This window comes from Macaca nemestrina, chromosome 3, assembly GCF_043159975.1.
Source record: "Macaca nemestrina isolate mMacNem1 chromosome 3, mMacNem.hap1, whole genome shotgun sequence".
In the NCBI taxonomy this organism is placed as follows: Eukaryota; Metazoa; Chordata; class Mammalia; order Primates; family Cercopithecidae; genus Macaca; species Macaca nemestrina.
Genome location: NC_092127.1, coordinates 16,193,948 through 16,297,797, shown reverse-complemented (window position 1 = coordinate 16,297,797; position 103,850 = coordinate 16,193,948). Strand labels below are relative to the sequence as shown.

Here is a 103,850-nt window from a genome sequence, read left to right as displayed (position 1 = left end):
TCCTCAGTAGGCACACCAAGAACGGCCTTTCTGCGCTCAGGCCTTTGCGGAGGTCTCTTTCAGGGTCGTTTGGAGTGAGTCTGGATTCAGAAGGGTGGGCCGGGGTCTCCCTGACCCTAGAGGGTCGGGAAAGGATTACTGTCGGGCGGAGGTCACAGTGATGCTCTGCCCTTGTTAAACTGGTCAGCTGGAGCGGGCTCCCTCGATGCAGAGGCATGGGTTATCTAGGAGAATTCAGGTTGTGTTTGGGCACTGGTTTGAAGGTAGGAGCGGATCCTCCTGAGGTAATCTCATATGTGAGGTGGAAATGAACTGGATACACACAGGAACCACACGCGCCTTTGCATCCAATTGCTCTTAAACAATTGCCCCTTATCCTTCGGAGCATCCTTTCTACCAACCAGGATTTACTGTCTCAGCACCTACTTTGTGCTCAGATCTTTGCCAAGTTCTTCGGGGGATACAGACCACAGAAAGCCAGGTACCTGCACGTGAACCTAGTGAGACTGGTGCGTTAGTGGAAGGAAGAGAGGGCGCCCATTAAAATTACTTCTCGTGCTGCACTTTTTTCTGGAATGAACCAAAGACATCCGGAGAAGAATATAGTATTGCATGCCTGGACTTCGGACTCAGCTTCCTTTTTCTGACCCCTCAGCAACCTGGCTTTCCCTCTTCAGGAAGAGATTTGGAATTCCCTTTATGGTGGGGAGGGGAGAGGTGGGGAAACAGCCAGTCCAGGTAAGTATGTGAGCCACATGGTCCGCGAGTGGAAGAAAGGAAAATCATCTCCAAATGCAACCAGGCAGGTGGGGGTAGATCAACTCTGAAAGGGAATGGGAAATCTGAATAACCCTGAAGGCAGCAAACTCCATACTCAGGGTTGAGGTGTGAGAAACAGTCAACATTTGGAGCCCTGGAGTCAGAAGATTTTTGGCAGCTGTTAGATAACTTCCTGATCTGCAATAAAGTTCATGTGAGGGAGAGGATGTTTCCGCTGCTCCGTTGCCTGGCTCCTTTCCTTTCTGAGTCTGCAAGTTTAAGAGATTTTACCAGGTCCCACTTGTATGGTGGCCCAATGTGGGCCCTGGGAGGAGTCCTGGCGGCCTGAGGCTGCAAAGGTTGGGTCAAACAGGGGCAGTCACAAGCTCACTGGCCTGTTGCTTCCCCAGCTTTCACCTGCCAGGTGACACTGAGGCCTCTTTTCTCAAAATGGGGAACCCAGGCTGCTCCATTTTTCAGACACTAACCTATCTGTCCCTGACCCTCCCCACAAGGTCCAAACAAAACAGTTTTTAAAGAAATCTATGTAAAGTTCCATGCGTTTTCCACAGCCCAGGCGCGCCCTGGTTGCAACAGCCTCATTTCTGGACCGTGATCAGGCATAATTAAGGTCTGATCACTATAGAAATATGTGCAAAATGTTTACTTCCCTTAGTGGAAAAATAGAAGGGGGGCCTGGTGCACAGTGGGACTCACTAAGAAGGAGTGTGCTCTGAGAGGGCCTAGCACCCATGGACCTCAAACCCTTTTCAGCTCAGGGAGTGGCAGTGGAGTCCAAGTTCAGGTGGTTCCCTACCACCCAGCTCCCTGGGTACATCCCAGGGCTCTGGCACAACTAGAGCAAGTGTCATCTCTCTCGGTTTAGTCCAGCTTGACCCTGTGTTGTTCCCACTCCCAAGCCCCCAGTCATATACATGAGGACTGGCAGCAGGTGGGCAGGAGAAGGTGGTGTTCCAGCTACATCTTGGGGTTTTTGCTTGGGATCCAGCCAGCTTCAGGGACCATCACTTGTGGGGAGGGTTGAACGTGGACCTCCCAGCTGGAGGATAATGAACTGGCTGAAGAGCAGTAGCCAGAACTCAAGGACCAGACCTTGTCCACCAAAGTCAGAGATTACAAATCAAAGCAGTTTGAAAACTCACTTGTGAGACCAGAGAGAAGGACATGAAGTTCCTAGAGTCCAAGGTCTTGGGGCAGGGAGGGGAGTGTTGCAAGGGTAAACAGCTGGCCTAGGAAGCCACACCTCGCCATGCATGGTGAGTGGTGAGGGGAGATGGCTTTTCAAGTTTTTAGGAAGAAAATAGAATTTCCGAAGACACAAATCCACAGCAGTGAGGATATGTGACAAATATCCTTGTTTTGCAAAGGTATTAGGGGAGAAGTCAACATGCTGGAGATCACAAAGCCAGTCCAGAAGCTAGGACCTAACGCAGATGTGCCTGACTCTGAATTGCTTTAAGCACTTGCCACTCAGCCTCTGATAAGCAGCTTAAGTGAGATCATCGTGATGTCCCTAATTCTATGAGTGGTGGATCTGTCCAAACTCCCAACAGCTTTGAGGAGGGTGTCATTTTTAGCAAAGTAGAGACTTACAATAAACCTACTGCAGGGGAAGAAGTGGGGTGTGTGGGGGTAGTAAGTTTTCTTAAATGTGCCAGAAGTATCTTCTATTTTCTGCCCACCGTAAGCACGGTATAGTCTAATTGTTTCCAGTAATTGCATTCCAGTCCCGGACAACTGCAAACTCCGGAGCACCAAACCCACTCACAATCACCACTTCCTCCAGCACTCAGTGGATGCCTAAGAAGCGACTGTGACCATGTTCGCCGGTGCAGTCACCCGCTCTCAGCCTTCGCACAGAATCTGAACTACATTGGTTTTATTCATTTGAATCCATTTCTTTTTGATCTTGGCTTAAGAAATCACTCTGGTCATTAATAACTGTAATAAGATCACTCTGGCCCAAGTCACCAGGGATGGCAAGGAGCCCAGAGGCTTCCCCGCATGCTGCGCGCAAATGGCGTGCTCCTCCAGTAGCCATGTGGGGGAGGACCTACAAGGTACCTGCCAGCACAGCCTGGGGCCTTTCCTACCCCAACTCCTCACCTTGGCCTCCAGCTTTCCCTATCCCAGCCCCAATGGGTAGAACCAGACAGGAGACTAGACCTCCTTGTCTGCAAATGTGGGACTCCCAGACAAAAGAAGCTCAGAAATACTGAATAAAGGTATTGGACTCTAGAACACGTGGAGAAATCCAGTGTAATGGAGACAAGCAATTTTAGCTGTGGTTGCTGCAAAATATCAAATGCCCTTCACATTTTGTGCACTATTATTTTTATTCTCTTTTCTTACAGTTTCTTTTGTGTCTTGGATTTATTGATTTTTAAAGTAGTTGCCAGACCCCTGGAGTCCCTGCCAGGAGAGGAGATGTCACTGCCAGGTCAACACTATCCTTCTCAGAGGAGGAAAAACTGAGTTCAATTCACATTGGCAGCCTAATTCCAGCCCCATGACCCAGTGGGATCAGCCTCTTCCTCTAGGGGTTCCTAAAGTGGAATGTGGCACCCCAGCCACAGCTAGCAGCAGAAACCATGGCAGAGGGTGGTAGAGGAGAGAGAAATGCATGAATGCAGTGCCATTTTCTGAATTTTGTTTTCACTTGTCTGTCAGCCTTGTCACCACTGAATTAATCAATAACTGTAACTGAAGAAATCACCATAGTCTCGCCTTCTATCACTGTAATGACTGTAAAATGAATCAATATAACCTTGTGGGGGTTAAAAAGTCTCATTAAATGACCACTCATTTAGCCACCTCCAATTTTAGAATTGCCCCCTTCACCAGAGACAATTAGGGCCCAGAGGCCCAAAGCCCAGGAAATGCACCTGACACCCCCCAGAACATCACTTCCATGTCCAAAGGGAAAGAGATGGCTCAACAGGGATGACTGTGGCTTTCAGGACTCTTTAACAACAGTTTATCCTTAATGCCCAGCTGGAGTCAGTGCCCTGTAGAGTTGATTGCCCAAAAGGCAGGGATGTGGGGTTCCTCTCCCGGATTCTTCTTGCTCATCCATCAGTACATTGGGAAAATGAAGAAAAAGGGAAAGGGGAGAGTAGCTAGACAGCGGAAAAGCTCTGTGCTGGGACTGTGTCTTTGCAGGAGAAAAAACAGGGGGAGAAGTCTGCCCAAGCAACTCCCAAACCACAGTTGCCTCCTGCCACAGGCCCCAAACAGTCCTTCCTTGCTTCCTAGCTTTGCCTGTTCTATCTCACTCCTCCTACCTTCTGCAAATTTTTCAAATCCATACTCTAAAGCATTCTCTATAGAATGTAAGCAACCAGTCATCAAACAACCTCTCTAGATGAGAAAGAAGGCCATGGCACATGAAGCAACGTTTGGGCGGTGGAAGCACAAATAACGATGTTTGGAAGGTGGAGCTCCTGGAGCTTTGCTTTCAAAGGTTAACACGTGGGTTTCCAGAGCCCCACACTTCGTTCTTTTCCAGTTTAAGGGTGGGTGGTCCCTGCTGCTCACGAAATAAACCTCTGACAAGTGGGGAAACGGCTGAGGTGGCACTTGGAAGTTAGGAACCAAGTTAACCCTCTTCTAGGTCTCCCCGTGCTTCTAAGCCTGTGTTGTCCCTGCCCGGGCTGAAGGGGGAGCTCTGGGCTCAATTTAGATGGTGTGAGCAGGAACTTAAGTCCAACGAATTTGTTTAAATCTCAAACCCTGGTGTGGTAAGGCAAGAAAGGTGACACTTGAGGTACACGTGTGGTAGACTCTGGACTCCTGGGGTTGAGTAAGAGAGTCCTGGTAACTTTGACTTTCCTGTGGGTATTTTAGAGGAATAGGGATGTACGCACTACAGCTTAAAATAGTGCCCAAAGTTTCATCTCCTTAGAAAGGGATTTCTCGTCACTTAAATCACCCTCTAGGAGTGTACGCTAGAAGCTCATGGAGGGCAGTGCAGCCCCCTCTCCCAGGTTACCAGGAGAGGACCCAGGCTGCAGGGCTCCTCAGTGTGCCATTAACTCCTCTCATGCCTGGAACTTGTTTGGGTGCACAGATCTACGGCCAGGTCTGCCCTCTTTGCACCTCAGTTTTCTTGTAGGCACAGAGATAGGAAATGCCCTTCTTACAGTTTGTGAAGATTAAACAATAGGCAGCCTGTAAAATGCCTTGGCACTTAATAGGCAATCATTAAAATCAGTTCCTTCCCTCCTGTCCTGGGGGTAGGGGCGGGCAGATTTTATTACTTCTTTTTTCCTGATAGCAGAACTGAGGCGGGGTTGTGGAAGAGCAACGGAGGACCACCTAACTTCCCTTTACTTCTTGGATTTGAAGCCTCAGGGCCACCGGCCTCAGTCCTGTTACGGTGGCAGACTCGGGAGCTTTCAGGCAGTCTTTCGGGACGGCAGTGTCTAGTCCAGTCCAAGGTAACTGGGCTCTCTGAGAATCCGACCTCTGTTGGTCTGGGAGCGACTGGCTCGAGTTCAGATGCTGGAAACCGTCGCTTCTACCTGGCCAGGCTGGCCCCCGTCTCCTCCGCGCTGAAACCATCGTCAAGCCCGGTTCTGAGCAGGGCTCTAAATCCCCCCTCCCTCATCCCCAGGTTTACCGAGCAGCCCGGAGCTCTCAGACCTGCGGCGCGGCGGCGGCCAGAGGAGGGGTGGGGGCATTGCTCTCTGCAGCCTCGTGCCCAAATTGCCACTCATCCGGTCTGATGCCATGAAGGAAAGGCCGCGAGACGGTGCTAATTAAGACGGCCAGACCCTACTCCTTGCACAAGACCTGGCGCATGGCCCTGTTTTGTTTGTTTGTTTGTTTTGTTTTGTTTAAGACAGAGTCTTGCTCTGTTGCTCAGGCTGGAATGAAGTGGCCCGATCTCGGGTCACTGCAACCTCCGCCTCCCGGGTTCAAGAGATTCTCCTGCTTCAGCCTTCCGAGTAGCTGGGATTACAGGCACCCACCACCACACCCGGCTAATTTTTGTATTTTTAGTAGAGATGGGTTTCGCCATGTTGGCCAGGCTGGTCTTGAACTCCTGACCTCAGGTGATCCACCGGCCTCGCCTCCCAAAGTGCTGGGATTATAGGCGTGAGCCGCCCGGCCTGGCCCTGTTTTTTTAAAATTAGCCAATCTAACTTCACACTACTACCAAAAGCCACATCTGTCCCCAAGCTCTTTCTCCCCACATCTCCCCTACCTGCTTGAAAGGGGGCGCTAAGACCTCCTCCACACCTGAGCACCCCCACCCAGTGGCCGCCACCACCAGAACCACCATTGGCTCTGGAGGCCGATCAGAGAAGAGAAGAGAAGCCAACAACGCCGCAGGATGAGAGAGCAATCCCTTTTGTATCACAGACCATCCGGAGCAGTCGCGGGAGGGCTGGCTGGGTGCATGGAAGTATTTAGCAGGTTCAGTGCCATTACTGCCTAACAGGGTGTGAAAAGTAATATGAATGTGAAATACTGTGGGAAAATGGAGAGTTTCCAAAGCAGGCAGCGAGGCCCCTCCGCTGGCGGGCCTGGAAGGCCAGAATCCCTGCTGCCCCGAGTGCGGCTCCGGGTGGCGCTGCTACTGGCCGAGGACTGCAGAGGGAATGTGGGGGAAGGGGAGATGGGCGGAGGGTGCGGTCCGCCCTGAGAAGAGGGGGAGGGGCAAGCTGGCAGTGCCTGGGAAAAGCCCGAGAAAAGCCCTGTCGGCTCCCTCTTCCTGACTGTTAAAGTTGACACAGGACGGCTTCCTAGAACTCACCCTCCTCCAGCCTAAATGCACAGAGCAAGACTAGAAGTCAAAAAATAGCGATCTTGCCGAAAGTCAGGTAGAAAACAAGACTTTGCTAATTTTATGAAGAAACCTATCAACCCACTGGGAAGAGATGACATGAGGTACGTGGGCGCTTCTGCAGGAGCTGGAGGTGGAGGTGAAATGCCGAGGTGCTAGATTGATGGAAATTTCTCCAACTGACTCCAGATCGAGAGCCTACAAATCCGACAAATATGCCCACACTTTGACAATAACCGCCCCCCACCACGCCCCCCCACCGCCAACACACATGGAGGGGTTTGAACTTTTCCACCTTCCGGACCTTTGCAGTCTCTAGTCGCAGGACGCCCAAACCGCAGGCCAGACACAGATGAAGCCAGACCACAGCCCTCGCCCCAGCCACCGCGGTAGGTGGGTGCCCAAGAGAGTTCTCCTCAGGTGAGGGCAGGGCCCCCCGAAAGGCAGGAGAGAAGGCCTGCCGCCCGAATCTCCCCCAGTGCAGGGGAGAACTACATTTCCTCACCTCCTACCCACCCTGCCCCTGGCCGAGTTAAGGACATCGCCGCCTCATTCCAGACTTGAAGGCACTCTGCGGCCACCAAGTTACCACTCCGCATCCTGGGCCGAGCCTGTGGGAGAAGCACTCGGGGCCCGGGAGGCCGAGGTGGGAATGCCTGCTCTTGGGATAAATGCCGCTGCATTTGTTGGGCGGCTTTGTCAGTTTGGAAAGCTTGTCCCTGCACTCCCACAGTTTGTGCTTGCAGGGCTGGGTGCCGAGGCGAGATAGCCAGCTTCCCTCTTCTTTAGAATATTTCCGTAAACCAGACTGCATCGGAGCAGCCGGGTGGTGGTACGGCTGGTGGCAGACGGTGCAGATGTGCCAGGTTTGGAAACAGACCCCACTGCATATTATTCCACTTCACAAGTACTAAGGAGGAGTCCAGAATTGGTGGCAGTCCTCCCTCTTCTTTTCTTATGCAAATAACTCAATGCTCTAATCGAAAACCAAAGCTCGAGGGCCTGCTTTTGCGAGGGGCACTGAAGAAAGAAGAGAGGGTTGCGCCCGCGCGTGCGGGAGCGTCAGAAGCGAAATCTCACTCGCGGGGAGGATGGGACGCGTGGGGACTGAAGGCGGCGTCTGCCTGAATAAAGCCCTCGCGTGCTCTGAGCCTCCCACTCTGTCCTGCAGGCCTGAACCTCGCGAGTGGAGCCTGGCGCTTTTCCTCCCCGGGAGCACCAAGGATAGTATGCGCGGGGTCTAGACGGAGTCGGTGGCGGCGGCCGCAGCGCTTCTCAAAGCCGGCCTCTGCCTCCGGCCTCCTTGGAGGGCGGTGGCGGGACCTGGGCTCGCAGCGTCTCCCTGGGGCTGTGCGCCTCGGCCTGGCGGCTGCTGGGCAGAAACCTCATTTCTTTCCTTCCTTCCCGAGTGAGCTCACTTCCTCCCCGCGCCGCTGCCTTCCGTCGGCCGTAACCCGCTCCCGGGCCGCGCGGCTGCAGCCGGGCACGCGGGACTCCGGGTGCCTGGCCAGCTCTGCGCCCCTCCCTGCCCCAGGGCCCTTCTCGGGGGAGATGTCCAGGACCTGAAAGAGATTCCTCAGGAGAAAGCGGAAACCTCTGAAAGGAGAGAAAACCGCCTGTTTTGCAAGAAAACTGTGAGCGCAGTCTGGAAGGCAAGGAAGCCGAGGCGCTCGGGGAGATTCATCCACATGCCTCTTGACTTGGGCCCAATACCTGCGTCTCCTTCCTTCTCTTTCTCGCTCTCATTTCCCCTGCTTCTCACTTTAGTTCACTTGTGTTTTAAAAATTCATATGCGGGCTCGTTTAAAAAGCAATTTCACATTTTGAAGTCGGCAGCAGCAGAGGGAGAATTACAAATAGGATTGATTTAATTAGCTGGTAATGCTTCTCTCATGCCCTATAATTAAACAGAGATTCTAATGGCGCTTCAGGGCCCAAAAGTGATTATTACTAGCATATTTTACATTTACATTAAAACGCTGTCCCCGGGGTGTAGTCCAGGATCTGGCTCCATTTATTCAAATTTCTAACCTGAGTACTGAAGCCAGAACACTGCTCCCCAGCAATGGAAGGATGGCGTGTGGGGGCTGTGGTTTGGTTTGTTTGGCTGATTTTAACTTTTGTCCTGTTCTGTTCCTAAGGCCTAAGGAAAGACAGCCGATGGCTCCCAAAACAACTCTGTCCGGTAACACCGGGGCAACTTCAACCCCACTAAGACCCAGGCCAAAACCATATATATATGAATTAATGCAAAACAGAGTCACTTTGGTGCCTACCCCGCCACAAATAGGTAGGCACATCCAGGTAGCTCTGTCTGCAGATCGGACCTGGTGCCTTGCAGAGGTAGCCCTATGGAGATCCAGAAGCCCCGTTTCGAGCTACTTAGTCTCTCTTCTCCTGCAGTCTTCTCTCCAGCGTGGTGATCTAGCAACTTCCCTCTCCCTGGGATTCCCTGTGAATCCTCTCTAGTCGGGATATAGCCTCTCTCCAGCCCAGTGACGTAGCGCTCCAAAACCGGGTACCCACCCCGGCAACCGGAAGCCCTAGCTGTCCTCCATCCTGCCTCCGCAGTCAATAATCTCCAGGATCCGAGCAAAGTGCCTGTCCACGTTGTCACCAGATCCACTAGCGCTTTTGATGAGAGCTGCTACCCTTTTGGAAACATGATTCCCTCTCTCCAGTAGAGAAGAATCTATTCTTCTGGGCTGGGGTAGACAAAGAATAACCAAAACAAAGTATGTGGTGTGTTGCTGCTTTTTTTGTTTTGTTTTTGAAACGGAGTCTCGTTCTGTCACCTAGGGTGGAGTGCAGGAGTGCAGTGGCACCATCTCGGCTCACTGCAACCTCCACCTCCCGGGTTCAAGCGATTCTCCTGCCTCAGCCTCCTGAGTAGCTGTGACTACAGGCGCCCTCCACCAAGCTCACCAGGTTGTCCAGGCTGGTCACGAACTCCTGACCTCAAATGATCGGCCCACTTCGGTCTCCCAAAATGCTGGGATTACAGGCGTGAGCCACCGCGCCCGGTGGAAAACATTAGCCTCTAATAGCAGTCTTGGAGTGGAGTGAAGACGTTCAGGAAGTGGTGGAGATAGGCCTGCTCAATTAACCGGCCTCAGATGTCATTTCTCCGGCTACCTCTTTTCTCACCTGGCCTGGCCCTCTACACCATTGTTTTGTATTTTGCTTTTTCTTTTTCTGCAAAACGTTTTCTGCTGCAACTTTCTCTTTATGCCTTTATCTTTCTTAAACAAGAGATCCCTGGAAATAACTACCTAAAGAGGGGAGAGGAGCCCTCCCCACCCCCAATTTCATGAATGAGTGCTACATGCTGGCCAGGTACCAAGAGCATCTTTAGATCTTTAGATCTGAGTCTTCTTATCTGTGAAAAAGAGGTTAAAGCAGATGAACTCTAAAGGCCTGTTTCCAGTCTTAAATTCAACACTTTCAAGACAATTTTTTTTCTGTATTGCTGTGTATATATGTTATGTAATATATATTATAATGTATGTATATAAACTTAGTAATGTTCTGTGCTGAGATGCAGATGAGGAGGACATTTTAAACTTCTAAGGTGCCCTCCCTCTTTGGTTTGTTCCTCCCAGACGAACTTTCCTTGTGGGACAGAAAGAGACCCTCAGGGTGGAAAGCACCAGAGGCAGATCTCCTGAACACGGTGCTATCCAAGTCTATTCATGGTCACATGATTCATTGGGACTGTAAATCCTCATCAGAACACAAGCATCAGACTCTCTGACCCTGCCAATTGGAGTACTAATGGTAAAATCATCCAAGAGGCTGGCCAATATTAGAGTTACGTGGGCCTTTGGCTTCCAGTCTGATGAACAACTCCAGGGATGCAGGGGGCAGAGGGTTTGGGGTCCTCTTCACCCAGCAGATGCCCTTTGGTCCTGCGAGGGCATTAGTCCAATATACTGGGTGATCTGAAAGCTAACCCCTTTCAGAGGATGGCTTAACCTCAGCAACTAAGGCTAAAACCTAGCAGTGGGTCCCTAAGCGGGACAGGGGAAAATAAATCTGTTCAGAGGAAACGAGAATCAGCAGGAAGCTTTTGTTGTTATTACTTCATCTTGTATTACTATGAGACAGGAGTGGGGAGAAGCCCAAAGTGGAAGAAGAGAAATTTTTGGTATGCATGGAAGATGTGGATACTTAGCAACCCTCTCCCCTGGCACTCAAGTGCACATGCAGAGAAAGTAATGGCTATAGTCCATCTAGAAGCTGAAAATGCTTTCAACACCATTTACAAGGATAAGGGAAGGAGCAGCTGGGGGGGCATAGGTTTGATCCAACTTAACTGCAACTCTGGCCAGGTACTACAAGTCACAGAGCATCCCAGAGAGCAGGACTGCCCCCATCCTTGGCACTTTATAGGGACCCTATACATGGCACTTTTCCTACAAGATGTGTCCTTTTCTCCATCCATATCTAACTCCTAGGTGGAGGATAGTCAAGGTCACTCACAGTCTGTATTAGACTTGGGGAGCAAGACCCCTCAGCCTCTCCAAGGGTCACATTGATGTAAATGAAGGTGTCACCTGCTCTGTGTAGGGAAGAGTCACCTCTGTCTTTACCTTCATGCCTTTTTGAATTTGTAAAGGGCAAAATGCCTGGGGTCTATCAAGTCTACACATAGTTATTATACTGCAAAATTTGTCTCAATTGTTTTGTGATAAATGTGTATTTCCTAATCCCCCACCTCCTTCCGTTATAAGCCATGTAAACCATCTATGGACTAGAACATAGCAAAAAACCTCTCTATGGTAGGAGAAAATGTATTTATTACTTATATGATGCAGACAATGTGGACCTTTTCAGTTTGAGTTGGAGAGAGAGGACACACAAAAATTGAGGAACCATATTCCCACAATTCTAGACAGATTTTGATCTCACTCCTTTTACTTCTTGTATTTCTCTTTCTTTTTTTCTTATTTTTTGTCCTCATCCACAGAGAAAAGACAATCCAATTTGGAGACCTAAGGATTGATTATTCCACATGTGCCCCATCTTCTCTTTCCCAGATATTTGAAATTACAGTCAGGTAGAATCTCACACCTTGCCCAAATTCTATTTGGTGTGAGGCTCTTCAAAGCTTCCAAGACGCCCTCCTTCTCCTCTCCCCCTACCAGCAGAACAGATACAACTGGAGCAACCTGCATTATTCTAGAACCATAGGGATGATATATCTATTTGCTTTTCCACTCATTAGGAAGCTCTGAGAGGATGCATAAGAAATGAATCACAGTAGGTGAGGAAACTGGAGAGACTTTTCACATGTACATTTTGGGTATTTTTAAACCATGAGAATTACTGCCTGTTCATGAAAAATTAATCTGATTAGAATATATATATGAGAGAGTTGATGCTAAATATATTCACACAAAATACCACATACTGAGGAGGAGGATGTTACCTACTGATGATATGGGATTGAAAAACATGCAATAACTTTCTGTTTTGCTCAATGGGTCATAAGTTGAAAACCGAACTAGAAAATATTATTTGTTCACAGAAGTACAAAATCTTAGGTGAGGCAAAATGCACATTATTCCTCTCCTCCCTCACCTTCCCAAATGGAGAGACTTGTCAGTTTAAAGCCATTTGCTCCTCCAGTTAAGTTCTAGGATCAGAGACTTGGAGGACTGGCTGAGCCCTCAGTCCCAAGTGGAAAGGCTAAGCTAGAACACAATTGAAACGAAAAATTGACATTGTCTAATAGATGTTTGAAAATAGACTTTTTTGTTGTTACTAAGAGGACAAGATTTTTCCCTAGAAATGACTGTCTCTCAGAGCACTCCCCTTCATGTACATCCTCTTACACCTTAGCAGACTGAGCACTTTGCTCCCTTCCCAAGGCTTTACCTAGGTGTAAAAGTTCTTGCTACTCATGAAACTTTAAGTTTAAACAAAAAAGGGGGGAGTAATGATGTAAACTCCTTTCATGATGTAAACGCAGAAACAAAGGGATCAACTAAGCAGGGTATTGAACAATCGACCCCTTCTACCCGTAGGTCATTAAATGGCTGCTGGATGACAAAAAGATTTTAAGCTAGAACTGTTTTCCTTTTCAAGAAATATGCAAATAAACAAATCAACTCTACCAAAGTATAGAGCTCTTCAGCTCATTCTTTTGTTTATTTCTCCTGCAGCTTTTCCTGTTTTATAGTCCCAGCTAATAAACAACTTAAGCCACTCTTACAGCGAAGGTCAAATTGCAAAATAAGAGACTGAACTGTCTTGTTTAAAGATATGCTATATATAAAATCACAAGGCAATAATATCTATTCTATCCATTTGTGGCAATAAACAGACCCTCCCCAAAACACAAAATCAGATGGCCTTTTCCCACAAAGGCAGGTGGTTAACAGTAGGATTTTCAAAGGGCACTCATTTATGTTGGAAACTGATAGGCATTTCACATAGTGACCAGGAGAAAGAATGGGTCAATGTTTGTAATACCCAAAAAGGTGGCAACTGGGGGAAATGGTGGGGCAGGAAGGAAATGGAAGGGAGTTGAAAGCATCCTTGGTTTCCCCAGTTGTTTGCAGAAGTTGGAACGTACAGTGTCAGGATTTTTCCAAGATGACAAGGGATAGAAAGTAAAATTATTCCCCTCCTCTCCCGCCAAAAATACCTTCCAGCAAATAAAGATATATTCTCAGGTTGGAGACTTTTCTCCTTCCACAGGAAATGAGCAGAGGTCATTTAGAACCAATTCTCATCGTTTAGTAAAAATAACAGGGTGATTATAGAAGCAACAGAAGGAGACAAGGTGTTTGTGCTAAAAAAAACTTCAAGTTCAGGCCTGGCCTGGAGTGGGAATATCCAAATGGGTTCTTCATATTTCAAGTTTTATAGACAGTCTTTTCCCTAAAGGATATACTTTCATTAGGTCATAAATGCACCAACAGATGAGAGAGGGAAAGAGATGTGTGTGTGTGTGTATGTGTATGTGTGTGTGTGTGTGTTTGCATGTGGCCAGAATGAAAGAGCAGGTATGGAGGTCAGGCTGTGGGGGGAGGTGGTGGGGCTGTGTGTCACCCACCTGTGCGGGCAGCAGCCAGGGACCACGACTTCAGGCACCCCTCTGTGAGGCTTCCTAGGCTTCTCCTTGGTTATCTTAGTTCTTAGGTTTCCCGTGAGTTCCACTGAGGCTCCTAATTGCTCCAAATCCAGGCATTTACTTGCCTAAAGGCCACAAGAAGTGGGGTGGGGACATATTTTTTTCAGAGAGTTTGTTAAACATTTAACTCAGAGAAGTATATTAGCTGGGTCCTCAGTGCCTGAACTTGGGTGGGAGAAAAATGGGTTATTTGGCGACTTTCATTTCTCGCTGGACACCAGTTCCCCAAATTGGAGACGTTTACCTCCTCGAAGACCCAAGGGGCCCATCTGCGTGCCCCGCAGGAGCCAAAATGCTCTTCATCTTCCCACACCCTGCTCCATGCAAGAGAGGACTTTGCAGACAGAATCGTCCTGACCCGCTAGCCACGCAGGCTTCCTTCCGAGCACTTCTTAAAGTGAGTCCAGGTTTTGCTACCAGTATCAATTAGCCGCTTCTGGCGAGTCCCAGAGAATGTTTAATTAGCTCCACAGCACTGATTCACACTTACAGCTTGGTAGCAGTTTAAAACTTATTGTAAAACACTACCCGGATAATATATTTACTTTTTGTCCAGGCCAGATTAGCAAGACACGCGCACATACTCTACATTTAAGTTACACCGTGAAATGCAGATAAAATATTTCAATAGGCATCTGCAGGCGGCAGAGAAGAACTGGAGCGATGATTATTTTCCTCCTTTTTTTGATTTTCTGTTTCTAAAGAAACCATTGGTATCAAGGACGAGTTAGGTAATGTGTATTAAAAGGCAAGCAGGTCGCTCTCGTTTACGGCCAATCATAGTTCAGAGTTCAAGGAAAACTGCCTTTAATTGACACCGTGTATATTCCTCTGCTTCTCTCGGGCTGCCATGGCAGGGACGCCCCAAGAGTATTTATTTCTAGGGTTGGAAACAAAACAACCAACCTCGTCTACTGCGTAAGAGAGCGTTCCAAGATGGACTGCCGGAGAAAGGCTTTTTGACCCCTGTGGAAATTAGTCATATTGACAGACGCCCAGGGAAGGTAAATTACCCCGCGCGCTGACGTTACGCAGAGGCGCGCCGGGTTCCGACTCCACCGCGGCGCCGAGGGGGCCAGAGGTTCCCAGTTCTTCCCCCCATATTTCGACAAAGTCCCACTTTGCTTCTCTGGGCCTGGGATCTGAACGTGAAGGCGACCGAGAGAGCGGTAATAAGGTGCTAGAAAGGAAAAGGCAAGAGAAAACGAAAAAAGTGGAGAGAAATTCTGTACGCCGTAACGCTTAGCAAGCTGGGGAAATGAGGAGAAAACGAGCAAAGTCTGCAGGGGAGGGAGAGAGGGAGGAGGCAGGGAAGGAGAAGACCAAGCGGCTCCCGGCGCCCAGGCCGCCACTTGGGAGGTCCCGGCCCCAACGCAGGCCGGGCCAACCATCCCCCCGGGAGGCTCGGGGCTCGGGCGGGGTCACAATTACACCTCGGCTCCAGGCGAGGACTTAAAAACCAAGTGGCGGGGACTGCAGTCTGGAAGCAAGGCCCTGCGGTCATCAGAGGGGGGCCAGACCCGTGCACAGGAACCTTTTACAAGGCATGTGGGTACAAGAAAAAAAAATCAAAATAAACCACTTTCATCCAGCATGGGCAGAGAAAAGAAAAGCTGCCTTCCAGAGGGGGCGAGCGGGAGTTTTGAAATTCATTGTGTGTTTTGCCTTTATGTAAGGAGTTTTGCGTTTTTTACCGATAACCAAGGTGGGACACGAGGGGGAAGTAACTGCTTTTTTTTTTTTTTTTTCTGGAGAGGGCTGAAATAAGGGGTTCACCGGTTCTTTCACAATCAGATGGTGTCCCAGGACTGCAAGTAACTGCGTATGTCCACACAGCGCGTTACCCAAAGAAGAATCTTTGCGTGACCGTATTGTTTTTGGTATAAAATAGGGCCTAACTGTCCCACCTCTTTTCTTTTTAAAAACTGAATCTGTGGAGGGGGCTTATTGGAGAGCATCAAAAGTGTGACATCTGATTTTCTGATTTTACCGGAGATTGGACTGGAGGTCTTCTTTATTAAGAGTAACAGGCGTAGCCTCAAAAGAGCCGGGTCTAGTCGCAAAGTGAAGGCAAAACTAGCGTGGGCCCCTAGCCTCGCCGGCCCCGGCCCTCGGAATGCAAAAGGCGAAAGCGCCCTCCTGGGCAGGGCCAGAGCGAGAGCGAGTGATGAGCTCCTCCCGGACCTCGGGCCTAGCGTCTGAGGTATTTTTAGCTCCTTTCTCTGCTCCCCAGAGGTCCTTTTGTAAGCCTAACAGAGGCTCTGCAAGCTGCCCTCACCCCGAAGGGCTGTGGGAGGAGGCTGCCCGAAGAAAAAAGAAATTGCCTATCTTTAAGTTAAAACAGTATTCGCTCTCTCTAGGTTCCCCCTCTGTTCTCTCATTTTTTTCGCCCGCGGGAACACTCCAAGTTCTACAGTTAAAGAGGACCGCGAGGGCAGGAATGGGTGGGGCCTGGAAATCCGCTCCGAACTGGGTGCGGCACACCTTCCTCTGCCTTTCTGCCTCTCTCCCAGCCACTGCTGCTCCGGGAGCCAGTCTTGGATACCTAGGGTGGGGGACAAGGGGATGGGGGGGATTCTCGGTTGTATACAGGTAGGCAGGGAACCCGGGGCATTTATGTAAAGTTACTTATTTTTTAAAATAAAGGTTTAAAATAAGTTCAAATGTTTCTGCAACAGAGTTTCCAACACACTGTTGGAATGTGAAACTCGGAACCCAGACTAGCAATCCCTAAGTGGGTGAATTCTTATGCAGAAACCTACTTTTCAAGCTCCCCCTCTCACCTTGGAGAGGCCTGTCCAGCCTTCGGCCTTGGGCCGCAGTATGGACTTCCGCAGTCCCCCTTCTCCCCATTCCAGACCCTGCCGAGCCCCTACTGCATCTGGGACCCGTCTTCACCGTTTCCCAATCCTAGTAGTTAGCCCCTGAGCCCTCTTTTTGGTCTCCACTTTGCCGTTCGAAAATGCCCAGGCTGGTGAATCGACGCTCCGCCGAGCAAAGACGGATGGCTGGCAGGAGCAGGTTCAGGAGCCTGGCCAAGGTATTCTCTGCTTCCGCCTTTGTGTCCGCGCCGCCCCCTGCCCCGGCCCCCTGCTCCCCGCTTCCCGCCAGCATCTCCCCTTCTCTGCACTGGAATGTTTGGCCCGTGCAGCCCACCGCGGCTTCCCGAGATACGCTACAGTTGCCCCCCCCACTTCCCGTCCGCCGCGCCCCTACCCACCGGGTTGCCTTCGGGGCCCTTCGGTGCTGTGTCGTCTGCGTGGCGCTGTGAGCTAGGCGAACAGGAACCCCCAGGCCCGCCACGTCTACTCTACTAGCAGCCAGGTAGCCCTGCGGGTCGAAGATGCTCAGAGGAGGAAGAAGTGCAGAGAAAAAATAGAGGAAGGAAGAAGAAGAAAAAAAAAAGTAACATACACACACGCACTCAAAACCAACTTTGGGGTTGGACTTTTTCAGTTTCACACGAAGAGACCTGGAGTATCTGGAGAAGGTTTTTGAAGACGTTTAGGAGGGAGGGTGAGTTTTCTGCGGAGAAACTCAATCTGCCATACAGTAGCGGCCCCATCTGGGATCTGTCACTGCTGACAGCACCACAGGGCACAGCCGTGATCTTCTGCACAGCCTGCACTCCCCGAAATACCCTCCTTAATCAAAGGATGTCTGCGCGCCTGAGCTCAGCTGACCGCGCCGGGAGCACCAGGGCCGGCGGATTCCATCCCGGCCCGCCCCCTCCCCACGCACACAGCCAGGGCCCCTCGCCTCTTCGCGGCACATTAATTAAAAGCGGAAAACAGAGGCTGATGTCATTGTTCTCAGAAGATCATAAACGTAAAAGAGTCATCCTGTGAGAATCCCTGAAAATGACTTTAATGAATAATTTCAGAGACAGTTATGGCTTTGGGTGATTACTGAGCAAGAATATGAAAACCAGATTTGCAAAGTGAAGGCGATGGTCAAGAGGCCTGGCCGTTACTTTCTTGCATTAAAACCGCACCGGCTTTCCTTCTTAGCCAAGTACTAGTTACCAATTGAGGTTGCGTTTTCAGGTTTTCTTCAAAAGTAACAGTCTTCTTTTCCTGCTTTTCTGCCTTATCCTAAAGACAAAAATGTCAGCTCCAGGCAACGACATTAACAACCCACTTTAAACTGAAGACAACCCTGCACTGGCGTCAGTGGCCATTGGCTTCCATCTTTTTATAAAGGATGGATTTACTGCCATCTTAGGATCATATCTTTTTTGGCCTCTTCTCTAGGCAATGAAGGTTGAACATTCTCACTGACCCTGAGTCAGTACACTGTTTGTTGTAAAGGATCTCGGCGGGTGGGGCAAAAAACAAGTTCCAAACAACCTGCCTTTACAGAAGAGTCTCCCTTACTCTTTAGTTCCGGGTCACCAATGAACTGAAAAATGATTTGGTGATACATTAAGGAATGATATTTTCAAACACTCCATCTAGCCATGAAGAAGCATCAGGTTGGTTAGATCTGGTTGCTCATGATTGGTCATGCATTGAAAATACTATTTGAGAAAACAACTAGGGTGTTAGTCGCAGAAGTGGCCTGGTGAGTACCCTCTGATCTTTTGCACCAACAGTTTAGCTACCTGCAAGTCTGTCTTCTTCGCTTGAAAATCCAAACTGGGACTCTCTGGGCCTGTGTCCCATGTGGATTTATGCCACTTAATTCAAGGAAAAGTTTGTTTATACTCTGAGCAAGAAAGTAGTATAGGCACAAGTGATGTGGAGTTTTTTTGTTTGCTTATTTTTTGCTGTTGTTTGTTTGCTTTTGAGCGACCTGAGTGATTTAGAAAACTAATGTGTCTCAGTCAGCTCCACCATTCAGACAGATCATAGAGAACCCACTTTCCAGCACTCTAGAGAACTGTATTTTGTGCAGATATTGCCCATTTCTCCTCCTCCTAGAAGCACAAATAGGCCAAAATCCTTCAGTCACTCAGGACATAATTGTCTAAAAGTCTCATTCCCTATCCTTAGCCCCCAAACTATAGAGCTGTTTCCTTCCCTCTTGGCTCCAGACAGGGGTGGGTAGGAGAGGGGACCAGGCTCTCAACGGGACATTTCCCTGACTTGAGAGGAAATGTTTCTGATTCTAGATTACATGAAGACACTTTGGAGTTGGTGTATAGGGTTTCCTCAAAGAACTGAGGTGACATGGACTTTTGGGAATTTTCCTCAGTTGGATTCCCTGATTATTTGTGATACTATTTGTGTACCCCAAATAGATCTTCTTGTCGATCCACTCACATCACCAGCTGTTTTCCTTTTCCTCTAGTTACATTCACCCTAGCTTCTGACTGAACACTCCGCTTGCCCTTTGTATCCCGGGCAGGAATAAACAGCATCTTCTGGGTTTGCTTTGAATCCTTGTGCTGCCCAATGAGTCAGAGGTGTAGGGTTGATCCAATAATATGGCTAATTCTCTCCCTGTAAAGACTTTAAATAACGCAGGCCTGTCTTCACCCATCCGCCATTCTTACCATCCTGGACTTCACACGGGTCAGGGAGAAGGTGTCCAGGGTGGGAGACAGGCTGGGTGGGTGTGCCTTCCTTTGGCACAGTGGTTAGGCATCCTCTGGGGGAGATTTTGAAAATTGCAGGCTTCGGGTCGAGCCCCTGACCCGCTGAATCAGAATTTCTGGTGAAGGTAGGGTGAAAACCGGGCTGAATTTGTCATTGTATCAAGTTGTCCGGGGAGTGGAGAGTTGAGGTGTTGGATTAATCCCAGCACCCCTTACTTCAGGAGAGACCAGCCCAGCACGCAGAACGCTAGGGTCAGGGGCGTCAGTCAGCCCGTCCAGGAATTATGCAAATATATGCAGCCTCTACTCTGAACACTGGGACGTAGTAGGGGCCAAAGCTGCCACCAGCCGTCCTCGCCCTTGCGAGGTGTGTTTGCGCCAAGGACAACTGCCTGGGGGGTTGGGGGAAGGGCGGGGCGAAAGAGGGTCCAGCGCCTCGGCTCGCTAGGTATTTTAGCCTTTAATAACAGGTGCAAAGGCAGCTGCTAAAAGACATCGCATTCTGTAATCAGCTTCTGCCAGGCCATCCCTCTAGACAGAAACTCCCACAATTCTGGCCCGAGGGCTGTAGGGCGGAGCAGTTGCCAGTGAGAGGAGGGCAGCCCTAAGAGGTGGCATAAGAGCCTTACCCCTAAGAGCCACCCCAGTCCCATCCAGGACTTGCACTGGCACCGCTCGGGCCGCAGTCGTTGCCGCAGGGAAGCTTCGCCTGCGTAGGGACATAGCAAAGAAGCGACCGCCTGTGGAAGGCTTTCCAGGCGGGAGTGCTCCAGCCTTAGCGAGTTGGAAAATTTAGAGTGGGGAGGGGGCAGCAGAGACGTTAACTGGCCCCTCCTTACCCCAAACAAGGAAAACACAAAGTCTTCTGGGCTAAAAATACATATTTATAAAGTCCCTATACGCAGGCGGGCGGCGCGTTCCAGCTGCCGGCCTGGCCCGGGGAGGACTTGGCCGCGCGGCCGCCGATTACACCCAGCTCGGCTGGGATGGCTCCGAGCCGTCTGCCCTGACGTCAGCGAGGCTCCGGCCCCGCCGCGGCCAGATAGGCGAGCGCGGCCGGGCGCGGGCGCGGCACTAATCACTCCCAGATGTCCCTAATAGCGGAGATAAAGACCGACAGAGCGGCCGGGAATAAATTTGTAATCAGGGCTCTACCATCTGATCATCAAAGCGGCCCAAATACCGGGAGAATTTGAAGGGAATGTGTGTGCAGGGGGGTCGCTTGGGGGAAGAGGTGAGGGTGCACTTCACGATGGGAACTGGCTTCGACAGGGTAGAGCAGGGAGAACGGGGCGAGAGATCTGTAAGTTCGGTGCACGTAAGTCAGATACCTGGTGCTCTTTAACCTCCATTAGCCCTCCGACTGAAGCCGCTTAGCGGTTCCAGGGTGACTGGAGCTGAGCAGACAGTTGCTGTGCGGGAAGCACGCGTTGCGCAGCGGCTGGGTGGTAAGGCGGCGCCCTCAGAACTGTCCTGCCCCCGGAAACGTGGTATTGGTTTCCTCTCCCGGAGTTCTCCCCTCCCCCCTCTTTCTAAACATTTAAAAAACACGTAGTCGGTCTCCCCCAACCCCCATTCCCGGTAGACTTAATCCCAATAGCAATTCATTGCACCGCGGAGCTTCCTCAGGGAGGGGGCTGTTGGAGCCTCCAACCGGGGTCCTGGGCCCCAGTCTGAGGGTGACTCCTGGGTTTTTCTCTCCAAGAGATCCGCAGGCTCTGAGAGGCCAGGAGTCCTGTGCGTCCGGGAGACTCCTTAGCGCCCCCTCCTTACGTGGAGATCTGGACTCTTGTGAGCTGGGTCCAATGGAGGGAATGGGTACCCTCAGGTCACAAGGGTCCACATTCGGCCCTCTACGGGGCCCATGCCACAAGCCTCCCTCAAGACCATCTCTGCTTGGCACACACTAGCCAGCTCCTTTTCCAAATCTAGGAGCCTGGGTGTGATTCACAGGCAGGGAGAACTGAAGGCGGCTGTGGAAAACAATCCGCGCAACATTTGATTAAAGCTTCAGGGCTAACTGAGCGGTTTCTTGCGCTTTGTAGGCCCGCAGTGTATATTCAGTCCCAGTTTTCCTGGCACGCTTTGCCCTGCTTAGGTCCCTCGCACACACCTCAGGCCCTTGCAACTGGCCCGGGTTCTCTCTGCAAATCTATAGTCTGGGTAGGAACTTCCAAGTCTCATACTCCCTGCCGCTTTGCATTTGAGCTCATCCTCACCTTCTTCACCCCTTCCTGCGAATTCCAGGTGCGCCCACCTCTCTTGTTCTCCTGCTACTTCACCAATCCGAGTGGGAGACTAGCTCTGCAATTCACGCCAAGCTGGGGCAGCGGCTAGCAGAGTCTGGTCGAAGGAATTGAGGCACCCTCCACTCCTGACACACACACGTAAGTGCTCTCTAAGAGGCCCTCAGGCTGCGCTCTCTAGCACGGCTGCTATATTCATCTCATCACAACCAAACAACTTGGTGCTCCTATACCTAACGAGGCAGCCCAGACCCAGAGGTCCACCTTTCCTAAATGCCTGGGCCTACTGGCTAACCCATCCCGAAAGCTGGAGCTTGCTGTCTCGGCCTGGAAAAGCGCTTTAAGTTGCTGTCGGTGCCCAGGCAATTGGGAGCAGGGCCCCCACTCTGCAGTTTTTCAAACTGCTTCCCAAGCTGAGAATGGGTCTACACACACACACACACACACACAGAGTCTACAACTGGCCAAGCCTTTGCCCCTCCGGTGCTTCAGGGTTATCAGGCGCTTGGCCTGCACAGCGGTCTGGGGCAGAGTCCTGACAGCCAGATCTACCATCAATTTACCTTCCGCCGCCGCAGCTTCCCATTTAGCTTTTAACGTCAAATCCTACATTTTTGTCGGCTCCGGCCTGTCTAGAACGCTTGTGATTTCCCTGCAGGAGTGATTGCTCTTAACAAAATGGCAGCAACCACATTATCCGAGCAATTAAAACAGAGGCCTTTTAGCCGGTCCCGCAAGTAGAGGCTTGGAAATTGTTTTAAACAAAGAAGAAGTTAAAAGAGAAATAAGTGTTGGAAGAGAAAAGCATGAAAGCTCAGAAGAAACGCCTGCCCAGTACTCCTTTCACTTCCTGGGACTTGACAACGTGGGGCGGGGATGTTAGGTGGCTGAGACAGTCTGGGGTGACAGATAATCTGGGGCGTCCTGCCGGTTGAAGCATCTGGTCAGTTGGGGTGTGCGTCTGGTTAGGGGGTTCAGCCGCCTGCAGGTTCAGGCAGCTGGGCATTCTGCCGTCTGTGGTGTCAGGTCTGCTGGGTATCTGGCTGGTTAGGGTTTCTGGCGAGTTGAAATGGCAGGGCGGGTGGGGTGACCAGGCCTGGTGCTGCTGGCCCTGAGGAAGAGGAGGCAGGCTGCGCTTGGCCGGGGCCAAAGAGGAGCGCAGGTTTAAAAAGCATGTGTATTATCAAGTTTCTCCGTAGCAATGGTGAGCCAGGCTCTTTTGGTTTCCCTCTGCTGTTGTTTAATAAGCCAGAGAAAGTGTTAAACCTGCAGAAGTGTCTTAAGGCCCAGATGGCGGAGACCAGCTACGCAAGGCGCACAGAAGGGTACGTGCCTGGTGAAGACAACTCCTCTCCGGTTCCTGTTTTTAAAACCTCACCTCCTCCACCACTGTTTACTCCAACACTTTGGTAGGCTCCTTTCTTCCAAGTCTAGGACGTGATGGCTTTCTCCTGAGCGGATTAAAATAAAGACGCAGAAGACAACTGAAACCAGGAGAGGGAGGGAACCACTCGATCAAACGCAGGAGGATTGGGAGAGCAACAGAAAATCAGGGCGCGCCTCCCCCACACCTCCTCTCTGTGTTATAAACAAAGGCAAGTGTCTGTAAACACAGCCCCGCGCCCACCAGGTCGACCCAGCGCCGGCTGACCCAAGAGGAGAAAGTTCAGATCGCTTTGGCCGAGTTGTTCTAACCCCTCGCCCTCGCGTTGTCAGCCGCCCGCAGAAGCCCGCAGAGCCTCTAGCTTGTTTCTCTCCCTGGGCACTTCTGAAATCGCCCACGCCGGGTCTGATTCGGCCTGCTGCAGGCAGAGGGGTCATAGTGGACACCAGCTAGGCGCGGGAACCCTTGGGATATCGCGGGAGGGTCTGTGCCCGAGGCCAAGGTGCGAACATCACCCTGAGGATGGGTTCCAGGATGGAAACCCTCTGGCAAGCCTCTCCAACACCAGATTTATATACGCGGTGTTTCATGAAACAAACCACTTTTTAATACGGTTCACCTTTCTCTCTCCTCCGCCCACCCCCTTCCAAAATCCCTCCCAGCCTCCTCCCCCCTCCCCTCAGCCGGCACAGGCACTTTAGTTTCTCCGGTTTCTAGAGCTGAGATTCAAGCTTCCGCCAAGGCTGCAGGCAAAGGAGGCCGCTGGGACTTTCTTCCGGGACGAGCTGGGACTCAGGGAGCCCAAAGACCCAACAGGGAGAGATCCCGGGTCCCCGGCTGCCAGTAGTCCCGGGAGGGTGTCGCTTGTTCCGCTGGGCTGCGGCCGGGAAGACTTCAGACACCGCACAGTTAATATTGAGTTCCCTGTAACTCCTTGTAAATCTAACCCACCCCTCGCCCTCCTTTAAATCCGTGGTCTTGTTCGCGATTTCTTACTTCACGTAAAATTCCTTGTTACTTAATCATGGACTTTTTCGAAACTCCTTCCACTCCCCTTTCCCGCCTGCTCAGATGAGAATCCCCCGTATAGAATACAAGCAAAATCCTCTCTTCTCTTTTTTCCTTTTTTTTTTTTCTTGGATGAAAGCCCCATAGTTTGAATTAAACACCCAGACTAGTTCCCGTTGCAGCAATAATGCCGGGGTTCTCACAACTCCTCCACCAGAAACACACTCTCCAAACAAAAACTGACGGCCTCAAGAAACGGCTTCTGATTGATTTCAGGAACGCAAGAGCACCTTTACAGCTTCTGAGCGAACTGCCGGGCTGGGTTCTCCAGCCCAGATCTTCCTTCTAGAGAATACTCAGCGTTCTCCAGCTGGTGGAAGAGGGAAAGAGACACCACACCGACAGAGCCCAGACCCTTTGTAGGGTTTGTAACAAGGACACTTCTCTTTAAGAGCACCTCCTCCTCCTGCGTAGACCGCAGGTCAGGTTGCCTGGTTGGAACCACTGAGTCTTTAAAATAAAGTTAGAGGCAATCATGATAATTTAGTTTACTTCTGAATATTTTAAATATTATGAAAACAAGTATAACAGCTTTGTTTTCAAAACTCTTTTGAGGTATCAACCATTAAAAGATTAGGGTTTCTGTAAAAAAAAAAAAAACAACACAGTGGTTTATTGAATACTTACAACGTTTACACCTTCAATATTAATTAAATTCCATTTAGTTTTAGAGGACGGAAGTGCACAAAACAAGTGGCTGTTGGAAACATCTTCAAAGAGGGAACGACCACAGATGAACGGACAGCACTAGATACCGACCCCAACGGAAATGTTAGCGGCCCTGTTTTCTGCTTTGAAATAAAACTTTATAATCCCCAGGAATATTTATATCCAAAGGCCAAGTATTAAAGATACACTTCACAAACGCACTAGTGCCCACTGTCTTTATCTGGAAGGGGTTGGATAGGTTGGCGGGGGGCAACGCTGGTGTCTACACAGCCAAGAGGGAACATTCACGCACACAGAATCTACGAGACGACGGGATCCCTTACCACACGGGAGTGTCCTCTTCATATTAAAATATGGAATGCTTTTCTTCAAATATCCATTTTTTTTTTGGAGGGGGAGACGGGGAGCGGATGCCTCAAAGGGGGTCAAAGAGAGGGGAAGGAAATTGCACATAAATAAACCGGATGATTCCAAATGCAAGGAGTCCTCAGAGCCGAGCGCGGACGGCTTTTCCGGAGTCCTGGGTCTGCATCTGGCGCCTTGGCCCCGGCTCACTCGCGCTCTCTTCCTCCTCCTCCTTCGCCTCCTCCTCCTCACTGCTTGAGCTCCAGGGCCCAGACGTGCTGCGGCCAGCCCGTCCGGCCTTTGGTTTTCTTGTCGTTGCTGCTCACTGTGCTTTTCAAGATTTCGTTCTGGACAGAGGGAAGGCGAGGACAAGAAAAGTGGAAAGAGAAATTCAGAGAGGATACCTGGTTCCACACCGACCCGGCACTTCCTGGGCCGGAGGAGACAGTGAACCAGAGAGGAAAGGATACGATGGGGGAGTCCCAGCCCCTGCAGAGAAGCTACAAAGGTTAGCGCTACCCTAGCCGGCGCGGAGGCCTCCGAGCTGCAGAGCTCAACTACCGGATCCACAAGTTTATAAACAACCGCCGGTTTTCGAGTCGTTTATGGAGGAGCTGGGGGCCTTTTCTCTTACTCCAGATGTAGGGGCGGGCGCTGGAGTCGGCGCTAAGTCTGGTTTCTCTGTTTTCATTAGCAATCCCAGATCCACCTCTAGGAAAAACAGGGCGAAGGAGCCTGTTTCGGCCTGGGCCTCTCGGCCAGAGGCTCTCGGCCTCCGGCTCAGCAGTGCCTCTCCTTCAAGGCCTCTGAAATCTCTGGTTATTCGGGAGGTCACTCGATTATGCAGCCACCAAAGGGCTGCAGGGACCAAAGAAGAAAAATTTGACAAATTTTATTTTCCGGGCCCTTCGTGGACATAGCTCTATCCTGCACCACCGCCCTGTGGGCACTTGGTAGGAATCTTAGAAAACTTTAAGCGGCTCAATTTACTTTCGTGTTATTTTTGAAACAATGACCACAGTAATACCTTTTCCCCCTTAAAATGTACCGGCTCATTCAAATAAAATTAGAAATGCCAATGGAATATATTTATCTGGGAAATTACATTTTAACGTCATAGCCATGGAAAAATTGGAACTGTATTTTGAAGTCAAAAGTACTTATTTTATGTTTACCATTACGTCTTCAGGGCATAGTATGAGAACAACCACAAAACTCAGGACTCAGTCTCACTGGCAGCCTCCTTCTGGGAGTGGGGTAGGGAGTGCTATCAATAGTGAAATAATGGGAATCAAGGGCTTCTTGGAGACTTATTCTGGAAACATCTGAAAGCAAGATCCGATTGGAGGCCGAAAGAAGGGTCTAACAGATACGGGATGAGGCGTCCGTCCAGACCAGTGCGATCGCGATAGATCAAGACCCAGAGTTTTCGAGGTCCGTCCTAAGTGCTAGGGGAGCAGTGATAACCCGGAGGTAAGATCACCAGCGCAAAGCATCCCTAACCTTTTCCTCTTCCTGCTGACACCCTCCCCTCAACTCTCTGCTTATGCCGGAAGCCATCCTCACACTACCTGGTGCAAACAACCTTGGCGCGGGACGCAGCCAAAGAACACGAGTTGCCATTTCTCAGCCCAATTGGAAAGAGGCCGGGAGCACCCGTTCCCTGATCCCCTCAGCCCCACCGCCTGCCGCCCCCTGGTACTGACCAGCTCCTTCTTCCTCTTCTCCTCTTTCACGTCGGTCTTCTTGATCTCTGCCTTGAAGGCCTCCGCCTCGCCATTCTGGTCGTCCTTGGCCAGCAGGTCCATGAGGTAGGCGATGTAGCTGGTGGCCAGGCGCAGGGTCTTGATTTTGGAGAGTTTGGTATCGGCGGGTACGTTGGGGATGCACTCGCGCAGTTCGGCGAAAGCGCTGTTGATGCTCTGAGTCCTGCGCCGCTCCTTGCGGTTGGCGGTGCCGCGGCGCTTCACCGGTCGCGGCCCCCCCAGGCCCGGGGGCCCGGCGCCCGGCGGCACCCCCCCGTAATGGGAGTGGTCCAGGCCGGCGGCGCCGCTGGCATACTCGGGGCTGTAGGACAGGGCCATGCTGTAGTCGGGGGGCGACATCTCGGGGTGGCCGATGAGCCAGCCATGGAAGTAGGGGTTCTCCTCATGGCTGCAGCGGCTGGCGGCGGCGGCGGCAGCTGCGGCGGCGGCGGCGGCAAACGGGTAGCCCTCATGGTGCACCACCGGGTGGTGGGGGAAACCGCCTACCAGACTCATTTCGCCCTCCGCGCCCCTCCACGCGCCCCAGCGTGCGCGCAGCCCCGCCGCGCCCTCGGCCCGGGCCCCTGCCTCGGCGCTCGGCGTCCTCCCCCACCCCCCACCCCCCAGCCCCCGGGAGCCCGGGCCCGCCCGGCAGCCGCAGAGGGGGCTGCTGCAGCCCGGGCCCCGTCCCCCCGCCTGGCCAGCCGGGCCCGCTTCAGCAGCGCTGCGGCCGCCGGCTCCCCATGGGGCGCGGCGAGCTGGTCCTGGCACCGTGCGCCCCTGGCCGCCGCCGCCGCCGCCGGTTCCCGCCTTGCTCCACGGCCCGTGCTTCGGCTCCTGCTTCCCGGGCTGCTGCGCGGAGGCAGAATCCTCTCGTGCTCATACAAAGGCGAGGCTGCTGCGCGGAGTCTCGGGAATCCAAGCCCGGGCCGCGGTCCTGGCACCGAAGCTAACCCGGAATCCAGGGGCGAGTCTGAGCCGCGGCTGGAGGAGCCGGTCCAGCTGTGCCGGGAGGCGGCGGGGTCGACTGCTTACTGCAAAACTACCTCCGTGCGACCCTCCCCTTCCCGCTTTTCCCCTCCCCCTACCAGCCCGATCTGGGTTCTTGGGCGCTTATTGTTTTAATGAAATTTTTGGTTGTTGTTGTTTTGGTCCTTAAATGTGATTTTAGCTGCGAGTAACGTGTCCTCGCTCCTCTCGGGCTCTCTCGGAGGGTTTTCAGAGAGGTCTCAGTGCATCCATTTTCTCAGATCCTCTCCTTTCGGGTTAAGGATCTGGGGCCCTGAATGAGCCTTGGAGCTCGAAGGCCGCGGCTCGGGCTCTCGGAGGGCTCTGCGCAGTGGCTCAGGAAGCTCCGGGGTGACGGCGGTGGTTCTCCTGGGCTGGACGACGTGAGGGGAGCAAGCAGATTTTCCCAGCAAGATCTCCATGTACAGCTACATCTTTAGGGCTGCTCGGGTTAATATATGTCGTCAGAGGCTCCTCACGCCAATCCCGGGGCTGCGGGGGCGGCGCCTGGAGCTCTCGGCAATAAAACTTTTTGATGTTCACGTTGCTAATTGCCGAGGTCCTCTTCCAGGATTGGCTACCTCCTCATAACCATAAGATAATTAAAACTTAGGGCGGGGGGGCAGGGTTAAAAAAACTTTTTTTTTTTTTTTAATCAGCCAGAGGATAATGCAAGTGTTTAACAGATGCTTCACTATTAAAATATTTTTCCCCCCAAGTCTCAAATATTGAAGAATCTCTAACCAGGTACAGTATCACTCTGCTCTCTTTTCTGGTCGAAAAGAAAGAAAGAAAGAAAGAAAACGCAGGTACTGCTTTTCGAAGTGCTTTGTAGGTAGTCGAGGTAAGAAAATAGACGCAGGCAGCCTCTTACAATTTTATGCAGGGGCGCCGGGAGCCTCGTGGCGGGCGGTGGGGTCCGCCACAAAGGCGCGGCTGGGAGCCGGCGCTCTTTGCCCCAGCAAGGATAAGGAGCGGCTGGAGAAGGGTGTTTCTTTGACCAGTTTACAGGCTCGAAACGCCAGTCTCAGTGGCCATTGAGTTACCTACCCACCAAGTTACCCCGGTTAGAGCTGTTTGGGGTGGCTCACGTTATTGCGGCAAACTTTGGAGATGACCGCTGAGTCCTCCGGGCGAACGGTCAAGCCGATTGTAAATGCTGTTATTTCCACATCCTTCAGGGACACCAGCCCCAACGAAGACCTTGGGCGATTTCAAAGTGCGGGCACCTCGATTCCCCGAATCTGTAGTGTGGCTGATATCGGTGTTTCCCTGGTTTAACTAGCCTGCTTGGTAAGTAACTGAATATTTTTTACAGCGTGTTCAGAGCTTATTTTCCAGTTTTTATGAACAAACATATAAATATATCTCTGCATTCCTGCGTCCCTCATAAAAGCGGGCATCTGTGGAAAGCAGGTTTAGTTATCGGAGGGGAACCATTAAACGCCAGTTTAAGAGGCAGGCCAGGAGGACGGCTCGTGGATGTTTAGACTGCCGGCCTTGGTGATCTTGAACACATTATGACGGAAAATGGATCTCCACTTGTAAGTCACCCGGCCGCGGGGCACCCGGGCCGCAGTGCCCCCGTGGCGTGAGCTTCTTGAGAAGGTTCGCGTGCCGCCAGGGCGGGTGGTCAATGGATCTGAAATCACCCCAGGCTTGGCCCCAAGCCGAGAGGGGAGGCGGATGTGTATATGCAGATTCCACCCGAAGGAGTTCGGTGTGGAAAACGGTGTCAACAGGAGCCTGTGGGCTGTAAATTAGAGCAAGGCGAGGGCAGAGTGTGCAGGCGCCAGCGAGACGGGGCGGCCTGGGGCTGGCCACTGGGCAGGCCAGGGTAGCCCAAGGGAGACCAAATACTCTACCTTGGGCATCGCCCTTTGGAGGCGGGCAGAGTCCAGCCGCAGGCCACAAAAGGATGCCCACCCGAAGGACTCCACAAAGACAGTCCTTTCCTTGCTCACCGCCGACAAAGTGGTTGGGGCTGAAAGGCGAGGTCAGTGCGAATGGAGGGCGCCCAACTTCGGTGTTGCCGTTGACTCTGTGCTGGGGCCCTGCCCTCCATTAGCCCTAGAGTCTTGGGCAGCAGGGTTGAGAAATGTATATATTCAGGTTTGCCGCGGCTGGGCGGTAGGAGACAGGGACTTAAAAGCCCAGGATAAGAGTCGGTGCAGGGTCTATTCCTTTTCTAGGTAATGGGTTAACATCCTCGAAAGTCCCCGGCCCAGCGTCTTAAGGCACTGAACCCAGAATAGGGATTAACTGAAACTAGGCTCGTTGGTAAGCGCCAGGGGCTTGCAGTTGAGCTCGGAACAAAATAGTGACCTGCCGCTCTAAATCCCCAACTTGCGTGGGTCTGCAGTTTTGAGCACAAGGAGTGCCTTTTTAAGACCTGGTTCTTCAAGGAAAGAATACAGGTAGTGTGGTTGGGGGTTCTGTTTACATTTTCACCCGGAGGCAAACCCTGAATGTGTAAATACTGGTAGTTCAATTCTCTGACATTTGATACGTTTTTAAAAAGTCTGTTTATAAAAACACATTTAGGTCTTGGGAGCAGGTAGACAAAGTAAGATTGCACTAGGGCTGGGAACATATAAAAATTCAGGGAAATTAGTTGGTTGGCTGCTTTCAGACTCAAAGGGAGTTTTGGGAATTGAAGGGAGGAAGAAGAGTCCAGAGGAGGGCTGAGTTGGGGACTGAGGTGCTCTGTCCATCAGAGACCAGCGGTGAGTGGCCTCAATTTTGAAAGCTTCAGAACTTGCCACATTTAGCTTTTCTTATACTTTTAATTGAAACAAACAAACAAAAAAGCAAAAATGAATGAATTGCCTTGTGGCCCCAGATAGCATTGCAAGTGGTAAAGGAAATGGGCAACATGGTACAGAAAAACGAAATCATAAAAGATGGTAATCTGAACATCAGTTCTCACTGACATTGTCATTATCAGTTAACTGCTGTGGTCCAAGGGCCTAAGACTTGATGTAGCTCAGAAACCCAAATCCAGAGGCCACTGCCTTAGAAAGGTGGCTGGACAAGAGGGGACAATTGGGTGAACCCTAGTGGTGTCCCCAACTGTAGTAACTGACTCAGGGAGGCCAGGCTGGACCGGAATGGTTGAGCTCTACCCTAAATGCACAAACACATCCGCTTTTCTCTTGCAGTGTCCTTTGGCCTGTTGTCTTCCAGGTTTTCTAGGATACTGGGTTAGCCTGCTCCTTTGGGAAGCTATGAAGCAAGGATACCATCTCAAGTTTGCCCCCAGTTTAGGTGTCCTGGGCATCCTGGTGGTAGTGATGGAGGTGCTGATAGTGGTGGCGATGAAGGAGAGGGTGGTGTTGCTGATGAGAGGGAAAGTGGGAGAAGAAAGGGAGAAAGGCACAGTCCCTGACTGCGATGTCAGCAGGGGAACCCCACTCCTGGGCTGCACTAGTGAGGCTGTTGATGCACATGTTCTAAGTATTCAAAGGCCCAGGGAACTGGCTTGCTGGTGGCTCCTCTGGCTGCCTGTGGAGGAATCCTAGCTAGGGGTGCTTCTTTGCCTATCCTCAGAGGCTGAGGGCTGAGCCGAAACCGGCCTTACTCGGGTCCAGAAACTGCTTCACAAAGAGGCAGCCCAGGTTTGGGCGAGTGTTTGGGATTTTGTGCCTTTGTTGTATCTGATGGTGCACCTACTGTACTGCACATGTCATCTGCCTTCAGCCAAATAGACAGAATCAGGTTCCAACATTTATTTTGCTCCTCATGTCTCTTGTCTCTTTGCCGTCACTGGTACTGGTTTCCCTGGAAAAAGACTGAAAGAGCACCAGAGAGGCTGAACATGCTCATGCAAACATTTTGGTCTTGTGAGATATTATTATACTTTAAAAAATCAATCTGGTTTAAACTAATTTAAAAAAATCTTTAGTTAGGTTTTAGGGAAAATACAGATTGTCTCAGGGTGTTTATTATTTCAAAGGCAAGGGCAGTTTGTATCCTCTGTTTTGCTCAGAAGAACCCAAAATAAACTAGACCCAAAAAGAATCAGGCCAGAGGGTCATAAATGTGCATTTTATGTTAATGGGAATTATGGCTCAGTTCTCATCATCGTCTTCCAAATCTCGTTTTACCTTGTTGTTCTAATCAACATAGTAGAAGTGACTCTGACCGTTCCCTTAAGAATCTTTAATGCTCTTACATGATATGAGCCTCAGAACATGCTAAGAACCCTCTGAAAGAACATTAAGCCTGGAAGGTGACAGAAGGAGCAATGTATTCTTGAAGATGTCACCTCAGCCCACCTGCTCCAAGGACAGTACTTCTTGCGACACTCTGATGGCTCTGCATTCTCTTCTGTACCAGGGTAGGGCGGAGTCATTTTACATGTTATCCACTTAGTCCCAGGATGTTTAGGATACCCAGAACAATGCATATTGTCTGAGTGGTGGCAAGGGTCTCCCTCTAACTGGGGTTGTGTAGTCCTTATTTGCGTAGTTCTTGTTGTGTAGTCTTTTCTTTTTGGCTTTTGAGAAATAGTTGTCTACAGACATAGCAAGTGAAAGTGGCTCCAGAAGTGTGGTGCTGCTCAAAGTACACATCTGCAAAGCAGAACCAAATTCTGTTGGATTTGAGTGTCTATTTCAAAAAAGGAAGAATAAGAAAAGCTGCCCTTGTGTCTTGTGAGGTTTTTTTTCTTCTTCTTTTAAGCAAGTTTTTGGATTTGGGGTAGGGGTGGTATATTTAGGGAGTGGATCCTCTTCCTTTCTCTTCCCTACATGGAGAGATGGAGCAGGGAGGGGCTAGTTCAGCTGAATGATGACTGTGGAGGGGCTGATTGCTTATGAATTCTTTAGTCCAGCTCTAATTAGAAAACAGTGAAGTGGAGAAAATCAGGGCTTGCTTGGTGCCTGCACATTCCTTCCTCCTCTTTCTCTTCTCCCTCTTTCCCTTCTTTCCTTCCTCCACCCTCCTCCCTCCCTCCCTCTCTTCTTCTCTCCGTTTCTTCCTTGTAATTTGCCTTTTAGCAGCACTTGAGATTACAAGGTTTTTTTTTCTTTCTTTTCTTGTCTTGTTTCCTATTACTGAATCTGCAACTGGCATGGAAGAATGAGATACTGATTCATGCTGAAGTCTTTTAAGAAAAATCTTAATATCCACAGTCAGTAGAATTTTCCTTTCTTTCTAAATAATCAATGACTAGATCCCCGTATTAACTGGTAGATATATTGCTGCACTGGAGAGTTTTCATTGATAAGGAAGAACTAAATATTTTTCCAGGTGTCTAAGTGTGTCTGTAAATCTAAAATACTCATTCAGACTAAAGGGACCATAAGATAACCCCATGAAGGCCTCAAAGAAGCAGCATGATGTAGATACATGGGAGATATTATTAATGTTATTATACTAGTCCTAAGAGGTACAGTAAATCTGATCTTTGTTAATGTTTGCTAGTTTGTAGTAAAATGTAGAGTTTAGAGCAAAACCGGTGTGAAAACATACATCCCATAGGATTTATGTTAAATACTCATTCGAATTATTACTTCAAGCAAATTACATCCACACTAGCGGTATTTTCTTTCAAGCCGGGAGGAAATCACTCAACATTCAGATGAGGAAGTGTGATTTTGCATATGTGTTCTATGGAAATAGTAAGTAATGGACTTCACCTAGTCTGCAATGCATTATGGGGTTCAGAATAAAATATGAGGGCAATTGGCAATTTAAAATGGGGCTTTGGAGAGAAAACATTTATTTGACTAAAAAATTTGCTTCTGACTTGAGGCCCAGGAACATTCCCAGTTTTAACTGTAGTGTTGCATTCCTGGGAAGTTCTGTTCCACAGCTTCCTTTGCAAATTCACATAGATGGATTTCTTTAGCTCTGACAGTTTCCTCTAAACCTTTCCTACATTCTTCCAGGGCCTTTGCTTATAGATAGGGGAGTTACACAAGGATGGCTAGGTTTCAGGTTAACAAAAAGAAACACTTTTATTGTCAATATTAATGGCAAACCTCGATTTTTACAAGGCTTGGGTTTAGCAGTGTGAGCAGATCAAAAGCAGCTTGGTTTGATTTCTCAATATTCTCTGGAGCTTAGACAATTAACTGCAATTTCGCTCCTAACGAAACGACACAAAAAAGTTAGTTACACAAATGTTATAGGTAATCTTTTGGCATAGATTTTTACCTGAGTACAACATATCAAAATCTAAAAAATTTATCTACTGAACTCGAGTTGAGTTTTGCAGGAAAAATCCTTAAGTAAATGTTGTGTGAACTATGTCCTTGGTTGCAATGCCATGAGCCTGTTTCAGTGTGTGCATTCCAGGCTTGCCTTTCTAGCTGGGTAAGGATCCGGCAGACTGAGGTCTCTTTGGTAATTTGGGTACACCAAGTCTCCAGTTAATGATAGATAATCAGCCTTTGGGTCATTCGGTCATTCTCTTATTACAAACCCCTCCTGCTCTCTCTGATCTCCTTTCAAACTAAATTTCACACAAACAAATAAAGCAAGACAGGGACAAGTTCTTAACAAAAAGAGGGAAATATTAGAAACGCCTGATACAGAACTCTAAACAAGGAAAGGCAAGCTAAAAGAGGATAGGAAAGAACATCTTATCAAAACGAACATGTTGTGTACAAAACATTAAAAGAAAAGGCTCTGGTTTTTGTTAAAGTGACAGAAAATTAAAATAAAAATAATTACAGGCAGCAAAGTTATAAACAGGGAAGGCAGGATGCTAGCTGGAAATGCAGAGCACTAGGGGGCTAATTTGTTGTTACAGATTATATATCTGCACCCTGATTGGAGAGGTGCTACTTTGTTCCATTTTCCAGAAGAGAATGGTTTTTCTTTTTAATACTTGTGTGAATGCCTACTTAAGTTAACACAGGCCACAACTTTGAGGAATGAGAAATGGAATTGCATTCTGCTTGCAAAGCATCCAACTTCAAACGAAGAAATTGGTTGTGTACAAAAAAGCAGAATTTCATTCAGAATACGTTTGGAGACTTCACTAAATTTGTGTGACTGATGCTTTTTTGTTTTGCTGACAGAAGGCGCAGATCATTCATGGGGAATATAACTGAAACCAGTCCTCCCCACCCCCTGGGGATCTTCACTTTCCCAGTCTACATCTGCCTGTGACTCCAGAAAGACAAACTGCAGATTTGCCAAGGTACATCTCAGATCAGATCCCTCTGGGAAAAGCGCGGGAATGCTTGGCTCTAGTAGTTAGGAGCTCTGGTGAGAGCGCCCCTAGTGCCATTTTCCCAACCCTGCCCTTTGGTCTAAATTCAGGGCTCTAGACAGTCACAGTCTACCTGCTGGGTGTCCACTCTCAAGCCATAGGTTTTCAATCCTAAAAGGGATTAGGACCTTGGCTCAAAATGTGGTTAATGCAGTCTTCAAATTAGGAGGACAGCTGGGAGATGGCAGCAGAGGATGAAAGTGTGACTCCTACTTTGTCCCCAACTGTGGGTCTGGCACCCCTTGACTTGCCAGGATGCTGGCAAACAACCCATCTCTCTTGGAGAATCCACACTTCGTTTCTTCTAGGTCCAACCTAAATGCTGCCTCCTCCAGGGAGCCTTTCCAGATATTGCTTCTCCTCTCTCCCCCAACTCCCTCCCCCAAATGAAGTTTTCTCTTCTGAATTCCTTCCTGGTGCTGTCACTTATATTCTTTTGGGTAGATCTCTGGGCATGCATATGCCACCTCCTGTGATTGTGGGTTTCTTGACAACCTAATCAATGCATTGAACAAAGGAGATGTTTAGACAGCCCATATAAAATGAATGACTAAGAGAAATCGGGTGAATACCGTCTACCCCAATTGCAATCAGATTAGTTTCCTTTATTTTGAAAACGATTAGAACTAGTGGAGGAGTTAGATGTCACCCACTAGGGAACAGATCTTCATCTCCAAGCTGTCCTCTGGCTCGATCCGGCCTGCACTGGGTCTGCATCAACTTGCGCTGGCTCAGAGGGAGGCTCAGCCCCAGCCTGGCCTCTCTGGTGCCCACTCCTAACATACTGAGCTCCGAGTCGGAGCGGGGCAGGGCCGACTCTAGGCACTCCACGATTGGCTGAATGATCTCGGGCAAGGACCTCGGTGTCTCTAAGTCTTAGTTTCCCCGTCTGAACAATGGGGATGATGACAAGTACCGGGGCTGGGCAGGCTAGAGTAAGTTGGAAAATCAAAGCGCCAGCCAGAGCGGGTTGCTCTCAGTATTCCTGTATTTTCTCCTCCTGCCTCTTTGGTTTCTTCCGTTCCCTTCTAGCTGCCTGAAGACCCAGCACGACAGTGATGCCTGCCAGCCTGCGTCGCCCAACAGAGCAGCTGCTCTCCCTACTCGCACCCCCCGCCTCGGTGCCCTAGAGCTGAGCGCAGCCGCAGCTCCACGGGGATCGCCAGGGCCTCAGCCCTCTCGGCCGGTGGTGCGGGAGTGTTGCGGGTCAGGGACCAGAGGGCTACCAGAGCAGCCACCCCCGATTTAGGTCGCCAACTTTCCAGCCACTGCGACGGCCACTGGGGCGCCCCTTCCATCCTGGTTAAATTCTCATTGTGATCCCCAGCCCCCGCCTCGGTTCTCGACATCCAGGGGGCCGGTTCTCCGCGGTTCAGGCTGGGAGAGGTCACCGCTCCGGGCAGGGCGGACCCCCAGCTCCATCTCGGAGGACCTTTCGACCGAGGAGAGCAGGAAGGGGTTAACCATGAGCCTCCCACCCTCATCTCCCAGCCCCTGGTGCCGGGCGAAGGCCGCCGCTTCCCTCCCGAGGTCTCATTAGGGTAACCCTCACCGCTATTTTCAACATTTCCTCAATCAAGTGCCTTTAAATAGAGCTGCACAAACAGATTGGCGGCAAAAGCGTAGATCTTGTCACGATTGAGACCAATCCAATATTTCAGCTTTGTTTGCTTTGCAATTACGGGTTGGCTTGTGGCTACGGTGCCACTGGGGCAAATCTGCAACCGCTCGCTTTCTCCTCTGCACTCGGGGCTGGTGGAGGAAGCGACCCGCGGAGTCACTGCAGGGAGGAGAGGGGGACGCGCGCGGGGGGAAGCGGCGGAGGGTGGAGGAGCCTCGCTTGTACCCCAGGGCCGCGGGCACGCAGAGCTGTGTTGAAGGACACATTTTTCAGTTCCTGACAGTCACTGAGCTATACGCAATAATAAAGCGCGTGATTTGCGTGTGGAAACCAGTGTCGTGTCCTCACCAGCTTCCTTTTCTGCCCACCTTCTCTCTCTCTTCTACCTCCGTTTCGCTTTTCTTCAGTGTATGTTAGTGGTTTGGTGGATTTCTCTTCTCCTTCGCTGTTCAACTGCTAGCATGATTTGTTACATTTTCCACAGCTGTTTATTCTTGTTTGACTTTTTGTACAAAGTCACTTCAAATCTGCTGCAGAAAGAATAAAGCTCCTAACCCTTTGGATGGGCTCCTGCAGGCGTATGGCTGTCCCTGGCCCACTTTTAATTCTTTGGAGATGGCTCTTCTGTGTAAATTAGCTGCTGGATGCGTTCGGTCACTTCGTAGGCCAGCCTAGTTTGTATCAGAACAGTAGTGAACTCAAATCAGGTCGTAAGCCTTATATTTCACAGACAATTAAATCTTGGCTGCTGTTGAACAAAACTGTAATATTTACTCTGCTCTATACCAAGGAGCACTTTTAAAGTAAAAAAGAAAAAAAAAACCAAATACTACATTTCAAAAAGAAAATATGACAATGAATCTCTTTTTATGGATTCTGTCTGCATAAGTTGAAACAATATGATTTAAATCCCCGACACCCCATCCCCTTTTTCAGACACAGCTGAAGTGAGACAGATACTGTCTTCTAACACATCATCTCCCGCTCTCGGGAAAGGCACCTGCATGTGCTACATTCGATTTAGTTTGTAAGGTTTCAGGCCCCTCCCCGACCCGTGTAATATGTAACAAGGATTATCAAATAATAAGGTCTTGGATGTGAAGTATGCTTTACACAAGAATTCAAGAAAGATAGGCAGGACTTGGGTAATTATGTTACAACTTTGTATTACTTTCCAAATGAATACCCATTTTCTTCTCATGTCAGCTTCTAGAGATGGGACGCTGAGGCAGAGAAATATTTTTATGAGACTCTGGAGTACATATTAAAATGTGCTTCCTTATTATTTAAGAATGTGTAAGGTATGGAACTACATTTGTTTGCTGGTGGTCATAAAATAAATTCATAGCCGTTGTGGCCAATAAGCAATCTCCTTCAAGCTTTAAAAATTTTTGGTTTATAATCCCACCTGGATTATATTTTCACTATTCTGTATCACCCTCCTATTGCAGTTTTTTGGTTCTAAATCTTATGTAAAGCAAACCTCAGAAATGATCGCTTCCATAAAATTGTGCCATGGCAAAGCCATGGAATAATATTTTGAGTCCATATAGCCATGCATGCTCACGTATATAGCTCTTATACAGTTTTCTAGCTAACCGACTGCTTTAGTATTTCAAGAAATAGGAAGAAGTAGCTCCCTATTTGAACGAAAGGGTACCATTTCATAAGAATTCTATTTTCACTGAAAAAATTGGTCTGGTACATTATTCAGTGCAAAAAATTATAATATTACTTTCACATGTGTTAATCTGTTTAGTATTAAAACTGCTAGGGTGTCTTAACCATTAACATGTTTTGCCACACCACTTTTAAATGGGTGATCTGAGATAATTACAAAGATTTTGATGTTAATCCCACGTTAAATGAACAACTATGAAAATAATCTTAAAGCATTATTACTCCCATATAAATGCCAGCAAACCCAATTGTAGAGAGAACATGATTACTTTTTATCTGACATTATCCTATAAGGATATGGCTACATTTATTTCTTTTAAAATTGGAGCAGTTTTCAATTACTTTTTAACAGAATTGCTTTCAACACAGCATTTTGCAGTGCCCATAAACCACAGCAACTTTGTACTGACTGATACATATTTTTCTACATTATTATTCATTAGCCTCTTTGCAAACTCACTAAAATAGAATAGTATTAAAATATGAACATATAGAGAACAATTATTAGTTTCTACATTTTTATTTAGGTAAACCAATGTTATTAAAATTAAAAACATGTGCCTGGCATGTAAGTGCTTCTTTAGGAATTCTTTTTTGGATGCATAGTTATTATTTTTTAAACCAACTCAGATTTTCAAACACTGATTTTCTTCTCTGAACAGTCATTGCATTGTTTTAAACAGTAGCTCCTGGAATAATGCCGCCTTTAGTATTTTAGACTTTCAAACAACAATTGGAATTGGATAAATGGTTTCAGCTGGGAACACTTTCCTAATACCTTTGTAGGTAATGAGATTCTCTATTTGTGCTGGGTGACAAACGAACAGTGCCCTGGACAGACTGTCTACCCTCTGCAGAATCTACCAAAAAGTAGAGTTTTCCCATGAGACTGCTTGTGGTCCATCTAAAAAGGGGGAAAAAAAATCAGAGAAAATGAGCAAGGACTTTTCTAACTACAGTTATGAAATGATGGCTTAAAGGGGTATTTAGAAAATAAGAGTGGAATAATACATAAACAAAATCTGAAAAAGAAAGTTTGCTTAGACAGGAGCTGACGCTCTTTGTCTACAAACAAGAGGGTAAGGAGCTGGATCCAACAGAACTGAATTGTTTTTGTTTGCTTGTTTGTTTTCTTCCGTTCAGTGCCTTTCAAATTGTTTTTTACTGGATGAAGAAACTCAACCAAGGAAATATATGTCAATTCTTGTATATGGGACAATATTAGCTGCTGTGATTTTTAATACTAGCATAAAATATAAGAATCTTTTCATTACTGTGACTTTGTTTTTTTCTAAATGAATGCATAGTGTTCAATCAAGAAAACGTATGTTAATGCTTGTATATGGGACAATATTAGCTGCTGTGATTTTTAATACTAGCATAAAATATAAGAATATTTTTATTACTGTGACTTTTTTTTTCTAAATGGATGCATAGTGTAACAATTGATGTCAAAAAGCATTGAATTTTTTTTCAAACAGGTTAAGCTTGAATAATAAAGTACATCTATGAGATGATTTCTATAAACTCTGACTTGCTGAGAAAAAAGTGAAAAAGCTTTTTCTGGAAGAAACATGGCAACTTAACTGTTATTAATCTGGACTAAATAAAACAGGAAACTGCCTCTTTACATTTCTAGTATTTTTTTCTGCTTTTCCAGACATTGTTAAGTTCTATACAACTTGTGCTATTCAAGTAAAGATGATGTCAGTAATACAATTACAGAATCTAATCAAGTGACTATTTTTGCTTTATTACAAAATTTATGTATTTAATTGGGATATTTAATTGCTTAGTTTTTAGAAAACTGAATTTTTCTTTTTCCAGACAGAGTGATATTTAATGAAGTGCTTATAAAGATAAATACGATGGTTCGTCAAAGATAAAATAGTCATGGTAACGAGATGGCATTTGAGTCCATGTGGAATGGACTCTGCTTTGTAAATTATACTGCTTTTTAAAAGCATGACTTAGGTATTTATAATGGGGACATATGAGAAGAGAAACTCAAGAGCCCTCAACTTACATAGCCAAGAATACACAATCATGTAGGAGAACTTGCCCTCAGAAGCATTTCTCTATTGACATTGCCATTTCTTTTCCTCTATCTAGTACTTCCATTTGCTCTATTTCACTAAAAAGTCACAGAATTAAGAGTGGCCGCTGCAACTCACTGGGCTTTTCTCTGCTTAAAAACCTTAATATCACATGGTATTAATGCAGCTACATTTATGATCGAAAGGTTCACTCAACTGACCCTATGATTTTTCTAATCATTGTTAACTGTCTGAATATTTGGAAATAATTGTATTTTTCCACTGACTTTTTCTCATTGCCTTGGGTGCTAGAAGTTTTTTTTTTTTTTCCTTTCTTTTCTTTTTTTTTTTGTTCAGATAGAGTTTCACTCTTGTTGCCCAGGCTGGAGTATAATGGCATGATGTTCCCTGATGTTACCTTGTGTGCTCACTGCATCCTCTGCCTCCTGGGTTCAAGTGATTCTCCTGCTTCAACCTCCTGAGTAGCTGGGATTACAGGTGCATGCCACCATGCCCAGCTCATTTTGTATTTTTAGTAGGGATGGGGTTTCTCCATGTTAGTCAGGCTGGTCTCGAACTCCTGACCTCAGGTGATCTGCCTGCCTTGGCCTCCCAAAGTGCTGGGATTACAGGTGTAAGCCACTGCGCCCAGCTGGGTACTAGAGGTTTTAACATATAACTTCAGAGATAAATGAGTAAATAGTAAGCTGTGTCTATTTGATTGTATTGTTATTTATATTATGTCGGCTTTGTGTCAGAAAGGATTTAAAGCACTTGTTTCAAGAATTGGTATGCTACATTTCTCAAAATCTGTGTATAAAAATAATTCCCATACATACCATTGTAATTTACTTTTCATGTGTATTACAAAATCAGTTATATGTTCTGGTAAAATATTTTGATCCCAAGAGGAAGCAGGATTACATTTAGAATGTCACAAATTTTAAAAATTAATTTTGTTGTAAAGAAATCTTCATAATGATATGCCATAAAGTTATTACTATGCATGTAAGGCAGCATAGCATAGTGATTAAGAGCAGGTCCTTGCAGTTAGAGGCACAGTGTGAACTTGACTACGAAAATTATCAGCTGTGTGATCTTGGGAAAGTAACCATTCTCAGCTTTAGTTACCATAGCTGTAAAAGGTGGATAATAATTGTAGACTCTGTCCTGTTGTTGTGGTGAACATTTAGTGAGATGACTCACATGAGGGGCTGGCATAGGGTAAGCTCTTAATCAATGTCAGCTGTTCTCTTTGGCATAGCTCTCAATGTTAGAGTGGCATGCCACAGTTACCATCTTGAGAGTCACTAAATGTGGGAATGGTAACAGCCCACAGAATTTTTGGAGATTGGTGTGAGAAGCCTGCATTGGCTCCCAGCCCTCAGGGTTGACAGGGTGAAGGTAATGACATCTGGCTGTCTTTAGAGCTCCCAAAAGATAGGAGAAGATGGTTCTAGTGATGACAACCCACTGTTCTGTAAGTGGAAATCTACTATTATGCCATCTTCGTCATTCGTGGTGTAGTCTATTGGTGCCTGACACAAACGTCTAGAGTGGGGAAAATAACACCTTAAAGAAATAGAATATCTTAGGTCTATGATTTCCCTGCTGTTTTTATTATGCACCCCAGCAGCAAAACATTTTAAGTATATTTATTTGCAAATTATACATCTGTATGTCTTCACTGATGTATACATTATAAACCTGTGCAAAATATAACCTAAAAAGGGGTACGATTAAAAGGAAGAATTAGACAAAAGGCTTAAATGTTTTACGGTAAGATTCAGCATCATCACCAGTGGGTGTAAATTCACATTTCAAATAGCCTTGGTGGTTTAAAAATCCTCTGGCTGATTTACTTTTGGATCCATATCATCAGTGTTTCTGTCTTGTTTTGTGGCCGAGAAGAGGAGGAGCAGTGTCAGTTCTGCCGTTTTCCTGTTGATGGTTTATGTCTGCCTTCTTGGAATGTATTTAATGAAAGGTTCTTTGCAGGAATATTTTTAAACCCTTTGTTCATTTGGTGAAGATTAGTTTAGTTAAAACTGGATTATATAATATGTTTTCATCTAACTGAGCCAGACAAATTGTAACAGATTTCAGGCCATGTGTGATTGTAAGAGGGCCACTGTCAACCCCTCTGTGGTCAAGAGCTCCCCCTTCCCTGATGTTACCTTGTGTGCTCAAGGCAACTGGGTAACATAGGACGAAGCAAGGGTGATGTTGCCAATGGTTACTCTATTAGTGAATTCATTTCTGATTGTTTATATGAAAACAAATATGATTTCTGTTATAATCTTCCGACATCCCATTCCTTGGGGCACCACTGTCCTAGATTCTGAAATCATTGTGGTTCCTGCCGTTTCTTGACCTTGACATTCTGTGACAGAATGAATGAGACCTTAGGTGCAGTGGACTTCATTTTCTATAACTAGCTTTACTCTATTGATCACATAGTGGTATAGCTCTTCACTGTTTGCAAATCAGTGTTCACTTATTTCTGTTATTTGAACTCAGCATCTCTGTAGGGCAGATGGAAGAGATGAAACCACCAGTCTTGTTGACTGCAGATGGAAGATAACTGCATAAGGTCACACAGCAGTAGACCTGGGTTTGAATTTGTTTTTGAAAGCAATATCATCCTGCTTCTTTTCTATCATGTTAACACAATTTTTAAGCAATATTCATTTTCATCTGAATGGAGGAGAGACAGAGTTATAAAACCAAACAAGTGGTGCTGGGAATGCATTAAGAGAAAGCGTGTATATTATTAATAGAATAAATAATGATCAATAGATAATGTACAGGAAGGGGATTTGCATTTACAAAGCATCTATTGTATCCTATGTTCTTTACATATATTATCCCCTTAATATAGTTCTATACTTGCAGGGACAGTATAAAGAAATTGAGGTTCAGAGATGTTAAATAATTTATACAAAGTACACAGCATTTAATTTGTAGAGTTTAAAACCAAGGGATCTGGTATTAAAAAAAATTCCAGGTAATGTTAAAATAACACAATGCATTAAATTTGAAAGTCTTTCTGTCAGTTTTTGTTCCAAATTGGATCTCTGGCTTTGGCTAAAAATCAGCCATGACAACAAGAAATGTTGGCAAGTATGTGGAGAAACAGGATCACTCCTATACTGCTATTGGGGATGTAAAATAGTACAGCCTGTGGAAGACAGTTTGGCAGTTTCTTTAAAAGCTAAACTTGCAACTACTATATAACTCAGTAATTGTACTCCTCAGCATTTATCTCAGATAAATGAATACTTAAGTTCACACAGAAATATGTGCATGAATGCTTACAGCAGCTTTAATAACAGTGAAAAACTAGAAATATCTCAAATGTCCTTCATGGAAAGACAAACTTAACCATTCTGTTAACAGTTAAGCATGTATGGTTAATCGTGGCCCAGCTATACCGTGAAATACTACTCGGCAATAAAAAGGAACACACTATTGATAAGTACAACAGCCTGAACGGATCTCCAGGGAATTATGCCAGGTGAAAAAAGCTAAACCCAAAAGGTTACATACTATATGGCTCCATTTATATGGAATTCTTGAAATGACAAAATTATAGAAATGGAAAAAGGAAAAGTGCTTACCAGAGGTTAAGGAGCAGTGGGGTGGAAGGGAAGTGAGTGTGGCCATAAAAAGGCAACAAAATGAATGCTTTTGATAATGGAAATGTTCTGTATCAATGTCAGTATCCTGGTTGTGATATTGTACTGTGTTTTTGCAAGACGTTACTATTGGGTAAAGGGTGCATGGGATCTCTATTATTTCTTAAAACTGCATGAGGATCTACAATTTTCTCAAAATAAAAAGCTTAATAAAAATGCTAACTGATCTTCAGGAAGTTCAGTTCCATGCTTTTCATAACTGATCCGAAAATATAGGAAGCCTAATTGAGAATTTAGGAGTTGTAAACTCTGAGACGGATTTTCAGCAAACTACTCAAATTATTCTGATTTTTCCCCTTGATTCTTATTATGGATTGTAGGACATTCTTCCTACTATTTTGGAGAAGAAGAAAATGCCACCTTTCTATCATAGGACTTCTGCTTTACATATGATTTAAAAATCTGTTAGCTGACTGATTTACACACTGGAAGATGAAACTTGGTTACATTAATTCCATTGCCACAATTTATTTTAAAAATCAATCAGAGTTTTAATCTTTTATTTTCTTTTTTCCTTATTCCATTTGAACCCATATTTTCCTATATTGTACTGTTTAGTCTAAAAACTGGTAAGCATGCATATCGTTGATTAAATTAGCAATTGACACTCTTAAAATGAGAACTATAAAGATTCTTGAGCCTTCACACATTATGCTATGCTTGCCGTATGCTTGAGTGTTCTTATTTTCGGAGAGAAGTAATGGAGATTATAAATGTTATTTAAAAAATTTACTGGTGATTTGTTGAGAAGATAAAGTAACAACACTATTACAGAGGGTTGCTCTTGATCTCCCAGGCCACCAGCGCAGTCACAGAGCCCTCTGCAAACACCTGATAATGCTGAAGAGTGTGTTAGTCATTGTAGAGGAGCTGCTGTCATGACAAATAGGGGTTAAATTGTGAGAATTTCAGGATATATTTTGGGGAAGGATTAAATAAATCAGGGGACTTGCTGACAGCAAATAGTATCTTTGATTTGAAACACAGAATCAGAGAATTGAGATGAATCCCAGGTGGTGGTTGGGAGTTGGAAAAAGTCCCAATGAGTTGGCTGACTAAGTGTAGGCTTCATTTCAACATCATTAAATAGTCTTTAAGTGGTGACTTAATAATCATTGCCACAAGAAAAGATTATGCTAAATACAGTGGTGGAATTAACTATATTAATCCAAGAAACATTTTGTTTAAATGATTTTCCTACCAGTAAGGTTGGAAGGCTCTAGAACTGCTTCTAGGAGCTTGAAGTGCATTTAATAGTTAACTGTCAGAATGAAAAATAAAATTTTAAATTTCAACAATGCAATTAAGTTCTTATTTTCTTATAATAGTGAATAATAAATTTTATTCAGGGATGCCACTGGCAGATGTTGAAACGAAACATTTTCACTCCACTAGCTTGAAGTGGACTAAGAGGTGTCAGGAAGGGAGACTGATACCACAGATCCTGAGAAAACCAAACCAAACCAAACCAAATCCACCCCACAAATGGACACTTCCAGATGCTTACCAAGAGGAAGTGCCTTGGAGGGCAAGGCCTGCGAGACAGGTGAACTCTAGGGAACAAGAATTCCTAGTTCTATGTCTGTTTACAAGAATTTGTCATGACTGGTTCACCTTGCTTTATAGTTTCCTCTGACCAAAGAGACAAAGAAAAAGCAAAAAACAAAAACAACAAAAATTCAGAAACGAATGGACAATACAACCAAAACTTTAATATGAACCAAAACAAAAATCGGGCTGATTTTATGAGGTTGACTTAAAGTCAGGAAAAGAATGATAAACTTTTGAGAGGAAGAAAGAGATCATCAAAGCCATGAGGAGCTCAAAGTGGGGTTTAATAGCAGCTATCATATTGCGCCCGAGCCTTGACCACTTCTGACGCAGCTGTTTCGTTTTAAGATGTTCCCATTCCTGTTCCACTCACACAGTCCTCCACAGTGACCTGAGTGCATGCACCCAAGCAGGCAGGGCCACTCTAGAAAACCGTAAACCCCTCAGAGAGTCACTGCAGGAATAGGGGAAATGGAAATGATGAAATTCAATATAGCATTTAGCTGAATCATCATCTGAGGTTAAGCCCAGTGAACAATTAGCAGTATCGGGAGTCTCCTCGTACCTGTCAAAATCGCACCGATGGGATTTTGTGCAAATTATGTATGCGTGTGGAAGTTATTTTTCATGTTTAATAGCAATGGACCTTGGGTAGTAATTCAGATACAACCTTTTAAAAAAAATACTAAAGGGCAAGTGTGGTGATAAGCTCCTTACTCAGGAGGATCTTTTCAAACATTGCAGAACATCAGGCCTTGGAATAATTCATTTTATTAAGTAGTGCTCTCTGTCTTTTCATTCACAAAAGGAGGATGATTTATTATACAGATAAATGCTTGCATAGGATGATGAACACCTGTAGGAATGCATGATATTCTGGAAGTTGATCAAGGTCCACCCTACACCAGTAATTAGAGGTTGTGATGATGATGATGATAATAATTAATAATAATGGCACATAGTATGTGTCAGCTCCTGTTCTAACTGCATTTCTCATATTAACTTATTGATTTTTCACCATTACCCACTAAGATACCATTGTTATCCCTGTTTTATAGACAAGGGACTGAGTGAAGCACAAAGAAGTGACTAGGATCACACTGTCACATAGGCAGGAATGAAACCCATGCAGATTGGCTCTTTAGTGTGCTCTCTGATTTATTAGCATTCATCACATATTTATTGAGCATCTAATATATGAAAGGCATTAGGCTTTATGCAGGCAATACTTTAGCAAAGCCAGGGAGATGTTTCTGCCTTCTTTGAGCTTATAGCTTGTTGGGCAAAAAGCTAATGGTTTAACTGTATAAAAAACTTGATGTTGTGAAATGATATATGCCAATGTTTGCATGGTATGTTGATTTTGATTAAGCACCGTAATAAAAATAGGGAGCCTGGGTCTCACACAGCCTTGATTGTCTTCCTCCTTCTGCTCCCCAGTGGAGTGGGTAGGAAGGTTACACCCTCAATGTCAGGCTCCTTCACTGTTCTCAATTGAGTGTCTCAGGTTATAGGCTACATGAGCAGGTTTGCACCTGGATGTGATTGTGGCAGTAATAATAGATGTGACTACACACAGTGGCAGTGGCAGCAGGGGTGGGAGTTGGGGATGGGATAATCTTAGAATGCAGTGTTGGTGTTAACTCAGTTTTGTTTTGTTTTGATGTACAGCCATACGACTCTGGGTTCACCAACTCAGCGATGCCCTGGGGATTTAGGAGATGGCCCCGGTGGCTCTCCTCTTTCATACAAAGGAGTATTCAAGCTACTTTTTTTTTTTGAGACAGGATCTCGCTTTGTCACCCAGATGGGGGGCAATGCCGTAATCTCAGCTCACTGCAACCTTTGCCTCCCAGGCTCAAGTAATCCTCCTGCCTCAGCCAACTGAGTAGCTGGGACCACATGTGTGAGCTACCACGCCAGGCTAATTTTTGTGTTTTTTGCAGAGATGGGGTTTCACCGTGTTGCCCAGGCTGGTCTTGAGCTTCTGAGCTCAACTGATCCATGTTTCTGCCTCTCACAGTGCTGAGATTACAGTCTGAGCCACCATGCCCGGTTTAAGCTATTTATTCTAAAGATATAGTGACATCTATTATCTTTGACCCCTGCTTAAGCAATTCTGTCCGGATCTTAAGATTATTTCTTCCTGGGATTCAAACTCAGAGCTAAGTGGAGTCAACTATATGAGGCATATGTGAGCTTAATTTTTGAAACTTTTATTTTGAATTTCATCTGGGATCTCCTCTAGGGAACACCACTTTATGATTGTGGGTTGCATTCCCAGGTTTGGGTAATTGAATTTATTCACACATTCTTTAATAAATGTTTATTGAGACTGAAAATAAACGTGAAATCCTAGAATTCATTGGTTGTCTTAAAAATTCTAAATATGAAATGCTAATTTTAGCTTCATATGAGTATTTAGAATAGAAAAGAAATAATCCAAAAATTGTTCATGAAAAAAATCCATGATTTATTCTACTCTGGAGGAGGTTATTCAATTTAAAACATACCAATTCGTATAAACTTATTTGGTAATGAGGCGATATACTTTTTATGAGAACATATCAAACCATAAACATTGAGATCCAGCCTCTCCTGAGTGTGTAAAATGTCAGGGTTTTATTGATACTAATGATAATGGGAGTGACATATGTGCACAGAGTAAGACCATGGTTGAAAGCCTGGCTGATTAGGCGCTGTGTTCTGTGGTTTTTGCCACTTGTGTGTGATTAAACCCTGCAGAATAGTGTCTGTCGCCATGTATTTGATTCGTGAAGAAAACTAGTAAAGTGATATTGAATGAATGATTCAGTTTATCCAAAGGATAGACTATTGGCCTAACGCCTTCCTAACTTGGAGCTGTCAACGTGTTTAGTTTGGTTCTAATGGGAGGTAGGCTGGGGAAGGGAAAAGTTTTGTGAGAAAGGTTATGTGATATTAATAAGAACCACATTCCATTTGATGTTTTCTCAAGTGATTTTTTTATCTTCCTAAGAAATTGAACCATTCAAAAATAATAAATCTTTCTTTTCTATGGCCCACAAATGATCAACATTTTGGATGATCAAAACAATTTTGTCTTTAAGATATCCCAACTTCTAGTCCCTCTTTATTTACCAGTGCTGATTTATAGCAGAAAGTATCACTTCATATTTTTTCCAAGCATCAAAGTCATAATGTGTTTTACAAATACTCACAAGTACTTAAAATCCATGAACCTCTCTCTGTATTCCTATTTTTTTATTCTTCTATAAGTATGTATTTAAATTGGTTAAACAGATGGCTTTCTACTTAAAAAAAAAAAAACTGCTAAGAATATTCAGCTCAAGATGGAGAACTCATAGGTTAAATTTCATTCTGGAATGCACTTTTACAACCAGGTAATTAACCTTTGAAAATGAGGGTACTCAGAGGAAACGAGGAAAATCTTAACAAGATGATCTCACTAACACTGGTGTGTTAGACTTCTCAGAAGTAGAGATGCCCCAGAAGTTTAATAATGAAAAACTTTGAAATATTTTTAAAAACATAGTTAATCTTTGGAACTTTGCAGTTTTCTTCCTTTATTACAATAACCTTAGGAGGTAAACGCTTCAAGGGGTGTATCCTTATAATAATAGGAATTGGTACACAGATTTTGGTGGAAAGATAGAAGTGTCAACATTAATCAGTCAAGATACATTTGTTGACTGCCTACCACATGCACAAGTCTCTTCCATGCTTGTGAAGAGATATAGTGATGTGCAATGTGTAGAATCTGCCCTTCATGAGCTTTTGATCTAGTTAGTCTGAGAAGGAATAGATTAGTGAAAAATTAAAAAGAATAATAGATGGAGTGTTGAGGCAGTCCATGATTGTTATCTGAGACATTGAGTTTACAATGCTAAGTTAAAAGAATGAGAGATCACTATGGGATAGAATGGGCAGGAAGAGTTCTTCTCCTTGAAGCTTGCATTAAGCCATAAAAGATAAAGCAATTTTGGATATGCAGAATTTGGAGATATGAAGAAAGAATAATTCCCTGAAAGGGAGAAGAGTTTTGGAACCAGATAGATCTGTGTTCAAATCTTGGTTCTCTTGTTTTCTAGCTGTGTAATCTTGGGAAGTTACTTAGCTTTTAAGGACATCTTCTATAAAATGGATATTATAGTGACTATTTTGTTAAATTTTTAGGATTAATTGAGAAAATATATATAAAGTGTTATAAGCACTTGATAAAAGGTAATCCCCTTAGTTGGAGAGAACATCCTAAACAAGCCTGGAGGAAGGAACAGCCAGCCATGTTCATGGGACAAAGAGAAGACTATTATGAGTGGAGGGAAAGATTAAGGGAAGTAGAGTGAGATCACATGGAAGGATAAATTAGGATTAGCTTCAGCCATTCACTTGTTTCTTCATTTAATACTTTATTGAGCTCTTTATGTGGGAAGCTCTTTCATGTGGGAAACCATCTGCTTGGCATGGATATGCAAAGACAAAACTTAGCCTTGAATTTCTCTTGAATGTCAGGTGAAGGAGTTGGAACTTTATGCTGAGGAGAATTATATCTCTCAAAAGTGGAGGAGCTTCAAAGTAGCATTTTTGGATAGTTAACATGGAATATGATTCTTGTGACCCAAGATATGCGTTCAGTTACCATCTCCCAGTAGTTGATGGTTAATGTTGTGCCTGGAGATGTGTCCCAGATTCTCTTGTAGGTCATTCCTGACAGAGAGTCCATTCCAATGAGTGAGGAGGAGGAGCTTCTGGGCTGAACTTCATCTCATCTCCTGAAATAAAGCAATGACATTGAAATTGCTCATATTGCACTTGTGTTTAAATTTCTCATCTAATTTGAGATATTACACATTTGGTGAGTCTTGCATTGGGCCTACAGTCTTGGTGACCCTTATTAGTTGTACTGGAATAGCTGTCTATTCAGGGATAAGTAGAATCCTGGGAATCTGGTCTTCAGTGACTTTCTCCATGATCATGAATTTCACGAGAGGAGGTCCTCTTCCTGTTAGTAGATCTCTATAGCAAGAGGTTCTGAGGCACAGCACACTGGATACTCACCAACAGTTCTAGATTAACTGATGGAGCATAGGTATTTCTTTCATGAAACTTTGCCTGAATAAACAACTTCTAGTGACAAAGTATCTTCTAGTGACAAAATTTTGCCTCTTGTTTTCCCCTTTAGCTCTAGTCTTAATCTCTACTTCCTTGTTCAGTCCATGGTTCAGGAGAACCCAGATCATATAAGCTGTGGAATCTATTGCTTGTACACGTGCCTAACTACTAATTTCAAGGATTGATTTCTTTCTGGAGTTAGAATCATATTATATTAGAACTGAAATAAAATTATTTTAAGGTGATTATATTTTGGCTCTCAGCTTGGAAAATGCCACTGGGGCATGGCATACAAGATACATAACTTATAGGAGGACCTCCTTTAATGCCCAAGCACCAGCTTCGTGCTTGTTGTTATATATTATTTTATTCCTGGCTTTGACGCCCACACACAGACATATATCTACACAAAGCTCAATCTATATATTTTCTGTAGCTGTTTAGCTCAAGTGATTAGGGCATTGAGCTAATGAGAACAAGGTCACAGATTCAGTCTTTGTGTGGGCCAGCAAGGTTTGCTTTGTTCAGAGGCCACAGACCTGGTCCAGCCAGCTGTCCAGCACATGTCTGCCCCAGGTCATGAGAGGACAGGGCAGGAGTGTGTGGATGGACAAGAGCAAATCCATCACCACCCTTAGAAAAAGTCAAGTCAAGCACGTGTCCTACTAATGGGGGTCAATAATGTCTCATTTAAATGGGACTGACATTTTATTACCTCTTGCTGAGAGGGTCTTTTGAACACCAAATTTAAACATTGTTGCTTTTTTGTGTGAATTTATTTCTAATAAATGGAAGGTTGTACAAGACCTTAGATGATTACAGGTTTCCAAATATAGATCAATGACTTCAATATTTAAGAAGTTGGTATGATATTAAAAAAGAAATTTCAATAGGGCTATTCAGTTACCTTCCCCTATTAAAATCTGTTTTGGCTAATGAAATAAAAAGTTCATGAGTTCTTCAGAGAGTGAGTGAGAATCATTGCCTTCATTCAAGAATGAAAACATTATTATTAAACTCATTGATAATGAGACCATTAAAAGCATGAAGCAGGTACAACACAATTCTGTATTATTGAAATTTTCAGATATTACCCAGCCTACACATCCCACCTTTCATTTTTAGGCAAACACATTCCCCAAACTATTTTTTTTTTTTTAAATTTAGCATTAGGTCTTGTTAGGCTTCAAATGGGATCAAAACCAATCCTTTCCAAAGTGCTCTGCCCCAGCTGTTTCCCTCACCTGGGTCATAGTGAGTGTTAAAAAAGGCATTTGATATAGAACAGGGTCGTGGGGTAGAGAACAGAAAGGAAACTTGGTGAGAGAGTGACGAAGAATGATATATTAAGGATTCTTTTAAAATTCATTCATTAAACGAATGTAGCATGATAATGGAAATGTCTATTAAATATTTTGCATAAGTAGTGCACTTGCAAGGGTAAAAACAGAAATATGAAATGGTATATTATGAAAAGTTTTGCTCACCCCACATCCCTCATGAACCCAATTCTACTGCCCTTGTATAGCCATTTTTATTAGTTTCTTGTGTACTCTTTCAGAGTTTCTTTATGCCAATATATCTTAAACTGTCTCCTTTTTTTCATACAAAAATTAACACACTATCAATTTTGTTTCTGGCAGGGTGAGATGGCTCACGGCTGTAATCCTAGCACTTTGGGAGGCCGAAGTGGGAAAATTACTTGAGCCCAGAAGATTGAGATGAGCCTGGGTAGCATAGGGAGACCCTGTCTTTATAAAAAAATAAAAAATTAGCCAAGCATGGTGGCATGTGCCTGTAGTCTCAGATAACTCAGGAGGCTGAGGCAGGAGGATCACTTGAGCCTAGGAAGTTGAGGCTGCATACAGTGAGCCAGATTGCACCATTGCACTGCAGTCTGGGTGACAGAGCAAGACTTTCTCAAAAAAAAGTTATTGAGCTTGCTTTTTCTACTTAACAATATATTTCGTAAATCTTTCTATATATGCAGAGTAGCCTCATTTTTCATAATTGTATATCATTCTACTGATGTACCACACTTTATTTATCTATCCCCATTGATGGACCTTCATATAGTTTCTAATATTTTGTATTACAGACAACAATGTAATGAATTACTTTGGAATGCATTAGGTAGAAAGCATTCTTCTTTCTTTAAACATTTGCATATCATTCCATTGAATGTCTATATCATAACTTATTTCTGTAGCCCCCATTGATTGTCACTGAGTTTCTAATCTTTTATTTTTAAAGACAATGTCATAATAACTTTATACATGTATTATCTTATATATGTGGAAGTAAATTTACCATGTCTAGATACTTTTATTTGAATCCAATTAATGATATCAAAAATTATAAAATCAAAACTGCAGTGAGAATTCATCTTACCCCAGTTAAAATGACTTTTATCCAAAAGAGAGGTAATCATGAATGCCAGTGAGAATGTGGAGAAAGGGGAACCTTCATACACTGTGGGTGGCAATGTAAATTAGTACAGCCATTATGGAGAACAGTAGAGATTCCTCAAAAAACTATAGAACTACCATACAATCTAGTAATCCCACTGCTGGGTATATATCCAAGAGAAAAGAAATCAGTATACTGAAGAGATATCTGCACTCTCATGTTTATTGCAACACTATTTACAATAGCCAAGATATGCAAGCAACCGAACTGTCCATCAACAGATCAGTGGGTAAGGAAAATATGGTACATATACATGGTAGAATATTATTCAGTCATAAAAAAGAATAAAATATTGGTTGGGCATGGTAGCATGCACCTGTAGTCCCAGCAACCAGGGAAGCTGAGGTGGGAGGATTGCTTCAGCCCAGGGAGGTCGAGGCTGCAGTGAGCCCTAATCTCACCACTGCATTCCAACCTGGGCAACACAGTGAGACCCTGTCTCCAAAAGAAAAAGAAAAAAAAAAAAAAGAATACAGAAATTCTGTCATTTGCAACAACATGGATAAAACTGGAGGACATTATGTTAGGTGAAATAAGCCAGGTACAGAACGACAAATTTCACATGTTCTCACTTATATGTGGGAGCTAAAAATTAAAACAATTGAACTTATGGGGAGAGTAGCATGGTCGTTACCAGAGACTGGGAAGGGTAGTGGGAGGAGGGAATAAAGTAGGAATGGTCAGTGGATACAAAAACACAGTTAGAAGGAATAAGATCTAGTGTTCTGTAGCACAACATGGTGACTATAGTTAACAATAACTTATTGTATATTTTAAAATAACGAAAAGAGTGGAATTGGAATGTTTGTGGCACAAAGAAATGATAAATGCTTGAAGCAATGAATACCCTAATTATCCTGATTTGATCATTACACATCGTATGCCTTTATGAAAACATCACATGTACCCCATAAATGTATACTGCTATCATGTACCCATAATAATTTTTAAAAATTGAGAAGAATTATCATAACTATTTTAAATGAAGAAGAACTAAGTAGAAAATAAGGTACAATTCAATTCAGAATAGCATTCTTTAGTAGTGTTCAACCTACTGTACACATCAACAACACACCCTTGCAGTTAACATTGTTGCTGGACGTTTACTCTGATGTGACCAGCTGACACGTCTCTTTAAAGAAAGAGGATTTAAATAAGTCATGTATGAAAGACTGGGTAAAGGTGAGACACTGTAAGACCTGGATTATTTTGATTCTGTTACAATCAGATTAGCTATAGAGTATTCATTCATAAATCCATTCATTCACTTCACTGAGTCATCCACTTCTTGTCAGATTCCGTATTTATTCATCTCCTAGTAAGCTACTCATTGTGCTAAAATGCTGGTATATAGAATAAGTACAAAGTACCAGTTATAACTCACAGTCTTGTAGAGGAATTAAGAAATGGACAGGAAACAGTAGGGGTGCATTGTAAGTATCTCAAGAATGATATAAAGTGTTATGGCAGGTCTAAGGAGGAAGACATGACTTTCAATAGATAATGGATGGTGACATCTGTCCTGGAGTACCAGACAACTGGAGTAACAAAAACACAGGGGGATAGATTTTCTTACACTGCAGTGATTCATACAAAGGATACCTTGACTGTGAGTTTATGACTGGAAACTCTCAGTCAGGGCTGAGGAAGGGAGTCCTGCCCCTTTCCCTGGTGCTGGGGTTGACACTTCACATGCTCACATAGTCTGGTTCCATGTTGTCTAGTAGGGTTGGGTGGGCTTCTGGGCAGAGAATTTTGGTATTTCTCCAGAAGCACACGAGGGGCAGACTGCCTCAGCAGTTGCTAATGACCCAAAGAAGCCTTCTTTCATGACTTACTTTGTCCCCTCATTTTATTTTTTGATGTATTTTGGTGAACTGAGCTACTACCTTCACAGGCAGTCCCAGACTCGGCAAATTCACCATGTAGCTCTCTCATATCTGATAATGCAAACTGAGGCAAGGTCGCATGCTACCTGACTACCTGGGCATTTCTTTCATGCAACTTGTTTAACCACCCATCCTCATCCATGTTGCTAAGCTACCATGGCTGCATTTGGATGCATTTCTTCCCAGCTTTGCCACAGCATAACTGTGGAAAGGATCTCGATGAATTTGGACCTGGGGAGGGACATGGGAGGAAAGAGAAATGGTCTAATGGAAGAAAGTGGACAAAGACATGCTTACAGAAAACTGCCAAGTGTGAGGGGTGGGAAAACAGAGTTCAGCCTGGCTGAACGTGGGAATCTGGATGGGAATGGTAGATCTTAGGCTCCTGTTTTTCAGCTTGCCACTCTAGTCATGATACTTGTAGATATATTTTTCCAAGTAAAAGGAGCATTTCCAAGTGACTGTCATTTAAAATAAAGTACATGTTGCATTTGTAATATATGAATTATGAGTATTGAAACTGACAATGAAATGAGAATAATATACTTAATTAAAATTAATTAGATCTGTTGGCACACCACTAGAAGGACAAACATGATATTTAATATATCACTCTACTCCAGACCTGTCCAATTATACTTTTGGCCATGATAAAAATGTTCCATATCTGTTGTCCAAAAACAGTAGCCACTAGTCACATGCAGCTATTGAGAACTTGAAATGGGGCTAGTGCAACTGAAAACTGAATTTTAACTTTGTTTAATTTCAGTGAATTTTAATTTGAATTTAAATGGCCCCTTTAAAGCTAGTAGCTACCATATTGGACAGGGAAGCTCTAAATAGGGTTCTAAACATGTGGAATTATAGCACTTAAGAGCTGGAGTAGACCTTAACGTTTACCTGGTCTCGACCCTTGATTTACAAATGGGGAAATGGCAGCCAAGAAGGTGAAACACCTTGTCCAAGGGCACACTAGTAGGAATTAGCAGAACTGGGACCTGGTGTTTGGATGTCCTGGCTTCCAGCCTGGGGAACTCTTGATTCCAACACATTGCCTCCCAGTTATGACATCAGGGCTGTGGCTGGACCCAGGTAAGGATGCTGGGTTGGTAGATTGAGAAAATAAGGCCACACATCGTCTTTCAAATCAACCAAGCAAGAGATATTTCCTGTACATGGTGCCAGACACTGAGATCAACAGAAAGGTTGTTGTGGAGTGGGGGAGGGCCTGTAAAATGGCATAAGGAATCCACTGGGAAAAACAGGATAGTGATAGATTATATATCTCTATATCTATTTTTCTATATAATCTATCCTGTCTTCTCAAATGTGTGTCACTTGTATATCTGGCTGTCACTGGTACAAGGTAGTCCAAATGGACAGGGTATGCAGACCCCAGACAGGGCTATGGAAATATAGGGAGATCTGTGTGGGTGAGTGGTTGGGGAGAGCTTCAGGGAGAGGACAGGCTTGATTTAGAGTGTGTAACACAGAAGGTAAAATACAACGTTAAGATCATACAAATTTAACCGTGGTTGATATGAAACAAACTTCTTACCCAGAGTTGGTTTTGTATTCTTGCTTCCTGTATTAATTATATGTGTTTATTTATTCACCACAATCAGCTATATTGTCCCTAGAATTTTAAAATGTGAAAAGAATGTGGTTTGTTTCAGGACTATTTTTCTGTAGAATGGTGACTGTATAGAATTAATTAATATTACAGTTGCATTATTAGATCACAGTAAGGTAAATGGTCACAAAAAACCATACCTTTAAATCAGGAGAAAATTAATGGCAATTGTTATCCTGTAGGCATAGCTGAGAAATCATATCCACACTTGGCTTGCTAAAGTCTTAACCTAGTACTGTGTGACAGTATCTCCGGAGATTTTTTTCCCCATTCGTAGACATAACAAATGAGACCCAAGTGCTCATAGAACATTTCAAAGAGTCAACAGAGAGAAGTGGAAAGTATTAGAAACATGATTGTGTTTGCAAAGGGAGACATAGACATAAGTAAAAGGGGGAATGAAAAATCATCTATTACCTCCACTTGAAGTCTTTATTGTGGATAGTTCTTAAAACTTTTTGTTTTTCTGATTTTATGAAAGTAATATGTGCTTATTGTATTCATCTAGGAAAATAAAGAAAAGATAGGCCGGGTGCGGTGGCTTGCCTGTAATCCCAGCACTTTGGGAGGCCGAGGCGGTGGATCACGAGGTCAGGATATCGAGACCATTCTGGCTAACATGGTGAAACCTTGTTTCTGCTAAAAATACAAAAACAATTAGCCAGGTGTGGTGGCATGTGCCTGTAGTCCCAGCTACTCAGGAGGCTGAGGGAGGAGAATTGCTTGAACCTGGGAGGCGGATGTTACAGTGAGCTGAGAATGCACCACTGTACTCCAGTCTTGGTGACAGAGCAAGACTCCGTCTCAGAAAAAAAAAAAAAAGCAAAGAAAAAAAAGCAGCTAAAAATCACTCAATCTCACTCAGAGATAACTATTATTAATCTTTCTTTCCCTTCTTTGCAAATACCCAGTTTCAAATGTTTAGATAGTTAATATTGTATAGAGTGTTGAATGAAAAATTTTCACTTAATCTCAATTGAGTTTTGTATGGAGACGTTTTTGAGGGAAGAATTTTTGCTAGGGAAGCCTATGCAAGATGGGGAAGTCATGTGATGTCTTCTGTCTCTGTAGGTCTTTAAGGATGGTAGTAAATTATGTCTTGTAATCAGTTGTTAATGAATTCCTAAAGTTTTCTTTGTTGGAGTGCTTTGGTAAGGGAGTAAAATAATCTAGGTTGGTACCTTATTTAATGACTAACTGTTGGTTTGAACCACCCATCAATCTTCTTCAAATGCTTCATGTACCCACCTTTGAGTCACCAGGGGCTGCCAATTCAGAAAACACAGGTGTCATCAGTTGGCAGGGACCAGAAATCTCCTATTGTCTCCTCCTTTGCTTAGAGAGATTCGATTTGGTCTAAGGGGCTTCTGGAGTAGACTTTGAAGGCCTTCTCTTTTCAATGAAACCAAGTCACATAATCATGTTGTCTTTATTATATGGACGTTTCTCATGCCTTGTAAATGGCTAAAAATAACTTCACATATTGTTTTGTTCCATCCCCACAAGGACTCTCTAGTTTGGCAGTTTGGTAATTTTTTAGTGTTTATTTCTGCTGCACATAGTCTATTCAAAATATTGCTTAAAATGTTTGATCCAACTTGAGTAACCTAAAATGATAATCTTGAACTTTATAAACCAGTTTTTCATCCTCAGAGGAATTTTTTTTAGATGTTGTTTCCTGCACAATTATTACTTTCTTTGATCTCATATTACATTTGGTCTTTCAGATAAGGGAGACCAATAATTCCTTAGCTGTAACTTAAGCAGCCCAGATAACTATCATACATTGTGTGACATGCAATTCATTATTCAGTTGCGAATAACCACTGCGGTCCTATATTAAATGTTTTACAACTCATGTCTTCCTAGCTCATGGAATTAATATAATGCTTGTGACTATTTTTCTTTCCAGGCAGGATAGAACTCTTTATATTGTTTAATGGCAAATAATATTAAATTTAAAACATCTTAAGACACGTTAGTAGAAGAAACTAACAATAGTGAAGTGAATTTCCATATGTAGCTTAATTATTTTATTTTATTCTCTCCTATAAAGGGATCTCCTCTCTCTTTGATGTATCCAGTAATTCTTATTACTGCTTTTTGGGTAAACTGGATGAACTTCCAGAAGCAAGATTCAGCTTCAGAGACCTCATGTTCAGCATTTACTGATGTTCCACCATTCCTCCTTTATCCATTTTATAATGTACCATTGAGTTATTTGCCTGGCATAAAGACTTCTTTGGAATGTAGTAGAAGACAAAAGATTGGTTCAAGATCTAATCGCATACTTAAGGACAATCTTCCTACAGTTTTCAGTTCACCAAATAAAGGGTTGGCAGTCTGGAGATGGCTGGAAGAGCAGTTTCCTAATTTTGAGTCTTTGGCAAGCTGAAATTCCACCTGCTAAAATTTAACAGTGTAGAGATTGTTATCCAGTGGGTATTTTTGCAACTTTCTGTTTGGTGCTCAATAAAACAGACTGTATTACTGTGCTGGAAAAATGTAACTTGCTACTCATTGGAGTATTAATCTATCAAAATATTTCCTGGACTTATTTTACAAATTAACAAAAGAGCTATTATACATTTACGGTCAGAAAGTTCTTAGTTCATATTGATACTTATAATTCCTTAATTGAATGGTTTTACTTTCTAGCTTAATGTAGACATTATTTTCAGATTATTAGGGAACTAAGAAAAGGTTAATTTGTAAGTTGAATTGGATTTTTGTTACAAACTGAAAAGCCTTTTTTCGTAGCCCAAGAACATTTGTTTCCCTGGACTCTGTTTCTCCTACCAACACTTCCCCGGGACCTCTTTTGCCCTCAAAGGAGACTGCCCTGTTCCTTTACTTCTACTTCTGATCAGTCAAGCAGCTACTCTGTCCCATCAGCTCCCATTTTAGGACCAACTGATTCTCAAACATTTTAGTAAGGATGCAAATGTTTAATATTATTGTAAAGAGAAAAAATGAATAGAGTGTAACATTTTCTGGTATAGACATCAGAATAAAATCTAGTCACTTATGACATACATTTAAACTCCAGTTTAAAGAGATTTTTCTATGTTGTTTTTTTTGAAAAATCAATTGATATGATAATACACAGTAGGTTATTTTCTAATGTCCATATCTAACATAAAAATCCAGATCAGGTCGGGCACGGTGGCTCATGCCTGTAATCCTAGCACTTTGGGAGGCCAAGGCGGGTGGATCATGAGGTCAGGAGTTCAAGACCAGCCTGGTCAACACGGTGAAACCGCGTCTCTACTAAAAATACAAAAAATTAGCTGGGCGTGGTGATGGGCACCTGTAATTCCTGCTACTTGGGAGGCTGAGGCAGGAGAATCCTGTGAACCTGGGAGGGGGAGGTTGCAGTGAGCCGAGATCATGCCACTGCACTCCAGCCTGGGTGACAGAGCAAGACTCCATCTCAAAAAACAAATAAATAAATAAATACATAAATAAATCCAGATCAAATGATTTTTTTTTTTTTAATTATTTTTTGCCCAATCGTTTCTGGGAGCTGTAGGTAGCTGTTGTTTTCATCTTTTTTTGTGGAAAATTTTTAGTAGTGGGGATTCAAACTTTGTTTAAATGTGGAAGACAATTTTCCAAAAAAACCAAAAATAAAGTATGGACTAACTAACCTTAAAGATACAAAAGAAGAGTTGCTTTGATTTCTGCTATCTCTCCTTATTCTTGCTTAAATCCAATTTGTGTGTGTGTGTGTGTGTGTGTGTGTGTTTGTGTGTATGGATGAATCGTGAAAATAAGAGACTTTAATGGCAGAGATGACCACAGTGAATAAAATCAAATTATCAGGTAAGTTGAAGCTGGATAGAATTACATGATGGTTGATCTTAATACCAATTCAATAATAATTTTAAAAAATGATGATAAATCTTTACTTGGTCTATGTAGTTTCAACTTAAAGTGTGTAGGCCCTGGACACTACTAATGTAAGCAACCTAAACTCACCTAGGCAACGTTTTGTAAGAATAAAATCTATATTTAATAATGACCTTTTCATTAGCCTCTTCTTTGTAACTGCCCATGTGGACTGTTTGCTTTGCTGAACTGTCAAAATGCTGACATGAAACAAACAAGAGTTATAGAATCAAAGACCTCAGTTCAGAGTTTTATTTCTAGGGGACTTTGGAAAAGTCATGCAGCTTTTCTGAGACACAATCATTTCTTCTGTAAAAGGAGTGAATAATATCATCTACCTCACAAGTCTGTTGTGAAGGAAAAAATTCATTACGTAAAGTGCCCACTAATGCCTGGCGCCTAGTAGGCATTAACTGCATTTTTTGTTTGCAGAATATGAAGGACAGTGATTATTGGTTAAACATTTTTTTTTCAGTGTGGCTTTTATTTTATTTTATTTTATTTTATTTTATTTTATCTATTTTGAGACAGGGTAGCTTTTCTCTGTTACCCAGGCTGGAGTGCAGTGGCGTGGTCTTGGCTCACTGCAACCTCCACCTCCTGGGCTCAACCGATTCTCGAGTCTCAGCCTCCTGAGTAGCTAGTATTACAGGCGCCCACCACTGCACCCTACTAATGTTTGTATTTTTAGTACGGACAAGGTTTTGCCTTGTTGAGCAGGCTGTTCTCGAACTCCTGGCCTCAAGTGATCCACCTTCCTTGACCTCCCAAAGTGCTGGGATTACAGGCATGAGCCACCGCACCCAGCCGGCATCAATCTTACCATATTTTTGCATTAATCTCATTAATTGTCAATATGGCCCCACAACATGTATTTATATGATTGTTTATTAGTGTCATCTGGTCAAACTGAAATGAGGAAAAGAAAAATAGACAGCACACTTAAAAAAAGCTTACTGAAAGCCAGGCGCGGTGGCTCACGCCTGTAATCCCAGAACTTCGGGAGGCCAAGGTGGGTGGATCACAAGGTCAGGAGTTTGAGACAAGCCTGACCAACATGGTGAAACCCGTCTGTACTAAAAATACAAAAATTAGCTGAGCGTGGTGGTACACACCTGTAATCCCAGCTATTCAGGAGGCAGAGGCAGGAGAATCGCTTGAACCCGGGAAGCAGAGCTTGCAGTGAGCCGAGATCGCACCGTTGCACTCCAGCCTGGGCGACAGAGCAAGACTCAGTCTCAAAAAAAAAAAAAAAAAAAAAAAAAAAAAAAAAAAATGCTTACTGGAGAGGGGCCTGGCTGTCCTGAGTGTTTTATTTCTGGAGATCTAAATGCATTTCTGATTCCTTACTGTGCAGGAGCTATTTTCTCAAATATTTTTATTGTGGACTCTCTGGGAGCCTCCTCACGCCACCCACACACTCACACACCCCAGCACATCATGCAGTTAATTTCCTTTCTAACGTTACAGTAAATCTCAAAGGCCTGGACGGTGGGGAAGACTGGAGGGGAGAAGCAGCTGATTCTCTTTGCTCACCTGGGCTGCCATTCCCCTCAGAGCTCAAGACGCTCACAGTAAGGTCTCCATGACCTGCTGTGACATCCTTTGTGCTCTCTTTGTGGTCAGAAAGGCTCTACCTTCTGTTTGGAAATCACTTACATGATATGCCCAAAGCTCTGAAGAGGAAAGAGCTATGTCAAGGAAAGACACGGTTCTCATTTGGAGGTTGTTCAACACCTTGAAAGGCACTCCCCTGTCGTTTGGGGTGTCCTAATGAAGGCTGAGACCTCAAATGCTGCAGCCCCTTGAACTACATCACCCTATCTCTGTCCACGGTGGGCAGCACTTTAAGGGATGAAGCTCTGGGGCCTTTAGATCTTTTTGCCTCTTCCTTCTCTTCGAGTCACTGCATTTACATAATTATGAAGAGGCTGGTGCTTGAAATCTGGGAATCCTTGCCAAGTTATGTGACCTTTAGTCTTATCTTTATTGTTTATTTTATTTTTTTAGAGACAGGTCTTGCTCTGTCACCCAGGATGGAGGTGGCAAGATCATGGCTAACTGCAGCCTCCATGTCTTGGGCTCATGAGATTTTCCCGCCTCAGCCTGCTGAGACTACAGGCACACACCATCATGCTCGGCTAATTTGTTTCTATTTTTATTTTTTGTTCATACGAGAGTCTCGCTCTGTTGCCCAGAGTGGTTTCAAACTCCTGGGCACAAGCAATCCTCCTGCCTTGACCTCCCAAAGTGCTGGGATTACAGATGTAAGCCACCACACCTGGCCATCTTTATTGTTTAAAGTAAGCATAGTAATAGCTACCTCACATAGCTCTGTGAGCCTTAGTACAATAAGATGCTCTGTGTATTGCACTTGGCACGTCATATGTGCTCACATTTTTATTGCTAGTAATAACAAAATAACCAATAAAAACAAAAAATAATAAGATTGACCTCAGAAACACGTACCTTTTCCTAGTTGAGCAAAGACAAATGACGATGATGGAGACATGAGATGTGCTTCCCCTCCCTGATTCTGCTGGCCTCTGCCATTGGCACATTGGTGGAAGAATTGGGTTGGCTGGTCCTACACCTGTTCCATGGCTTAAGCCACTGCTGGTTCTGACAATTTCAGGGAGCCCTGGCTGGGGGAAGGTGGCTGAGAGTAGCAGCATTTTCTTTGTTGGTTTCTCAATGAGCCATAACTCTTTCAGATTCACTGCTCACACATGGCCTGCATGCAGATCTGGCAGTTTCCATTCATGATGCAGGCTGGGAAGGTAGAGTCTGGAAAACTCATAAAAGCAGACTGAGTGGTAAAGGAAAATCAATCTTCTCCTGCTTTGGACCAAGTTGACGAGAATCATTCTCCCTGATTCTCCATAAATTGGAGCAAGGCTTAGGACACTAATCCTACTGTAATACCATTTGAAGACGAACACTGACATTTGTGACATTTAAATAACAGTTCAGGTCTGCTATTAAACCAAGGCCTCCAACTGTTTAACCTTTGCCCTTGTGTACTATTACCCTTGGCCCAGTGCATGCAAATGTACTTATTAATGCATTTGAGCTTTCTGATGCCACATGTTTATTTAGTTTTGCTGGAAACCTTGCTTCATGGGAACTGCACTGCACCAAACACGAAATTTGTTTTAAAATTTTAAAATGTGACACATTCCAAGCCTCTCTGAGAGATTATTTTTATACAGCTAAAGTTAAATAAAAAGTTGAGGCAATTATCCAAAATCTTCCCGTGGGTGGAGGAGTGTGTATTTCTTGAACTAAAATTATTTACAGAAATTCAAAGCTATTCATCCGTTCAACAAAAGTTTGTAAGGGCTTTTTATGTATGACATCCTATGCTAGATCAGAAATAAGGACAATGTACTCCCTGCCCTTAAAATACTGTAGCTATGTGATTCTATGGCCCTACTAACATAGGCATTTACCTTAATTTATACGTGTCTTACTTTAGTATTTGCTTAATTGCACATACAAAGTCTTTACTGGTTTCAAAAAAGCAGATTCTTGTTTTAGTTAAAATTACATTAAGTAATGAATTAGAGACTGGGGGAGATCTTTTCCACTCAGACATAATTAAAAATATTTTAGTGTTGCTATTAAAGTCAGGAATAACCTTTTTTCATCTCTTGGATATTTTTCTAAACAGAAGAAAACACTTCGTTATATTCATCGTCACATACCATTTCACTAGCATAGATGAATCTGCTCCATGTCTGACAGAGAATTAAGTTGTGTCATTTTACTATGAAGGTCACTTCAAGATCTGAGATTCTAGTTGGGCTTATAGTAAGTTAAGTGCAGGCTGAGTTGGCACTGATAGATCTAAGTTTGATGACTGGTTCTGCTAGTTTCTAGACGTGTAAAATTCAGCAAGTTGCTTAACTTCTGTAAACCTCAGTTCCCTCATCCGTAAGATGGGTTAATAGTATGTACCTTGCCAAGTTGTTAGGAGGATGAGAGAAAATAATTCTGGGAAGATAGTTAACGTAGAGCCTGGTGCACAGTTATTGCTGTTCTGGTCCCTGTGCTTTAGAAAGCCCCCTGCTCCACCCCTTCCCCACAACTCCAGCCCTCCCCCAGCTCTGCTCCTTCTCACAGCACAAACTTTTCTTTTCTAGGTCAGTGGTTCTAAGTTTGCAGCAATCCTTCCACCACCAGGAGACATTTGGCAGTGTCAGGAGACTGTTTTGATCTTTATAATTTATTTATTTTTTTTTCTGAGATGGAGTCACACTCTGTTGCCCAGGCTGGAATACAGTGGCGTGATCTTGGCTCATTGCAACCTCCGCCTCCTGGGTTCAAACATTTCTCCTGTATCAGCCTCCTGAGTAGCTGGGACTACAGGTGCGCACCACCACACCCGACTAATTTTTTTTGGATTTTTAGTAGAGATGGGGTTTCACCATGTTGGCCAGGCTAGTCTCGAACTCCTGGCCTCAAGTGATTCGCCCACCCCAGCCTCCCGAAGTCCTTGGATTACTGACATGAGCCACCATGCCCGGCCTTGGTTTTTATAATTTTGGATGGTTCTATAGCATCTAGTAGGTAGAGGCCAGGGATGCTGCTAAACATTCTATAGTGCACAGGAAAAGCTCGCTCTTTCCTCTCAACAGGAAAGACTTATTCAGTGTAAAATGCAAATAGTCCAGAGATTGAAAAACCCTGCTCTAGACCATGCTTTGGGTCCCAGTGACTCAGAAATTCCCCCCCCACCTAGTCCATTTCCAGGGTCTGTGCCTCTTATCACCTGGGCCCACAGGGGGGCTATTTGAGAGGGCCGTGGACAAAGCTTGGAGGTGTGGGACAGGTGCCCATATACTTGTGGGAGGCCCCTTTCAGATGCCAGGGGTGGCGATGAAAGGGAATGGCTCTTGGTCCAGCCGTCTCATGCCACCATGTTCCACCGTGGAGCTCTGAGGAGTCTGATAATTCTAAATTGGAACCTGGCCTTCCAGGTTGTTATGAAGGTATACTTGTCAAGGTCAGAGGCTGAAACATTTTATTTAACATGTTAGTAAGCTAGATTTAAAATTTAATTTTTAATTTAAATTTTCTTTTTTTTTTTTGAGACGGAGTCTCACTCTGTCACCCAGGCTGGAGTGTAGTGGTGCGTTCTTGGCTCATTGCAACCTCCGCCTGCCAGGTTCAAGTGATTTTCCTGCCTCAGCCTCACGAGTGGCTGGTACTACAGGCAGCTGCCACCATGCCTGGCTAATTTTTGTATTTTTAGTAGAGATGTGGTTTCACTATGTTGGCCAGGCAGGTCTTGAATTCCTGACCTCAGGTGATCCACCTGCCTCAGCCTCCCAAAATGCTGAGATTACAGGCATGAGCCACGGCACCCAGCCTAGAATTTTAAATATTTAGATATTGCGCATGTGGGCCTTTGTTTGCATTCTTTCTCTGGACACCCCAAGTGATAGGCATGGGCCTGCCAGTTAGATTTTCAAAACTCTGTATCCTTCCGTCTCCATGGCTGGGGACTTGATTTCCATCTCTCAGGCTGAGTCCTAAGAGCTCAACTTCACTCGAGGCAGATGATGCACGGGTAGCTCTGTTGCCACACGCCCAGATGCTGAGGCTCAGCACTGGTTTGTTTTGGCTGCCGATTTGTTCCAGTTTCTGATATTTTCTTTTAGTTGAAACATTTAGAGTGAGGATCTTCACAGTGATTACTTTTTCTGAGGACTTTACCTTCAGCTCAGGCTTTGGACTCTGGCAGACATGTTAGTATCATCTGATCCAAGCAGGGGCCTTCAGAATCTCTTCCAGGCAATTTTGAACTGATGTGCAGAATTGGTGTCTGTGAGTGGCTATAACTCAGTGCTGTAAACATGAGAATTGCTGTTGGACAGCCATGTTTCACCACAGGAAAAGGTGGTGTGGAGAGAAAGGGAGAGAGAGCCGCGTGCAGTGGCTCACGCCTCTCATCTCAGCACTTTGGGAGGCTGAGGTGGGAAGATTGCTTGAGCCCATGAATTTGAGATTAGCCTGGGCAACATGGTGAGACCCTGTCTCTGCAAAAACAATGTAAAAATTAGCTGGACATGGTGGTACGTGCCTGTAGGACCAGCTACTTGTGAAGCTTAGGTGGGAGGATTGCTTAAGCCCAGGAGGTGGAGGCTGCAGTGAGCCATGATCATGCTACTACACTCAAGCCTGGGCAACAGAGAAAGACCCTGTCTCAAAAAAAAAAAAAAAAAAAAGAAAAAAAGAAAAAAAAGCGGGATGTGGGGTGGGATGTTGAAGAGAAGAGGGAGAGAGAGATTGAGAGAAACTGCCTGGGTTCTTTTATTTTTATTTTATATTTTTGAGATGGAGTCTCACTGTGTTGCCCAGGCTGGAGTGCAGTGGTCACTAGCACTCGGCTCACTACAATCTCTGCCTCCCAGGTTCAAGCAATTCTCCTGCCTCAGCCTTCTGAGTAGCTGGGATTACAGGTGTGCACCACCACGCCTGGCTAATTTTTATATTTTTAGTAGAGACGGGATTTCACCATGTTGGTCAGGCTGGTCTCGAACTCCTGACCTCGGGTTCTGCCTGCCTCCACCTCCCAAAGTGCCGAGATTACAGGTGTGAGCCACCGTGCTCGGCCCCTGCCTGGGTTCTTGGTGGCTTTTCAGGTTCTGGAAAGATCTCTGCGTTCTATTAGACACCTCAATTCCTTCCAAAGAGTTCTGTTTGCTTAGACTGGATTGAGTTGGTTTCTGTTGCATGTAACCATAAAGACCTTGACAAAGATCCCATTTTCCAAGCCCCTTTTCAGGTAACTTGCTTTGATCTCGGTGCCCTCTTTGCATGGAGGCCTGGGATTGCTCTCGCCAGGGCACTGGTGGGCAAGGCAGTGCATGGAGCCTACTGCTGGATGCCACACTCTGCCTACCATCAGGACCCCTTCCCATTAGTTTAGTAGAGGCTTGACTCCTAGGAGCTAATGTCAGTGGGTAGGTTTGGTTGTAGACCTCATCTCCTCCTACTTGCAAGAAACAGGACTATTCAGGCCACGTCCTTCAATGTGATGTATTCTATTCTGTATAGATTTACAATTTAAAGATATGTCTATGTGTTTCCTAATAACCAGTTAAAACCTAAATAAATAGATAATTGCATTTGTAAAATTTATGAATAATAAAAAGCAATTTAACCTGGATATGTGCAGTTTATTAGAGCAATCTTGAATACATATAATTGCAGAAAAACTAGTAGGAGAATTAAGATGTTAGTACAAGGCCAAGCTTAGAGGATATGAGTGGAGTTGTATTATTTCCAATATTTACCGATACTTACCGATAGGAAAACTGAAGCTTCAGATAATGATGAAGGAGGAGCTTGAATTGAGGTCTCTTTGTTTCCAAAGCTGTGAGGGTAATAGTAAGGAATGCAAAATTGGGAAATATAGAAACAAGTGATTTCGTGTGGAAAAAGGAATGTTGGGAATAACTATTTTTTTTTAAGTGTTTGTATCATGAAAAAGAGAGGTTCTAGAAAATCACTTAGAAATATTATGTCACAAGAACAGAAAACCAAAAACCACATGTTCTCACTGATAAGTGGGAGTTGAACAATGAGAACACACGGACACAGGGAGGGGAACGTCACACACTGGGGCCTGTGGTGGGGGTGGGGGGCTAGAGGGAGAGCTCTAGGACAAATGCCTAATGTCCGGGTTCATAGGTGCAGCAAACCATCATGGCACATGTATACCTATGTAACAAACCTGCATGTTCTGCACATGTACCCCAGAACTTAAAGTATAATAAAAAAAATTTGTAATGTTACTTAACAACCGTGGCCTGCAGGCTCATCTGAGAGACTGCTTTCTTTTTTACTCTCTTTGCTTACTTGAGGATTTAAGCCAGCCTCCACAAGAGTCTGTGGATTCACTAATATAGCCACATTGTTATTAAGGACAAAATAGTCTGGCCTTTTAAGTCTAGTGTAGTGAAGACAACGAACTGACTGGGTTGCTCATTCTCCCTCTGCCCTTGCTGATAATCTTGTAGTTCCCTTCCTCTGGTTTGTCCATCTCTTCCCTCTCGTCTTTATCCAGTCTACTCACTCTATGTCTACCAGCTTGTTTGGATGGGTTTGTCTGAAGTTTTCTCCGGCTAATACAATCATCTACGCTAATATTACTGTTAAGATGCCTTAAAAAAGTAAACAAATTCCAAAAACTAATTCCTTAACCTCCTAAATATTCTGTTTTTGTGTTTCCAGGCTTAGCTTGGCCAAAATCTTAAATTCAAGCACTGAATCTAATTACAGATCTACATACAAAAAAGATGTTTAGAGTAAGTTTGTCATGATGCAGAGAATTCTGTGCCAACAGTTTTATGATTTAATTTTGTTTATTCCTAAAATTCCCTGTCTAATGGGCCTATCCAGGATCATGTCAAACATGGAAGACTTACCATGGTGAGGAGTAATTAGATTTTTCCCCCCAAATTACTTTACCATATGTTTTAATCAATAACTAGTAACATTTAAACTCTCACAATCCTATCAGCTGTAAGAGAAAAGTAAAGCACTAATTAAAAGACCCGTGTCCACAGTAGAAAAAAAATGATGAATCTTGTCATCACTCAGCAGCTTAGGGATGCTCCAAATATATTGTTTTCTTTTTCCCCCTTGGAGTTATTTATTGGTCAGGGGGAGGGTGGACAGAACTGCTTTTGAAGTTAAACATCTTGCTTGGATGAGCAGATATGTTGCATCAAATCAAAGTAATAAAAAGACAAAATGCTTTATTAAATCTTCTTTATCACTATATTGTGCTCCGATAGGATGATCTAATTAAAGACACAGTTGAGCCTCTTTCATCTGAAGAGGAGTTCACAGGCTTTCATTATTAAAAGGTTTGCACAGAAACAAATACATGGCTGTATTGCTTCCAAGTTTCTCAGCGGTGCCTCCTTTCCGTTTTGCTCTAATTGTTGTGCAAGTCTTGGCTGCCACTTCATGGTTTGATACTAAGTAGTCCTTTTCATCTTCAAAGTACCTGTGAGGCATTAACATGACTAATATTCATAATACCACTCTGAGGTAGGCACTAGATGTCTGGGAGTGTTGTATTCTTTTTGAAGACATGAAAACAAAAGAATTGAAAGTGGTGTCTACTCGAATGCTGATGATGAACATTTGGCTTTCTGGTTCTGAGTTTGCAGATGTCTAAGCTGGCACTTTGTCTTCCTGAGATATTGCTAATTCATTCTGCGTAACAGCGGACTCCTTCAAGTCACCAAACTCATCACCATAATCCCCATCATCAAAAAAACGTAGAAAAATTAGAGAGAAACGGACTAGTGATTGCCCCTGGGCTGTGATATTCCTAGGTCTTCTCAATTTAATATAGGTATTCACTGGGTGTTAAATTGTGTTTTACTTTACTTTTTTTTTTTTTTTGAGACTAAGTCTTGCTGTGTCACCCAGGCTAGAGGGCAGTGGTGTGATCTCAGCTCACTGCAACCTCTGCTTCCTGGTTCAAACGATTCTTGTGCCTCAGCCTCCCGAATAGCTAGGACTACAGGTGTGAAACATGCCCAGCTAATTTGTGTATTTTTTTTTTAGTAGAGATGGGTTTTTGCCATGTTGGCCAGGCTAGTCTCAAAGTCTTGACCTCAGATGATCCACCTACCTTGGCCTCCCAAAGTGCTGGGATTACAGGCATAAGCCACTGTACCCAGCCTGTGTTTTATTTTAATTCCTGAATAATATTATTCTTGTATAAAATGTCACTCAGATTCGGCTAGCAGCTGCATATAGGTCTTAGTTGACCAGCCAAATTATTTTGTAATTTTTTTAAAATTTGCAATTCTTGTGATAAAGTTTGTGCTCCTTACTTTACCATAGGCCTTCTGTTGTTTTACATAGAATTGATTCTGTGTCACTACTGGAAGCATTTGAGTTTACTTACTTAAATAGAGAAGGGAAGGATTATCTTATTTTCTCCAAACCAGGACAAATTTGGTAAGTTAACGAAATTGATAAATTGTTGAATTTCCTTGACATCATCTCACTCCTGCCCAAAAGTGATCTCTTCCCTTTTCCCTTTCTCTGTCAAATTTTTATTCTTTCTTTTCCCTTTGTTCACCAAATTCTTATTCTATTTATTGCAGTTAGCATTCTCAGAGGAGAGTAATCTAATAAGGGAATCCACACTGAGTTGTAAATGACTGCACCAGCTTGGCGTTTTACCCCTCCAGAGCTACTGGAAGTTTAAAAGAGGATGGTAACCATGGCTTCACCTCTGACATCTGCCAAGCCAGTGGAGATATTTATAGGGACATAACCTTTTTTTTGCATGATTGTAATCTCTCAAATCAAATTTTATATTTGCGATTGTTGGCTTTTACACTGTGTACATGTAAGGCAAGCCTTACCCTAAAGCCTATTTCTGTAAGGTACATTCAGATTTCTACACCAGAATCTAGAAAATTAGAAGAAACCAACAGGGAAATGCTTAAAAAGGTAAGTCTAAAACACTGTTTATTTACTTAGGCTTCTCTCCTTGTATATGAAAACATATAAGAAGACACCACAAGGGAAGGGAATGTTTTGGGACAGAAAGCAAAGCTAGACAGACCCTCTTCCATCCTTATTTCCAGTCTGAATTGGATGCTGACCAGCTTGGCCCTGGGAATTTCAGAGGCAGATAGGATGGAGATTTCTAGCTACGATGAATGATGAATGATCTCAGATGGAGGAGCTGGTCAGGGAACAGCAACTATGCATAAGAAACGTGAAACCTTCCAGTCGTGACCTATTTCAGAGCCGAATTGCAGGCTTGAGAGCGGACAGTGCAGTGCAGAGCCACAGCCTCCCTGGGTATCTTCTCAGCCATTATCTTGGCAGCTTTTCTCCTGCCTTTAACTTCCCCTCAGTGGAATTAAGTCAACCTAAGTCCTCAAGGGCTCAGGCAGCCTAAAAGCAAGTCACTTCCTGGGACATGAGCATCTCAGTTAATTCCTTTAGACTTCCATTTAAAATTTTTACAGGTTTTTAGCTTTTGTTTAACAATAATTTGTGATCAAGATTGAATTAAAGTTTATTTTATTTTTAGTGACATTTTCACAACTAGTTTGAACTTAGGTCTCTTGCTGGAGAAATATTTACAAAGAATTAACATCAAATTGCATGGTATAAATGCCATGCCATTCAACTATGTAAATAGCAGCTGAGATGTTTAATTGAAAATAAAACACTGGTAAAATGTAAACATTTTTGTTCCAGTTGCAATGATGTAGCCTTCAATGGCACAAATGAATTCAGTAACTGATGGTGGAAGTTCGAGTTTGTAACAGGGTCCAGTAAGTCTTGTGTGTCTGGAAACCCTTTTAGTAATTGCTGTACTCTTCAATGCTGTTCAGTCCACTTCTCAAAACACACTCATTTCTTGTCACAAAGATTGGCTGTTTGAAACCTCCTACACTGGCACTTTAATATACAATCCAATGCATCATCAGGCATTGGGTTCCTGCGCTCATGAAGCTATTTCCTGGGTGTAAATTAGATGTCTCTCTAAATTGCTTTATTCTTTCAGGCTACTAAAAGTACACGTGACACCCTATGGCATCAAATTATGCTTATTTATTTACGTAGCTGTAACATTGTGTTGTATGGTGCAACCTCTGCAAAACCCTCAGGTCATATCTTGACAAGTGTAATATGGGGGTATTAACTGCACCTTGGTTGTGGTATAAGGAATGTGTAATTACTTTGGGGACAGTTTTCTAAATATATCTCTTCTTGGAAAGGGGTCCTTTATTCCACATTTATGGGCTGTAATATGTGGGATGAAATTGTAATACCTTTAGATCCAAACTTTGGTGTAGGTGGAAGATTATTTCAATGATCCCAATGATTATATAATTTGTCTTTAAATTACATTAATAAAGAGCTTCCATTACCTTTCTTGTAAAACTGTAGCCACAAAACAATAACTTATTATGAAGAACATAGATCTAAAACCAGACTTCTTACGTCAGCTGTGAAATCTTTGACAAGTTACTTAACTATTCTACTTCTTGGCTTTCTCATCAATGAAATGGATATGAAAACAATGTCTAGTTGATTGGACTGTTGTAAATTAAATGAAGTAACGTATGTAAAGTGATGAGAACAGTGCTTGGCATGGTTAATGTTATGTATATGTGATTATTATTCATTTAGTTAGTTAATATTTATTAAGGATTTAATGTTTTATCATCTACTAATATGCATCATCTTTCTATATTATTATTATTATTATCTTTTATGGGAAACAATTCTGTAAGGAAGGAAACCTGACTACAAGCTCTCACTGTTTATTTCCCCACAGTGAAGAATTAGAATCTGATGAAAATGTGCTCAGATGTAGCAAAAGGTTTAGTATAAACACTTTTAAAAAATGTAAAGGGCAGTATCTGGACTTTAGTAAGCACATACGCAATGAAATATTAGTTTGACCTTTTCAAGGCAGAAATGAATATTTATTGGAACAATAATATTTCAAAATATATTATTGTGTTTAAAAATAGATTATAACACAGCAGGTACAGATTATTTCCACTTTTTAGTAAAAACGTAATGCCTATGGATGCAAAAATAATCAGCATTTTGATCTTTAAAAAGTTTATTTTATTTTATTCAGATGGTAAACATATCACCAAGAGTAAAGTTCTATGTCAAATTGCATTTTTGTCCTCATTTGGTGAAATGTTTATATGCAAATAATACTTTTACATTTTATGTCTTATACAAAGAAAACGAAACTATAATTTTACGAGGATCACCTAAGGTAAAAAATGAAAATGGTCAAACGTTGGAATTCAATTTAAAATACTATATTTTTGTTGTTGTTGAGAAATGGCCAAATCTTGTTTTCTGGCATGAGGGTCAAAGATCCCAGGGTAGATTATTTTGGTCCCTGTTATAGCCACATCTCTCTCTTTGATTGGAGTTAAGTAAAACCCAGGAATTATTTTATGACCTTCCCTATTGCAGTAAAGACATTGGTGTGAGGCATATCGACTTTGTGCTCCATCCAAGGCATTTCATTTCTGATGCTCAAAGTGGATTTTGTCAGAAATAGAAAATTATTTGCCCAATTCAAAGACTTTTTAAAAAACAAACAAAACTAGCATATTTATAGGCCAGATCCTCCCTCTCCCTTCCCTGAGATGTCCATGTTATTTAGATTTGGGCCACCAGCCACTGTCTTTCGGACTTTGAATCTTGAGGAAGGATTAAGAGGGAAGTGGATGGAGGGCTCGCTGTTGCAGTGGAATTGGGCTGGCCTACCTATCCTGCCTGGCTCCCAGCTCTGTGGGAACGCTGGCTTCCTAACTATTTTCCCAGCCTGATCCTCCAGCTTCCCATCATTTCTGCGAGACTCTATATACCCCCATTCAATACTCCTTCCACCTTTTTTTCCTTATGATAATCAGAGTAGGTTTCTCTTTCTTGCAAACAAGAACTTTCATTGATGCAATAAATTTCAAAGCTTGGGTATAAATAAAAATCAACATTTTACCCGGAATTATCAAGGTGACCAATAGGAACCAGTTGTAGGGTGACGCAACCTTTAAATAATGTTTTATTTGAAGGTATTCTAATAGCTATTGGGAAGCCATATCAACTATAGGCTTCTGTAAGATCTAACAAATAAAATTTGCCCAAACGTGTTTGCTTTTGGCAGTCATCTCTAAATCAGCCAGTGATGGCACATACTGTAACTCGATACTGTATTTTCAGAATTTGTGCTGCCATTTGGGAATCTGAACTTTGACATTATTGGAATGAGCAATTCTAATGTTTTGGGAAGGTGGGGAAAGGTAAATCAACAGGCATGTAATTGGTTTCAATACTGTGCTTTTCAAAAGTGAAATGTTTGCAATGGTGTTATTAGCTGAGATACTGTAGATAGTTTTACATGTCGGGAACAATTAACACGTGTCCTGTGGGTCTGATTACTAGCGTTAAGGAAGTTCTGCTCTGTGTAAACCCCAAAGCAAAGCCTCCAGGAAAGTTAAAGGTCCCTGTTCTACCATTAAAATGGGAAAGTAATGTGCCCTTTTTTGATTGACTATAAACTTTGACTTGTGGGACTTTGTTCTCCAAGGTGAAAACAAACATGAGTACAAGACAAGTTGTTTTCCTTAAAAATTCGACCTTTAGCAGAAACCATGTATCAGAAAATTTCTTAAAATAAAACTAAATCACTATTGCCGTATGGCTAACATGGGAAAACAAGAAGTTAAAAAGTTAAAGTGGCAATTTTCCTTAAAATAGAGCACAGAAAAAATTTTGCGTGTTTAGGACATTGCCCAGAAGACTGATAAATTTGATATTTGATATGTGAAACTGTTGGAGGCATTGCATGAAAAGTTGTAATTATAAAAGATTTTAGGAGTAATTAAATGATTGAACGTAAATTTATGAGACATCCTGGTTTTTATGTGTCATAGATCCTTGAAATACAAAAGTAATTAGGTGAGATTCACACAAACACAGTAAATTAAATGTATTACTAGTAATGTAGAGTAATATTCGGATTCTCCATTATATGTGAGTAGAAAGAGAGTCGTAAACCTGGCCTTCTGCTCCCAGCTTCTTTCCTAACACCAAGTAACTAACCCGAGGCCCAGTTTCTTCACATGTAAAGTGAAAAACATGGACTAAAAGAGTTCAGTCTTTCTATAAGTGCTGGGAAACTCCACGATCCTAAAGTTAATCTTTTAATAAGTTGAATCTTATTTGTTATTTATTTTTATTTTTTTTCTCACTCATGGACTCAGGCTACAAATATGTTTAATCTTTTGTGTAGCTTTTTATGTTTTTTTTTTTTTTTCTCAAGATGAAGGAGAAAAGGAACAGAAAGAAGTGTGAGGTTAAAGTAGACAGTAGAATCCAAAGTGCCTTGCCTCTGAGTGGATTTAGGAAGGCAGAACCCCCTCCTCTATATCCTTCCAGTCCCCAAAAGACAGGTGAGGGACATTGCTCCTCTAGCAACCGTCACCCAAAGCAAAGAGTAAGTCTCTTCATACCACAGGGAAACTCTGGTGTCAAAATGGAAAGTGGTGGGCTAAAGAAGTGGTTTCTGCCCGTGTCACAAACAGCCTTGTGGCTCTGAACAAATCCCGTAGCCTCGGTAGGCCTGTTACCTTCCATAGCGGAGGGACAGCTTTCTAGCTCTTTCTTTTTTTCATCCAAAGAACCTGTGTTTTGGGTATAATGACCTAACTTACCTAGTATTTTGAGGTTAACTTTTCTTTAATTTGTCAAAAATATTATCATTCCAAGTGAAAATTGAGATAGCTCCAAAGCTGAGACCAAGTTTGTCATTTTTAAATCCCCACAGGCCAGCGCTGGACCTTCCCTCCAAGAAAGGAAAGAAAAGAGCGAGACGCATGGTCAAGCAGATTGTTAAAGCTGTGGGAAGATAGAGAGATTAGACATTTTTCTACCAAAAGCAAGAAAGTTGTAAGAGGAAAGTGAAGAAAAAAAAGAAGAAAATTAGAGACAAAGGGAAGAAGTGGGGGAGGAAGAAGGAAATAGAGTAAGTGCAGCCCCTCCTGGCCAGCTGTCTTTGAAGTGAGGCCAGAACTACCGCAAAGGATTGTGGGAAACAAGGTCAAGAGAAAAAGTAGATGGAGACCCTTTGCTCAGAGGTTAATAGTTATGTGTCAGAAGTGTTTTATCAGAGTAAAATGCCCTGTGCATTTTTAGATACTTTTTAGAGGAGTAAACCAATTCTGTGGAAGTTTCCCAAGGTCCTTAGGAAAGAGGAGTTCTATGGTTTATAACCTAAAAAAAAAAAAAGATATTTTGGAATTAGAGAATCTGTTTTAATTAGCAATAACAACAAACTATGGAAAAGGCCTGGTATTTCATATTTAAAATGGGTTAAAAAGAAACTAGTTTTGTTTTTACTTTGGGATGCAAAGGGTGGGCGAGTGAAGCCGCTGATCGTGATGGGGAGAGCCTGTTAATTGCTCACCAGCATCTGCTCTGTTTCTACAAGTTCTGTGCCATGTAGCACTGTAAATTATGAATGAGAAAGATGATCTTTGCTCTTCTTAGGACTTCTGACTCCTAAGCCATGCTAGACAAAGGTCATAGCTGAGGTGAATTTAAGTTAGCTTTGGCAAAACCCATTTTCTTGTTCAGATAGCTGAATAGATGGTTGTGCAAAATTAGCAAGGGTTACTATGGAAACATTAAGAAAGTTTACCGAAAGTGTAGCAGACAGTAGCTCCAGCGATATTTCCTTGAATGAGTTATCCAAAGGGCTTCAAATCATAGGTTCCAGGGAGATAGTTTTTTGTTTTGTTTTGTTTTTAAAATAAGAATACCAAACATTTCCTTTATGTTTGGCAGATTTCTTTGTGTGAAAGTGATGTGGTCGAGTTTTTACTTGTGTAGCTCTCCTGGAACATGCTGCCACGCAGCCACTCACATGATTAAGAAGGCTCGCAGGAAACCTCCACCTCTGACTGTTTAATTTACCAGGACTTTTAAAAGCAAGGCTGATAAAATTCATAAATTTATCACATCTCTAGCTGTTGATGACACTCATCAAGTCTGTTCCTGAAACTCTTCGGTTCTGTGCTTTTGTAAAGCGGGGTCACTGATGACAAACTTAATGCAGAACGATCGAGTCGTAACTAACTTTTAAATGTTTCCTTGAAGGTTAAGACCAGAGGATCTGAATAAAAAAGTAGCAGGATCCTTGCTCTGATCTTTCCTGACATTTCCCAAATCCACAAGGCAGAGGGCATGGTGCAGGGTTGGAGAGTAAACTGTTCCATACTCAACTCTCAATGAGGAGCACTGGCAAGCTAGTTTTTGCAGGCAGGTAAAGAAATAAACACACACACATTATGCCACTATTATTTTATTTGCCTGTGCATGTATTTTTAATAAGCTTATCAAAAACACATATCTGCAAGGAATACTTAAGAGCACAGGTGTAATAAATAATCATATAATTGCAAACTGCTGAGATGCAAATTTCTATTGTTTGATGCATTTAAAAAAACGCTGTCATTCTTCTAGCTTTTCCCAGTATAGTTGTTATATAAAGGAACTGATTTAATTTTTTTTAGGATTATGAAGATGGTTGGAAGCCTGTCTAAGATTATGTTGCCTCCTCTTTTAATTGTTGGTCAACATTTCAAATAGAATGCAATATATTACGTGCCTGATGACAAGCAAACTGCATGTTTCTTATAGGATGGATAGTTAGTTGTCTTTGTAAAACCAAATATCATTCTCTAAAAAGCAGGTCAGGTAATGCTAGCCTTAGTTAATAGCTGGGGTACCTTGAGTACCTCTCAAATCAATAATGACAGAGGTAGCCTGATAGCAATTTATGAACCACAGTCCTCTTGGGAAACATATTTCAAACCATAACTTCATCTAAACTGTTTATCGGCTAAACTTGCTCAAATGTATGAAGTGTCAAAAAGTTTCTTTGACATTAGGCTTGTTATTGTCCTTTGATTTATGCACTTAAGCAAAATGTAGTAAATAAAAAGATTGTTTGGTGGTTTAGTATTTTAAGGAAATGATTAGAAACATTTGCCAGTGCTATTCATTTTATACAGTTTTTCTTTCCAAATTACAAAAATAGTGTTTCAATTCAGTGAATGGCTTCACCATAACAAAATCTTAAATGATCATTATAGTAAGTGGAAATGCTGATGAAGTTACTATGAAATAGTTTAAAAACTGTGAAGTAAATATGTAATGCTCATATATAAAGCATTTGTCTCTCTCCTTTAGTTTCATTTGCCTGGCAGTTTACAAAATGTCCCATTAATAATCTAAGGCATATTTATGGTTGTGAATTTACTTTATTAAAAACACGGTCATCATATCTTAGTTGGTTTTTGCAGAAACTTTCATATGAAAAAAACAAAGGGCCATTCTCTTAGAAAGCATCCTTAAAGAAAATTATTGGGCTTAGACAAAACGTTTTGATTTGCTAGGAAATGAAAATATTGACTTTTCAGATTTCTTGATGATGGACTATTCTAGAGGTACAAAACGCCTCAAAAGTCAAACTCTAAGACAAATCTTTTAAACAAGATTTCATTTCAATATTGTAGTTCATGATTTTACATTTCATTTCAGCTTGAAGCTTTTCATTCTTACAATTGCTTAACCACATTTCAATATTAGGCAACTCTAGGCAGTTATAGATATATAATTATAATAGTAGGCCAAGTATTCCAAATGATTGCATTATGAGGTTTTAAAAGCTTATTTTTTAAAAACAGATATAAATGCAATTCACTTGCATATTGTAGGCAAACAAGAAACCTAATGGAGACAGATACATTTTAATGCATGAGTTTCTTATATGAGGCTTTATGTGTCCAATATATGTGTTTCTGAGTACTTAACTACTAAGCTGATGGGTACCATAAACAAAGTCACAGATACAAAAGAACAAATGAGTTCACAGATATCTATACCAGAATTGTTAACTTAGCAAATCTGTTTCCTTGAAAACAAGATATAGTGAATCTGCACATATTTAATGGAAAGTGGTTGCATTTACTGAAGAATTAGGAGAAATTACTTCTTAATGGAGCCAGAAGTTCTGATCTGCTATCCTTCAAAGAAAGACTGTTTCCCATGCTGGCCAAAATTCCTATGGAGCAACCTATGCCTATTGATAAGTTATCGGATTCCTCTCCGGAATCAGCTGGGCAGGAAGGATACAGAGAGAGGAGGAAGGGGAAGGGAGAGGAGATTCCAATAGTGGCCCCGTCTGATTGCCAAGGTAGGAGGGGGTGGAGAGTTGAGAAAGGAATAATAAGAGAGGTAAAAGGAAAGAGAACAGGAAAGAAGAGAAAAATCAAAAAGAAACAAAGCAGAGACCAAGCAGGGTGATAATAGCCATATAGAAAAGGCATCTTTGTAAATGGAACAACATTCCAGATCTCCAGGCTCATTAGAGTGGGGGATTGCTCACCTGGATTGCATGAACCTCTCAAGTCTCTGTACCCACTGAAATTGTATACATATTTTGGGAGTATGTATATGTGCATTTTTTTTCTGCCTGGGGAAAGTGTCCTTTTCTTCGATCTGATTCACCAAGGGGTCCAAGACTCAATAAAATTTAAGAACTACTACTTTAGTGAGATTATACACAAATTGTAAAGACAAATGTCTTTAATGGAGACATTGAATGCTTAGGATTGACTGTACATAGTCCAAGAATGTTACCATCTAGTATTAAGTTGTATATTCTGGGAAGAGTATCCGTTCTTTTGGACATGTAGAATGATAGCTATTCATTGAAACACTATTAAAATAATTTTTTTTTTTTGAGAAAAGGCCTCACTCTGTTGCCCAGGCTGGAATGCAGTGGTGTGATCAGGCTTACTGCAGCCTCTACCTCCTGAGCTCAAGTGATCCTCCCACCTCAGCCTCCTGACTAGCTGGGACCATAGGCACGTGCCACTATGCCTGGCTAATTTTTTTTGTAATTTTGTAGACACAGGGTTCCGCCATGTTGCCTAAGCTGGTCTTGAACTTCTGGGTTCAAGGGATTCACTAACCCAAGTGCTGGGATGGCAGGAGTGAACCACTGCCCTGGCCTTCAACCAAATACTATTGATTGACCATTTGCACTATGTTAAGTCAACATTTTTCTCATTGAGTGCCCTGGAAGTGTGGAGAAACAGTGTGGTACAGGGGAAAGGGCATTAATTTGGAGCCAGATATTTCTGGGACTCAGGTACTATATGGAATTCAAACTAGTGGAGTGAAACTAGGAGGGTGATGTGGCCTCCTTAACTCTGGGTCCTCTTCTGTAAATGAAGAGGATGATCATTACTTCATAGGGCTATTGTAGAAATGAAAAGAAATGCAATATTAGCCTACATTTATTGGATACTTACTCTCTCTCATTCACTATGATATGTTTTCTATGCTTTATGTAATTTAATCTTCTCAACAATTTTATGAGATTGATGTTATATTTATTTCTATTTTACAGATGGGGAAATTGAGGCAGAGAAGCCAAGGCATGTGCTAAAGGTCATGCAGGCTATGAATGGAGCTGGAATGTAAACGCAGGCCATTTGACTCCAGAGCCCATGTTCTTGAATCCTTAGAAAGACAGCAGCAACACACCAGGTGCAGCAGCTACTTAGTTGGAGTGGCTGACAAGGTTGGCAGAGGATCCCCTTCCTCCCATGGAGTGGCTGCCATGACACTGCGTGCACTGAAGCTGCTCCTATTTCTGAAATATGTATTGTTATTTTTTTCCCTCCATGTTGAACATTATACTCTTCTGTTCTTTCATACTCTCTTCTTCCCTTCCAGATGAATTCTAGGGATTTTATGAATCTGTAATTCTAAGGGAGAAAGGATAATAAGAATTGTAATGTGAGTGTCCAAAAAACCCCTAATTTCCCATCACCTACACATAGCTGTATCCTAGATGCTCCAGGAAAAATTGTGACTTTCCAGATACCTGGTTTCCCTCTTCCCTCCCCTCCCATCCCCTCTCTCCCTTTCCCTTTCCCTTTGGCTTCCGTTCTCTTCCCCCTTTATTTCTGGATACCTGGTTTTCTATCAGAATGAGATCTAATACTCACAAGTATTATCCTAGCAAAACAGAATCCCACATACTCAACACATCTTTAAAAAACCCCTAGAACTGGCTGGGCGTGGTTGCTCACGCCTGTAATCCCAGCACTTTGGGAGGCCAAGGCGGGCAGATCACAAAGTCAGGAGATCTAGACCATCTTGGCCAACGTGGTGAAACCCCGTCTCTACTAAAATACAAAAAATTAGCGGGGCATGGTAGTGCGCGCCTATAGTCCCAGTTACTCCGGAGGCTGAGGCAGGGGAATTGCTTGAACCTGGGAGTCCGAGGTTGCAGTGAGATGAGATTGCACTACTGGACTCCAGCCTGGCAACAGAGCGAGACTCCGTCACAAACAAACAAACAAACAACCTAGAACTGTACAATTTTTTTTTTTTTAAGTTAGCCAACTATCTGTGGGCAATTACATAATGTGTGTAGGCATTATATGACTTTGTGCTTTACATTCAAAGAAAGTTCAAAACTTTTCCTCTTTTGGAGTGTTTTCCTTTTCCCCCAAGGGATCTGGGTAATATTGATGTGTTTAATGTATTCAACTCCTAGAAAATCACATATATAAAAATGTAAGTTTCTTTTTCTTTTAATCAAACCTCCTTTCTTTTTTGTTTTTTCTTAGTACTGTTCATGAACAAAATAGCCAGATCTGGACTTAAGGGAATCTTATTCAAAGTTTTGGGAGATTTGAAAAGATATGTCCCCATTGAAATAGAGCCTTGTTTTTTCTTCTAGGAGAGAATGATTTCCAGGAAGAGCGGGACACATATGGAAGGCCTTAGCTTATCTTCAGCGCCTCATACACCCGTTCTGGACTCCAGAAAGGCCATTGAGTGGGATTAGGCCTCAGAGATAGGATGTCAGTCCCAGTGAGGGATGGCCTAGAGCATTCTTTAATTTTTTCCTTGGGGTCACACATAAGAAACAATTTTCCAGCACTGATGAGTGTTATTAACAATAAGACGGGATAGAATTTTGTTTCCTCTATGGCCATGCTTCAAAAATAGAAAAGCTGTCTTTTCTCTTGAATGACTGAATGAGGCTCTGGGGAGGAAGAGGTGGGTTGGCAGATCTCTTAAAGGAAGCTTCTCCTTCTAGGCACTATTCTAAGGCTTAATACTTTAACTCCCTATATTAACCTAGTTAAACTAAAAAGTGATCCGAGTAATTTTATTTTTATTAAAGCTCAGATCAAAATGCCAGTCACATTGACTGAGAAAATCAAAGGAATCTTTGATGTGAGTGGTTAAATTGCTGAATTATTTCAGTCCTATACCCTCACAGCGTGAGTACCTGATCTGATAGACATCCTTGGAATTCCTTTTTTGTTTGAGACAGAGTCTTGCTTTGTCGCTCAGGCTGGAGTGCAGTGGTGTGATCTCGGCCATTGCAGCCTCCACCTCCCAGGTTCAAGCGATTCTCATGCCTCACCCTCCTGAGTAGCTGGGATTACAGACAAGCACCACCATGCCTGGCTAATTATTTTGTATCTTTAGTAGGATGAAGTTTTACCGTGTCAGCCAGACTGTTCTCAAACTCCTGGCCTCAAGTGATCTGCCTGCCTTGGCCTCCCAAACTGCTGGGATTACAGGCATGAGCCACCGTGCCTGGCTGAAATTCCATAATAAATCCCTCTATGTCTATTTCTTTTTCCAAATATAATTTTCTTCATTTCCAAACATCACCTTTTAAGAATCCAAGGATTTTTCCAGGCACAGTGGCTCATGCCTGTAATCCCACTGCTTGGAGAGGCCAAGGTGGGAAATTCATTTGAGGCCAGGAGTTTGAGACCGGGTGGGCAACATAGCGAGACCTTGTCTCTACAACATAAAAAAATAAAAATAAAACCCTAAGGAAATAATGGTGCCTCACTACCTTTCAAAGCTTTTGACCTTCAAGTCAGAAAATAAATTATTTTTAGGAAAGGCATCTCAACCTTATTTACAAATGAACTCTCTATTTGTCAAGAGCAACCTCAGTAAGGATAATAGGACTTCCCAGTTTGAAATACAGCATGAACATTTCTTCTCAGAGGCTCCTGAAAGACTAAGAATGAGATTTCTTGACTCGCCCTCCCTCAGCATCTTCTCTCACTTTCCTCCCTCCTTCTCAGAAGCTGTGTATAGCAATGGGCTATGTAACTGGGTTTCACTGGTGCCTGGTGGAACTTTTAATTCCTCCCTGTCAGCACATCCCTAGTCCACTTTCATAGTTTGGATAAGGACTGGATAAGCAGCTGAACTTCTGGGGACTTTTCCAAATGAAATTCAACCTTTAGACCTTTGGAGGTTTACCCAGTCTTCCTCACTACCCGAAGATGAGTTTGGAACAAATTTTCTCTTAATGGATTCTATTTGTGGGTAGGAGAGGTAATGACTGCTTTACTCAGAGTCATGAGCATAACTTCAAATAAGGAAAAAGAGCCATGCAGGAATGTGAGAATAGATGCGATCCTGACGAAGGTGTGTCTGAGGAGGTGCTGGGAGGTTCTGATCGGCTGTTGAAGGGAGATACTGTATCTCACGTGACAGAAGTCACCTCCTGACATCAGAGTTGCATTTGAGTGGTAATTTAAAAAATAATATAGCTGACAAGGAAATATGGAAGGCATTACATTGTAATACAGTGAAATGTATATACAACATTCAAGATCAATTACCGGGTACTGATTAGCTGGGAGAAAGGCAATAAGACTTTAAAAATAGAATTTGTAGAAATAGCACCCTGTCAAGGTGGGACTGACTATGCCTCCTGCTGGTTTGTTGCAAGGAATTCTTTTTTTTGGAAAATCTCGTTGAATTGCGTGACTTGTGAATCTGGCTCTAGAACTGTTAATGTTGTAAAAATTGAAAGAGGACTATTTAAAAATACCAAGATATCTTTTAAAATTCCCATTTTTAGCACAGCTACTTGTCATTAAAATAAATCATTCCATTTCTGTTTGTCCAGGTTACTGCTTTCACAGCAGGGCCAGGGCTATGGTGAAGTGTAGGAGGTGTGCAGGCCCCTTCACTGTAGCCATGGCTCTGTTTCATGCCACATGTGCTATTTAATAAGTGGTTAAGCCCCAGATATGCATGCAAACATGGTGCATCTCCATGTATTGGTTTTGGTAATGTTGTAAATAATTGGGAGAATACATTAAAATTTGTTAATAATGCTCCTTTGGACTTAGTCTATTTTTTTTTTTTTTTTTTTTAAGATGGACTTTTGCTCTTGTTGCCCAGGCTGGAGTGCAATGGCATGATCTTGGCTCATCGCAACCTCCGCCTCCTGGGTTCAAGCAATTCTCCTGCCTCAGCCTTCCTGAGTAGATGGGATTACAGGCATGTGCCACTACGCCCAGTTAATTTTGTATTTTTAGTAGAAGTGGGGTTCTTCCATCTTGGTCAGGCTGGTCTCGAACTCCTTAGGTGATTCCAGTTCTAATTCCCCAGCAGAGTTGTCTTGGTTGCAGTGAGACATTTTTATCCATCCTGACCACAGCACTTGCCTCCACGCTCATGAAGCCCAGCATGTTACTGCTGTTCTGAATGTCTCTGCTTTGTGAGCGACATGTTTAATGAATTGGGAGTGTCTGTACACATTGCATTCACTTAAAAAGGGAAAAATACCTTTTAACAGCTACAGAAATTCAATTTAGTTTATTTAGGAGGAAATGAGAGACTTGAATTGTAGGTGTGAAATCTTACAATCTTTCAGAATGATTTGGTTTGGGGGATGGTTGGAACTGCATGGAATTGTTTCAGCCAAAATAATTTTGTGAGCACATTCCCAAGCTCATGATCATGTTTTGATAAGAAAAATCCCTTTCTCCACAAGTTCTCAGGTCCCGCTCATTGGCCCCTGCCCTCAATTCTGGAACCTATGTTAGGCTGTTATGTGGCTCAGTTCTTGGAGATATGTTTTCAATTTGAGTCAACTTGATGAGAGAAAAATTACTAAAAAGTGGGAATGAGCTGTGAGGTGAACAGGGTTTTCCTATCAAAGTGGAGGTATTTTTTAAAGCATTTATTATTTTAAACTCAAACATTTATAGAAAGCCATGAGTGTGAAGTGTATGATTACCAGTTGCGGCTTGCTGCATTGAAAAATTCAAGTTCATAGGAAATATTTACTGAGGCTCTGGTTTGCAAGCAGTTTGTTCAAGAGAACAATTTGGTCCAGAAAGTGTGTCAGCTAAAAAATAGTTTACTAATATAGTAGTAACAGGCAATTAGGATTCATAAGCATCGCCATGTCTGAGACATGATTTAAGGTCTTAGATGGAAAGAGTTCTGTTATTAAGAGAACAGAATTTACATGCTGTATCTGTGTAGGTCTTATGCATGTCAGAAGGGAGAAAACGACTTCTTCATTTTCCATTTTTATGAGCTCTGATGTAACACAGTTGTTTTTTTGTCTGTGTTGAAAATGATGAATATAGTTCTTGGCACATTTGTTCCATAGTAAAGAAGAATTTAACGTACAAGTGAAAAACCTCTGCCTTTGACCATAGATTAAAGAGATGTTATATGGTGAAGATTACTTCCTAAGGAAAGGTTAGTTTTTTGTGGCACTTTCTGAAAATTTGTTTGGGACATATACAATTCTTTTTTATAAATTCTGGAGGTCTGAGGAAAATGCACTTAATCACGTTAGATGAGAACATTTCTTTTTGTGTGAATTGAGTTCTTATCAAGGTTCTGATGTTTTTTCTCACGTATTTGCCCTGGGGTTCATCTCAATACAATGCATTTGTGTACTATTGAATAAAAAGCAGGCTGCAACAGTATTTATTATATATGATCCTATACACATGTAAAATTTTGTGTGTGTGTGTGTGTGTGTCCACATGTGTATAAAAAACTATGTCTTTAAAGTTGTTAATAGTTAACTATGGGTGGTGGGTTTTAAGTGATTGTTCTTTTCTTTGTGTAAGTTTTTTTAAATAGTGCACAATTTTCTTTTGTTGTTATGAAAGGTGTCATACATTTGAAAGAGGACATATGTACAGTTTAAATGATAATAACATAGTGAATACCCACTGCTTAGCTGAAAAAAATAATATATTACTCTGTTACAGAAGGCAAGCCTTCCTTCTGCCCCTGCCTCTGTCATGGAGGTAGCTATTTGCTTGAATTTTGTGCTAATCATGTCTTTACTTTCTTATATAGTTTAGCCAGCTGTGAATGTATCCATAAAACATACACAGTTTTATTTTGATTGTTTTTGAACTTTAAATAAATGAAATCATACTGGATATATTCTTCTGTGACTTTTCCTTTTTTTTGCTTCTTATGTTTTGGACATTCATCCAAGTCAATGTGTGTATCTGATTTTTTTTCTTTGAATGTGAAAAATATTTCAATCACACACACAGATCAATCAATTTACAGTCATTTTGAAAAAGGAAAACCTCATATGTACATTTAAAAGTGCTGAAACAGTGCTGAAATAACCAGGTTTTTGTGAATGAAAATTTTTTTATTCCATTCATATATGTCCACATGTGGCTGGTATAACAGCTGCTTTCAGAATAATATTTTTAGGGATCACTGGCTGCACCCATAACAGAGAAATGCCTCCTTTTCCTGCCCCTGCCATTAAAACATGGTGTCTGAAATTCAACCATTAGCTATTTTTCCCTGAGGATTTTAGGAACTATCTTCCAAAAGAGAAATTGTGTCATGTGGCGATTCAACATGAGCTAGTTGAGCCAGTGATCAGCTTGAGTACCTTGACAGCGAAAGAGCAGGTCTTAAGGAGCAGAGGAAGGGGGAAGCTTTAGACCTTGAAATGTTTGGAGGCCAAGCTTCAGTATGGCACTGAAATGAGGACTCAGAATAAACAAGATATGGAATCAGTCTTAGTGTTCATCCACATACGCAGTGGAATACTATTCAGCCATAACATATTGCTGTCGTTTGCAGCAACATGGATGAATGTGGAGGCCCTTAAGTTAGGTGAAATAAGCCAGGCATGGAGAGAAAAATACTGCATGATCCCACTGATATGTGAAATCCAAAAAGTTGAACCCACAGTGGCAGAGAGTTGAAGTGGTGGTTGCCAGGGGCCTGTGAGGGTGGGGAGAAACAGGGTTGTTGGTCAAAAGAGACATTTCAGTTAGTCAGAAAGAATTCAAGAGATCTATTTACCAGGTGGGGACCACAGGTAATAATAATGTATTGTGTATTTGAAAATTCCTAGGAGTTTTTAAGTGTTTTCACCATAGATAAATATGTGAAGTAACATGTATATTAATTAGTTTGATTGAACCATTTCACAACATATACATATTTCAAAACATGGAATTGAACACCATAAATATATAGAACTTTTATTCGTGTATTAAAAAGAGTTTGGGAATTCTAAAGGAAACCAAAGATGCAGTGAGGAGGCAACATCCAGGTGTATGTGATGCAGAGAAAGGAGTTGGGAAGGCAACATTTTAGTCACTTTACGACCGTGCCCATATGCAGTGACAAGCACTTCTTGAGTACCTAGTATATCAGGCTTTGTGGTAGGCATTAACAATTGAAAATATAAGAAGTAAGGCAGTCCCTTCTTTTAAAGAACTCTTGGCCTTGTGGAGGAATAAGATACACCAGCAGTCTTTGCTCTAGGTCCCAGATGATTATTGAGTGGGCACAAAAGAACAATGGACTGGTAGTAGGGGAGCCTTCAAAAAGGAGTGACCCTTGAAGGATGCATCTGGTGGGCACAGAAGGGGAGGTCATTTCCCTCAGAGGGAAGGCCATTTTCAGAGGTACGGGGTATGAGATTAAGGAGTCCAGCGACTTGCTGACACATGTGACTGGAGTGATGGGGCCATCCTGTACCACCAAAGTGATGGCTCTGCAGCCTGACCTTGTCACCCGCCCATTTGAAATCATGCCATACCTCTCCTGCACAGCACACATTATTACACTTGGCCTCAGTCCACCTCTCCTACTGTGCTTCTCAAATTAGTTTCCTTAAATGGCTCTCTGCATCACAACTTTCTTACTTATAAAAATAGAGAATGACATCAGAGCGCCTAAACTCAGCTTTCTGCTTTTTCCACAGAGATCCTGGCAAATGGGTGTTTCTTCTCAGAAAGGGATTTTTCTCCGTGACTGCAGTTGAATTACACAGTTGTATAAACATCCAGGTTCTTGTTAGTGTGGATGAACTATCCATGAAAGTTTTAATGCGGGAGTCTATGAGAACACCATTTAATCAATTGTCAAATATTTGAGTATCTATTGTGAGCACGGCACTGTATAACCGTTATGCCATGTATTAATCTATTGGAAAATAATTTGACCTTGCTTGTATAGTATTTTGTTTACTTTATTTTATTTTATTTTATTTTGAGACCGAGTCTCACTCTGTCGCCCAGGCTGGAGTGCAGTGGCCGGATCTCAGCTCACTGCAAGCTCCGCCTCCCGGGTTCACGCCATTCTCCTGCCTCAGCCTCCCGAGTAGCTGGGACTACAGGTGCCTGCCACCTCGCCCTGCTAGATTTTTTTTTTTTTTTTTTTTTTTTAGTAGAGACGAGGTTTCACCATGTTAGCCAGGATGGTCTCGATCTCCTGACCTCGTGGTCCGCCCGTCTCGGCCTCCCAAAGTGCTGGGATTACAGGCTTGAGCCACCGCGCGTGGCCGCAGTATTTTGTTTATTTTTACCTTAAAGTTTGTAAATCTATTATAAGTGTTTACATACCAACTATTTGAGGGCTATATACAAGGTATAGTTTTATTGTACTTTGCTTCTTCTGTTTCAATAAAGTACAAGTACAGTAAAATAATCATATCTGGCCAGACATCATGGCTCATGCATGTAATCTCAGCACTTTGGGAGGCCGAGGTGGCTGGATCACCTGAGGCCAGGAGTTGGAGACCAGCCTGGCCAACATGGTGAAACCCTATCTCTACTAAAAATGCAAAAATTAGCTGGGCATGGTGGCACGCCCCTGTAACCTCAGCTACTTGGGAGTCTGAGGAGGGAGACTTGCTTGAACTCAGGAGGAAGAGGCTACAGTGAGCTGAGTTCGTGCCACTGCACTCCAGCCTGGGCCACAGAACAAGACCCCTCTCAAAAAAAATCACATCTTACCAATATAAGCTAACATATCATCATTTTAGAGACTATTAAAACCATAAATAAGATAGAGTAAAAATGGTAAGAATGAAATACTCCCATTATCTAGAAATAAATAGAACTTGCTGTGTAATTCAATTAAATTTGATAGAGCAAATAATTATTGGCACCTATAGTAGGCACTGTGGAGTATGCCAAGCTTTCCATGACACACTCCCTCTGCCCTCTGTACTTGTTAGTGTATCGCAAACCTAAATTCTCTGTACTGAAGAAACAGAGAATGGAGAATTTCCCATCCTTCTCTCTAGTCTCAATTTCCAAAGGCAACCTTCCTATAATTTCACTATCTTGCATAGGAAATTCATACAAATCCATCAGCTCTGTAATTAGTCTAGAGCAAGTGGTGAAAAAGTAAGCACGAGAATAGGCAGATTTAGCAACTTATACTGAAGTATCCACCTTACTCCAGAAACTGGTAGTGACTATAATGGATCTTTTCCTCTGCTACTCTTTCACTTTCATGCCCAGACTTAACATTATCCGTCTAGAATTTCTGATACTCCAGAGGAAATGCCTATGAGATACTGCATTTGCATGTGACTCTCTGACCTTGTTCTCCCTGCCCAACATTTCTGAGATCCCACCCCAAGGAAAGGCTGCTGAATTGCAGCAAGATTATACTCAAAACCATGTCCTGTTTCTTTCCAGGTCTTTTGTAGGATGTATTCATTCTGGGGAAAAAATAGAAGTAGGAAAATCTCCACTACTACCACCTTAGTCCAAGCCATTACATGTCTCACTTGGTTATTGCAACACACACACACACACACACACACACACACACACACACACACAAAGTTTAGAGACAGAGTCTTGCTGTGTTGCCAAGGCTGGAGTGCAGTGGTGCAATCATAGCTCACTGTAACATTGAACTGCTGTGCTCAAACGATCCTTGTGCCTCAGCCTCCAAGTAGGTAGAACTACAGGTGTGCCTCACCATGCCTGGCTAATCTTTTTTTAGCTTTTCTCATAGAGATAGGGTCTTGCTATGTTGCCCAGGCTAGTCTTAAACTCCTGACCTCACATGATCCTTCCATCTCAGCTCCCCTAAAATGCTGGGATTACAGATGTGAGCCACTGCATCAGGCCTGGTTATTGTTATTACAGTATTCTTCTAACTAGTTAACCTGTTTCTGATGTAGACTCTCCAACACATCAGGCATGCTGTCACCTCAGGGCATTTGTACTTGCTCTTCCCTCTGTCTGGACCCCTTTTCACTCTATTTTGGGCTCTATTATGCAGTGTCTCTGTACTGAAATGTCAACATCCTCAGTGAGGATTTATCTGGGCTACTTTATATGAAATTGTAACTCCCAGGCCTTATGTTTCCTAATCCCATCCTGAATTGTATTTTTCACTAAGTTATTTATTGTCATCGAATGTATTGCATATTTAAAACTTTTACTCTGTCCACTTTCTGTCTCTCACTACACGATGTAAGGTTTGTGAAATATTTTTGTCTGTTTTCTCACTATGGTGTTCCCAGTGCCTGAAAGGTACTGCCACATAGTGTCACAAGGTATAGTTTTTATTGTACTTTGCTTCTTCTGCTTCAATAAAGTACAAACACAGTGCAAGAATTCTATCTTACCATTACAAGCTAATGTATCATCATCATATATTTGATGACAAATATATGACAAACTATATATATATAAATTCATATATTTACTCCTTCAACAAACACAGATATACATATATTTGTTGATGAAATAAATAAATAAATAAATAAATGTATAAAAGAAGGGACTTACTCCTACCTTATATTATTTATTTATTTTTTTAGAATACTCTAGTTCCAGTCCAAAACTTGGTTAGAACAACACTTAGTTTTCACTTGAGCAAAGAGAACCGATTCCACATTCGCACGTGGTATTTTCTTTGTTACAGACTACAATATTCAGTGTTTGAATTTTGTCTTTTCTAGCTTAAGAGAAGAACGTTGAGGGCAAGTTTAGTAATTTCTGACTTTTCTCACATTTTCAAAAAAGGCACTTGCATTAGAAAGTAAAAAATCTTCAAGTTTTCCAGAAATAATCTCTTTGAGGAAACATCTTAGAAATAACGTTTAAACGTATCTTTGTGTAACGTGCATATACTAAGAGAAAATACCTCTTTAACTAGTGACACCTCATTAGATTAGGGCTGCGTTTAATAATTGAGGTATGTGATCACATTTCTAACTCAATTCTTCATCTTGATCTTCAGATATTTAACAGAATATTTGGGTCAGACGGTCAACAACTGCATATGTTTCTTTTTTCTTCTTTGACTTAAGTGAAGGGAGTAACAAGAGACTTTTCTCTGTAGGAGAAAGGGTTGGGGGTGGGGTGGGGAGTCAACAAATACGTCCCACCACCTGTTTCTATAAAGTTTTATTGGAACATATCCATGCCCATTTCATAACTTGTTGACTGTGCATACAGTCTTTGCTCACTTTGATGCTAAAACAACTGAACTGAGTAGTTGCAAGAGAGATCATATGACTTTCAAACCTAACATAATTGCTGCCTGGTCCTGTATAAAAACAACTGTGGATACCTGACATTTGACTATAATCAATTCTAGTTGGGAAGGCCAGTGGAAAGGCAGGTGGCCACATGGAGGAGGCTAAATCAAAAGTGTTTGATAATCCAGAGGATGGCTACTCAGTTCTTAATTTGTAGTTACGTATTTTCTCGATTTGTACAATTGCTCAGATCTGTTATATTATTTGTAAATAAAACTATCCTCATTGACATATTATAATTCAGAACTGTTTCATTTTAGTTTGGGATTGATTTTCAAGTAACAGTGACTTCTGCCACTAATCTGCAATTATTTTACAGCTTTTTAGATCAAGTGCTATTCCATAAGCAGTACTGCATTTTGTAACACAAATTACACACTAATTTACCTGTTTTAAATGTGTATCTTTTAATATATGATTAAAATTTGTTGCAAGTTAGCCCTGTTACAGTGATTAGTTTGGATAAAATCATGTATCTTTAAATACATAAAAATATATATTTAAAAATATAAAAATGTATAAAACTATGTCACAATGAGAAAGTTAGGTAGCAATAATGCTACAGTTCGGCGGTCCCCAACATTTCTGGCACCACGGATGGTGGGGGGCAATGATTTCAGGATGAAACTGTTCCATCTCATAAGAGTGAGCAACCTGATCCTTTGCATGTGCAGTTCACAATAGGGTTCGTGCTCCTACGAAAATCTAAAGCCACTGCTGATCTGACAGGAGGTGGAGCTCAGACAGTAATGCTCCCTTGACCAGCGCTCACCGCCTGCTATGCAGCCCAGTTCCTAACAGGCCATGGACCAGTACCAGATGGAGGCCTGGGGGTTGAGGACCTCTGCTACAGTTAATTTGGTCACTGCATCAGCTTCTATAGAAACAACCTGCTTCTTAGATTTTCTTAAAACACAGACAGCATCTATAGATTTAACGTTCTGTCATATTTTTGGAACATCAAGATAAACTATATTGAAATGCCTATTGAGATGTGTGATAACTAATCAAAATTAAGTACTGTTTAACATCCAAGAAGCTTTCAGAATGTGTTATCTGAATTTGATAATCTCTAGGAAGGCTATACTGAGAATATTTGTCATTTCGGCATAACACAAAGTGTCAAATGAAGGCTTTGGATATATTTATTGGAAAATACAGGGATATGTGACATTTTTAATATTAAATGCAACTCTACTGATCTGAAAAAGTTAGATGTCTCTGTAAACATATTACAATCAGATCTACTCCAGCACTTTGGAAACAGAGTAGACTTCTGCCCACAGAACCGGCTTAAATGGAAACCATCAAGTCACAAATAGAGAATGCATCTGGTACCGCATTGTTGCTGTAAAATCTGTCATTAAATCAAAATGTAAAAATTGAATTTACAGAATCATATATGTGCCAGCTATTGTTCTATGTGCTTTCCTGGTGTTATCTCATTTGTTCTTCATAACAACCTTTCTATCCTGATGAGGAAACTTAGGCTTAGAGAGGCCAAGTAATTTCTGAAGAACACAGAGAGAGGAAGTGATAGAGCCAGGTTTTGATTCATTAGACAATTCGTTTGCTCCTAAAGTCTAGCTCTTAACCTCTGCAGCGTACTGCTACTCTAGATAGTAGTAATCTTAGCTTATCAAAAATGGGCGGGGGGGGATACTTAAATGAATCCTTTCTTTTCATCTGTTTTCATGTCTTGCACAATCTTAAAACAGTGCTAAAAACAATGTTGTCTCTTATTCTCGTTATGTCCTGCACTCTTCAACCCTGCCTCCCTTACTTTTGCATCCCTCATGTACTTAGTTGCATTTGACAGAAGATCCCTACAAGGAAAAGTGAAAACTATTTTTCAAGGCTTTACAGTAATCCTTTTCTTATTTATCCTTTTCCTTGATTTCTTAAATACAATGTAAATCTTACCTATTATTCACGATTCGAAATGTGTCTTCTTATTAAAGAAAAGCAAAACAGGCTGGGTGCGGTAGCTCACACCTGTAATCCCAGAACTTCGGGAGGCGGGGGCAGGTGGATCACCTGACGTCAGGAGTTCGAGACCAGCCTGGCCAACATGGTGAAACCCTGTCTGTACTAAAAATACAAAAATTAGCTGGGTGTGGTGGTGCATGCCTGTAATTCCAGCTATTTGGGAACCTGAGACAGGAGAATCGTTTGAACCCCGGAGGTGAAGGTTGCAGTGAACTGAGATCATGATCATGTCACTACTGCACTCCAGCCTGGGGGACAGAGCGAGACTCGATTTCAAATAAAAAAACAAAAAAAGAAAAAAAGAAAAAAAAAAAGAAAGAGAAAAACACAGAAATTCCAGTGTTGTTTCAGACAGCTGTATTATGTTGAAATGACTTAGATCTGGAAGGTGTTCATTCTACTGGAAATTTCTGGCAATAAATATTTTATCTTGATTTATGGTGCTGAAGTAATTATTGTTATTTTATGGATTTCATATACTTCAATTGGAAGAACAACGTTTGGAAAGCATCTTTCGATTGTGTGATTGTCCAAGCACTAGTCACTGCCCTGAATGATTTCAATTTAATTGAACCATGTGGTACTTGTGTCAACAATTTTAGATAGTGCTTGTAAAGAGACTTGGGGGTGAAAAGTGCAATGTAGCAGAAACACACGTTGCTGATATAATGCCATCAGCCTGAATATGTCGAGGTGATCTACAAGCACATTATTTGTACACTTTTATGGAGAGCCAATCGGTATAGTGTTTAGACACAACCTGGATAGCACCCTTCCCCTCCATTATCACAGGAATCCTTGTGACTCTTGGAAAAAAACCTAAGTTGTTTTACTCTGACTTCCTTTCTCCATCTCCCAGTTCCTGGATTGTTTGCCGTGTGAGCAGAAAATCATTATGCAGCATGTAGAGGTTGAAGAATGTAGCCACATTGCCTGCTCAATGCACATCTGGCTGGAATTTTTAGTTCTGCCTTTACAAAGGTATTGAGAAAAGGAGGTGAGATTTTGGGTAAACAGTTGATAGATTCATCAAAACTTAATTATGTAAATGATCAACGCTCTATTATTGACTAATGAATAGTCTCTTCATTCCAGAAAAGATTTCAGGTGTTACGTATCCATATGTAAAATAAGTTAAAAGGTATGCATGAATAGAAAGTCAAGGCCAGCAGAAATGTAATGTGAAGGTCAAATCTAGGGAGAATGAGAACTATTCAGACCAATGGGAATAAAGCTGAGTTCAATTGGCTCTGAACTTCCTGGTGAGAGAGGTGGAAAGGGAAAAAAACATGATTGGTGAGGCATAAATTTAATTCACTGAAAATAAACTACGCAAATATTTCAGTACTTTTATCCTCCATTATGTTGATCACTAAAACTCACAATGGGTGTTATGGATTGAATGTTTGTGTTCTTCCAAATTCCTATATTGAGATCCTAACCCCTAATGTGAGGGTATTAGAAGGTGGAGACTTTGGTGGTAGTTAGATCATGAGAGTGGAGCCCTCAGGAACGGGATTAGTGCCCTTAATCAAAGGGACCCAGAGAGCTCTCGCACCCTCTTTTCAGAAGCTGACTGTGCTGGCACCCTGATCTTCTAGTCTCCAGAACTGTGAGAAATACGTTTCTGTTATTTATTTATTTATTTATTTATTTATTTATTTATTTATTTATGACAGAGTCTCACTCTGTCATTCAGGCTGGACTGCAGTGGCACGATCTCGGCTTACCGCAATCTCCTGGGTTCAAGGGAGTCTCATGCCTCAGCCTCCCGAGTGGCTCGGATTACAGGCATGTGCCACCACGCCCGGCTAATATTTGTATTTTTGTAGAGATGGAGTTTCACCATGTTGGCCAGGCTAGTCTGGAACTCCTGGTCTCAAGTGATCCACCCACCTTGGCCTCCCAAAGTGCTGGGATTACAGGCATGGGCTACCGCACCTGGCCTCCATTGTTTATAAACCACCCAGTTTATGTCACTTTTTGTAGCAGCCTGAACCAGCTAGGACAATGGTTTAGGGCTTTTGTAAGTCCCACCTTGACGTGTCAGTAATTTTTAGGGAAGTGAATGGATTCATTCTGTCCTGCCACGAGTAACATGACTAAATGTATTATTTCTCTACCTGAAAAGGCACTGGAAAGAAGAAAACATTCTTTTTACAACGTAGGTCATTTAAATATGGAGTACAGTTAATTCACTTGGCAAATCTGGCTGGTTATATTCTTAGTTCAATTATAAGGACCAAATCCAGTGATATTATTTAAAACTCACTGGAAATATAGTATCTTTCTTTGCATTTGCCCCAGTCTATTCCCGTTTCTAAGCTTTTATTTAGTCTGTGACCTTTGTCTTAAATATACCTGTTAGGAACTGTGAAGGGTCTGATATATTACCCTACTTGCTAGCTAACAAGTTAGTCTGCCATGGTTTCATGACCCAAAGCAATAGCAGTAGCTAATGTATTAGCATTTATGTCAGTACCCCAAGCTCCAGTTCCAACAGTGTGACCACCCAACAGGGTGACATAAAGTGGGCCAGGTGACACCTGTACACCCAGTGGGTTGCATTGCAGGAGAGGAACTCTGAGCTTACAGAAACTAAGTGTTTTATAATGGGCAGTTAGCATGTCTGCTCCATTGCCCCAGAGAGAGATATTCTCTCTGCCTTCCAAGGTGGTTAGCTATACAAACATCCCTGAAAAGATAATTTGGAACAATGACAGTTCACGTCTCTGCTTGCAAGAAATTCAGAAATGCCCAGTTTGATTGCTCATCAGAAATAAGAAAGGAAAAAGAAAAAAAAGTAATGCAAAAATGTAACAGACCTATGGAGAACTGTCTCCTAACAATACCCTTACTACCTTTTATCTACTGAAATGCTATTCATTCTGGAAAATCAACACTTTAAGAACCACCTCCTTTCAGCCTTTTTGGTGCTTACGTTTTAGAGAAATCTTCTTTCTCATTGACTTTTCATTGTATTATAGCCTGTACCAATACTTTATATTAATCATCTAATTTACACCTCCCTGTGTCTTACGGTTTCACGTGAGTATTATGTTTTCAAGGAGGGTCTAAGATCTTTGAGGGCAGAAACCACTTTTAAAGCTCTTTTGCATCCACTATAATACTCAACACGATAGATGGTATGTAGAGAATATATATGAGGATGTGAGAAAAGGCAACAATTGGAAAAGTTGTCTATGACAACAAAATGAAAAATTTGTATTTTGTATCCACTGTGATAGTCAATACTGTAGATGCTATATCAAGAATATATATGAGGGTATGAGAAAAGGCAACAGTTGGAGAGATTATCCAAGGTAACAAAATGAAAACTGGCCATAGTTTCCTATTTGTCATGCTATAGCAACCAAAAAATGGAATTCCCAGACTAAGAATCTGAAGGTCTATGACTTCATAGTTATAGCACGACAGGATTCCACAGCTAACTCCTGGCTTGACTTTACTGGAGTTTAATCTCAGTGTGTTGGTGACTTGTGTTGATTTATCTCTGACTAAATATAGGGGATGGAAGGGGCTCTCATGAGGCAAGGCTGGCTCTTTATTTTTTTTTTATCCAGAAGCTTCTTGGACAAATGGGATCACACAAACGTGTGGAAGAAAAGTCGCAACAAGGTGGAGGACGAAATTCTGGGACAGTATCATCTGTGTAGATATGAATTCATCCAGCAACAAATCCACATTTACAGCAAACAAACTATCTGCACTGTGCGAGCCATGTAAGTCTGGCTCTGACATGGGAGAATGAGACCAGCATGTGGCTTTGAACTGTCTTGGCAATCCTCACAAATGTATTTTTTTTCCTTTTGTTTCTCTTAAAAAGGAAAGAAAGCATAAAAAATGTTTAAAAATGGAAATGGAAGACTTCTTTATAAAACATTATTTTATAGACAGATGTATGAGTGGCATTATGGCCAAGAGGAAAGTATAGGCTTTGGAACTGTGTTAAAATCTGGACTATACCACTTATCCAGTATGTGTGTCAGGTTAAATTGTGTGGGCTTGCTGAGTTATCAGTAAATGTGGAAAATGAAACCCACTTCTTGAGATATTTGAGAATTAAATGGGATAATGTTTGTTACTTCCCCGGTGCAGGGTCTGGCACCAAAATGACAACATCTATTATTATTAGGCAATTGACTCATAAGACGATTTATGGCTGGAAAACTGAAGAAGAATTAAAAAGATCTCCTAGAGGCACCCCAAGTAGGAAATAGGTGTTGATGTAGGTTTTAACTACAAGCAAGGGTACAAACCAGGCTTCAGAAATGGAGGAAAAAAAGACGACTGCTTTCCAGAGAGTTGTCCTTGTTAGTGATGGATTAAATCAAACCTTTTGGCCTTCAGGACCAAGGAGGAAAAAAAAAAAAACTTCGTAAACTTATCAATCTTCGTACATTTTTCATGCTGAAAGCAGACAATTTACATAATCAATCCCTTCTGATCTATTATAAGGCTTTGCCTGAGTTTCAGGTTGGCTTTTCATATTTTTTGGATGCTTTTTAGGTCTTCCCATTTTTAATATAAAATAAATTATAATGTAGGGAGTGACGGTTTCTTTGTCAAACTGAAATAAGGTCATTGGTAGTTTTCCAAGATAATCTAAAGGGGGTAAGTTATATTTATGTGATTTAAATCCATTGGTTAAATGCATAGGGATTAACATCTGTTAAAAGAGTTGTGCTTGGCATGCAGGTGTTTCAATATTTGCATTTAGTATGTGTTTCAGAAACAGCCTCTGAGAAAAACATTTATATAACAATCTGGTGTTTTATTGTCTAAATCTGTCAGGACAGTCATTTTGTTACTCAGATTTTGTGACCCTCTTGCAAGCCGTAAACTGTTTAACGAAGTGAGTATATTGAGAAAGATGACAGACTTTCAAACTTTGGGGAAAGAGTATTATATGAGAAGAATCAGCTTTTCCTCCTGAGACTGTGCCTAATATGTGAACAGCAAAAACAATTACACTGGTGATTTCAGAAAGTCCAATAAATTCCATAGCACAGTCTCACTTTTGAAATATTACATCACTCAGCAAAAGCTTACGTTCGTATAGTAAGCCGAAATGAACTAATCATGAATTAATTACCATCAGTTCAGTTTTGTGAATGGAGCGCGGAGGTAGGGCTCTGGTTTCAGTCCACTCAGCGCTGCAGGGTTTAACTATGCCTGCAGTTAAAGTCTCACAGTGCCCATATGTGGAGGGCAAGCTGATCTCCTTATTTCAGCCATCTTCGCGATCACCTCTCATTGTGGTGATTGACTTAACCATTCTGTAATCCACACTGTTAAAATAGGTTGTGCTCTGGTTCGTTTGTTTTGTCAGTACAGTGGGGAAAATAAATGTAGTGCATCTCCAGAGATTTGTGGCTTGATATTAGAAAGAAAATAGACGAATCAAGTGGTTTCACACATTGCCAGATTATACCTCAAGAAAATTAAAGCTGGGTAAAAGCTGAATTATAAGTGAGCTCTGCTTTATAAAAACCACACATGGCTATGATAGCGCATGATGGCTCACTTTGGTGTCATTACTTTTAAAATGTTTAAATGTACTCAGGGTGCGTGAATTCCAGTCAGAAACACTGTCTTGTGTGTAAATAACAATTAACTTTTAATGCTAATGTCTGCTATGTGGCTTGTTCTCACACAATTATGTTTTTTTGACTTCTAGATAGTTTCCAAATCACGTTCAGGACACTTTGGGCATTCACTGAGGAAGTTTCCGTGGCTGCAGATTTCAGATACTTTCTGGCTCTAGGGAATTGTCCCTCCAAAACCACTGGGAGGGGCAGGGATGTGTATGTGAGGTCATGTTTAGGCTTTTGCCTGATAGCTTCCAGAGCGGTTTGTGCTTCTCCAGGGCTAGAACAGCCATCTACTGTTAGATTTACTGAATGCAAAGACTGCCCCAAATTTTGTGGCCAGTCTCATGAACTCCACCTTATCTCTATCTCCCCTTCAGGTGGTTCCCAGAATTTTGATCAAATACGCAGAAAAATCTCCAGGAATTTGTGGGGAGGAGAACCTAGTTGGTGGTCAACTTTCAATTTTGCCGATTATAGACATGAAAGAAACTACTTTTGTCACTTAGTAAATGGCAGTACCTTTTAATACAAATATTAAGACAGTTATAATGAAGGAACGAAAAACAGCGCTTGAAATGGAGTCAATTTAACTTTTGCAGAGGTAATTTCGGAGTCTCTTTTTCTCGTTTGAATGACAATTTTGCCATGGATTGACATCTAGCAAGAGAATGTTGAGAATCATTGAAAAACTTCAAGTAGCTTTGACTTGGAATCAGGAGACCTAGGTTGGGTCACCATTCCATGCTAGCTATGGGATTCTTTCTGAGCTTTGTCTGTAAAATGGGGATGGTAACCCTTGCCTGGATTTTCTCACAAGGCTGTCATGAAATTCATGTGGAATGATGTATGCAAAAGTGTTTTTGAAACCAGAAAGCACAACCAAAATTAAATAGTTTTATTGTAGATTTATAGAAGATTATCATGAGGTAATAGAATCCTATGACTGGGCACAGTCTTAGAAATTCATCTGAAAAACCGCCTCACAGTGTTTCTGCTGTTTCACCTTTCCATTTTTCTTTAAGAAATATTTCTCTTCTATGACCCAGTACCTTCAGCCAAAGGAACTGGACCAATTTTATTCAAATACCACCCTGAATATTCATGTGTATTTCTGTTGCTGAATTGTCTACCTGCCCCTTTCCATCTGAAATGTAAACTCAGGGGGACGTTGCTCCCCAGTAAATGTTATCTCAGTTTTGACAGAAGGCTTTATGCCTGGGGATTGACTGTCATAGGATTCCTGGTCCCTGGGAGTTAGGAAGGGAAGGGACTTCCCTTCGGAGTCACTTGTGAGCTATTGGATACTTGCTTGCAAGGTGTCATTTGTCCTATACACCCTTAAGTACCCAAGTTAGGAGGTCACTGTCTGAGGGCTTTGGACCTCTCCACTTTCAGTGGCAGCACGTGCCACCTTGAGTCTCTGAGGGGTAAAAGATTTTTTAAAAGATGGAGCTAATTTTAAATATTAGACCTTTCCCTGTAACACCTACCTATTAATACTGGTTCCTTGAAGAAAGAAATGGTATTTTTTTTTTCTCTGTGATGGCTTTGAGAAAGACAAAAAAATTTAATTCCTGGTTTTATTTTGTTTTATTCAAACCAAACATCTCTAAGTCCTTTAACCATTTCTCATATGGAAAAATTCTGAGTCCCCCAAATTCCTAGTCATCCTGTCCTGCTTCTCCCAACTCTCAGTTGGATGCATTTGCTTGTGATATGAATTGAAAATATTTTAGCTCGATTTGTCTTTCGCCTTTTCACTTTGTTTATAATAGTATGGTGGTTTGCTGCACCAACAGCCATCATCTGTATTAGGTATTTCTCCTAATGCTATCCCTCCTCTTGCCCCCGACCCCCTGACAGGCCCTGGTGTGCGATGTCCCCCACCTTATATCCATGTGTTCTCATTGTTCAACACCCACTTATGAGTGAGAACATGTGGTGTTTGGTTTTCTGTTTCTGTGTTAGTTTGCTGAGAATGATGGTTTCCAGCTTCATCCATGTCCCTCCAAAGGCCATGAACTCATCCTTTTTTATGGCTGCATAGCATTCCATGGTGTATATGTGCAATATTTTCTTTATCCAGTCTATCATTGATGGGCATTTGGGTTGGTTCCAAGTCTTCGCTATTGTGAACAGTGCTGCAATAAACATATGTGTGCATGAGTCTTTATAGTAGCAGGATTTATAATCCTTTGGCTGTATACCCAATAATGGGATTTCTGAGTCAAATGGTATTTCTGGTTCTAGATCCTTGAGGAATTGCCACACTGTCTTCCACAATGGTTGAACTAATTTACACTCCCACCAACAGTGTAAAAGTGTTCCTATTTCTCCACATCCTCTCCAGCATCTGTTGTTCCCTAACTTTTTAATGATCGCCATTCTAACTGGCATAAGATGGTATCTCATTGTGGTTTGATTTACATTTCTCTAATGACCAGTGATGATGAGCCTTTTTCCCATGTTTGTTGGCTGCATAAATGTCTTCTTTTGAGAAATGTCTGTTCATATCCTCACCCACTTTTTAATGGGGTTGCTTTTTCCCTGTAAATTTGTTTAAGTCCTTTGTAGATTCTGGATATTAGCCCTTTGTCAGATGGATAGATTGCAACATTTTTCTCCCATTCTGTACGTTGTGTGTTCATTCTGATGATAGTTTCTTTTGCTGTGCAGAAGCTCTTTAGTTTAATTAGCTCCCATTTGTCAATTTTGGCTTTTGTTGACATTGCTTTTGGTGTTTCAGTCATGAAGTCTTTGCCCATGCCTATGTCCTGAATGGTATTGCCTAGGTTTTCTTCTAGGGTTTGTATGATTTTAGGTCTTATGTTTAAGTCTTTAATCCATCTTGAATTAATTTTTGTATAAGGTGTAAGGAAAGGGTCCAGTTTCAGTTTTCTGCATTTGGCTAACCAGTTTTCCCAGCACTATTTATTAAATAGGGAATCCTTTCCCGACTGCTTGCGTGTGTCAGGTTTGTCAAAGATCAGATGGTTGTGGATGTGTGGCATTATGTCTGAGGCCTCTATTCTGTTCCATTGGTCTATATGTATGTTTTGGTACCAATACCATGCTGTTTTGGTTACTGTAGCCTTGTAGTATAGTTTGAAGTTAGTTAGTGTAGTGCCTCCAGCTTTATTCTTTCTGCTTAGGATTGTCTTGGCTATATGGGCTCTTTTTTGGTTCCATATGAAATTTGAAGTAGTTTTTTTTTTTTTCTAATTCTGTGAAGAAAGTCAGTGGTAGCTTGATGGAGATAGCATTAAATCTATAAATTACTTTGGGCAGTATGGCCGTTTTCATGACGTTGATTCTTCCTATCCATGAGCATGGAATGTTTTCCATTTGTTTGTGCCTGCTCTTATTTCCTTGAGCAGTGGTTTGTAGTTCTCCTTGAAGAGGTTCTTCACATCCCTTGTCAGTTGTATTCCTAGGTATTTTATTCTCTTTGTAGTAATTGTGAGTGGGAGTTCACTCATGATTTGGCTCTCTATTATTGGTGTATAGGAATGCTTGTGATTTTGTGCATTGATTTTGTATCCTGAGACTTTGCTGAAGTTGCTTATCAGCTTAAGGAGATTTGGGGTTGATATGATGGGGTTTTCTAAATATGCAATCATGTCATCTGCAAACAATGACAATTTGACTTCCTCTCTTCCTATTTGAATACCTTTTATTTCTTTCTCTTGACTGATTGCCCTGGCCAGAACTTCCATTGCTATGTTGAATAGGAGTGGTGAGAGAGGGCACCTTTGTCTTGTGCTGGTTTTCAAAGGGAATGCTTCCAGCTTTTGCCCATTCAGTATGATATTGGCTGTGGGTTTGTCATAAATAGCTCGTATTATTTTGAGATACGTTCCATCAATACCTAGTCTATTGAGAGATTTTAGCATGAAGGAGTGTTGCATTTTATTGAAGGACTTTTCTGTATCTATTGAGATAATCATGTGGTTTTTGTCATTGGTTCTGTTTATGTGATGGATTACATTTATTGATTTGCATATGTTGAACCAGCCTTGCATCCCAGGGATGAAGCAGACTTGATCCTGGTGGATAAGCTTTTTGATGTGCTGCTGGATTCGGTTTGCCAGAATTTTATTGAGAATTTTTCCACTGATATTCATCAGAGATATTGGCCCAAAATGTTCTTTTTTCATTTTGTGTCTGCCAGGTTTTGGTATCAGGATGACGCTGGCCTCATAAAATAAGTTAGGGAGCAGTCCGTCTTTTTCTATTGTTTGGAATAGTTTCATAAGGAATGTTACCAGTTCCTCTTTGTATCTCTAGTTGAATTCGGCTGTGAATCCATCTGGTCCTGGGCTTTTTTCGGTTGGTAGGCTATTAATTACTGCCTCAATTTCAGAACTTGTTATTGGTCTATTTAGGGATTTGACTTCTTCCTGCTTTAGTCTTGAGAAGGTGTGTGTGTCCAGGAATGTATCCATTTCTTCTTGATTTTCTAGT

At 42.7% G+C, this 103,850-nt stretch overlaps 1 protein-coding gene and 1 long non-coding RNA gene across 3 annotated transcripts; one reads left to right on the top strand and one right to left on the bottom strand.

Moving 5' to 3' along the window:
* Positions 1-24,536: 24,536 nt before the first annotated feature.
* Positions 24,537-28,181, bottom strand: LOC105466660 (heart and neural crest derivatives expressed 2). The gene is made up of 2 exons (XM_011715739.3): positions 26,670-28,181; positions 24,537-25,310 (listed from the first exon to the last, which is right to left on the bottom strand). Exons 1-2 carry the CDS (start codon positions 27,222-27,224, stop codon positions 25,212-25,214), a joined length of 654 nt encoding a protein of 217 aa, XP_011714041.2. The 5' UTR covers positions 27,225-28,181; the 3' UTR covers positions 24,537-25,211.
* A 174-nt stretch (positions 28,182-28,355) lies between these two features.
* Positions 28,356-86,389, top strand: LOC105466758 (uncharacterized). 2 transcript variants are annotated; one of them, XR_003014652.2, is made up of 4 exons: positions 28,356-28,463; positions 28,898-29,009; positions 34,748-34,869; positions 80,539-86,389. It is a non-coding gene; the product is annotated as an uncharacterized lncRNA (long non-coding RNA). The 2 variants fall into 2 exon arrangements; XR_003014653.2 differs by lacking the exon at positions 34,748-34,869.
* The last annotated feature ends 17,461 nt before the right edge of the window (positions 86,390-103,850 follow it).

Bases quoted from the DNA above. Each gene is read 5' to 3' on its own strand.
- LOC105466660 (XM_011715739.3), bottom strand. From the start codon at position 27,224: ATGAGTCTGGTAGGCGGTTTCCCCCACCACCCGGTGGTGCACCATGAG. The intron at 25,311-26,669 runs GTCAGTACCAGG...CCCTCTGTCCAG, and splicing joins AGAAGAGGAAGAAGGAGCTG to AACGAAATCTTGAAAAGCAC.